We start from the raw sequence: 138,158 nt of genomic DNA on the forward strand, positions 1-138,158 counted from the left end.
CCTTTTTCTATTTGCCAAGTTGCTCATCCTGTCCAGCATTTTTTTCTTCAAATTTGATCCTAGCACCCCCATAAAAATCAAATGGTAGCTACCTAAGTTCTTTGAATATTTATACTTTGAATACATCTAATAGCTCTATAGTTTTTACACATTTATTCTATGGTCCTCTTCTTTCCATGTCAACACAAATGGTTAAGCTAAGTCACTTGTTGAAAATAGAAACATGTCCAATATCACTACACACAGATGTTTTAGTTTAAACATATTTATTTACAGTGGATTGGGAAACAAGTTTTGCAACTTATATTAATCCCTTTCCACTTTGCAGGTGCGAGTTCTGCATTGTAGCGGCAATAGCCTACTCTTTTTCGAAATCTACAAGGGTGTCTTTAACGTGCAAGAGATATGGCTCTCTCTTAACACGGGTCAGCCATTTATCGTCCCCTTCCTACGGACTATCATCGTTTCCTCAAGACCATACTCGCAAATGGTGTCGAGGGAGAGCCGAAAATTGAGTTCCTGAAATTTTCATCCCAAACGGGAATCGAACCAGGAACCTTTGTGTTAGTAGTCCGATGCACTAACCACTACACCACGGCTCTCACAACATTTTGCTGTTAGGTGTGAGTCAAGGCTCATTGTTGAAGGATGTACTTTGACCTATAATTGTTCGCTTTTTTACGAATTGTGACTTGGATGGAGAGTTGTTTCATTGGCACTTATACCACATTCTTTTGTTTTGATTTGTGCTGATAAATTCAACATACTTAACCTTTTAATGGCAAATTAGAGCCCTCTTCGTCTCAGCAGTTGGGTAGCACAAAAAGCAGGTATTTCTCATCTGAGCAACAGGGTATATATGCCCTCTTATCATAATTTCATATATATGTATTAAAATCATTTAAGTGAAACTTTCAACAAGGGTTGTATGGTGATCCCAAAACTTAAGATTTCATTTGATACCAAATTATTCTCTATTGTTTTACAGCTATGTGTAGGAACTATTTTTTTTTTAGATATGTCTCTCATAATTCTTATAAGAATGGCATTGATATATATTTATGTTTTATTGATATATGTAAATATTGTATTGTGTATATTAATGGTGAGACGTTAATAAACTATCTATCTATCTATCTATCTATCTATGTACTACTTTCATGTATGTTCTTTGAGACTGTACCCGAATTACTGGTTCTGTACATAGAAACATGATATGTGGATTAGTTTTGTGGTTTCCAGGAGAGAAAAAATCTTGATGATTATGATGATAAGGATTAGATATATGTATCAGGAGTGGGTAAATCTTGATGATTATGATGATAAGGATTAGATATATGTATCAGGAGTGGGTAAATCTTGATGATTATGATGATAAGGATTAGATATATGTATCAGGAGTAGGTAATATCTATCTACGAAATACATGTATCACATATCTGTTATTACAGTAAACTCTAATTCTAATATTGATTTTCTGTTGGTGGTTCCATCATAATCAAAAATACTAAGCACAGTAAAAAATGTTTTCTTTAATATCTAACAATGAATATCATAAATAAATAAAAACTCTACAAATATATACAAAATCATCACATAAGATCGGCTAGCACTTAAAGTACAATTCTTTGATTAAAATTAAACAAATGAGCATTTAAAAAAATGTTTCTGTTTATCATACACAAGGGGAGAAAGTTTTAGGCTAAGATAAAACAAAGTCACACCTAAACAGACATAGAAAAGTAAATCTTGTATGGTCACAACCTTCAGTCAGGAACAGTAAAGAGCATTCAATTACTGATATATAAGTGCATATAATTTACTAGACTTATATTAGACATTATTTAATATAGCATTATTCTTATAACTCATATAATGTAACTATAAAATAACCTAATTGCAAAATAATGAGTTGGACTAGATAATAAGCAAAGTATTTTTTTGATTGGTCTAGTAAGCTTCATTCAATAACAACATTTACCATATTGAAGGTGTAGAAAAATATTATGTTAAAATAAAGAATACAGGAATTTTAAAAATACATCTGTTTGAAAGAAATTCATTAAAATCTTATTTCTGTACAAAGCATGCATTTCTCACTAGTATCTTTTCAGGAAATGAAAACTTATATATTTTTTGACATTTTTCTAACAAACTAAATTTTCTTCAAAGGAATACTTCGATTTTTATATTCTTTTGAAAACTCAAAAGGCCTACATTCCCCCCTAACAACATGGACCTTTGAACAAACACAACATTTAATCTGATAGAAACAGAATTTAAATATGATATTGCCTCATAACAGAACATTTGAAATCCTGAATAATTCTCAACATCATTACTTACATAACAAAGTATAATTAAATGTATCACAATAAATTTATGGAAGTTTTATTTCTAGGTGATGAAAAACAAACAATTAAATAGAAGTAATGGGTTTTAATTTGACAGTATTACATAATGATGCTCTGATAAAAGGTAATTAATATTTATATCTGAAAGTGAATTGACTTTAGTTTGGCATAAAATGAATTGGACTTCAATTAGTGATTTCAATCTAGTTGATTAGAATTAATCAATGATTATAATGAAACAACCAGTGAATTGAAATAAGAACAACAAGGTAACTTAAATTAAATTAGAAAAATAAACTAATTATGGGACCTACGTAAGGACATACAGTCATTCAGAAAGAGTTACAGAAAGACAACGGTAACACTTAATTCCAAATTGGCCATAGGGGGCATAATAAGAGAAAGATTTTATGATAAAATTATATAAATACTGATAAAAGAAATTATTCAAATAAAAATATGAAATTCCACCGAAGAAAAATGTTAAACAATAGCTTCTTATATACTTAGAACAACTTTTATACCTAGAACAACTTATATACCTAGAACAACTTTTATATCATTAATAGAGTAGTTTCTTCAAGAAATGCATGATTAGAATTTAAAAAAACCTACTAAATAATTTAAGGAAAAATCAATTACATTAAGACTACGTTCAAGAAGTTCAAGAGGTAAACAATAACAGATCTAAAACTTATAGACAAGTGTAGACACATACAAATGTTTTTCTTCTAACTAATGTTTTCAAGAAATAAACTCTGTTTGATATAATGGCACTGTTATTTCTAGAAAAGTAGCAGAAATCATTAATCTCAGATCTAACTGTTTCCAAGGCACAAAGTCAACTATCTCTGACCTAATGGTTTTAAATGCATAAACTAGAGACCAAACAACTGACATGAGAAGACAGGTAGAGATATTTCCCCTCAATGTTGATCAAGTATTAGATAGTAAAACATATTGGCAATCTAAAGATCTGAAGACAACTAGATGCAAACACGGACAAATTCAAGAATAAAATAGTAAAACAATATTGACAGTCTTATGATCTAAAAACAACCTAAGGTAAACACAGGCAAATGTGGACAAATAGAAATTTTTCTCCTCAAGACATCTTAAGTTTCAGGAAAAATTTAAACAAGCAAATAGAACTCCAAATTAGTTAGTTATCTTAAATATTTTTAGCCATGAAAATAACATAGATATGTTTCTCACCCTTAAATGTTAAGTCCCTGACATGTAAACTATCTTAGGATCCTGAACATTACAATCATACATACTGACCTGGATACAACCTACTATATGTGGGCATATATCATAGGCACTCATACCCCATCTTCCTAAATCTATATACTCATACCACATATATCAGATCCTCTACAGTGGACAGAAATTTAAGAGAGGCTCTGTTCTACCAGTTCTAAAAACTGCTGACAGACAAACTTTTGCAGCCATCCAGATTATTAATTGGATAAAATGATCAATCTACATGAATAAAAGCAAGCATGAGTTATTATAACATTTACAGATAGTAAGTACCCTGGCCTTTCTACAAATTTCTCCAATTCATTTGACATTGGATTAAAGACACAACCTTTGCAGTATTTATTGGCGACGGAATCATTGGCCTATAATATTCTGTACAACTTCACATGTCCTAGCGATCTCAGTCTAAGCCTTGAATTATCTCCCCTTCAACCATTGACATGGGATCTATCTTAACATGTTTTTATCATTTGCCTAGAAGCTGCTTCCTCTGCTGCTGTAGCAGTCCCTCTAAATGATCTGCCCGTTTCTGGGCTGCTTGATACTGCTGCTTAATCTGGGTTACAATTTCTTCTTTCTTTAAAATGGCATCTTTTACTCTATAACGTAAAAGAAGATATTATATAAGAAATGTTTGAAAAGTATCTGGTGTTAAAAGACTTTATTTTTGTAAAGAGACACAAATCTAGAACAGTGAAAGTGACACCAGCCAAATTCAAGCTTGATATGTTTTTTTGTGGTAATAAACGTTATGTGTGATTCATATCATTTAGTTGAGGCAAACTTAATTTAGAGAACTGAAATGAAAAATTCAGCCACTTTTCTATTTTTAAAGGGGTATAACTCTTGAAAAATCTGTGGTTATAAGCATTAGTTTTATAACATTTGGTTGCGGCAAACTAAAATTAGAGAAAGGAATCCAATGTCAGGACATGTGGACAGATTGAGAGACAAGGGTAAAACTTAATGCAAACAACGACATAAAAAAGTATAACATATCTACTTTATCTAACTTCATGGGAGATAACTAGGTACACACCAGTCTTTAGGGGGAGTCACTACAAACAAAGGGAAATAACTAAGTAAACACAAGTCTACAAGGGAAGTAACTGCATACACAACAACTTGAAGGAAGATAACTAGGTACAAACCAGTCTTTAGGGGAAGTCACTACAAACAAGGGGAACTAACTAAGTAAACACAAGTTTATAAGGGAAGTAACTTGAAGGAAGATAACTAGGTACAAACCAGTCTTCAGAGGAAGAAACTACATACAAAGGGAGATAATTAAGTAAGCATGAGCCTACAAGGGAAGTAAATACACATAAATGGAGATAACTAAGTATACACGAGTATACAAAGGAAGTAATTACATACAAAGGAGATAAATTTGTACACACCTCTTATGAACCTCCTCCATCTCTTCATCCTTCTGTTTTCTTATTTCCTCTATATGTTCTTTCTGTCTATCCAGCTCTATTCTGTGTCTTGCCTTCATCTCTGACATTCCGTTCTTCAGTCGTTTGTTTTCCTCGTCAGTTGTCACTAAACGATCTGCAAACTCCTGTCTGATTATATCAGAAACACGGTCTCGTTCCTGGTGCATTTTATCTGTTAACTGTAAAAAAACCAAAGTTAGAAGTAATGACCTAATTCTGATTAAGTGCAGACAATTGTGTTTGGAAACAATGTAAGGTCCTTCTTTAATTCAAGATTAAATGCCTTAAAAAATCAAGAAAGATATGATAAAAATAACACTGACTCTTTTTAAAAAACATGTTTATCTAATGTTCAGTAGTTGTCGTTTGTTGATGTGGTTCATAGGCGTTTCTTTTGTTTTTTATATAGATTTGACCAATGGTTTTACATGTCATTTTTGGGGCCCTTTATAGTTTGCTGTTCGGAGTGAGCCAAGGCTATACGTTGAAGCCCATACTTTGAATTATAACTGTTAACTTTTACAAATTGTGCCTAAGATGAGAGAGTTGTCTCATTGGAACTCACACCACATCTTCTTATATCTAGTTAGTATATTCTCTAGTAAATATGGAATAAAATATTGATTGTTGGTTGCTTAATGCCCAGTGACAAATATTTCTTGCATGTTCAGGACGATGGAATAAAAAAAGTTACTCTTTTAGTTAAACTAAGTAATTTCTGGTGTCACAAGATATCCTACTGAACACTGAGTTTGAATTCTACATGGTTCCTTGCAATTTTCTATGAATAAGGAGATAATTATAAGCTATACAAGTCAACTTTAATGTAGTGGGGTGAAGTTCCTTACAATGATTCACAAACCTCCTATTCCAATGAAAAAGACTCCTTGCTTTATCATGCACTAAGTATTAACAAATAATAATTAATTTTAACATCCCAGGGCCAATTAATTCTATGCAAGTCATCAAATACTCCAATCCTTTTTTTTTGGTCATTCTTTTATAGTGAAAGAAAAATGTTAACCAGATGCTCCGCAGGGCGTAGCTTTATACGACTGCATAGGTTGAACCCTGAACGGTTGGGGCAAGTATGGACACAACATTCAAGCTGGATTCAGCTCTAAATTTGGATTGTGATTAAATAGTTGACACAGCATAGGTTTCTGACACAGAATGAATGTGTTCTAATGAACTTAAAATTTTTGTTTTCTCTTAGAGCAATTCACTTTGCTGTTAAATATTAATCCTCTCAAAACAAGAATGTGTCCTCAGTACACGAATGCCCCACTCGCACTATCATTTTCCATGTTCAGTGGACCATGAAATTGGGGTAAAAACTCTAATTTGGCATTAAAATTAGAAAGATCATATCATAGGGGACATGTGTACTAAGTTTGAAGTCGATTGGACTTAAACTTCATCAAAAACTACCTTGACCAAAAACTTTAACCTGAAGCGGGACAGACGGACGGACGAACGGACGGACGAACGAACGGACGGACGGACGGACGCACAGACCAGAAAACATAATGCCCCTCTACTATCGTAGGTGGGGCATAAAAATGTTTGAAGAAATTTTCTTTTTTATTTATGAAATTTCAAATGAGAAAAATTGAACCCAATTTTTTTAATCACATCCCCCTTTCCTTTATTCCAAAACTAATCTCAATTAAAATTTCTAATGGAGTTTGCAACAATAACTACTCATTTAAATACATCATAAAATATTAAGATGTAAAAAAAACTGCTTGTTATCACTGAATGTTATTTATTATAATTTATCAGTTGGTAGTAAAAAGTGAATATACATTGTATATTGTATATAACAAAGATTTAAGTTGATTCTGGACAAAGAAAGATAACTCCAATTAAAAAAAAATCTTGCTATTGCACAATATTTTGCAATTAGATATTTCTTGCTTACTATTCTGGACAAAGAAAGATAACTCTAATTAAAAAAAAATTTGCTATTTCACAATATTGTGCAATTAGATATTTCTTGCCATTGCGCAATACTGTGCAATTGAAAAGACTTGCTATTGCACAACACTTAATATAATAATTTTAGATCCTGATTTGGACCAACTTGAAAACTGGGCCCATAATAAAAAATCTAAGTACATTTTTGGATTCAGCATATCAAAGAACCCCAAGATTTCAATTTTTGTTGAAATCAGACTAAGTTTAATTTTGGACCCTTTGGACTTTAGTGTAGACCAATTTGAAAACAGGACCAAAAATGAAGAATCTACATACACAGTTAGATTTGGTATATCAAAGAACCCCATTTATTCAATTTTTGATGAAATCAAACAAAGTTTAATTTTGGACCCCGATTTGGACCAACTTGAAAACTGGGCCAATAATCAAGAATCTAAGTACATTTTTAGATTCAGCATATCAAAGAACCTAACTGATTCATTTTTTGTCAAAATCAAACTAAGTTTAATTTTGGACCCTTTGGACCTTAATGTAGACCAATTTGAAAACGGGACCAAAAGTTAAGAATCTACATACACAGTCATGACAGTTAGATTCGGCATATCAAAGAACCCCAATTATTCAATTTTGATGAAATCAAACAAAGTTTAATTTTGGACCCTTTGGGCCCCTTATTCTGTTGGGACCAAAACTTCCAAAATTAATACCAACCTTCCTTTTATGGTCATAAACCTTGTGTTTAAATTTCATAGATTTCTATTTACTTATACTAACGTTATGGTGCGAAAACCAAGAAAAATGCTTATTTGGGTCCCTTTTTGGCCCCTAATTCCTAAACTGTTGGGACCTAAACTCCCAAAATCAATACCAACCTTCCTTTTGTAGTCATTAACATTGTGTTTAAATTTCATTGATTTCTATTTACTTAAACTAAAGTTATTGTGCGAAAACCAAGAATAATGCTTATTTGGGCCCTTTTTTGGCCCCTAATTCCTAAACTGTTGAAACCTAAACTCCCAAAATCAATCCCAACCGTTCTTTTGTGGTCATAAACCTTGTGTTAAAATTTCAAAGATTTCTATTAACTTAAACAAAAGTTATAGTGCGAAAACCAAGAAAATGCTTATTTGGGCCCTTTTTGGCCCCTAATTCCTAAAATGTTGGGACCAAAACTCCCAAAATCAATACCAACCTTCCTTTTGTGGTCATAAACCTTGTGTTAAAATTTCATAGATTTCCATTCACTTTTACTAAAGTTAGAGTGCGAAAACTAAAAGTATTCGGACGCCGGACGACGACGACGACGACGACGATGCCGACGCCAACGTGATAGCAATATACGACGAAAAATTTTTCAAATTTTGCGGTCGTATAAAAAAGCAATGGTCAAAATTTAGAACATAACTTTAATTCCATTTTCCAGGTATGACTTACCTTTTTAAGACTGGCTATTTCTTGATCTTTCTGTTTCAGTTGTACCTTATAACACTCATTTTCACCATCAACTTCTGTAAGTCTTGCCTAAAAATAGAATACAAAAAGGTACATTTGTTTTTTGCTGCTATAATCATGATATATGTATGACAACGATAAAATGAACACACATTTTTAAATACTGTGTTCATTATCCAGTATGTCTAGATCTGACAACCTATTGCTGTAGTGGGTGGCATATTAAGGAGCTGTATTCAATCAATGAACTTGTCTTGTATATCTAACCCCTATTATTACAGAAGCATTTTATTGAACCCTTCAAACTAAGAAGATTTGACCAAGCAAATCAAGAGCATTTTTCATTGAAAGTTTTCCTTATCATATCGATACAGAGAAGCAGCAATTTTTAACAAAACTTGCAACAAAAAAATTGGTACGCAATACATGAAATAAATTTTCATTTCTGCATCAGTTTATGACCTTATACATATACAATACAGTTCTGGATCTTTCTCTGACTATCATTGTGTCTGACTTTATATAATGTGTTATTGTTAATGACAAAGGCTATTAATTTAAACATTTATTTAAATAACGCATTAACTTCCTCGCCACAGAAATTATCATAATATTGTCTTAAAGACATTACCAGCAATTCAATATATATGGACTATTTCACTTAAATGATAAATAAGGATTTAAGGTCAGGTCTGATGTCCTCCATTTTATTGGAACTTTAATTACAATAGTACAAAGTGTTACATATATAATCTACTAACAGATTGATTTTATTGATTTATAATTTAAGATGGATATCAATATTTACTTAAATCCATTATCCAATCAAAATAAACTCACTTCAAATAGAATATGTTAATAATATACAAAGTTGGACTACACAAAAAATAATGAAATTTTGTTTGTTTTATAAATAAAAATAACAGAACTTAAGTGTTTAATTAATTAGTTTGATAATTTTGATTTATACAACAAAAAAAATATTTACAAATAAATAAAACTTTAATTTTTGGAGAATAATGTTTCATTTCTAAATATCCATTTTTATGGATAATCTTTTAAACACCATATTAGGATTATACATATAAATATAAATCAATAATAAAACAAAGTAATAGAATAAAGAAGTACAAAGATTTTTTATATTATACTGAAATGCAGTCGACTTTAGCGTTTGATAGTTCATTGATAACATTCTGGCGTATCACAAACAAACAACTCGTTACGTCTCATTTCATTGGCAGAAAGATTTAAATACAACTACAATGTAATAAGTGTGCACGTGAATTGACACAGGTGACCGACAATGGAATTTACTATGTTACTACGAACGTAAAAACAATGATTTGTATAGTTTACAAACCTTTGGTCAAAAGAAATAAATAAATGTTTTATTAACTTCAAATAGTGGGGTCGAAATATTATACTGATAGTTATTAACTTCAAATAGTGGGGTCGAAATATTATACTGATAGTTTGTTTTAAGTAATATTCTAAGTTCTTTGCATGCAGCAACTCAATTATCTTGTCCCCGGCATGATGAGAAATATAAGAATAAAATAAAATACATGTGCCGCTTTTATACGGATGAATATATGAACCACTTTTAATTTCTTTCATACTGACGATAGGTTATAATCCTAACAATGTCGTAGTCACTTATAATAAGTATTTCATAATACTGATCCATTACAATCATTAATCAGTGGTTGCACTGACATTCCTCTTTTATCATTTTCATGCTATAAAACATACACACAGTACAAAAATGTAGCTATAAGCGTACCATAAACGGAGGAAATTGTCCCCCAAAGATAGAAACAAAATAACTTTAATCGTATCATTGGTGCACCTGAATGAATTCAGTGAAGGCATGTTGTTGTAATAAATTGAAATGTTACATCGGCGAAGATTATTTCTTATGCATGTGTGGAACTAAATAATAAATTAATACTTTTGAGAAATCGTAGTTTATAAGGAACAATTCTCTTGTTTGAATTCGGGGCCTTTTATAGCTGACTATGTGGTATGGGCTTTGCTCATTATTGAAAGCCGTAAGGTGACCTATAGTTGTTAATTTCTGTGTCATTTTGTCTCTTGTGGATAGTTGTCTCATTGGCATTCATACCACATCTTCTTTTTTTAAATATAAATGTACTGTTTTCGATTTTAAATGGATGAACATTTATCTTTCAATTTTATACTGTAAGAATAGAGCTGCATAACATTGTTGAACTTTCCGCTAAAGTATATGTAGTATATATTCGTATTTAAAATGAAATACAAAACGAAAGGTGTATGATAAACTGATAAACAAAATATCAAGAAATTAAGGATGACTAAATGCATGCACAAGAAGAAACTCACCTTTCTATCGATACATTTGAATGATTTAATGAATAAACACTTTTTTAAAAACTGTTTGTGTCTATTTACATAGATATAGGCGGATGTGGTGTGAATGCCAATGAGACAACTCCCCATCCAAATAACAATTTATAAAAGTAAACCATGATAAGTCAATGTACGGCCTTCAACACGGAGCCACTGAACAACAAGCTATAAAGGTCCCCAAAATTACTAGTGTAAAACCATCTAAACGGGAAAACCAACGGTCTATCAATATTTACAATATATAATTTACGTTCGTTTTTCAACCGAGAATAGCAAAACCTAATGAAGTATATCGTTGGAGTTTATAAACTACATTTAATCATCCCCTGTGCCATGATTGGCCATCTCCGTTTTTTCTTAACAAAGCATGGTTGGTTACATGTTATGAATTCAGTACTTACAATTTCGGGATTTTTTTTTCTTCAAGTAAACGGAATCAGAAAAAAATCGTTATCCTATGTCGAATACATAAAACTTGGAAAAGAATATGAAGTGTTTGTAGAAAAGTACGGTTTCATTTTTCAAGTACAACGTTAATTCATTGAGTCCATTGAGTAAAAGAAAATGCAGGATAAGCAAGGGGGGGGGGGGAATAAATGAAAAAATATGTGAATTGAGTTTTTTTTTTTATCCTACATTGAACTTTTGATGTCGTCCCTTGATCTAGAGGAGACATTTAAATTGAATATTAAGATGTGAAAACTGTTAAGATTTTAAAGTTTAAACTTTACTACCAATTGCAGAAAACTATAAAACCAATGAATTTCACATGCACATTTATAAAAGCTAGAATTGTGATTGGAATCATGTATGAGAATATGTCGATGGAAGCTTTAAACGACCTTGACCAGATACGTGAATATTAATCAGTCCATTCAACGTTATAGTATGTGTGTTCTATTTTCAAAGGTGTGAGGTCGAAAGTTTGAATTGACCAATGGAAACGATCGTTCCTTAGAGAGTTAATCTAATAAAGTTTGTTTGACTGATTACGTCGCACTACCTTTCGCTAAGCTAAGCCGCATATGAGTGTATGCTTCATGGATAATTAAAATTGTTCAAGCTTTTAAATATTTTTTTCTCCATGACAACCACAACCACAAATAACATGTGATTGCATATAATTTTGCAATGCCTTTCTTATCAATTTACACCATCATTTTGTAATATTTTTTCAGGCCTTTTCTTACAATTTTTACCTTCATTTGTTATATTTGCATTGCCTTTTCTTTCAATTTTTACCTGATTTGTTATATATCTGCTCTGCCTTTCCTATAAATTTTACTTTCATTTTGTTAAATTTCCTAAGCCTTTCCTATAAATGTTTACCTTCATTTCATTATATTTTTCTAATGCCTGCCTTTCAGATCTCTCTAAATCTTTCATTTCAGCCTCATATTTTTCTCTCAGTCTCCTAAGAAAATAAATGTATGCACTAATTTGAAGACAAGATCATTGAAATTTATGCAAACAAAATTTTAATTACTGTAAATTTTGACAAAATTGGTTGAAAATATTAAGATCTCCATAAATTGCATGCAGTACTTCTTGATGTCACAATAACCTCTCATATTATGGTAAATTGTACAACAATTAGCTTTTTCAGAATTTAATGCATTTTGGGTAATATTTTCACAAACGTACACCAAAATATTTTGATTCAATAAAATCCCTCCCAGACAATGGAAGTTTATCCAATTGAAAAAAGGTATTTTCATTTTGGGGTACAAACAATTAAATTACCCATAGTCCAAATTTCCAAATTACAGTTTTTAACAAGTTAAAAAGTATTGAATATACAATTATTGTGTCCAATCAAATGACAGAGCTGTAAAACAAGTATGCTGTCAATTTAGCTTTTAATCTGTACAAAAACAGACTTGATTCTTAACTTTCATCAACATATTTGAACATTTAATACCTCGTTTTATGTTCTGATGCTCGCTCTATATCTTCTCGTGTTGAAGTGGCATCGTCTTCTAGTTGTGTAATCACCATTTCTATTTCCTTGTCTCGCTCTCTTTTCACCTGCTCTTTCAATTCTCGTTCTTTTTGCACAACCCATGTTTCTTGCTTCTTCAGAAAATTTTGCTCCCAAGATTCTTTTTCTAGTTTCAACTTTTCTTTATTGTCTCTCATTTCATCCTAAAATACAAAATGATCATTGATTGGTTTGATCTGAATACTTTGATTAATCTGATAAGAGTGTTCATAACAGATTGACTCCATGACTTGCTGTACATCAGACATATTATAGGATTAAACACCTTTTTAAAGGAATTTATTGGCGTATATAAACTCGACCAAGTCACTCACAAACAAATAAAAGTCCAAAGGACTTTTATGATATGTTTGTGAGTGACTTGGTCCAGTTTATACACCAATCACAGGGGCTCCTGTCATCCTATAATCAACCAAATTTTCCCCAAGAAAGGGAGAGCACGGGCCCCCTGGATTTGCCTATGGACTGTTTTTGATAACATTTGACAAATCTATACAAAATATAACATTTGCCATTTGAACAATCAAAAGGTCCATCTCCCTTTTGGAAAGGATATCCACAAAGATTTCATATAAGTAGTCTTCATCATACAATTAAGATAGTGTAAGATAGTGTAATGTACATTCAAAGTCTACCCCTGTAGATAAAGATGACACACATTTGTAAATGTTGGACCCTTTTGGCCCCTAATTCCTTAACTGTTAGGACCAAAACTCCCAAAATCAATCCCAACCTTCCTTTTGTGGTCATAAACCTTATGTTAAAATTTCATAGTTTTCTGTTAACTTATACTAAAGTTATTGTGTGAAAACCAAGATAAATGCTTATTTGGGCCCTTTTTGGCCCTTAATTCCTAAACTGTGGGGACCAAAACTCCCAAAATCAATCCCAACCTTCCTTTTATGGTTATAAACCTTGCGTTTAAATTTCATAGATTTCTATTTACTTATACTAAAGTTATAGTGCTAAAAACCAAATGTCTTCGGATGACAACCATGCCAACATCATACCAATATACGACCAAAATTTTTTCTATTTTGCCAAATTTTTCAATTTTACTGTCGTATAAAAATCAAAATGCATGGTTAGATACAGCATATCAAAGAACCTCATATATTCAATTTGTGTTGGACCAACTTGAAAACTGGGCCCATAATAAAAAATCTAAGTATATGTTTAGATTCAGCATATCAAGGAACCCCAAGTATTTAATTTTTTAAACTTAGTTTAATTTTGGACCCTTTGGACCTTAATGTAGACCAATTTGAAAACGGGACCAAAAATTAAGAATCTAAATACACGGTTAGATTCGCCATATCAAAGAACCCCAAGAATTATAATTGTTGATGAAATCAAACAAAGTTTAATCTTGAACCCTTTTGGCCCCAAATTCGTAAACTGTTAGGATCAAAACTCCCAGAATCAATCACAACCTTCCTTTTGTGATCATAAACCTTGTGTTAAGATTTCATAGTTTCTAATAACTTATACTAAAGTTATTGTGCCGAGGACTATACAAGCCTTTTAACGGTGAGAACTTAGTTATCTTTTATGCCATGCCACAGTTCAAATCCACAAATCTGTTTATACGTAAACACAACAACATAAGTATCTGAATACCTTAGCTACAACAACAATTTATAGCAGGCCACAGTTGAATTCATCTAAACAACACAATAACTTACATAATGCCGTCTTTCTTGTTCTTCTCGACTTTTTTCATATTCTTGTTTCATAGCTGTTAAGGCATGAGCATGACTATCTTCTAATTGACGTTGAAGTCTATCTAACTCTGTTCTCTGTCGTGTGGCCTGCTGAGATACACGATCCTTCTCTTCCTGTACCTCAGCATGTAACCTCCTCCTCTGTTGCTGGTAGGCGTCCTCCTCATTCTTTAACTCTTTCTCATATCTAAATAAAAGAGAAATAGTGCTACCTTATAGGAAAGTCATATAGTTGGCAGAGGTCATTCACAAGAATCATGCCAGAATGCTACATAATTACAAGGGCAGAATTTATTTAAATTGGTCTATTGGGACAGTCAGGGGTTACAAAAAATTTACTCATACAGAAATAAAAATGCCACATTCTAAATAAAAAACTTAACCCATTAAATAAAATGTACTTAACGAAATAGTACATAGTCAATCAATGCTAGGAATAGATTGTAATATGGTTGTTCTGATTTGACAAAGTTAGAACTCTTCAACTGATACCTATTATACTTGTAGTATGCTCGTCTGTATAGTATTTAGATTTGTTTTCATTATCTTAACAAATTGTATTAAAGGGAGATAACACTATTTTAATTTAAGATCAATGATATATGAATGTAAAGGGAATTGGTGAAATTAATAAACTATTTTATAAATGTTAAAGGAATAGGTCATTTAATAACTTATTTTATCTATCTATGATTTTACACAATATTTGAACCACCATATTAATACCTTTGTTTACTAAGTTCCCTTTCTCTTGCACAAGCAGCCTCCTTTTCTTTAGCTAATTGATCCCGCAGTTCTTCTGTCATTTTAACATATCTCTGAGCTGCTCTCTCGTCAGATTCCAGCAACTCAGCTTCATGGATCTGTTTGATTTTCTTCAACTCAGATTTATGTTTTGCAATCAATCTTTGAATTTCAGGTTCTAATCCTTTAACTGTCATTTCCTACAAAACAAAATTAATAAAGAAGTTATAATTTGTATTTCTGAATTAAATTGTTTTCTGACTTTAATATTCTTATATACTGAGGTGGTGGGACCAAATATTCTCCATGTAAATGAGATGCCCTAATGCCTATACAACTGGACACCAATTAACATTGGCCTACCACTAATGGTTCCCCTTGAGCTGACTTAATCATAAACTAATACATGTTAACTTAGCAAAATTTTCAAAGTCTATAGACCATGACTTTGGGGGGCGGAGCCAAATAATCTCCATGGAAATGAGATATGCCAATGCTTATACAACTGCATACCAAATATCATGTACATTGAACTATTATGTCTATACAATTGTGTTTATATGTTGTATGTCTGCTTTTTTCTCTTATTGTTATTTCATTTTTTTGTTTGTTTACTATTGTATACATGTATATGAGGGCCTCAGGGAAGATTAGTAATTGTAATTAACTGTGTTTACCCTCTTTAAATAAAGAATTTATTATTGACCTACCACTAGTGGTTCCCCATAAAATGACCTAATCACAAACTAATACATGTAATCTATGAAAAGTTTCAAAGTCAATAGACCTTGACTGAGAAGGCGGGGCCAAATAATCTCCATGGTAATGAGATGTGCCAATGCTAATACAACTGCATACCAACTATCATTGACCTACCACTAGTGGTTCACTATGAACTACACCTAATCACAAACTAATACATTGTTGACGCTGTCGCCGCCGGAAACAGCATACCTATGTCTAGCTTTTTGACTCCGTCAAGGCGAGACAAAAACTATAAAAATTTCAAAAAACTTTAGCCACAGAGTGAATGTAATGTTTCCTGGCAGAAAAACTTAGTCCATTTATAAGTAAAATAAGGAAAAAATGGAATTTGTTTTTAACAAAATTTACTGCTGCATACTATGTTTAATATGATCATAAACAAACTTCTGTCCATATTTGGAAGAAATCCAGGATAGTTTCAGAAAGTTTTTAAACCACAGAGTGAATATTTGTGGACGCCCCAATGACAACAATGCTGACAGAATGAAGGATCGCTATGTCTTGCTTTTTCGACAAAAGTCGAAGGCTTGACAAAAATAAAAATCATAATTAATAAATTTTATGAGTCTGAAGCACTTATCTGAATTTACTTTAATCAGGAACTCTTAAAACCAAATATTTGGAAGGATGAATAAGAACTGAAGCATATGAAGAGCTCTTTCACAAAAAGGGACCTAATATAATAATAGCCAAATGCATTACTTTAATTCCCACTTTTGTCTAAAATCAATTATCAGTTATACCACTTACTTTAATCTTTTTCGTTTTATCTTCAATCCATCTTTCTCTCCGTAACTTCTCAGCTGCTTCATGCATGTCTTTCAGCTTCTGTGTTTCTAAACCATGTCTAAAATAATTCCATTTCTTCGTAAAATAAAAACACAAAATAACTGTATAACATCATTTCCTTTGATACAGCATGTTTATTTTAAATTCTAATGCAATTTGTATGTAACAATTTTTTTCATTGGCTAAAATTGCCTTCAAATCCACAGTTGACCATTTTGAATTGATTGAATTAACAAATGTTTGATTACTACTATACAATCGAAAATAAAACAACACCTACCTTGAATTCGCCGTTTTAATATAATTTTCTGAATTTGAATCCTACATGTAACGTAATTACCCCCATTATGTAAGTTTTCATTTGTATGACATCAGGTTAAGCCATGCATCTTTGGGCCAAAATGATTCATGAAGTTTTGTGGCTTTTTTTTATTTGTCAAATTAAGACATTTTTTCAAGTTTTATTGCATTATTTCTTTTTGTAATGCATTAGAATCTGAATAACAGTACTGTAGTTGAAGAGTTGCCACCGTCAATTTTAATTTGAGGGTCACAAATCCCCATTCAACTGTCTCCACTACGTGTCGCCAGTAAAACTGCATTTGCGACCATCAAATCTATAATTGACGGTGGCAACTCTTCAACTACAGTACTGTTATTTCTTCATTGTTTCATATATTTAAAGTGTCAAACATCAGCGCAAGTTCTGTTCCCATTACCAAAAATAGTCAGGACAACTGTTTCAGAATGACAGACAAAACTGCTAAGTGACAGGTCTAGATAAAATTAATGTATCCAGGTGTAATGATAAGTCGTTATCCTAAGGCTATTTTTTTCTTATTTTTTCTGTACACTTAGCTTTCATTTTTTATTACCATGCATTGTCAAGCTTGGTAACTCATAATTATTTGTCAGTAACTAAATGTACGATGCTGTCCCATACTGAACCTTCTGACCTTGTTTGTTTACATTTAAATTTCAATGGCGTCAAAATCACGTGGTGTCAATTCGTTCTACCCAATCAAATTGCTCTACTGTCAATTAGGGGATTTTCCAGTCTACGGCAATTACGTTATTTCTTTGTGGGATATTGCTTCAAAATAGTTTGCAATAATTTTTGGATTTAATTCAACAGGAAAACTCTTTTTTTGCCATCCCTTTTGACATCAATGGAATTCTGTATGAATAATTATCTACAGTCATGATAGTCAGAATATCGATCTTTTTATAATGAATAAAAAGAAAATTCTATGAAAAATAAAGATAAATTATTTTTCATTAACCTACTCTATATTCCTGTACAAAATTATGGCATGGGCATCGTTTTTTCAATTAGTTTTCCTTTCATTTTGGTTGGGTTTTTTTCGCGGGAAAATCGCGAAAGACGTAAGGAGCATGTCATTTTAAAATTCCTAAAAATATGATTTGCTTGACCTGTATTGCCTGCCACAAGATTGATGACGCTGAATGGAATGTACACAAAGCAATGGAGGCCGGAAGTGGGATTTTGTGAAGTTCTAGAATGTTTTTAGACATTCGGAAGTCGGGATTGAAACGGGCATTAGAAATTTGGCATTTTTTAGCAATAATTGAGAACAACAATGAAAACTTACCTTCAAAAATGTTTTTTTATTCAAAAGTGCAGAAAAAACGTATTCTACATTGTTTTTCTTCGCCGGAAGTAGCGTAGTGACGTCAATGCGGAGTTTTCCCGTGTGTTAAGTTCAAACATAAATACCTAACGAACTGACAAGATGAACGATTTTAGACTACGGTAGGATACAATAACTTACCTAATCATAAATTACAGATTTTGTAAATAGTGGACATTTCACCTCCTATTACTAGGATTCTGAGTCTAGGAAGTTGGCCCCCTTTCCCATTATACCTCACTTATATACTGTAGTTATTTACCTATCATCTAAAGATCTAATTTTATCTTGGTATTTCTTGTCTATAGTCTTCAGCTCCTTGACTAACTTTTCACATTTTTCAGACATAGATTTTTTGTCATCAATAAGCTGTAACAGAAGATACAATTTTACCTTAAAAAATATCCAATTAGAGTTACCAATGTAAAAAAAAAACACATATCCACCTTTGATTCATATCATTTCTGTTACCAGAAAGGATCTTTTTACTATACCAATCATTTCTTACGTTTGACTAAATAAATTAGATACAAAACACTGAAATTTAAGGAAATAATCTTAAAACAACTGATCAATGTCCAGTGCAAGGACAGGACATTTTTAGCTTTTTTATATAACACACAGAATGTTTTCACTCAAATTGCCTCCTATACAGATGACAATACAATTACCTGATCTATAAATCCAATACAGATGACAATACAATTACCTGATCTATAAATCCTATACAGATGACAATACAATTACCTGATCTATAAATCCTATACAGATGACAATATAATTACCTGATCTATAAATCCTATACAGATGGCAATACAATTACCTGATCTATAAATCCTATACAGATGACAATACAATTACCTGATCTATAAATCCTATACAGATGACAATACAATTACCTGATCTATAAATCCTGTACAGCTGACAATACAATTACCTGATCTATAAATCCTATACAGATGACAATACAATTACCTGATCTATAAATCCTATACAGAGGACAATACAATTCCCTGATCTATAAATCCTATACAGATGACAATACAATTACCTGATCTATAAATCCTATACAGATGACAATACAATTACCTGATCTATAAATCCTATACAGATGACAATATAATTACCTGATCTATAAATCCTATACAGATGGCAATACAATTACCTGATCTATAAATCCTGTACAGATGACAATACAATTACCTGATCTATAAATCCTATACAGATGACAATACAATTACCTGATCTATAAATCCTATACAGATGACAATACAATTACCTGATCTATAAATCCTGTACAGCTGACAATACAATTACCTGATCTATAAATCCTATACAGATGACAATACAATTACCTGATCTATAAATCCTATACAGAGGACAATACAATTCCCTGATCTATAAATCCTATACAGATGACAATATAATTACCTGATCTATAAATCCTATACAGATGACAATACAATTCCCTGATCTATAAATCCTATACAGAGGACAATACAATTCCCTGATCTATAAATCCTATACAGATGACAATACAATTACCTGATCTATAAATCCTATACAGATGACAATACAATTACCTGATCTATAAATCCTATACAGAGGACAATACAATTACCTGATCTATAAATCCTATACAGATGACAATATAATTACCTGATCTATAAAACCTGTACAGATGACAATACAATTACCTGATCTATAAAACCTGTACAGATGACAATACAATTACCTGATCTATAAATCCTATACAGATGACAATACAATTACCTAATCTATAAATCCTGTACAGATGACAATACAATTACCTGATCTATAAATCCTGTACAGCTGACAATACAATTACCTAATCTATAAAACCTGTACAGATGACAATACAATTACCTGATCTATAAATCCTATACAGATGACAATACAATTACCTAATCTATAAATCCTGTACAGATGACAATACAATTACCTGATCTATAAATCCTATACAGAGGACAATACAATTACCTGATCTATAAATCCTAAATCCTATACAGATGACAATACAATTACCTGATCTATAAATCCTATACAGATGACAATACAATTACCTGATCTATAAATCCTATACAGAGGACAATACAATTACCTGATCTATAAATCCTATACAGATGTCAATACAATTACCTGATCTATAAATCCTAAATGTCTTTTTATAGCTTCCTCATATTCATCTTTTTGGACATCTAATCTTTTGTTCATTTCTCTTTCTGCTTCTCTTGCATGTCGGACAGTTAACTCCCTTTGCTGGTTCTATTTATAGAAATAAATAAAAGGATATGTATTTAACAACGCTATTAATAGAAACAAAACAAATACCATATAAATACTGCCATTTTTCTCCTCGATTTCAATTCGCTCACTACACTTATGTTATTCAACAACAATAAATATAAACCAAAGATTCAGTTCCTTTTATCTGCTACCCTTCCACCAAATAATGTTGAATAATTCACAGAAAAGTTCAAAAACTTTCTGCAACAAAGATATACTTTTCTTTTTTTATTCTAATTCTAGTCAATGACAAAAATTCAATCGTTTCCCCAAATAATATAAATAAAAATAATAAACACCATAACAGCAGAGACGCTTCTCTTTATTTCCTCAAATTCCAAAGCAAATGAATATCTCCATTCCCATAATAACTATAATAAATTACCTAAGCTTTCTGAAGCATAGGACTTCTCTTTTTCTCCTCAAATTCAAGTTGAATCTCCAACCCCCATCCTCCCCTAAATAATGTTAATAACAAAAATACATTACCAAAGCTTTCTGCAGCATAGAAACACTTCTCTTTTTCTCCTCTAGTTCCATTCTCTGCGACAGAACTGTAGACGTTACTTCATCAGCTGCTTCTTTAGCATGGTCCAACTGTAGAAGTTCATCAGCCGATGGTACTAGCATGGGAGGTAACTCAAAATTATGAGATTCTTTTGCCAGTTCCTGTGATGAAAGAAAAAGGACTTTAAACAATTATTTCAATTGGGATTCAGGAATACAGTAGGAATAATTTTAAACTGACATACATGTTTTTAGATTTAATTCTTCAGTTCCAATAAATTTTTAATGATATATTTTTTTATACCGAAAAGTTGTGCTGCGCAAGTTTTGTAGTACAAAGAATGAAATAATATGGCAGAAAAGGGGAGGTACATTAGAACATATCTGCATCAGTCAGACTTATATAGCATTTTATTATCTGTTAATCCAATTTCTCAATTTTTCAAACATGACACAACACCCTCAATTGTTTTTTATTCTAGAAACCTTCTCAAAGTTAGGGAGGTGAAGGATTTTTTTGCTCCATGTTGAAGGTCTCACTTTGACTTTTAGGTGAAGCCTTGTTCTTTTGCTTTTTGTGTATTTTGGCTTGCATGTTCTGATTAAGTGTTATGGATGGATACCCCATTAAGTGTGATGGATGGATACCCCATTAAGTGTTATGGATGGATACCCCATTAAGTGTTATGGATGGATACCCCATTAAGTGTTATGGATGGATACCCCATTAAGTGTGATGGATGGATACCCCATTAAGTGTGATGGATGGATACCCCATTAAGTGTTATGGATGGATACCCCATTAAGTGTGATGGATGGATACCCCATTAAGTGTTATGGATGGATACCCCATTAAGTGTGATGGATGGATACCCCATTAAGTGTTATGGATGGATACCCCATTAAGTGTGATTGATGGATACCCCATTAAGTGTGATGGATGGATACCCCATTAAGTGTGATTGATGGATGGATACCCCATTAAGTGTTATGGATGGATACCCCATTAAGTGTTATGGATGGATACCCCATTAAGTGTTATGGATGGATACCCCATTAAGTGTGATTGATGGATGGATACCCCATTAAGTGTTATGGATGGATACCCCATTAAGTGTTATGGATGGATACCCCATTAAGTGTTATGGATGGATACCCCATTAAGTGTTATGGATGGATACCCCATTAAGTGTGATGGATGGATACCCCATTAAGTGTTATGGATGGATACCCCACATTCAGTTTTTCTATTAATTGATTGATTAATTGTTGTTTACTGTCCTGTGGGATGAGAACAAAATATTACATTGTGTAGATTCTGTGATGGGATGAATCGAGATTATCTAACTAAAAAACAGTTTCAAGTTGCTAATCTTTAAATTAGGCGGCCACAAACATTCACTCTGTGATTAACGTTTTTTAAATACTAATAACTTTCTTATACTATCCTAGATTTCTACCAAACTTTGACAGAAGCTTGTTTATGATCATAAGATAGTATCAAGAAGTAAATTTTGCAAAAAACAATTCCTGTATTTCTGTATTTTACTTTTAAATGAAAACAATTCCTGTATTTCTGTATTTTACTTTTAAATGAATTTAATTTTTCTGCCAGGAAACATTACATTCACTCTGAGGTTAAAGTTTTTAAAGTTTGAATAACTTTCTTAAACTATCCTGGATTTGTATCAAATTTTGACAGAAGCTTGTTTATGATCAAAAGCTAGTATCTAGAAGGAAATTTTGTTAAAATTTTGTACCTGTTTATTTGTGTTATACTTATAAATGGACTTAGTTTTTCTTCCAGTTAAAATTACATACAGTCTGCAGTTAATTTTTTTTGAACCTTTATAAGATTCATAAGCTATCCTGGAATTTTACCAAACTTGGACAGAAGCTTCATTCAATCAAAAGATAGTATCTTATTTCTATATTTTTTTTAGCCTGGGATCAAGAAAGCTGTCAAATTTTTTAAATCCTCTGGTTTTATCCATTTGAATGCCTTGAAAAAAATTGCCTGGTGACCCCCATTTTTCTTTTTGTGTTATCTTTTACATGTATAATAATAAGCAATCTGTAAAAGTCTTATAAAATTTTTATTACTTTTCAAGTTTTTGAAAACTTCAACTTGTCAATGATTAAGCTATGAAAATTCAAGAGAGAATATTTTCCTGCCAAAATTCCAATGGCTAATACCTCGAAAACAAGCATGGTGACCTATATATTTTGTTTGCTCTTTGGATACCTTAATTAATCCCCTATCTATATAAACTAGTGTTTTGAAAAGTTAATTACTTTGAAACTGAGGAGCGAACTCCCTTATATAACAGGAAAAGTAGGCGAGGCACTGGGTTCCGCGGAATCCTTACAATTTTTTTTTCTCAGAATTACAATGACCAAAATAATGTAAATATAACAAATAAGTGTGCACACTACACTGTTTTCCATAGTGTGTACAAGATACCATACCTGGTCTACAGAACTGAGTCGGTCTGACGTCTGTACTTCATCTAAGAAGGTCATTATACTTTTTAACTTATCGTCTGTCAAAAATCCACTTTTACTAACAGACTCTCCTACTGAGTTTAATTTCTGTAATTTCTCTGATGTAAGATGTGATTTTGTTGAATCTTTATCTATTTCTTCCACTATTAGAAACAAATAAACATATTAAAACATTAAATCATTTTATTTGGTAATCTAATAAACAGATAACAGTAGAAAAAGAATATAAAATTAACACATCAGATTTATTCTTATGCATGAAAGTTTTCATAAAATGAAGAAAAGAGTAATCATCTTGATGTTTTGTGTCCAATCAATTGTTGATTTTTGTGGGTTTAATGGGTACCAGCAAACCACAAAAATAAGAATTCCACGAGAATAACCCTGAAATATGAGATTTTTAAGTCGAATGCTACTTCCACGTTATGGTGTGTAACTCTAGTATAGTATAGACTTGCTATTAACACTGTAACATTAAATATGTATGTGAAATAAAATATTAAAGTATTTGAATAAAATCATTAGATTATATATGAGAATTTACATTTTTGACTTTATTAAAATAGTTCATGGGAAATAACTGCAAGTCGTTAATTGCAGGGTCATAAATTGGTGATTAAAAATCAAAAGTATCAAGTACTAGACATTGCATGTAGGTTATTTTGTTTGAGACAGCACTGACAGGAACATTAAATTTCACACCTTGGACTTAAAAATTAATTGACAAACTTTTAATGTGGTAGGACACAAATTAGTTTTTAAATAAAATGTTGAAATGTTTGAAGCATTTTTGTTAACCCAATTCTTGACATAACAACGTTATTTCTTTAAGTCACTGTGACTAGTTTAGGGTCAGACTTACACACCCAATCTACTTAAGGGTTAGATTTGCACCATGCAGTTAAGGGTAAGACTTACACCATGCATTCTTTGTGACTGGTTTAGGCGTTTCCAACTGCTCATCAGCTTCTAACTTTTTAAGAGTATCTAACAAATCATCTAACGTTGTTTTAGTTGATGCAGCCTCACTTCTTTCTTTTCTTGCACTCTCTCGACTAGACTCTCCAGGGTTTATATTTGATACTGACTACAAAATGCAACAAAACATAAAAGTTATTCTATAACTTTAATATTTTCCATAGGAAGTCAACTAATGGATTTTTGGTGTTCTAAGCACCGCATTTAGGCTATTTCGTGGGGGCCAGTTTTTATTGGAAGAGGAAGCTGGAGTGCCCCGAGCGAAACCACTGACCTTCAATAGTAAAACTGACAATTCTAGTCAATTAAGATTGAAGTTGAGTGCATCTGCACGAGTGGGATTCGAACACACAACCTCAGTGTTGACTGGATAGTGATTACATTAGTAACTACTTAGACCACTCGACCACCGAGTCAATTACTCTCATAGATAAGTCAATCATTAAAACATATACTAAAAAGGTAGTTATTAATGAGTGATAAAAATACACCACACTAAGCCATTATTTACTGCAATATAATTTTGTTTTTTATAGGTACTTACATTGATCTGTTATCAAGAAATTCATTTTTTGATAGTTACTTTTTATTAGCTTTCCTTAACTGAAAGTACTCTCATATCAGTTCTTTTCTACTTTTATGTTTTTGTTTTATTTTTGTGTGTTTATGTATACCTCTAATAAATCTTTATTCTCAAACTTAAAGTGTAGAAACTGTATTTGTAGCACGATCGATGTTAGTGTTTGTTCTGAATATATAAATACCTCTAATAGATCTTCCTCCTCATCTTTAAGTGTAGAAAGAGAAGTATTTGTGTCACGATCAATGTTAGTGTTTGTTCTGAATATATAAATACCTCTAATAAATCTTCTTCCTCATCTTTAAGTGTAGAAACAGAAGTATTTGTATCATGATCAATGTTAGTGTTTGTTCTGAATATATAAATACCTCTAATAAATCTTCCTCCTCATCTTTAAGTGTAGAAACATTAGTATTTGTGTTACTATCTTTAGATTTACTGTGTACAGGACTGACTGGTGTCTTTCCTACACGTAATGGTTTTTTAGTTATTTTGCCACTAGCTTGTAAATATGTTATTTCCTCCTCCGCTTTTCTTTTAACTTCTTCCCTTTTTAGTTCCCTTTTTTTCTGTAATTCCTGTAGAATATGAATAAAGTATGTAAATATTTAGCGTTCATCAATTTTTTCAAGTTATACAGTAGTCTTGTGATTCCATGTGATTTCACAGTAGATACAAGTGCTTGTGATTCTTTGTGATATAACAGTAGATACAAGGGAGGTAATCCTTCATGTTGAATCAGAATATAAAGAACTGTAGGTAATTTCTTTGTGTGTACCCCATAAGTATGCCATTCACTGATGTTCCATTATTTTATACATTCTTATCCAATCAAAAATGTTTTGGTGTACATTTTGGAAATATTACCAAGAATGCACTAGATTTTGAAACAGCAAATTTTGATTCTTTGTATACAAACGCGCAAGTGACCAAAGTACATATGAGAAAATCAGTGTCAAGATGACGCATACTAAAGACTAAAGACTAATTCTTTGTGATTTTCCAACAGCTGCAATGTTGAGTGAAGGACTATTTTTTATGTTAATAAAGTTTTGAAAAAATATATACATGTACTATTCTACAGAAATGTATTCTTAAAGATTTTACCGCCACTTTTAAGCACTGCATTTAGGCTACTTTGTGGTGGCCAGTCTTTATTAATTGAGGAAGCTGGAGTGCCTAGAAAAAAATTAACAACCCTTGATAGGAAAACTGACAATCCAAGTCAATTAAGATTATTGTACATGTAGTGTTCACCTGCGGGTTTCGAACTCACAACTTCAGTGTTGACTGGCTAGTGATTACAGTAGTAACTACTAAGACCACTCGGTCACTGAGGTCCCTGATATAAATATTATTTAAAAAATAAAAGCTGTTCCATAAAAGAATAAATGAGACACAGTGAAAGCAATTTGAAATCTTAGCTATGGATGGGTGCCAAATCACTTTTGCACAATGAAAATGTAAGAGAAATTTGTAAAAAAAAATGCCTCTATAAGCATTGGACCAAGTTTGAAAGAATCTTCTTTGAACTTGGTTACGATGATGTATGTTTAAATGGAACAGCCTTGAATTAATACAATGATGTATGTTTAAATGGAACAGCCTTGAAGTAATAGAACAAGTAAAGATTATAACATTCAATATCAGAGACCAGTACAGGTAAAAAATTGTATGGGACAAAAAAAGGTTTGAAAATTATAGTAATTCAATTTATCATCTAGTTAAGAGAGAAAAAGAGATCAAACCTTTTCAGAAAAATATCAGGAAATCGTAGTGAGTTAATAATTTTCATATGAAGAGCAAAATTGTGGAAAAATTATACCTGAATAGCTTGTTGTCTTGCTTGCCTAGCTTTTTCCTCTCTTAATTTTTTCCTGTCTTCAACACTTTTTTTCTCACTTTCATCCTCACTAAGAAAATCTAAGTCCAATATTTTATGATCAACATGATCCTGTTTTTTCTGTTGAAGTAAACGTTTAAGGGCTGCTTCTCCTGCTTTCACAGTTGCCTCATTTCTCAATTGCTGAGCTTTGTGCTCTCGATAGCATCGCTGAATTTTTGTTGCTGCATTGTTTAAAGTCTTTATAAAATCCTCTGCAATATTCCGACCTATTTGTTGTGATGTATCTTGTTTTTTTAATTGTTGCGACACATCTTGTTTTTTCACTTCATTAACGGGAGTTTTATGTTTAATATTTTGATAAGAATTTTCGATATTTGACAACGATGCTTTCACTTGTTGAGGTTTACTAGTTACAACCATATTGTTAGCAATGCCACTAAAGTTACTAGCTTTAGGCACTGCGTCTTTCACAACCCTATCACGTGGACTGTTCACAACCCTATCACGGGGACTGAGGAATAAATCATTCATTTTATCTTGTTGAAGTTTATGTTTTTCTTTAAGTGCTTGTATTTTACTCAAGCTGGATGATAAACAGTCTTCTTCTGAATCAGAGCTGCTACGAACACTAGATGGTTGGAAAAAATTCTCCTGTCTGTCTGATGGAGGTAAAAAATCATCAAAATCTTTATTCTCTGTTCTTGCTGTACTATTAGATCTTGCTGTACTATTTGTTTTTGATGTACTATTAGATCTTGTCGTACTATTTGTTTTTGCACTATCACCTGCTCCAAATTTCTTTGGCTGTAAAAAAAATATTTATTATTGAAAGAAAATGCTAATAGTACTTAGATTGAATACTTTGAAATAATTTCAAATGACAGAATCATACAAGCGAGCAATCTTGCTGACCACATGCTTCCTTTGGAAGAAAGCTTCTACATTTCCAATTATCATACATATCCAAGATATTAGTTAGTAAAATTCTTCATTCAAAGAAGGACATGATCAAATTAAAGAATAGTCCTTGTTTCAGATCTTTCTGATTATTTAACTCATTCAAGGTACTGATCTAACCTTCATGCTAAGTAGTCCTTGTTTCAGATCTTTCTGATTATTTAACTCATTCAAGGTACTGATCTAACCTTCATGCCAAGTAGTCCTTGTTTCAGATCTTTCTGATTATTTAACTCATTCAAGGTACTGATCTAACTTTCATGCCAATTTTGACACATTAAACTATTATAAAAATTGTTAATCCAGTTTTTTTCTTTCTAGCTTCGAGATACAGTGTTCTGCCCATTTTTTTCAAATAGCACCATGGGATCAGAAATTGCACTGTTTCTGTAAAACTATATTACCACATTTATAATCTATTGATAGAGCACCATATAGTATGTTATAGTAAATGTATGTATTGTCATAGTAATAATCAACATTTGACTCATTGGAAATTGAATTCTATTTTTATTTTGTGTCTTTTGGTGGAGTTCTCTGTACATGTACCCTTCATCTCCTTTTATTCATTTTAATTAGGTAATAATTGATGCAAGCTATACTTTATTGTAGTTTTAACATGGGTAGGCATTGTATTCATGATTATTTTTTCCTTGAGTGAAAGTGAGGGCTAAAATAACATGAATATAATGCCTTCCCATGTTAAAACTACAATTAAGTATAGCTTACATCAATTATTTCGATTCTAATTAAGACAATTACAGTAATTTCTATGTCCAATGTGTATAGGTATAGAGCGTTTGTGTAGTCTCTTCCGTGAACCTCCTTTTTCTGTTTGTAAACAGGCTCACAGCATGCAATGTATATTTTCAGAGGGAGAGGTTTTGACCAGTTAACATGAACATTGTCTTTTCTAGGTCAAATATGTCAATTGTGAATTGTAACACATTGTAGTCAGTAACAACATGTGCATCGATTCATTTAAAGAGTTTGAAAGTGTTTTAAGTTAATGAAATACATTAAATTCATGCCAATCTGATAAAATTCATTTTTCTGAAGTAGTCAATATACCCATGTACAAACAAATTTCATTGGATTTGAGCATGGGTTTGTTTACAAAGCAAAAGAAGCATGTCATATTAGAATTCCTATTAAACTTACGCTTGGCTGCCAGAGAACTTTAACTGCATTGGGTCCTGGTTTCTTCTGGGAAGCTGAAGGAGCTTTGATCTTTGGTTGCATTGAATTCTCAAACAGTTCCAGGAAGTCATCACTGAAAAAATTAAAAAAAATGTTACTTTTCTTATAATGTGGGCTAAATAATTAAAATAAAAGCATTATGTTCTATCTATCTGACCATACAGATTTTTTATGGTGTCGCGACCATAATATGCAGATGTCCAATGATGTCTTAAACTTTTGACCTTGTAGATATCTTATGTTTTGCCTTGAACTTTTTTGCAGATGTCTAGTGTTGTCTTAAACTTTTCAGACCTTGAAGATGTCTTATGTTGTCTTGAACTTTTCTGACCTTGGAGATGTTCAATGTTATCCCGATTTTTTCTGACCTTGAATTTGTCTTACCTTGCAGATCTCTCATGTTGCCTCAGATTTTTCTTACCTAGCATGTCTTCCATGTTGCCTTGGATTTTTCTCACCTAGCAGAAGCAGATCTGCCATGTTGCCTTGGATTTTTCTTACCTAGCAGATCTTACATGTTGCGTCAGATTTTTCTTACCTAGCAGGTCTTCCATGTTGCCTTGGATTTTTTTCACCTAGCAGAAGCAGATCTGCCATGTTGCCTTGGATTTTTCTTACCTAGCAGAAGCAGATCTGCCATGTTGCCTAGGATTTTTCTTAGCTAGCAAATCTTCCTTGCTGCCTTGAATTTTTTTCTTACCTTACAGATCTGCCATGTTGTCTTGGATTTTTCTTACCTTGCAGGTTTGCCATGTTGCCTTGGATTTTTCTTACCTTGCAGGTTTGCCATGTTGCCTTGGATTTTTCTTACCTTGCAGGTTTGCCATGTTGCCTTGGATTTTTCTTACCTAGCAGATTTAGATTTTTCTTATTTAGCAGAAGCAGATCTGCCATTTGCCATGGATTTTTCTTACCTAGCAGAAGCAGATCTCCCATGTTGCCATGGATTTTTCTTACCTAGCAGATGTGCCATGTGGCCATGGATTTTTCTTACCTAGCAGATCTGCCATGTTGCCTTAGATTTTTCTTACTTAGCAGATCTGCAATGTTGCCTTGGATTTTTCTTATTTAGCAGAAGCAGATCTGCCATTTGCCTTGGATTTTTCTTACCTCGCAGAAGCAGATCTCCCATGTTGCCTTGAATTTTTCTTACCTAGCAGAAGCAGATCTGCCATGTTGCCTTAGATTTTTCTTATTTAGCAGATCTCCCATGTTGCCTTTGATTTTTCTTAGCTAGCAAATCTTCCTTGTTGCCTTGGATTTTTCTCACCTTGCAGATTTGCCATGTTGCCTTGGATATTTCTTACCTTGCAGATTTGCCATGTTGGCTTGGATTTTTCTTACCTAGCAGATCTGCCATGTTGCCTTAGATTTTTCTTACTTAGCAGATCAGCAATGTTGCCTTGGATTTTTCTTATTTGGCAGAAGCAGATCTGCAATGTTGCCTTTGATTTTTGTCGAGCCTTTGACTTTAGTCGAAAAAGCGAGACTAAGCGATCCTACATTCCGTCGTCGTCGGCGTCGTCGTCGGCGGCGTCCACAAATATTCACTCTGTGGTTAAAGTTTTTGAAATTTTAATAACTTTCTTAAACTATACTGAATTTCTACCAAACTTGGACAGAAGCTTGTTTATGATCATAAGAAAGTATCCAGAAGTAAATTTTGTAAAAATAAAATTCCATTTTTTCCGTATTTTACTTATAAATGGACTTAGTTTTTCTGCGAGGAAACATTACATTCACTCTGTGGTTAAAGTTTTTAAAATTTTAATAACTTTCATAAACTATCCTTGATTTGTACCAAACTTGGACAGAAGCTTGTTTATGATCATAAGAAAGTATCCAGAAGTAAATTTTGTAAAAATAAATTTCCACTTTTCCATATTTTACTTATAAATGGACTTAGTTTTTCTGCGAGGAAAAATTACATTCACTCTGTGGTTAAAAGTTTTTAAAATTTTAATAACTTTCATAAACTATCCTTGATTTGTACCAAACTTGGACAGAAGCTTGTTTATGATCATAAGATAGTATCAAGAAGAAAATTTTGTAAAAATAAATTTCCACTTTTCCGTATTTTACTTATAAATGGACTTAGTTTTTTTGCCAGAAACAAAACATTCACTCTGTGGTTTAAGTTTTTAAAATTTTTACAATGTTCTTAAACTATCCTGGATTTCTACCAAACTTAGACAAAAGCTTGTTTCTGATCATAAGATATTATTCAGAAGTCAATTTTGTAAAAAAAAAAATCACTTTTTCCGTATTTTACTTATAAATGGACTTAGTTTTTCTTCCAGTTAACATTACATACAGTCTGCAGTTAAAGTTTATAAAACATTTATTAGATTCATAAACTATCCTGGATTTTTTTACCAAACTTGGAAGCTTCTTTCAATCAAAAGACAGTATCGAGAGGGAAATTTTTATTGATGTTTTTCCTCATTTTTGTTGAGTCTGCGATTAACAGCAAAAGTAGGCGAGACACTGGGTTCCGTGGAACCCTTACGAATTTTTCTTACCTAGCAGATCTACCATGTTGCCTTTGATTTTTCTTATTTAGTAGAAGCAGATCTGCCATGTTGCCCTAGATTTTTCTTACCTAGCAGATCTGCCATGTTGCCTTGGATTTTTCTTATATGGCAGAAGCAGATCTGCCATGTTGCCTTAGATTTTTCTTACCTTTAGAGATCTGCCATGTTACCTTGGATTTTTCTTACTTAGCAAAAGCAGATCTGCCATGTTGCCTTAGATTTTTCTTACCTAGGAGATCTCCCATGTTGCCTTGGATTTTTCTTCCGAGCTGAAGATGCATCACTTCTTTGACTTAAATTATCAACTCCTGTTTATATATAAATAATAAGTTAAATTCAACAATGTGTTCACAAAGTGTCAAAATGCAGTCTTTACTATTATTGACAAATATTAACATAAACAGGACAATGATATATGTTCATTTCTATAATTACACATACTTGTTGACTAATTGGATTATTGCAGGTAATACACAGAAGGTATTCTACTCACTGAAAATAAGTCAATAAGGCATCTATAGACTAAGTATGAAGCATCCAGGTCTTAAACCTTCTAAAATATATAGCTTTTAAGTAGTAAGCTAATGCTGCCGCCTGATCACTATCCTTATGTCAAACTTTTTATGACTGATGTTGAAGGCTTGACAAAAATGTTCATCTTTTAGTTTTACTGATTTTTCATTTTTTTTTTATTATTGCATGCACATGTTTTTACTATTTTATTTAAGTTGAAGTTGATTTTGTTTATATTTAAATGAATTATACTATCATTAAATTTTACCATGTAGAGAATTCCTCTTTTTTGTACTGGACTGTGATTTCTGTACATCCTGTCAAAATAAAGTCAATTTGGTTATCTTTGTACATTTGATATCTACCTTTCATATGCTTGAGAACATTTAAATAAAACAATAGTTTCTTGATTAGTTTTTTCATCATCTACTGATGCCTCCACTGAAGAATCAAGTGCCTTTTGTTTGGTTGAATTTCTCTGCTTGATGTTTCACTTATTAAGATAACAGTTTTTATACTATAGTTCCCAGAAAAGTGTACCTTTGTGTTACAATGAACGAATCTGGTCTATCATTGACACTCTCTTCAATAACAAAATACTATTTTGATTTCAGGCCACAAAATATTGTGTTGATTTCAGGTCTTAGTAAATTCACTAAACTTGTCAAAGCTTTGATTCTATTACTATAGATCAACAAAATAAGAGAAATTCAGCTTTATTCGACTTACCCCTTTAGATTGCCTCACATCAGTAACAGAATCGACTTTAGTCTTAGTTGCATGATTTTTTTTATTAGTTGTTAGTGGCTTTGAACTAGCTGTCAGATAACTGCGAGTACTCTCAGATCTGTTCATTGTGTCTTTTTGTGTCGGGATGTATAAGTACCGGGCCACGTCCACTTGTATTTTTGTCCATCTGATGAGTTAAGCCTTTTTCAACTGATTTTTATAGTTCGTTCTTATGTTGTACTGTTATACCACTGTCCCAGGTTAGGGGGAGGGTTGGGATCCCGCTAACATGTTTAAACCCGCCACATTATTTATGTATGTGCCTGTCCCAAGTCAGGAGCCTGTTATTCAGTGGTTGTCGTTTGTTTATGTGTTACATATTTGTTTTTCGTTCATTTTTTTTACATAAATAAGGCTGTTAGTTTTCTTGTTTGAATTGTTTTACATTGTCTTATCGGGGCCTCTTAAAGCTGACTATGCGGTATGGGCTTTGCTCATTGTTGAAGGCCATACATTGACCTATAGTTGTTAATGTCTGTGTCATTTTGGTCTTTTGTGGATAGTTGTCTCATTGGCAATCATACCACATCTTCTTTTTTATATTACCCCTTTAGATTGCCTCACATCAGTAACAGAATTGACTTACCCCTTTAGATTGTCTTACATCAGTAACAGAATTGACTAACCTGTTTTTAGATTGCCTCACAACAGTAACAGAATTGACTTACCCCTTTAGATTGTCTTACATCAGCAACAGAATTGACTTACCCCTTTAGATTGTCTTACATCAGTAACAGAATTGACTTACCCCTTTAGATTGTCTTACATCAGCAACAGAATTGACTTACCCCTTTAGATTGCCTCACAACAGTAACAGAATTGACTTACCCCTTTAGATTGCCTCACAACAGTAACAGAATTGACTTACCCCTTTAGATTGTCTTACATCAGCAACAGAATTGACTTACCCCTTTAGATTGCCTCACAACAGTAACAGAATTGACTTACCCCTTTAGATTGTCTCACAACAGTAACAGAATTGACTTACCCCTTTAGATTGTCTCACATCAGTAACAGAATTGACTTACCCCTTTAGATTGTCTTACATCAGCAACAGAATTGACTTACCTGTTTTTAGATTGCCTCACATCAGTCACAGAATCTACTTACCCCTTTAGATTGTCTTACATCAGTAACAGAACTAGGCCGATGTAAAGGACGTGACTTTGAACTTGAGGATATCTGGGATCCAGTCAAGCTGAGATTTAAATCTGACTTCTGACTTCTTGAAGTCATGACTGTCAAATCTGTCAATATATAATAAAGATATGTATCTTTTTTATAATTGAGCATCTTAGCTACTGATACATAAAATAGTGTTTTAAATCATGTGCTTCTGTAATTGGCGTCTTTAATAATAATAATAATAATAATAATAATAAATTCTTTATTTAAAGAGGGTAAACTCAGTAAACTAATCTTCCCTGAGGCCCTCAAATACAAATTACAAGATATTTACACATAGTTAATTTACAGTCATGTAGTTCAATGTATTGTTATTAACATAAGATATAATGCTGTTTAAGATGTATACATGAAACCAAAAAATCAAATGAAAATAAAAAAAAATACAAATACATTGTAGCAAACATTTCTTATCAGGGTTGTGTTAGGTACTTCTTGATACTTTGCTAAAAAGTAAAAGTGTTTTGAGCTTTACACATTTTGTGTGGTAGTCCATTCCTAATACTGATCCAGAATAAGCAAAGGATTTCTTAAATAGTTCAGCTTTTGGCAATAAAATATTGAACTTAAATTTGTACTATCTTTGTATGCAAAAAAAACAAACTAAATGCTTATGAGATCGTTAGATGCAGACTTTCACATCTCACGCTTACAAAAATCAGCAATCCTGTGTCTGGGTCAGACCTATAATCCGACAGTCCCATAATCTGACAGTCCGATAGTCCGACAGTCCTTTAATCCGACAGCCTGATAGTCCGACAGTCCTATAATCTGACAGCCCGATTGTCCGACGCACGGTAACTTGTCTCTGAAAAGTATGTCTATATAGACATGGAACGTTTGTAAAATCTTGCGCATGTACAAAATGTATGTAAACAGACATTCTCGTTATGAACATCGATATGATGATATAAGGAATCTTATATTAATTGTTCAAACAAGATCAAGAAGGATTTTAATTTATATCCCATTTCGATGCATTCCACTTTAAAAATTTTAAACACTGCTCGCGTTTCAGCAGTATGCTAATCAGGGATCTCCATGGATGAAAATTGAACGATGGAGGAACTTTCACCATTACAAACCGTGTCTACGCTGTACAGTGTAGTGTGATCGAAAGTATTTTATCCCTCCATACAAGGAATGGTGAACATGCTAATTCATTGCTTATTTAAATTATATTTATTTGAATTTTCATTATAGAATTAGAAGTATCAATATTTTCATTTATTGACATTTTTAACCATTCAAATGCCAAGTCTTCATGATCCCCCCTTAGTCGAGAATGACGAAAAGCTGTCATGAAGGTCCCCATGTAGATTTCTTGTATTTTTGGTAATTGTTATGGGAGTTAAAAATCATATGATGTGGAACTTATTTTTCATGGACACTGTCAAATTCAGAACCCATTACCGGTATGGCTGATTTGCAGCAACAACAAAACGATTCGTACAGGTTATGTAAAAGGTTAAAGAGATTTGTAAAGCAAACGTTGACAAATGAAAAGGTTTTTAATAACTTTATCTGGCAAATTGATGCTGTGCAACATGCATCTTTCGAGTCTGAATAGAAACCGGAAACGCGGATGTACCAATTTGATTGTAATATATACGAAATGGTTTCGGAATTACGATACGATATTTCTATACAGGAAATATTGAAGTTTTTACTTTTAAACTTTTAAAGTAATTCTAAATTATCGTTACAGCAGCACTCGAGTTATTTGCGATGAAATAATATTTACTGTTCTGCGTCTTATTTTGTACTTCTTAAAAAAGGGGGATGATGATTGCGTAAGTCAAAATAAAGCATGTGTTCGACTTGTTCAACTGTTTTCTTTGTAACTGGATTATTAATTTATTTATTTAATCTAAATTATCATAATCATTTGCTGAAACTTAGTTGATTAATTTGACAAATGGATCGTCTATCCTCAGATAGTATTCTCGTGTCTGGTTTGTTGATCTACCTGTACAAGCTCAGGTACAAGTGATTAGCGATCTTAATCCGGATATCCCCCAGGCGTTAGAACTGTATTGGATTATAACATAAAAAGCCTAAGGGTTATGCAATTACATGCATTTGATTAAAATTGATAAAAAAATGGCGTCGGGCTACAAAAAATGATGAAGTTTTGAACGATGGCGGAAGACAATTTTACGATGGCGCAAGACAATTTAACGATGGCGCAAGATATTTGAACGATGGCGCCCAAACAGGCCATGGAGATCCCTGGCTAATACGCTTTTAAGAAGACAATCATCCTTTGCAGCAGCACGGCTTCGTGTCGGACCATCCCGGGTTGTCGGATTAACAGACTGTCGGACTACTGGACTGTCAGAATTTTGGGGTGTCGGATTATAGCTACGCTCCCCGTGTCACACTTAGACCCCAATACACCTTATCTCTGTTCCTGGCTGACCCAGTCGCTTAAACTTTTGACGTCATACAACAATAACTTTTTCATTGTGGCGTCAGATATTTTGTTTTATAATGTCAAAATTTATAGGAACCTGTGTGATAACCAGTAATGGAGGACAAATAACGATAAGGTGTAAAAATGTATGAAACCAACTATTAGGTAGTACCGTCCTGTCAATATATATGTTCCTGATTTGAGTTGTCTATGGGAATGTGTCGTGAATTCTGAGATCTGTGGTTCTCTCTTCCAATAAAACTGGCAACAGTTAAAATAAAGGCCAATAGTGTTCAAAGTGGAGATAAAATCAAAATAATCTAGACTACACACGTAACAGTATCTTCTCAGATTTACTATACACCTTTGAATACAATTTACATGCCTCGTTTCCAAGAAAAGCAACCTACCGAATGTCTCTTCTTAAAACGACATGAACAAAGAAACGTTCATTTCAATTCAAGACTAGTGACAGTTAGCACTTTTAGCAGTTCTGTCTGTTCACATTTTTGTGTATTGCCGGAAATAAGATGTAAACAACACATGCGTAGATAAAAGGGAACCAGGCTCTTCCGAAACTTCCATAAATAGTTCCAAATTCTTGGGCATAAAGTGTTATTTTTTTAAAAACAGTAACGAAAGCAAAAATTATATTTATACTGTACTCATTTCCAAAATTTAGACTGATTAAAGTAAAATAGGCCTAAAATGTACTCAAATGCAAATTCTATATATTTTGAATAAAGTTTAACTTTTTTGTTATTTTTTATATCGCATGAATTAAATTATGGATGTATGTTGTTAGGTTCTTCGGGAAGCCATTTTGGATTTTTTGAAAGAATAGAAAGACGAAATAAAAGCAAAAAAGGGTTACCAAAATTTGGTATTGTGGTGCCTTAGTAATTTCGTAGCATGCGTCTGTCATTTCAGATTCAATATTTATAGCTATGGCTGATAGGCGAAAGCTACAAGGTAAGGAAATCGGAACTATTTAGGTCATTAAAAATTCCCCCGTAAGCACCATATTTCTATTCTTTCATTTCATCAAAAAATGTCTGCAAAAGATTTAAATGGACATTCAGTACCTGTTGAAAAAAGTTTATCAGCACGTTTCAATCTTTTAGATTTTTATTTATAGTAGGCATTATGAATGTTATCACAATGCTTGTTTGTTATTGTCTGTGACCCTATTTAAAATTTGCATCCATATAAAAGAGTACGCAGTTTCATCAGTTAATTAATTGTCTCAAGGGCATTCCCCTTAAACGTTTTGTTGTATTTGAATATCAAGTCAATACAATTGTAATGACATTTGCTGAAACTGGTACTTTGATAGTTGACACTGTAATTTAACTGACAAATTGTTGTATAATTGTTAGTTGTATTTGACTAACATTAAAAATTCAAGTTTATATAGCTTGGGCTGCATAATATTACATTATAGCTGCCATAATAATTTGTTCCTGTGGGTCTTTCTTTTTCAAATGAAATTTCAGTTTTTGACAAGCAGAAGTGTTGTTTCTTTCGTTAATCAGCAACAGAAAATATACCATTACACCAATGCTGTGTCATCAAGTGCAGGTGCTGTACAAGTTGATCAATAAAACCGAAAAAAAATAGATAACTATATATTAGTTTAAAATTGTTTGAAAATATCCAATATTGACAATAATTGATAAAGTTGGATCCACTCATGAGCTACATATTTGCTTGCTACTGATAGTGGATTACACAGTGCCTTAAAATCAAAATTATAATCCATTTTACAATGTAGAATCCCATTCTAGTGTGTTATTTACTCTCTTATCAAAAATTGTTGTCGCTTAATTTATATCTTTTTTTTTTGTTAATTTACAATAAATAGAACTTCTTTCTTTTTAAAAGTAGTGTGCCAATTCTTACAGCTGATCTGGTTCATGCAGTATTTTGAAATGCCTTTCCTATCGCTCAGATCTTAAACTATAGCAAGCAAAAGTGACCAGATTTCTAAAACTGTATTTGCAATGCTGCAACATGAGTCAAAAGATAAAAAGAAATTTCAATTATATCGGGGCCCAAGAAATATTTTGAAGAGACACCACTGAATAGGCATTCAGTTTAATTTATGATTGTTGGGTTGCTTTATGTCCTGTGGCTAATATTTCATGCTTGTTCAGGACAGGTACTTCTATATATAGCTACAAGCTATGATTTCACTGAAATTGTAAGAAGAGGAAAAATTATAACTACATGTAGGTGGAAGACTAATTGCCAGAATGCTACTGGGTTGTGGTGTTAAAACAAGATTTGTATCTATGCTGACATGTATATTTCTTTTTTGTGTTGATTCATTTGCCATCAAAACATGATTGCATTACAACTAATTTCCATGTATCTACAAAGTTTCCTACATGTATGTACTAATTAATTGAGTCCTAGTCAATTGGTCCCAGTCATTGTCAAACTCTTTTGGTTTCTGTGTGACATTTTGTGTTTTATAAGGAAATTCAAGGTAAAAAATAAAAATGTAAATTGTATAAAGGGCATTTGTAGAGAGCAGCTGAAAAAAATTCTGTGTTCCTCGTGATTGTGCTTTTTGTCATGATTAGTTCTTGTGTCAGTCACGTTACATTTCAAGGGCTTACTAGGGATAGCCCCTTGAACATATTTCAGAGTTAATATTTTACCTAGAAATTTTCATTCTATTGATCTGTGCCAATCCATATTAAAATACAATAATCAATATTGACACAGAACCAAGAGGAAGAAAACACATGAAACATTGACCAGAATTGTAATACGATTTGGCAGACCTGCCTCTATTTCATTGCTCAGGACTGTTCAGCTGAGGGTTTGGCACAGACTTGAGTCCTCGTTTTTGAGAACACTGAAAATTATCATATTTGACAGACATGACCTAATCTGAAAGCATGTTTTAGTTGTAGGATTTAATAATGACCTCCATGAAAAAATGTCCACCGGACACATTTCGACAATATTTACTTATTTAAATGTGTCCTGGACACAATTTCGTATGAAAACATGTCCTCAGGTATGAAAATAGTGTCCATGAACATGGACTTTATTCACTAGGTACCATAATATTGTCCAGGTGGACATTTTTTTCACAGGACATTGTGTCCGCCAGGGCATTTTTTTGATATGATTAAAGTATTAAATGATACCCATTGCCTTGTTATTACTGGACGCATTTTAACTTTAATTACGAACTTGAATTAATTGTTACTTTGACATAAAAATTGTCTCATTGGCACTCATACCATCATGACCATCCTTATCTTCATATCTGTATTTTTTAATATAATTATATACATGTAAGATGCTGTTCCATTTTATTTTTCTTTGAGGACACAATTAAATAACATTCACTACGAAAATTTGTTCTGCAGATAGACCATATTTCATAACTGTTGCTGTAAAATGCTGTCCACTTAGGAGACAATATTTCATGGCAATGGACATTATTTATTTTCTATTGCCTTCTTATCTGACATAATAAATATTATAAAGTTCTTCATATTTGATTTTACACTTCCTTCTTATTGTTATTCTTTCATTATCATTAATACCATTTGCTGGGAATTTGTTAGAACTTAAATTTCTCTATATCCACTTCAATCCATTATTTATTTGTTTACATAGATATATATTGATCAATTTCTCATCAATCCTTCATATTTTGATTAAAATTCAAGTATAATAAAACTTTTTAATGACCTTTTATTACTTCCCTTGGAGGACACAATTTAATAGCAACTACTATGAAAATTTGTCCTGTGAGTGGACACTATTTCATATTGTTAGGGAGTAAAAATCTGTTCGTTTGAGGGACACCATTCCATGGCAATGGACATTATTAAATACCAAGTTTCAATGAAAAAGTGTCCATGTGGACACTGTTATGTCTTACATAGTATACCGAACATGTTAGATTTGGATATAGATCACAATTTTTTTACAGCAATTATTTAGTTGTTCCATATTCTTTGATGAAACAGCCAATTATCAGTTCAATATACATTGATAAAAAAAAGGTGAAAACATTGACAGATTGGTCATGATATGTTATTTCAAACATTTATCTTTCGTAAAGTATTTTTCTCTTAATATCTGAGAGCGTGCATCAAAATATTCTTAATTTTGCCTTGGCAAATTCCTTTTCTAAATCTTGTCAAACAAATATAATTGTTTATTTTGTTAAAAGTTTTCTTTCAAGGACAAATATCAATAGTGTAGTTATTAATGAACGACACTTTAAGACATAAACTGAAACAACTGTTTTTTTACTTGTATTCTCAGGTATGAATTGAACAATAAAAAAAAAAACTTCATAAAGATATAAGATATTATTATTAAAGTAACTTTGTAGCCTGTTACACTAATGAGCACTTCTCTTTCAAGTCTAACCACTTCTCCCTATTTGTTTCAAAAAGAGAATTCACTTCTGTCTATGATTCTGAAATATTGGGACTCCTGATATAAATAAATAGACAATTTAGTTACAATGTTTGCAGGTAATAGTAAAGTTCCTCTACACTACATTTACCTCCAAAAAGCACATGGTTGTCAACAAAACTAAATCCATAAATTTTAACATGTCAAAAGCATCCCCTGAATTTTTATTTGTGTAGAAAAGTATTTGTTTTTTTTTTCTGTTTTCAGGAGAAATAGATAGATGTCTTAAAAAAGTAACAGAAGGTGTGGAGTCATTTGAAGATATTTGGCAAAAGGTATTTTATATTGAAATGATGTTTTTAGATTGTGTACACAAAGATTCTCAATTCAATTGTTTCAAATTGTTCATGTCATGGCTTTAACAGCCCATCACAGGCCTCTACAATAACTTTTTTTCAACTTGTCCAGCTTACTTGTCCGAATGAAATTGTTACTTGTCCATTTTTTTTTACTAAAAATAACCTTTTTACATCTTATGTTGATTAAAGGAACAAAACGAATTTAACAATAGAACAGAATTTGATGTTTTTCTCTTGAAATACTTTTCAAAAATATGAGTCAAGTACAACTGAATCTAGTCTTGTCACAGGACTTAGGTTCTAGTTTTCATCAATGCTTGTCTCATCAGACTCTGCACATGAGGCACCATCTGATAGGCCTGCACACTCATTTGACATTTGTATCCTATATTTTTCTAAGTTGAAAAAAGTGTATTCAAATACAATCAATAAAAAGAAGATAAGGTCTGATTGCCAATGAGACAACTCTCAGCAAGAGACCAAATGACGCAGAAATTTACAACTATAGGTCACTATATTGCAAGTATTGTTTTTCCTACTTATGATGTTATGATCAAATATGATTTTGTGAATTTTATGGTAAATAAAAAAAATACTTTTGTGAAAAAATTTCTGGTATGGAATGTATTATAAGGAACCAAATAAGGTAGCAAAATGAGGTACTGATTAGTTTTTGTCCCGAAATGTCTCCTGCCTTGCCAAACTGTCTATCAATAATGTCTACTAAATAATGTCTCCTACGGTGCCAAACTGTCTATGCAACTTGGAGCTAAACCTGTCCAGGTGACGAACTGTCCTGTAAAGTTACCTATCTACAAAGCCATCATTGATTCGATTCCGATCAGTTACACTGGTTTCCAAGAATAGTATATCTTTTACCTTTTGAAATGTACCTGACAAAGAACCAGTAAAAAATTATCGATTGCAAGTAGAAAAAGAAGAAGAAAACGGTTTGAATTTGAATAAACAGAATACAGACACATGTCAAATTAATATTTGTTTTCTTGTTTTTTGTTTATAATTAGTTTGTTCATCAAAGTTGGATTATTAAAATTTATGTTTTGCAAAATAATTGAACTTGTCCCGACGGACAAGCTTGATACAGCTTTTACTTGTCCGACCTTTTTTCCCTGAAAGGTCAAGTGAGCTTTTGTCATCACTTGGCGTCCGTTGTCTGTAAACTTTTACAAAAATCTTCTCTGAAACCACTGTGCCAAATTTAACCAAACTTGGCCACAATCATCATTAGTGTATCTAGTTTTAAAAATGTGTGGCGTGACCCTGCCAACCAACCAAGATGGCCGCCATGGCTAAAAATAGAACATAGGGGGTCAAATGTAGATTTTGGCTTATAACTCTGAAACCAAAGCATTCAGAGAAAATCTGACATGGGGGTTAAACTGTCTATTAGGTCAAGATCTATCTGCCCTGAAATTTTCAGACATATCCGACAACCCGTTGTTGGGTTGCTGCCCCCAAATTAGTAATTTTAAGGAAATTTTGCAGTTTTTGGTTATTATCTTGAATATATTATCGATAAAGATAAACTTTTAACAGCAATAATGTTCAGCAAAGTAAGATGCAGTTGACCCCTTAAGGAGTTATTGCCCTTTATAGTAATTTTTTTAACAATTTTCATAAATGTTTGTAAATTTTTAGAAAATATTTTCCACTGTAATTACTGGGCCAAGTTCATTATAGACAGAGATAATTGTAGCAACAAGAATGTATAGTAAAGTAAGATCTACAAACACATCACGATCACCAAAACACAATTTCGTCATGAATTTATTTGTGTCCATTGTTTAATATGCCCTAAGGTGAGCGACACAGGCTCTTGAGAGCCTCTAGTTTTATATTTCCACATAAATATGTTCAAATTTATGAGATTACTTGTCTGGGAGTCATATTACACATGATATTGTATCAATTTGAGAAGATATTGGTCCACATACAAGAACAGGCCTGGAAAAATCTGATCAGTTTTTCACAATAATATGTGTATATTCCTGCTTCTCTGCTAAGCATATGCCAGTAAGGATAAAAACTGGTGGGGTTAATGTGTGCTTAGGATGCTTAGTATTCCAGCTCATTTTACTAGGTGTCAGAGCAAGCACAATCTTAATCTGACCTAGTGTGTCAACGTCTGTATTGTACAAAGCAGAGTTTACTCTGATCTTAGTAACAATATTGTCCTCAAAGTGCATGTAATATTTGCCACTAAACATTAAGTGGCTGTTCGCTAGAATCAGTAAGTAATCTGTACCTGGTTGTTTATTTTATTTGTAGGTACATAGTGCTGCCAATGCTAATCAAAAAGAAAAATATGAAGCTGATCTTAAAAGAGAGATTAAAAAACTTCAGGTAGGAAACTACTTTACATTTAACTTTAAACAGACCTGTACAGTCTGTGCCAAACTGTTTTAGGGTTTGTCTGAATTTGTCTGGTCGACATAATTTTGTTTGGAAATATGTTTTTAGAGGTATTGAAAGTATGTCAAGATTGTTTTATATATCTTTATGTAATTATTTACAAACATCTACAAGACCATTATATATATATATGTTTACATTAATATTTAACAGCGTCTGCGGGACCATATCAAGACGTGGTGTTCGAGTAGCGACATTAAAGATAAAAGAATTTTGGTTGAAAACAGAAAGTTGATAGAAACTGTAAGTATCTATATCTTTCTTTTTCATGGAATTGTTTAAATGAAGCATTACATTGTATTATATAGTACTTTATTGTAGTGAATTTACCATTTTAAAAATGTTTAAACACTGGCCTTCTTCAGTTTCTTTACGTTCCTTCTTGACTATACTTTTTGTGCGCAAATGAATATGGAAACTCATATTTTCTCAGTCAGTCTATGTGTTAACTCCGCCTGCATGGTTGTTCAACACTTCTTACTTTATACATTAATCACACATCACACAATGATACACTTTATTAATCCACAAGCAAATGTGTGGGATTCTATCAGTATCTCAACTCATATATACCGTATATAGCAGGGAGGGTTCTAGTCCAATTAATTATGACTGAGAAGGCTATTATAAATGCTTACTTTGACGCCCTTCTGCAACGATGTAAGGCGTCAAAGAAAGCCTTTCAAGACGTGATAGTTATTTGAACTAGTAGGTATAGAAAGAAGATGTGGTATGATTGCCAATCAGACAACTCTCCACAAGAGACCAAAATGACACAGTAATTACCAATTGTATGTCACCGTATGGCCTTCAACAATGAGCAAGGCCCATACCGCATAGTCAGCTATAAAAGGCCCTTAAATGACAATGTAAAAGAATTCAAACGAGAGACAAACGGCCTTATTTATATAAAAAAAGTGATCGAAAAACAAATGTGTGACACATAAACAAATGAAAACAACAGAATTACAGGCTCCTGACTTTAAACAGGCACATACATACATACGTACATAATGTGACAGGGTTAAACATGTTAGTTGGGACAGTGGTATAATAAAACACTATAAGAACGAACTATAAAATTCAGTTGAAAAAGGCTTCACTTATCAGATGGACAAAAATACAAGTGGACGTGGCTGAGTTTTTGTACATCCCAACAACAAAAAGACACAAGGAACAGATCTATGAGTACTCACAGTTAATTGACAACTCGTTTAAAGTCACTAACAACTATTACAAAAATCATGCATCTAACATGCACTAAATGGGTTCATAATTTAGTTTGTCATAGATATTCACAGGCTCCATCAACAATCGTTTTTCAGGACTGACACATTAAGCTTCACTCATGCATGCATCATTATGAATATTTCTATTACGCCTTGACATGTTAATCTGGGAAAGAGCAGAAATAGACCATTTGTGTTATTTTTGGCATTGCATGTGATATTTCCCTATACCGATGTACTTTTACTCAAAGAAAAAAATCAAGATTGCGAAAAAAACACTTGTTCGTGAGAAGTTCCAGACTTGTATATTCTAGCACACGATGTCAAATACATGGGGTTATTAAAATCTTTTATTTTTCATTTCCCAAACAAACAAAAAAATATGAAAACATCATTTGTTACCCTGGTAAAACAATAAAAACACAAAAAGTCCTGTGCTAAATAAACCTCAACAGTTTGGTGCCAAAGAAAACGCCATTTTAGGGAAACCCGATTAGTCCGCTGCCAACCAGTTTTTTATAAGCTTTAATCTAATATGTATTTTGTATGAAATAAAGGGGCACAAAAAGTCCACATTCTTATATATTGTGTATTTGAACGGAAAACACACCATTAGGCCAAAAAAAATATATGTCTGTTTCCTGCTGCTGCCAAGGCAAAAGAATCAGGGTCGGTAGGTCGGGATTTTTTTTTTTGCACTCCCTGTCAGATTTGCAGATGGTTAAATGTCATGTTTGGTTAGGGTCCTGTACCCTAAAATCATTTAATCTCTTTAAAGAAGCTTTAATTGAATATTCCTCCCAGTGCCAACATTTTTTAAACCTTAATTGTATCACATTTGTGCTGGGAGCAGCCATTTTGATTGTTTGGGTATAGTAAAATACGGATCTGGATCGGACCGGAAACAAATTTTTTTGGACCTGAAACGATTTTTTTCCGGAATTGAATAAAAAGATCTAGGGTCGGGGTCGGTCGGGAAACAGGAAACAGACATATATTTTTTTTTGGCCTTAGTTAGTTAGTAGCTGTGTTCGGCCTGTTGTCCTGTTCAGTGTGGAGCTTTTTGAAAAACCAAGAGTGATACTGAAGCAAAATGAAAATGTTTGCAAAGTTAGATCATCGGTGCCTTCCGTGATCATATAAACATAAACCCTAACGACTTCTTTTTGTCTATTTGGCTCATTTTGTGTCACACTGTCTGAAAACAAAACACGATAAGTCCTTTGCCAAACCCGATTAGTGCGGAAACGGCGACAAAAACCTGATAAGTCTGTTACCATTCTACACCGTGTTTTATACGACTGCAAAAAATAATTTGCATCATATAATGGTATCATCTACATCTGTGTCGTCCGAAGACACAGTTAGTTTCCAGACAATAACTAGATTTAGTGATTGAATTTCTGTGAATTTTTACCAGAAGTTAAATACCACTAAGGAAGGTTGGGATCGATTATGGGAGTTATGGGTCCCAATAGTTTACGAATTAGGGGCCCAAAATAAGCATTTTTGTAGTTTCAAACAATAACTTGTGTTTAAGTGTATGAATCTCTCTGAAATTACACCACAAGTTTCCATCCCATTAAGGGATGGTTAGTAATAACTTTGGGGGGTTATGGCTCAAAATGTTTTGGAATTCAGGGATATCCATGGATGAAAATTGAACGATAGAGGAACTTTCACCATCACAAACTGTGTCTACGCCGTATTTCATCCCTCCATATAAGGAATGGTGAACATGCTAATTCATTGCTTATTTAAATTATATTTATTTGAATTTTCATTATAGAAGTATAAATATTTTCAATAATTGCCGTTTGAAACCATTCAAATGCCAAGCATTCATGGCCCCACCCCCTTAGTAGAGAATGACCAAAAGCTGTCATGAAGGTCCCCATGTAGTTTTCTTACTATTTTTGGTAATTGTTATTGGGGTTAAAAATCATGTGGAGCTTATTTTTTATGGACACTGTCAAATTCAGAAGTCATGAACCCATTAGACATTACGTATACCAGTATGGCTGATCTGCAGCAACAACATAACGATTCGTACGGGTTATACAAAAGAGATTTGTAAAGCAAACGTTGACAAATGAAAAGGGTTTTTCTGTTTTTTAATGACTTTATCTAGCAAATTGATGCTATGTAACATGCATCTTTTGATTTGAATATAAACCAGAAACGCGGATGTATCAATTTGATTGTAAACTACAAAATGAATTTGGAATTACGATAGGATATTTCTTTACAGGAAATATTTTATAAAAGTTTTAACTTTTGAACTTTGTAAAGTAATTCAATATTATAGTTACAGCAGTACTTGAGTTATTTGCGATGAAATAATAATTACTGTTTTATGTTTTATTTTGTACTTCTTAAAAAAGGGGGGTGCTGATTGCGTAAGTTAAAATAAAAGCATGTGTTCGACTTGTTAAACTTTTTTCATTGTAACTGGATTATTAATTTATTTATTTAATCTAAATTATCTTAAGCATTTGCGGAAACTTAGTTGAATAATTTCGACAAATGAATCGTCTATCTTCCGATAGTATTCTCTTGTCTGATTTGTTGATCTACCTGTTCAAGCTCAGGTAAAAATGATTAGCGATCTTAATCCAGATATCCCTCAGGCGTTAGAACTGTATTGGATTATAATATAAAAAAAGCCTAGGGTTATGCAATTACATGCATTTGATTATAATTGCTAAAAAAAATGGTGTTGAGCTATACAAACGATAACAATTTTGAACGATAGGGGAAGACAATTTAACAATGGCGTGGGTCATATGACGATGGTGCAAGACATTAGAACGATAGCAGGGGCCCCATTGTTAAACAGGCCATGGAGATTCCTTGAATTAGGATCAAAAGAAGGGGGGGAACTAGGTTTTCTAATCAATGGACAATTGAGACAATTTAAAAGCAGTGTAAGGGAGGTAATTCTAAAACAGTTAACATACAATGTTTGGTATGTTCGGATTAACCTCCCTTACACTACTTGTAAATAATGTATGAGGCTTAAATTAAAATATTGTTTGTTTGCCCTTTACCGACCGACCCTATAAATTCGTTCCGCCTGAAAATCTTTTATTTGTGTTTATCAGCAAGATTTTATTTTATTTTATATTTTCGTTCCTACCAAAAATCTTTTATTTGTATATTCCGCTCAAAACTTTTTTACCGGAATCCTCGGGTTTTATCTTTATCGTGAAAGGTCTAGTCCGTTTGGTATCACGGGAGCGTTTGACATGAACACTTGCATTTAGAGTTTCAAAGCATTTGTTTGAAATCGATGTTGAACGCTTTGAAATCATGATATGACGTACTCTGTATCTTTATACTTAAAGAGCAGGGTTCATTTACAAAAAAGTTCGTTTAATAATACAAAATTATCAACGTGTGTACAAACCGTAGTATTTTGTGTAAACGGACGTTGTATTCTATGTAGGGATGACCTTTTTTGATCCGTAGATCAGGAAGATTATGTTAACAATGCCTTCGACCAGCATTGCTATATTATTTATATCTGACATGAACCAAAGGTGACAAAAGCCTGTGAAGTGGAGAATATTTGGCAGTAAAATCGCCCAAGTTTTCCATACAGATCATTTATAAATGCGATGTAAAATATGTGAGAATTGAGTTTAAGTCTTGTAGCATTTTTATTAGAAACATAGGCACACACGGAAATTTAAACACTCTAGGGACTTTTTCTACTAGTAATGTATGTCTGCCCAGACATATTTTACCAGGACAAAGTTATCTCTTACAGAAAACCTTTAGGTAGAGGTAAGCGTACAAGGTACGTAGTACAGAATATTAGTGCAAGATAAAACTCTTCAAAGTTCCAGGCATATATAAACGTTGAAAATATGCGGCACAGCTCTATATTTTGATATTTGAAAACAAAATAGTAGTGCATATGAATTAACTTCACATTCTACCTTATTTTTTTTCTTCGAAGCGTAGTCCCAGAAACTTATTAGCAATAGCAAAACAGACAAAAATGACATTATGCAGATTTTGTATCTATAAAATAAAATATTATACCTACCTGCCTACCCATGAAAAAAAATATACCGAGCCAAGTTAATTTTTTTGGGAAAAAAATAAAATATTTTACCTACCTACCTACCCTGTTTCAAAACATAGGGTCGGAAAAGGGCAAACAAACAATATTTTAAATTAGGCCTGAAGAATATCAGGTTTTGGACTTATTACAAAAAAGGGGGTGGTAGTAGTTTTCAATTTTCTTCTCCAAATTTCTCAAATTCCAAATTTTTGAAAAGTTTGAAGAAGAAATCTTTATTTGCACAATATTGCATAATAGATTTGTCATGTTGACATATGTTTTTGTGTCAGACATTCATATTATGTCAAGAATTTGATCACTATCCAAATTTAGAGCTGTATCAAGCTTGAATGTTGTGTCCATACTTGCCGTAACTGTTCAGGGTTCGACCTCTGTGGTCATATAAAGCTGCGCCCTGCGGAGCACCTGGTTGTATTTTGGTGCAACTAAATTCATGTTTTATTGATAATTCTGTGATATCTTTGCAGCAAATGGAGAGATTTAAAATAGTAGAACGAGAAACAAAAACAAAAGCTTACTCCAAAGAAGGTCTTGGAGCAGCTGCCAAAATGGACCCTCATTCGAAGGAAAAGGGAGATGTAACAAATTGGTTATCTGTAAGTATGAATTAATTTATTGGCTTATCTTGTTGTATGTAAATTTCTTATCTGGTACACTCTATGCCTCTGTAAACAATAAATATTGGAACAAAGTAACATTTATATGGTACACCATGTGTATTAGAAATAGTTCATGTGTCAAGTGACATACCTAGTGTTTACTATATGATCACTGGTTTGAATAGTTCATGTGTCAAGTTACTATATGATCACTGGTTTGAATAGTTCATGTGTCAAGTAACTATATGATCACTGGTTTGAATAGTTCATGTGTCAAGTTACTATATGATCACTGGTTTAAATAGTTCATGTGTCAAGTTACTATATGATCACTGGTTTGAATAGTTCACGTGTCAAGTTACTATATGATCACTGGTTTAAATAGTTCACGTGTCAAGTTACTATATGATCACTGGTTTGAATAGTTCATGTGTCAAGTTACTATATGATCACTGGTTTGAATAGTTCATGTGTCAAGTGACAAACTTAGTGTTTACTACATGTATATGATCACTGGTTTGAATAGTTCATGTGACAAGTGACAAACCTAGTGTTTACTATATGATCACTGGTTTGAATAGTTCATGTGTCAAGTGACAAACCTAGTGTTTACTATATGATCACTGGTTTGAATAGTTCATGTGTCAAGTGACAAACCTAGTGTTTACTATATGATCACTGGTTTGAATAGTTCATGTGTCAAGTGACAAACCTAGTGTTTACTATATGATCACTGGTTTGAATAGTTCATGTGTCAAGTTACTATATGATCACTGGTTTGAATAGTTCACGTGTCAAGTTACTATATGATCACTGGTTTGAATAGTTCATGTGTCAAGTGACATACCTAGTGTTTACTATATGATCACTGGTTTGAATAGTTCACGTGTCAAGTTACTATATGATCACTGGTTTGAATAGTTCATGTGTCAAGTGACAAACCTAGTGTTTACTATATGATAGCTGTATTATATTTTCAGGTAACAATAGAGAATCTGAATTTACAATTAGAACAGTTTGAAAGCAGGATAGAACAGTTGACGACCAAGAAAAAGAAGATGGACAAAGATGTAAGAGATCTTAATAGAATGATTGCATGTGTTATTTATTTCATTTATTATGATTAACAAAAAATCATTTTGACCATTTTATGAGACAGTTAATTTAGATATATATCCTGTATAAGAATAAACACTTGACACAATACAAACTGACACAAATCTGTTTATGTGGTGGTGTTTTACATGATCATACAAACTCATTTCCCTGTATTATTTACCTTACATACTTAATATTTAAATCTCAATATTGTCATCCTCTGTTGTAAGAAATGTTTTGCAATAATGACAAGCCACTGCTATAGATTTCTGTAGAAGTTTATAACATTTAAAAACAACAGTGTATCCTCCCTATTGTAAGAGATTTTTTTATGCAACCACAAATATTACACAAACAATTCCCCTTGTCTGGATTTATTGTTAAATGATTAATATAGCATGGACACTTCAGTGCAGAAAAGTAACATGGGCTGTCAATATGGTGTCTTAAACAGGTGGAAATCAACATATTGGACCATTTTATAGATATAAGCCAATGCTTTACCCAAAACAATATTTTATACACATTTACATCTTTTAAGATAACATTTTGAAGCATAATTTTTTTTGTGGTAAAGCCATTGGCTCATATCTCAATCAACATTTATTGCCGTTTTAACTAAATTTAAGAAGATTGACGCCCTGATGCAAATATTTTAGAGAAAAATCAATCTGACCGACTAATGTCATTTCATAAATTCATCTGAAAAATGCTATTTTGTAGATTGATACTAAATACATTTTGAATAAAAAATTGAAGGGGCCAACAATTGGCCTTATCATACCTTATACTTTGTCCTTTTATTTGTTATTTGTTTTCATTTAGAAACAAGACATATTTGAAGAACTAAAAGCTCAACAAGACAAACATTTGTTTCATATAAAGCAGTTGGAAACTATCATGAGGATGGTAGACAACGATGCTTTACCTATTGAACAGGTAGGGAAGGTATATAATATAAAGATAAGACAACGATGCTTTACCTATTGAACAGGTAGGGAAGGTATATAATATAAATATAAGACAACGATGCTTTACCTATTGAACAGGTAGGGAAGGTATATAATATAAATCAGACTTGGGGTAATTGTAATTGTAATCGTTAATCAGCTGTAATTGATTACAATTTTTCAAGTAATCAGTGTAATCATTAATCAGCCAAAAATCTGATTACATGTAATTTAATTTAATCAATTACTTTTAAAATACCCTGTAATCATGATTACTTTTTGATTACATTCTGATTACAATGAAAAAAATCTAAAATTGTGATTTTGGTCATTAAATGAACCTCTTTGTTATTCATATTTGATTAATTTTTAACATACTAAATTGGTTTGGTTACTTTAAGCATGTCTACTTCAGTAAAAAATAAACTGTTACAGTATTGAAAAGTCATCATTAGCCTAAGCAGAGACCTATAATACAATTATATACCTTTTATCTTGGTAAAAGATATTTTACATACATGTATATTCATCGTTTTATAATGATCTTAATATTAATAGTTATATATTCAAGTAATACTTTTCTTTAACCCTGAATTATAATCTTTTGTTAATTTTGTGATTTTTGTCAACTTTGAATTGACAGGTAGAAGACTAATTAAGGTCTGTTTTTATTGCAATTACCAATTGAGTATAGCTGTAGGGAAATATATATGATAAAAGATAAATCAGCATGAAAATTTATCTAATTAGCACAAACTAAATTAAAAGTTGGACAAATATGTTGTTTAAAAATTTTTTAAAATGTATTTGGACTCCACATGTAAAATGCAATGATTTTTAGTACTTACATATTGTTTACAATTTGATTAAACATTTCTATTAAAATTTAACATAGTTTTAACTGGTAACTTTATTTCATCCATATTTAAACTTCCATAAACTGCAACTTGAAATACATATAAATTATGAAAGAGGTCAGAAAACAAACAAAAAAACTATTGATTATGATAAATCTTTATTAGATTTAATTCAAAATAATTCAGAGATCATTGGTGAAAAAGTGTAATGTATATATATGTAGTGAAATTTGGTGTTTATTTAAATAGATGAAGTTTAATTTTAAGCTATCATTTTATAATTGACCAAATAAAATACTTTCTCAAAAATGCTATAGTTATATTGAACGTTTATTCATTCACATCATGCAAAATGTTTTGTTTTTAAATTCATTGTAATCAGATGTAATCATGATTACTTTGCCAATGTAATCATTAATTTAATCAGATACTTTCAAAAATGATGTAATCATTAATTTAATTTAATTGTACAAATGACTAAGTAATTGTAATTTAATCAATTACATTGAAAGTAATCGGACCCATCTCTGATATAAATATAAGACAACGATGCTTTACCTATTGTACAGGTAGGGAAGGTATATAATATAAATATAAGAACATACTGTAATGATTGCCAATGAGACAACAAGCTACAGGAGATGAATTAACTAAGATACTAGAAACTAAGTTCATTGTAAAGCCATCCAACAATGAGACAACAAGCTACAGGAGATGGATTAACTAAAATACAAGAAACTAAGTTCATTGTGAAGCCTTCCAACAATGAGACAACAAGCTACAGGAGATGGATTAACTAAAATACAAGAAACTAAGTTCATTGTGAAGCCTTCCAACAATGAGACAACAAGCTACAGGAGATGGATTAACTAAAATACAAGAAACTAAGTTCATTGTAAAGCCATCCAACAATGAGACAACAAGCTACAGGAGATGGATTAACTAAAATACAAGAAACTAAGTTCATTGTAAAGCCATCCAACAATGAGACAACAAGCTACAGGAGATGGATTAACTAAGATACTAGAAACTAAGTTCATTGTAAAGCCATCCAACAATGAGACAACAAGCTACAGGAGATGAATTAACTAAGATACTAGAAACTAAGTTCATTGTAAAGCCATCCAACAATGAGACAACAAGCTACAGGAGATGAATTAACTAAGATACTAGAAACTAAGTTCATTGTAAAGCCATCCAACAATGAGACAACAAGCTACAGGAGATGGATTAACTAAGATACTAGAAACTAAGTTCATTGTAAAGCCATCCAACAATGAGACAACAAGCTACAGGAGATGGATTAACTAAGATACTAGAAACTAAGTTCATTGTAAAGCCATCCAACAATGAGACAACAAGCTACAGGAGATGAATTAACTAAGATACTAGAAACTAAGTTCATTGTAAAGCCATCCAACAATGAGACAACAAGCTACAGGAGATGGATTAACTAAGATACTAGAAACTAAGTTCATTGTAAAGCCATCCAACAATGAGACAACAAGCTACAGGAGATGGATTAACTAAGATACTAGAAACTAAGTTCATTGTAAAGCCATCCAACAATGAGACAACAAGCTACAGGAGATGGATTAACTAAGATACTAGAAACTAAGTTCATTGTAAAGCCATCCAACAATGAGACAACAAGCTACAGGAGATGGATTAACTAAGATACTAGAAACTAAGTTCATTGTAAAGCCATCCAACAATGAGACAACAAGCTACAGGAGATGGATTAACTAAGATACTAGAAACTAAGTTCATTGTAAAGCCATCCAACAATGAGACAACAAGCTACAGGAGATGAATTAACTAAGATACTAGAAACTAAGTTCATTGTAAAGCCATCCAACAATGAGACAACAAGCTACAGGAGATGGATTAACTAAGATACTAGAAACTAAGTTCATTGTAAAGCCATCCAACAATGAGACAACAAGCTACAGGAGATGGATTAACTAAGATACTAGAAACTAAGTTCATTGTAAAGCCTTCCAACAATGAGACAACAAGCTACAGGAGATGGATTAACTAAGATACTAGAAACTAAGTTCATTGTAAAGCCATCCAACAATGAGACAACAAGCTACAGGAGATGGATTAACTAAGATACTAGAAACTAAGTTCATTGTAAAGCCATCCAACAATGAGACAACAAGCTACAGGAGATGAATTAACTAAGATACTAGAAACTAAGTTCATTGTAAAGCCATCCAACAATGAGACAACAAGCTACAGGAGATGGATTAACTAAGATACTAGAAACTAAGTTCATTGTAAAGCCATCCAACAATGAGACAACAAGCTACAGGAGATGGATTAACTAAGATACTAGAAACTAAGTTCATTGTAAAGCCTTCCAACAATGAGACAACAAGCTACAGGAGATGGATTAACTAAGATACTAGAAACTAAGTTCATTGTAAAGCCTTCCAACAATGAGACAACAAGCTACAGGAGATGAATTAACTAAGATACTAGAAACTAAGTTCATTGTAAAGCCTTCCAACAATGAGACAACAAGCTACAGGAGATGGATTAACTAAGATACTAGAAACTAAGTTCATTGTAAAGCCATCCAACAATGAGACAACAAGCTACAGGAGATGGATTAACTAAGATACTAGAAACTAAGTTCATTGTAAAGCCTTCCAACAATGAGACAACAAGCTACAGGAGATGGATTAACTAAGATACTAGAAACTAAGTTCATTGTAAAGCCTTCCAACAATGAGACAACAAGCTACAGGAGATGAATTAACTAAGATACTAGAAACTAAGTTCATTGTAAAGCCTTCCAACAATGAGACAACAAGCTACAGGAGATGGATTAACTAAGATACTAGAAACTAAGTTCATTGTAAAGCCATCCAACAATGAGACAACAAGCTACAGGAGATGGATTAACTAAGATACTAGAAACTAAGTTCATTGTAAAGCCATCCAACAATGAGACAACAAGCTACAGGAGATGAATTAACTAAGATACTAGAAACTAAGTTCATTGTAAAGCCTTCCAACAATGAGACAACAAGCTACAGGAGATGGATTAACTAAGATACTAGAAACTAAGTTCATTGTAAAGCCATCCAACAATGAGACAACAAGCTACAGGAGATGGATTAACTAAGATACTAGAAACTAAGTTCATTGTAAAGCCTTCCAACAATGAGACAACAAGCTACAGGAGATGAATTAACTAAGATACTAGAAACTAAGTTCATTGTAAAGCCATCCAACAATGAGACAACAAGCTACAGGAGATGGATTAACTAAAATACAAGAAACTAAGTTCATTGTAAAGCCATCCAACAATGAGACAACAAGCTACAGGAGATGGATTAACTAAGATACTAGAAACTAAGTTCATTGTAAAGCCATCCAACAATGAGACAACAAGCTACAGGAGATGAATTAACTAAGATACTAGAAACTAAGTTCATTGTAAAGCCTTCCAACAATGAGACAACAAGCTACAGGAGATGGATTAACTAAGATACTAGAAACTAAGTTCATTGTAAAGCCATCCAACAATGAGACAACAAGCTACAGGAGATGGATTAACTAAGATACTAGAAACTAAGTTCATTGTAAAGCCTTCCAACAATGAGACAACAAGCTACAGGAGATGAATTAACTAAGATACTAGAAACTAAGTTCATTGTAAAGCCATCCAACAATGAGACAACAAGCTACAGGAGATGGATTAACTAAGATACTAGAAACTAAGTTCATTGTAAAGCCTTCCAACAATGAGACAACAAGCTACAGGAGATGAATTAACTAAGATACTAGAAACTAAGTTCATTGTAAAGCCTTCCAACAATGAGCAAAACCAATGACTTAAAAAAATGTAAAACAGTTCAAATGAGAAATCCATAGCCAACATAATCAACAAAGCCACTAACAAACAAAAAAAGAAATATGAAAAATGGAACCAAATGACAATCACCAATTTGTGTTGTTAACTTATATTTATTGATTGATTTTCTGTTTGTAAAATTCTCCCAATCAAAGTATTCATTTAACTATCTCTAAGATTCATTTCAATAAAATAGGTCACACACAAAAAAGTAGTCAGCACTAAAATAGGTCACACACAAAGAAGTAGTCAGCACTAAAATAGGTCACACACAAAGAAGTAGTCAGCACTAAAATAGGTCACACACAAAGAAGTAGTCAGCACTAAAATAGGTCACACACAAAGAAGTAGTCAGCACTAAAATAGGTTTAACATCCTGTAAAAATTGTTGAATTTGATGATAATTTTTTAGATAAAGAAAATCAAAGATGATATTAAATTTGATGATAATTTTTTAGATAAAGAAAATCAAAGATGATGTTAAAATTAGATGATAATTTTTTAGATAAAGAAAATCAAAGATGATGTTAAAATTAGATGATAATTTTTTAGATAAAGAAAATCAAAGATGATATTAAATTTGATGATTTTTTTATTTAGATAAAGAAAATTAAAGATGATATTAAATTTGATGATATTTTTTAGATAAAGAAAATCAAAGATGATATTAAATTTGATGATTATTTTTTTTTTAGATAAGGAAAATTAAAGATGATGTTAAATTTGATGATATTTTTTAGATAAAGAAAATCAAAGAAGATGTTAAATTTTATGATAAATTTTTTTTAGATAAAGAAAATCAAAGATGATGTTAAATTTGATGATATTTTTTAGATAAAGAAAATCAAAGATGATGTTAAATTTGATGATATTTTTTAGATAAAGAAAATTAAAGATGATATTAAATTTGATATTTTTTTGATAAAGAAAATCAAAGATGATGTTAAATTTGATGATATTTTTTATTTTTTTTAGATAAAGAAAAATCAGATGATGTTAAATTTGATGATATTTTTAAAATAAAGAAAATCAAAGATGATATTAAATTTGATGATATTTTTTAGATAAAGAAAATTAAAGATGATATTAAATTTGATGATATTTTTTAGATAAAGAATATCAAAAATGATGTTAAATTTGATATTAAATTTGATGATATTTTTTAGATAAAGAAAATCAAAGATGATGTTAAATTTGATGATATTTTTTAGATAAAGAAAATCAAAGATGATGTTAAATTTGATGATATTTTTTAGATAAAGAAAATCAAAGATAATTTTAAATTTGATGATATTTTATAGATAAAGAAAATCAAAGATGATGTTGAGTATTATGTGGATTGTAATCAGGATCCTGATTTTGAAGAAAATGATTTCATTTATGATGAGTTAGATCTTGAAGACGTGGGTAAGTGGAAATAGGAAGTCTTTAAATATCACACGAAGGAAAGTATCTACTGTGATTCATTTATTTTCATGGATTAAGAAAAACATTAATTTGATGATATTCAATTTCGTGGTTTTGCCGAAGTTTGCATACAAGCCTATAGGAAATTTTTCATTGTTCAACATTTAATTTCATGGTTTGCCTATACCCACGAAATCAACGAACATTGGTATCCAATGAATAATAATGAATCCACAGTATGTACACTGTACAGTGTATGTAACATTATTGTCAATTATCTTAGAGTTAACAAATTCTAAAAGAGGAGCAGTCACACTACAGGGAAGTAATTTACAACTTTCTTTTAATTTTAATATAGTAGCATTTCATATAATGTAAATATAACTTCTATCTTTCATAAAGTTAAATGTTTTTATTCTCAGGTGCAGCAGTTTTAGCATCCTCGCCACCAAATGATGACATTTATTCGGACAACATTTCAGGCACACCGACATCAACAAACTCAAGTTCTCCTTCACCTAGTCCTAGTTTATCTATAAATCATTCCAAGGTAAACTGTCTTACAATCTCAATTATTCCTGATAAGCTGTATGATAAGTTCCCTAACTGACTAATTATTATAGGAATGAAATCTCCATTGTGGTTACTAAATGCCAACTGTCAACTCAAATAATTATTTGAAATGTGTGTTTGCATGAATAATTTAAAAGAACACACACAAACATCTTTTAGCTGGAAAGCTGAAACACTGATTTGTAGATGAATGAAAATTTTATGTCACAAGTAAATCATATGATACTTCAAATTAAAAAATAAATGGGGTGTTTTATATACTTGGACAAATGAGTTCTACACAAGTGCAGGGGGAAAACAAGATTAAAGAATTGGACTTTTTAATTTAGATCTATTAAGACAATATATTTTTCTTGCTTGCTGCTTATTGCAACTGGACATTTTCAAATGACCCTTTTTTGTAAAACAAAGTTTTCAAATTTCCAGATAATCATAAACCCATTTCCACTGAACTATCTCATCCAATGTCTTATATGTTGTTTTCTTTATACACTTTTATAGGTGTTTAAGATCAGTATGTCAGATATATCATCTAATTTTCTGTTTATAAGGGATTAAGATAAAAATCTCTTTGTGAATACTCCTTGCTTATTTATTTAAAGTTAGTGTTATTTTGTAGGACAATGAAGAAAATGACAGGAAAATTAAAAAGTCAATCAATGATGAGGTAAGACTATATAACGAGTGTAGATATTAAATAAGTTAAACTTGTGAGGCTACCTTACACTATTTAATAATAAGTTTATTGATGAAACTATAACAAATTTAGATATTTTATAAGTCAAATTGTTATAAGGCTACCTTACTCATTTTTTGGTGGTTGCCAATTTTTTGGGATTCAGGAAAGCTTACATGTTTTCGTGGATATTTAATTTCATTGTTTTTCCAATTTGGTCTACAATCTATAGATAATTTGTAATTTGTTGAATAGCTAAATTTGTATATCACATGTTCTAACGAATTCCAGGAAAATAGGTATCCAACTAATAATAATTAATCCACAGTATTCTAAGAGTACTTTTCTACATCTACAAAAAAAGAAATGATAAAAGTACAGACTTCAAGACTGAATGGATGTATTAAGTATTGAATCAATATTTTATCCTGAATATTCACGAGTTATTGCTGTTAGATGTTGCACATCCTCTGGTGTTAAGGAGCAAGCCATCAATAAAAAAAAATATACGAGAAGTAGGCCATTAAGGCCAAGTTTTGGACCCCCAATCAATTTTTTTTAAGACTCTTTCAAATATATTTGCTGTTATGTCATCACAGTTGCATCATTATATTTATTGCTTTCATGAAAACACAGAAAACTGGAGAGTATATAGTTTTCCATCGATATTTACATTTGTACAAACATTTTGCATAGCAAAGAAAATAATTGAACAGAAGTTTAATTACAAATATTGACATATTTTCACCAAATTTAAAGTTGTTTTTGGGAGAACATATACTTTTCCTATCTAATTTGAACTTAAAAATTGGTGTTATCGAACGAAAATGGAGAAATATTGTAATGGTAACCTGATTTTGTATTTAACTTTTTTTGTAGTTAATGCATGCCAAATATTGATGTTTGTCAATTTATACCCATTACTAGAGTTTTCTCCCTTGCCAATTGAGAAATTACAATTTCACATGCCAATGTTAACTTATTTTGCACATATTTCTTAGAATATCTTGAATTATTATATATATATATGTAAACCTCAGATCTGTGTACGGCCTCAAATCAAAATACTCATTTGTTGCACTTTCAGATACAAAATTAATGTGGGTTCATTTCTATTTATTTCAGAAAAATAAATCAATTCCATTGATATCATCGCCAACGTCAACAAACTCCACATCATCTAATACATCCAGTAACCATGGTAACAATAACAAAGTAGTGACAACGCCTTCAAAATTGTTTACAGGGTAAATAGTATTAGATTTGACTTAGCAAACAGTTTATTAAAAATTAAATATATTAACTCTATTGAAAAGTTATTTACAAATGGAAAATACTATCAAATATGAGAAAGCAATTACATTGTCAGTGTTATTTACAAAGAGGAAAATGGAGGCCTAAACAACAAAATGTTCAATAGATATGATTTTTTTTTCTTCACTATAACATTTTATTAAAACCAGGGATTCTGAGAATTGTAGTACATGTACAATGTACAAATAAATATAAAAAAAACACCAAAACTGATTGTTAAAACATGAAAATTGTACATACAATGGGTGTGTGTAATTCATATGTTACATAAAACGTTTGTATTAAGTGATCTGTATTAAGTGATATGTTTTATCTTGATCAGGATTTCTATAAATGATGGTACAAACAGCAATCATCGCCAAGTTACTCCACCACCTTTAATAACAAACTCAACGACGATACAGCCAAGTATGACAGGTAATCAAACTTAGTCAATCCTTTCCCCTCTCTCACTTAAACCCCTTGGAGTTGGATAATGAAACTTATCTGATTATTCACTGTGTTACATGAGTTCAGACTCTTACTCATTTACATTCATCCAGTCCAATAACTTTAATTCCTGAATTAAGATATTAATTTTTGTTTACTCAGGTTTTGGCCATTTTTATGTTATCAGAAATGGGATACCTTGACCTTCTTAAATAAAAGAACAAAACAGTAAAAACTTTTGCAAAGAAAAATTTTTGTTTTGGAATGGTTTGTCATTCTTTGAAAACATATATAAAGCCATCTATATGTTTTTATATAAAATCTTTCTTTTAACTACACTTGTATGTTTTAGGTCTTTCTTTTCCACGACTTTCTTCTGTGTGGCAGCGTAACTCAGCTGTCATCAAGCTTTTGCCTTTTCATGATCTAAATTATAAATCTGGTAAGACTGAGCAATATTTCTTACCCACTTTTCTTATGCTGCTATTAAATGGGCATTGGGTACTAAGATTAATGTATCTCAGTTGTGACGTGTGTTGTACAATAGAAAATACCAAGTTGGATCATTTCTTTTTTCAGGATTTTTTTATCACTTCTGATAACTTTAAAGGAAAATAAATTTCAAACCAGCATATTTTGTTAACAGTATGAGGTTAACTGGTAATATTCCTGATAAATTTTGTTCATTAATATTTATGATGAATTTCTTGTTTACAGTCATTCTTTTATTCCCCTTCCTTCTTTCATTACAGTTATATAATCTTTGGTGTTATCAATTTTTTCAAAGAAATGGCATTGTAAATTAAGATGGCTTTCAAATGGAAACTCTCAGTTATCAAGTGTCTTTATTCTCTTAAGAATAACAATAAAATAACTATTATGACTATGATGGTGTGTAAATTAAATTTATAATTATAAATTCCATCTTGAATTAATATGTGTTATATTTTATATGTTGTTAGATATATTGTTGTTTGTGATTGTCTATCTCTTTAGACAATTTAAATGTGTTTCATATGTACATTGTATTGGAACTCATTTTCATGGTTCAGCAACTTCTTCTAAAATTTGTATAGTTTATTTGTCATGGGACTATCTCAATTACGAGTAATAGAATACTTCTATATGGTATCTGTGATCAAGGTTAAAGTTACGAGTAATAGAATACTTCTATATGGTATCTGTGATCAAGGTTAAAGTTACGAGTAATAGAATACTTCTATATGGTATCTGTGATCAAGGTTAAAGTTACGAGTAATAGAATACTTCTATATGGTATCTGTGATCAAGGTTAAAGTTACGAGTAATAGAATACTTCTATATGGTATCTGTGATCAAGGTTAAAGTTACGAGTAATAGAATACTTCTATATGGTATCTGTGATCAAGGTTAAAGTTACGAGTAATAGAATACTTCTATATGGTATCTGTGATCAAGGTTAAAGTTACGAGTAATAGAATACTTCTATATGGTATCTGTGATCAAGGTTAAAGTTGCTAATAGAATACTTCTATATGGTATCTGTGATCAAGGTTAAAGTTACGAGTAATAGAATACTTCTATATGGTATCTGTGATCAAGGTTAAAGTTACGAGTAATAGAATACTTCTATATGGTATCTGTGATCAAGGTTAAAGTTGCTAATAGAAAGTAAATTAACTAGGTTTGGTGTATGAAAAGATTGTTAACTGTGAATTTTCAGACTGGTATCATTTGACCTCATTTACATGTATGCTTGACAATGTTTTGTTTATGTGTCTTTTGTGGAAACGCATTTATCTTAAAGACTTTCATTATAAAATCAATGGTCAGTAAAACAGATATTTCATCACAACTTTATTTCTTTTTTTTTTCTTTTTCTTTTTTCTCCTGAGTGACATACTTTTTATCATGGAGAAAACTAACAAAATGTTCACTTCTCCACTTGTTAATTATTGCCCATATTAGTTCAAACATTTCCAAGTTCTGAGATTTTTAATCATTTATTCATTGTTAGGACTTCTAAACATGAATTGTAAGACTTATATTGACTATTTTTCATTTTTGTCGAGCCTGCAACTTTTGTTGCAGAAAGCTCGACATAGGGATAGTGATCCAGCGGTGGCGTTAGCTAACTTCTTAAAAGCTTTATATTTTAGAAGGTAGAAGACCTGGATGCTTCATACTTTGTATATAGATGCTTTATGTTACGAACTTTCCGTCAGTCACATGTCCAATGTCCTTGACCTCATTTTTATGGTTCAGTGACTACTTGAAAAAAAGTTAAGATTTTTATACGACCGCAAAAATTTTAATTTTTAGTCGTATATTATTATAAGTAATTGGATAACTATATTTGGTAACTGTGCATATATAAGGTCCTCATGCCCGTCAGACAGTTTTCACTTGACCTCGACCTCATTTCATGGATCAGTGAACAAGGTTAAGTTTTGGTGGTCAAGTCCATATTTAGATACTATAAGCAATAGGTCTAGTATATTCGGTGTATGGAAGCACTGTAAGGTGTACATGTCCAACTGGCAGGTGTCCTCTGACCTTGACCTCATTTTCATGGTTCAGTGGTTATAGTTAAGTTTTTTGTGTTTTGTCTGTTTTTCTTATACTATATGCAATAGGTCTACTATATTTGGTGTATGGAATGATTGTAAGGTGTACTTGTCTAGCTGACAGGTGTCATCTGACCTTGACCTCATTTTCATGGTTCAGTGTCATCTGACCTTGACCTCATTTTCATGGTTCAGTGGTCAAAGTTAAGTTTTGAGTTTTGGTCTATTTTTCTAATACTTTATGCATTAGTCAACTATATTTGGTGTATGGAAATATTTTATGATCTATATGTCTGTTACACAGGTTTTATTTGACCTTGACCTCATTTTCACAGCCCATTGCTAAGTGTAAAGTGTTTGTGTTTATCAGGGGTTGACACTAACTTTGGTAGGCACTAGCCCGCAGGGCTAGTAAAAATTATATTCAACTAGCCCTGTTCTGTGTCAAGTAGCCCGGTGAGTGGGCCAACGGCCCACGAGTGAGCTGGCCGTAGGCCAGCGAACTTGCTAGGGGGGTCTGGGGGCATGCCCCCCCCATAAATTTTTTGAAATTTAGATGCAAAATCCTGCATTCTGAGGCATTCTGAGGCTTTTTAAGAAGATGTTTTCAGTCTGAAAAATAACTATTTCATACTTGTTTATATCTTCATAAAAAAAAAAAAAAAAAATTAACACCAAAGTAATCTAACGGCAGGAATTTGTCAGAACTTGCATTTTTACTGTTAATGAATTAATGATATATCTTAAATATTTATTGTGTTAGCATTTTTAGTCAAACATTAACATTTGTATATTCCAGACCTACTTTAAAAAAAATAGTTCCTAGATCAAAGATATTTACCACAAAAACTGGGCTACGTTTATAGGGTGTAGGATTAAATAGTGTCCCCCATGAAATGATGTCCCATGGACATTTTGTCCACTTCTGTGTAAAAGTGTCCCTTGAAAATATATTCTATTTGGACCTTTGATGGATATTTTTACATAGTGAAATCATGTCCAAATTGCATTAAAAGTCTTGTCTAATACCAAATAATTTAATTTACAAAAAATAATAAGACTAGATAGACATTTGTTTTTAAACATACAGTAGGAATCAGTGAATTGTTTTAACATTTTTTTTATTGTCATTTTTTAACAAGAGGTCTCATTAACCCCAAGATCATGAAGATTGCATCCACTCTCGTTATGGCATAGCTAGGTACAATACCTGTTTCAGTTTGTCTTTATGAATAACAAGTTTTAATGTTTTCTCCTGTGTTTTTTTTGTCAACATGTATATAAAACATTTCATTGTTTTTAATTTCAAATTGCTTGGCCTTCCTTCTAAATGATCTTCTTTCATTATTATAATATCAAACTCTGGAGGGTATTGACCATCACACAAAAAGTCATATAGCTGTTTATATTCACCACTTTCCATTTTTGTTTACATCTCTGTTGTCCTGATTTAAATTTCAATTTAAAAATGTGATATTCTGTCCCGTGAACGAAATTTCACAGATGAATTGTGAAATATAGTTCAAGAAGACACAATTTCATGGGACACTTTTTTGGCTTACAAAAAACTCATCAACTAAAATAATCAAATTAAAAAAAAAACAATGTTTTTGTTTAATTTTATTTACATAAAATAAGTTGACTTGTCCCCTATTTTACTTTTGGTTTCTGATGCTGAGTCTTCATGTTCCAACTGATTTGTCTCATGACGAGTTTTAACACTGTTCTCGTTAATGCATTATGACATGCATACATCCCGGTACGTGCAATGGACGCTTTCTGATACCAATGGCGTAGTCTTGTTATCATCAACACCCCTCAGCTCTCAAAAAGAAGCTAATCACATAAATATTATTCCCGGAAATTTACTTTCGTTTCAGTCCATTGCAACTGTAAAGATAAATCCCGAGCAATACGAAAAGAATTATGACGACATGACAAACGCTAATTCGATAAAGACAGAGAAGATCGAAAAGTTTTCATCACCACGTGTACCTTTGAAGTAAAGGAAAATTTCAACAGGGAACCTTTCAATGCTCTATTTTAAGAACGAAAGGACATTTCCAATTTAAACTATTTACGCGACGACTATGTATTAGATAAGGCTAAAGTATGCACACTATTTTAATATCAGGATCTCTGATGTGATTAATAATAAAATATAATAAAACCAAAATCTATATGCAGTATAATTAATGTTTATTTCAAAACGGGTTATCTTGAAATGTGGTGGATTCTTACTTTATGGGCCGAGTAATCTTAGGCCGAGTTGACTTATATAGCGACTGGTTTACGGTAGAAATTTTACCCTCCAGTATCTGTAGATCTGTATGTAAATAAAGAGGTCGTGGAACCATTGTAGACAATATTCGACGAAGTTGTCAGATTTGACCGGCGTTTGGACTGTACTTTGCCGAAAGTACTACAGATTGATGTTCAATGACAAATAAATTTACTAGCCCCTCGGGCAACCGCGCCACGGACATTTACTAGCCCGACACAAAAGTTACTAGTCTCGGGCTAGCGGGCTAGCGTTAGTGTCGAACCCTGGTTTTAGTCTGTTTTTCCTAATTTATAAACAATAAGTCAACTATATTTGTTGTATTGAAGAATTGTTAGCTGTACATGTCTGCCTGGCATGGTTCATCTGACCTTGACCTCATTTTCATGGTTCATTGATCAATGTTTCGTTTTTAACCGGATTTTTGTGACAAAAATGCCGGTTATTGATTTGGGGATGCTCGCCGGGCGGTCGGGCGGGCGGGCGGCAATCAAATGTTGTCCGTGCATTAACTCATGAACCGTTCAACCAAAGCTTTTAAAATTTTAATATGTTATTACTGACAACTATACGAAGGTCAAGTTTAATAATGGCGATTTTGACTTTTACCGTTCAGGAGTTATGGTTCTTGAAAGATTGAAAAATGGAGTTTCCAGTCGTGTCCGTGCATTTACGCATGAACTGTTCTACCAAAGCTTCCCAAATTTTAATATGTTGTTACTAATGACAGAATGGAGGTCAAGTTTAATAATGACGAATTTGACTTATACCGTTCAGGAGTTATGGTTCTTGAAAGATTGAAAAATGGAGTTTCCAGTCGTGTCCGTGCATTTATGCATGAACTATTCTACCAAAGCTTCTGAAATTTTAATATGCTGTTATTGATGACAAAATGGAGGTCAAGTTCAATAATGACGATTTTGACTTTTACCGTTCAGGAGTTATGGTTCTTGAAAGATTGAAAAATGGTGTTTCCCGTCGTGTCCGTGCATTTTCTCATGAACCATTCAACCAAAGCTTTTGAAATTTTAATATGTTGTTACTGATGACAAAATAGAGGTCAAGTTCAATAATGACGATTTTGACTTTTACCGTTCAGGAGTTATGGTTTTTGAAAGATCGTAAAATGGCGTTTCCATTCACGTTGTTGCATTCACTCATGAACCATTCAATCTAAGCTTTTCAAATTTTAATATGTTGATACTGATGACAAAATAGAGGTCAAGTTCAATAATGACGATTTTGACTTTTACCGTTCAGGAGTTATGGTTTTTGAAAGATCGTAAAATGGCGTTTCCATTCACGTTGTTGCATTTACTCATGAACCATTCAATCTAAGCTTTTCAAATTTTAATATGTTGATACTGATGACAAAATGGAGGTCAAATTTGATATTGACGATTTTCACTTTCACCATTCATCAGTAATGGTTCTTGTGATATTGCCAGGACACAAATAAATGTTAATAAATCCGGTTTGCTGTCGTTGTGACAGCCTCTTGTCTTTGGTTAATGTTGAGTTTATGTGACAGTTGTAATAAAGCTTTATATTTAGGTCTATCAACATAATATCAATGATTAGTAAAGAAGGCGAGACATTTCAGCGTGTGCACTCTTGTTGGCTGTTGTGGTTATTTTGAATTTTAGTTTTCTTTTTCTAGTTTAATTGTTGTTACCACACATTGAACCAAAGATACTACAGCCAATTGACTATAGATTAGCTTCATTCCTGTAAACCATAAGTCAGGGGTTTGAGTATCATAATAACTTTCATTAGATTTAAGACTTAAAACAAATAGTGTTCGGCAAAGACTTATAAACATGACTTGTAAAACTTTATTTTAGCGGTTTTTCATTTTTGGCTGTCTTGGTTATTTATAGAACCAAGAAAGAACAGCCTTCTTAACAAATCTTTTTAAATTAAGTTTTGTTCTTGTTATCGGTATTAACCTTAAGTCCTTACAATAGGGATTTTAGACTTCAAACAAATGATGTGTTCTGTGGTTGTCTGCATGTTATGTTGGTAATGGATATAATCGGAAAAAAACACTTTATTTTGGCTTTTATTTGGGGAAAGGGCTTGTATGATAATTATTATATTTTTACTAGTTAAATTATGAAGCTTTTCAGATTTTTTGTAAGCTTATGTGCTGGGTAGTAAAATTTAAAAGGACCAGCCAACATCAAATGTTTTTTCTTCAGTAATTAAAGGACAGATAAAGGACAATCTGTTTGTGTCCCAGCAACATGTTTCAGGAACATAAATATACTGAATGTCAGTCTGTCTGTGAGCCTTGATGCACTCTTGTGTGTTAAATCCTTGCAAGATTTTAATAACTCACATCAGGAGGACATTGATACACTGTTTTTCTTTTTAAGCATTTTTTTCAAAAGATTATTTTGATATAGTTTTTTGTGATAACATTTCATCTTATTTATTTAAATCTTTTAAAATGTATTGATCAAAAACCTTGGATGTTATTTAATGGTAAATCAACAGAGAAATGTTGACAATATGTTCCCATCAAGCTCCAAGATTGAAGGAGTATTTACATACATTTATATAAAGCATGCTGGTAAGAGATGTTGTAAAAAGAATAAATTGTCATCTCCATGTGGATTATCTCTTTTGGTCCAAGAGCTAATAACCATATAACTTGTATTTTGATCAATTAACCATTATCAGGGCATCATATTATTATAAAATCTTAAACTGATGATGATTATATCACAGGTTATGAACATGAAATTTTCTTCATTTATTTTGGATAAAATTGAAACAAAAGCTGTTTTACTGAAATATTTTTCTTTTCTTTTACAGAAATAAAGAATTTACAAAACTCGTTAGAGCATTCAGGAATGTTGTCGACGTCCTTATTAACGAACTCTGTCTCATTGAACTCTACAATACCGCGAGCATCGTCACCATCTTTGCTTATCAATAATATTTCTTCTGTTTCACCGAGTGTTTCTTCATTTATTGGATCAAGTAGTGCTAGTACTTTTGTGACCTCCAATACTAATGGTAGTAGTGTTAAACCGGAGGTTAAATTGGTCATGAATGGACCTTTAAATGCTGGTGGACCATTACTGAAACCTCAAAGTATAAATGTAAGTGTATGACATGGAATGGCAGTATTATGTAAGGTATCAGCTAGAAGCTATTGTGTCTATTCAATTAACAATGGGTGGATTGAAAACGTGAGAGGGTCACATACTGATACTGTTTAGCTTAACTTCATAAATGTTTTGATAATTTGAAAGTCATTGATCTATGGCTAAGAATTTAGGAGTGCTTATTAAAATGATGTTCTGTCGGACCACCAGATATCATTAAAAAAACCAACAACACAGGAATGACTATACTCGAATTTTTGGCATTCTAGCTTATAAAAGAAGAGTCTTAGATTTATTAGTATATAATTTAATTTTGGATGTAACGCCTGATTGGCTGACGTTATTTTGTTATCAGCCCATAGACATAATTTAGTCATGTGACCATGACATCATTAATGTTTTTTCATGGTTTTCTACAGTTTAAAATGGAATTTAGAATTAAATTATAAGAAATGACTGTAATATTTTTTCTGTCTATTGGAAATAACATAAAAAACGTGGTGCACACTGTTAAATAACCTGCTACGTGCGTTATTCAGTGTGCACCAAATTTTTTATGTTATTTCTTCATAAATAGAAAAAATATGACAGTCATTCCTTAATTATTAAAATTTCTAGGAAAATTGCTTGTTTACAATGTGGATTGATATTTAATAAAACATCATAGAGACAGTCAGTATGTATGAATTGGCTAAAATTCACTATAAAATGGGGGAAAAACTAATTCATGATTTAGATTATCAAAGAATACAGGATAATGACTTAATCAGCATGATTAGTTTATTTGCCAGAAGTAAATTTAATAAGGACTTAAAGTAGATATTTAGGTGTATAAATGATAATGTTATTAACAAAAAGGGACATAGTTATAAATGTGCCTTAATGTCTGTTACTAATTTCTTTTGTATATATCACTACATGTATACAGTATTAAAGTGCAGGGAGATAAGATAATATTACCAAACACATCTCCCTTTTTAACTCGCCTGGCTTGCATTGTTTACTGATTTTCTACATGTACTCCTATAGCCATGTATACTGTGTGCCTATATATATGCTGTCATGTTGGTCTTTCATAAGCTGGTAACACAGTATGTTCACTTTTATCTGCTTCTTAACTGGTTGAACCAACTAGGCCATGTGATATATTGCAATCATTTGACGTCTATCACCTTCTTAAACTTCTTAAAAGTTTACTTAAAAGTTTAAGACATTGAAACTGCAGGACCAATATATGAATGATCCATAACAGATCTAGTGTGTGTTTTTTGTTCCTGACAGTCAGCCATGGTTCCCCATTGCACATTACTTATCTCCCTTGCCTATCAATTCTGCACTTAAAAATATATGTCTTGTATCATAAAGACTTCTCAGTTACTTTAAGGTAAAGGAAAATATATTATTTTGCCTTTGAGAGTATGTAGAGTGCACAGAGTATCTAGTCATAAATAATATCAGCTGCACACAACAACCAATCAGGAAACAGCATACTCTTAAATGTGAATACCTTGTTATCTGCATTAGATAACTGTGCCCACAATTGTCAATGTTAAATTGTATAAACCTGTTATTGATATGTATTAAAAGGGATCTTCCCATAAAACTTATACACAGCTAACTTAAGCAGTACTTGACCGTAATAGCTGACAACAACAATTTGGTCTTGACATTAGCACTGTATGTTGACAGCTAAAACTTATCCAGAATAATGATTTGACAATACCAATTTCTGTTGACGTTGTTACAAAAGATATGTCAGTATTGTGGTTTTCACCATCACACTCTATATAGATCTCTATCGTGACTTCAATCACATTTCTTGTAGGGTTCTGACTATGGCATTATATTTTGACCTTTCTTTGTTACAGCTAACGTGGTATAAAGCAGCAAGAGAGTCATTGGTAATATATTTGACAATATTTAGGGGAAAAGGGACTTGTGCTTACTGCTTATTAACCAACTGTCACCTAGAATTTGAAAAATTGGACAGAAATGTTCGAATCCTATGTACAACTCATTGCTTTATCCTCTTAAAAAATGTCCCATCTTTGACCCAGTTTAAAAAACTGACAGAAATATTGGGATCCTTTGCAAAGTAAGCACCTTGCTTTGTTCCCTTGTAAAATTGTTTTTGGCCCAGAAAAAGGCTTATGCTGTAAATTTGTATGATCCCATCAAAAACATCAGGCTATTTATTGTTCTCTGCTGCTCATCCCATAGTAGATATAGCTATTGTCCTAATCTGTCTGTCCAAAACACAATAATATGTAGAATCTTTTATAAAGAGAGGTTGCATATTTGGTAGTTTATCATCATATTGTCTTGATAATACCATATCATACTATACCGTCAGTTTTATCATGTGTATAGGACAATAGGAGTTATGACTTGGACTTTGAACTATTATAACGTTGGTTTCTCATACTTGGTAGGATTGTTTGCCATCATGTTTAATTGGCTATATTGCACCATTATATTGCTGAACCATTTTCATAGGACTTTAATATGGGACTTGACTATTTTTTATACATCCTTCATAGGATTTTGATATGGGACTTGACTATTTTTCATACCTCCTCTTAGGATTTTAATATGGGACTTGACTATTTTTCATACCTCCTCTTAGGATTTTAATATGGGACTTGACTATTTTTCATACATCCTTCATAGGATTTTAATATGGGACTTGACTATTTTTCATACCTCCTTCATAGGATTTTAATATGGGACTTGACTATTTTTCATACCTCCTCTTAGGATTTTAATATGGGACTTGACTATTTTTCATACCTCCTCTTAGGATTTTAATATGGGACTTGACTATTTTTCATACCTCCTCTTAGGATTTTAATATGGGACTTGACTATTTTTCATACATCCTTCATAGGATTTTAATATGGGACTTGACTATTTTTCATACCTCCTCTTAGGACATATTGTTTTAACTCTGTCTGTTGGTTGTCCATCCATCCCATGAAATTCCATTTAATATTTCTCAGTTACTGTAAATCAGAGGTTCCTGAAATTTGTCACCAGTCCTCGTGTGAACGTAATGCAGTTTCAGATTGACTGAAGACTTGTATATATTAACACTAAACTGACGTGTTTCAGATTGACTGAAGACTTGTATATATTAACACTAAACTGACGTGTATGAAATTTTCTTTTCATTATCTAGGTTTCTACAAATAGTAGCAGTGTTCTCCCTAGGACCTTTTAGCATTACCAGAATTCTGGTAATGTGATGCTATCTGAAGTGGTTTTCTTATAGATTATGTTATGGATGTGATGCTATAATTTTTTAAAACAAGATGGTATTTCAATTCCCCCTGTTTTCCAGGATGCTAAATGAAATATCTGGGGAGAACACTGTTATAAGAAGCATCCTGAGATTGTTATCAGACTGTGTATTTCATTTTCAGATGCATTGCTCATCAGCTTCCTGTTTACCAAATTTAGAAAGCTTCCAGTATCAATAGTGAGCTCACTGTTTAACTTGTTGGACCATCAAATTTTTGGTTTTCATTCCAACATTTCCTATCATTAGATAGAAATCTAATTAATTGCCTATTCTTTAATTTGCAGAATTTCAACCTGGTCTTGACTAAAATAACACCAACACATGCCAAAGCTATAAACTCCCTTTATAATCTATGTACTTTACACACAATTCTCATCAACACAGCATTGGGAGGTGTTATGCTTAACACAGTTCTCATCAACACAGCATTGGGAGGTGTTATGCTTAAGCATATAGATTTTGTTGTTGTATATCATTTCTTCTTCAGAGTTCACAGTCATGACAGTCCTAATAGAAACCAACACTAAAATCGTTTCAATCCTTTCTTTTTCAGAGCTCAGGGTCCAGTTCAGATTATTGATTATCATTATTAAATATTTATTGCTAGATAAACTATATTCATGTAAATGTTCTGTTTTTCAGAGTTTTTCCGAGTCCAATTCAGAATCCATGTCATCTTTAAAGTCCATAGCACAACAAGCAGTAGTCAATGCGGGTTTAGAAAATCAGATTCCTCCTTCATCGTCAACGGAAACGGTGTCTATATCAACAGAATCAAGGGGTATAATTCACAAATACATTTTTATATCACAACTTAAACAAATAAAAAGTTACAGCCAAAATAAAACTTACATATGATACAAATAGCCTCTTCTTTTCTTTGGGTAAAGATTTCATGAAATGTAATTAAAAAACATTTGTGTTCCTGGTTTTACTGCCTAAATGATCTTGTGATAATGTGCTATCCTTGAGGGCTGGGTCAAACCAAACACTTGAAAGTTGGTATATGCTGCTTCATTAAGAAGCATGTTGTCTATAGGAGAAAGAGCAAAGTAAGAACAAAGAATGGTCCAGGTAGGGCGACATGTCTTCCTGTGGACTGTTAACTTGAGAACTAGCACTTTATAAATGTTAGCGTTAAGAAAGATACATATTCATATCACATAATCATGTTCTAGTCCTGAATATACATTTGATTTACCTACTGGACGATAAACATCCATCCATATTACTGGTTTGGTATCTCTTTCATCAAGTTTATTGATCAAACAACATAGTGCAGTGGGGTGAAATGAAATGCAATTTGTTAATTATTTTTTCTAGATATTCAAAATACAAAATGTATTCCTATAGCCATACTTGTCAAGAATGTTTTATTAAAAATTACAAAGTGTTTGGATCTATCGCTATAAAAAAAAAGTAAAATTCAAATGCAGAATTATGATTGAATTAAAATAGCTTGGATTTAAAATATATATTTTTTCTAAATATCTATTTCTCAAGAAATGCTCCAACAGTTTGGAATTTTTTTTTTATTTTGCAGTGCTGTTTAACAATTCAGTGATCACATCAATAGCACCACAAGTTCCTCCACCGACTTCACCGTCACCGACCGACCAGCCGACACAGACAACCACAATAAGATTGAATCCTCTCCTAGGTGTTGCCCCTTTAGGGCCTGTACCATTAAGTCGAGAACATTTTTATCAATTAACAATGTTAGAGGCTGCATATCATCATCTGCCCCATCCGTCGGACTCTGAAAGAATCAGGTAAATGAAGTCACCATATTTACTGTTAACATAATTATGAAGGCATTGCCTTCTGAGAGTGCCCTGATGGCTAACAGCCTTTTTAGGGATTTTCTTGAACCATGGCATCAGAGTGCATTGACATTCCATATAGAAAGTATATAGACTTTGGGCAGCAAGATTCTTTTTGAAGTCATAATTGATTCTTTATCAAGCAGACACTCAATTTTTCTCCACAAAGATGTACCTTTTATTCACTTGCTACCTCCTATAACAAAAAAAAGCTGAGTTGTCCTCCGTTTAAATATAAATGCATATGACAGATGGAATGAAAAAAGTAAATCTTGGGTCTATACTTGTCACTTATTATACCCCCACGCAACCGGTTGCGGAGGGTATAATGTTTTTGACCCGTCCGTCAGTCCTGTTTCTTGTCATCACAACTCCTCTCAAACCACACAACAGAATTTCACGAAACCTTTTCAGATAATAAGGACATACTATGTAGTTGTGCATATCGACAAGAATTGCGATTCAATTTTTTTTCTAGGAGTTACGTCCCTTTGAACTTATTTACTTTAATGTACTACTGCAACAGTTTGTCATCGAAACTCCTCTCAAACCACACAACAGAATTTCACGAAACCTTTTCAGATAATAAGGACATACTATGTAGTTGTGCATATCGACAAGAATTGCGATTCAATTTTTTTTCTAGGAGTTATGTCCCTTTGAACTTATTTACTTTAATGTACTACTGCAACAGTTTGTCATCGAAACTCCTCTCAAACCACACAACAGAATTTCACGAAACCTTTTCAGATAATAAGGACATACTATGTAGTTGTGCATATCGACGGGAAATTGCGATTTAATTTTTTTTCTAGGAGTTACGCCCCTTTGAACTTATTTACTTTAATGTACAACTGCAACAGTTTGTCATCGCAACTCCTCTCAAACCACACAACAGAATTTCACGAAACCTTTTCAGATAATAAGGACATACTATGTAGTTGTGCATATCGACGGGAAATTGCGATTCAATTTTTTTTCTAGGAGTTACGACCCTTTGAACTTATTTACTTTAATGTACAACTGCAACAGTTTGTCATCGCAACTCCTCTCAAACCACACAACAGAATTTCACGAAACCTTTTCAGATAATAAGGACATACTATGTAGTTGTGCATATGGACGGGAAATTGCGATTCAATTTTTTTTTCTAGAAGTTACGCCCTTTTTAACTTATTTTCTTTAATGTACTACTGCAACAGTTTGTCATCGCAACTCATCTCAAACCACACAACAGAATTTCACGAAACCATTTCAGATGATAAGGACATACTATGTAGTTGTGTATATCGACGGGAAATTGCGATTCATTTTTTTTTCCAGGAGTTACGCCCCTTTGAACTTATTTACTTTTATGTACTACTGCAACAGTTTGTCATAGCAACTCCTTTGAAACCACACAACAGAATTTCATGAAACTTTTTAGATAATAAGGACATACTACGTAGATGTGCATATCGACAGGATATTATGATTCAATTTTTTTTCCAGGAGTTACACCCTTTTGAACTTATTTGCTTTAATGTACTACTGCAACAGTTCGTCATTGCAATTTCTCTGAAACCATACAATAGAATTTCATGAAACTTTGTAGATAATAAGGACATGCTATGTAGATGTGCATATTGATAGGAAATTACGATTTTTTTTTTCTTTCAAATTCTAGGAGTTATGCTCCTTTGAACTTATTTGCTTCAATGTACTTCTGCAACAGTTTGTCATCGCAACTCCTCTGAAACCACACGACAGAATTTCATGAAAATTTGTAGATAATAAGGACATACTTTGTAGATGTGCATATTGACAGGAAGTTATGATTAAATTTTTTTTCTTATACAATTTTCTTTTCTTACACTTATTTCATTTCTCCAATGACAATGTGGGGACGGTGGGGTATGTGAGCGTGCTCACTAAGGTTCTTTAATTTCATATGCAGAACTGTTATCCCAAAATTCTATGAGCACGGAATGAAATAATACAGTCAAGTTATAACTTGTTCAAATTGAAAGCATGTACTTTAAAAACGAAGGATTTAGAAAAATTAAAAGAATATTTTGCAGCGGTGATCTGCTGGTAATTAATCTCCTGTTTGAGGATTGTGTATATCATACCCTGTACCAACAAAGCTTGGAATTGTCATCAATGTCTAATAACAAGAGTGGTTTACTTTGCATGACATATTAATTATTTTTCAGACATTATCTTCCTCGTCATCCGTTCCCTACGCCGACATATTACCCACAACTTCCACCTCCTCATGCAGACTCAGTGGACTACTTCTTTCAACGATTATCAACAGAAACATTATTTTTTATTTTCTATTATATGGAGGTGAGTCAAGATAACAATTATTTATTAATAAATGCATTTTCGTTGCCAAAAAATCAGAAGAAAAAATTGAACTGTTACTGAAAGTATTTTCACTGCTACTGTTTTCCTGTTCAACCTTTTTAGCCAATGCTGTAGCGATATAAATCCATTAACTTTATTTGTGTTATCATGATTGATGTGATCCTAGTTTGATGATTTTACCATTTATAAATATTTCACAATCGATAGTCTTTAAAATTTGTTAGGTTTACAGTATTTCCAGCATAACTACTCAATTCAAACAGAATTGTATGAAAGAAAGTGAACCATTAGTGATCCAATGTCCAAAAAGCTTTTATTTATAATGTTAGAATTCAAAGACAGCAGTGCATAGAACTTACTTTCATGTTCATTTCATAGGGGTTGTATGTTAATTCTATTCCATGTATTATTGCATGTGTATAATTAATACTTTAATTTCATACGGTTTTAAGAGCACAAATAATCTGTCTTATCATACTCTGATGTTTACATAATACAATCTATTAACCCTCAGATATAAGTAGCAAAAATCTCAACAATTAAACAATGAGGTGGAGCGTTGTCTCATTGGTAATCACAACACTTCTTGTTTTATCTTGATTATCTCCCTTGGGACAAATCATGGTTGTTTCTATGTTGTCATTTTAACTTTATTTCTTTTAAAACATGTTAGATATTATGTTGAAGATACTACTGTTTCTTTAGGTTGTTGTTTTCAGTTTAAAATGTAAAATGTAGTAATACAAAACCCATATAAAAAATATGCAAAACATTTGAAGATTTCCCTTTAAAAATTCTTGACAAAATCATTGAATTTCCAAAGTTTTCAGAAGAAAAAGATGTAAAAAAAATTGATTGTGTCTTCAATTGAAATACTAAAATAATTTGCATCAACATTGCCAAATTTTCCATCTTTTGGCAATAGAATAGAACTTTTACAGTGAGATTATGGAAATTAAGATCACAAAATAATTATTGAAAGTAAAAATGTATGGTCAGAAAAATGTCAGGCTAGCTACAAAATTGGTTGAATCACATGATGCCTTAATTGTGTTAAATGTTTAAAATAAAAACCAATATAGTTTGGATGCATTGTAAGTTACCATTATGTTTCCATATAAACCAAATATAATACACCTAGATGTGCTTACAGGGATCTGTTTTAAGATAAAAATGTTTGAAAATTGTGTTAGGAAAGACCCTTAATGTTAACCATTATAATATACATTTGTAGGGTACAAAAGCTCAATATCTGGCAGCAAAAGCTTTGAAAAAACAGTCATGGAGATTTCATACCAAATATATGATGTGGTTTCAACGGCACGAAGAACCAAAGACTATCACGGAAGATTTTGAACAGGTAAAATGTTTTCTAATTATTCTTGGTTGAATACAATTAAATTTATATGAAAAAATAAAACTATTGAAGAAATATTTTAAATCATCAGAGAGTTCTAGATTGTCTTCTCTTATTTCATCCTTACTAGGAACACCCGTATTACACAGAGACGGAATTAGACTTACACCTAAAAAAAAGAATTGCTACCAGCTAGCATCACTGAAAAATGGTTTCAGTGTTCTAGATTGTCTTTCTTCTCAGAGTTAGCACCTGTGTAACACCAAGACATAAGCTACTAATTGAACATATAAGAATAACATAAAACAATATTTTTATGCCCCACCTACGATATTATCCACCTACAATAGTAGAGGGGCATTATGTTTTCTGGTCTGTGCGTCCGTTCGTTCGTCTGTCTGTTCATTCGTTCGTCTGTCCCGCTTCATGTTAAAGTTTTTGGTCAAGGTAGTTTTTGATGAAACTGAAGTCCAATCAACTTGAAACTTGGTACACATGTTCCTCATAATATGATCTTTCTAATTTCAATGCCAAATGAAAGTTTTGACCCCAATTTCACGGTCCACTGAACATAGAAAATGATTGAGCGAAGTTCAGGTTAAAGTTTTTGGTCTAGGTAGTTTTTGATGAAGTGAAAGTTCAATCAACTTGAAACTTAGTAAACATGTTCCCTATGATATGATCTTTCTAATTTTAATACCAAATTTAGGTTTTGACCCCATCTTCATGGTCCACTGAACATAAAAAATGATAGTGCGAGTGGGGCATCCGTGTACTATGGACACATTCTTGTTAATTTCTAAGCACAAAAGGAATTATGGGACTCAAAAACTGAACACATAAATTTAAAACAAACAAAACATATTATATCTCAAACAAAACAGTAGCCAATGTTGCATTTTACACCTGTGTTATGATGATTGTTTCATTCTGCGTTTAGTCTAGCTCTTTTCTTGTACACCAAATTTTAGTCTATAGACATATAAGTTTTGTAGCAAGTTCAAACAAGAGGTTATTGTAAAATCATATTATTTAAAAAAAAAAAAAAAAAATTGTTGACCTTGCGATTTCTAAATTTTATTTTTTTTTCATTTCAGGGCACATACATCTACTTTGATTATGAAAAATGGGCCCAGCGGAAAAAGGAAGGTTTCACCTTTGAGTACCGATATCTGGAAGATCGAGATTTAAATTAATGAGCTGATGTCCAAACAAACGTTAACGTGGATCTGTTTTAAACTGCCATTTGAGTCTGATGAGCCACATTGTGTGCAGTAATGACTTGTTACTATGGTAACCTACTGTTACCCTGACTGGTAACTTGCTGCAGTGTTTGCAGGGACAATACTGCCTTGCAGTCAAAATTATTGTGATATGGATGAATGGGAGAGCAGGGAAGTGGCCACATCTCTGATCTCACAAACATTGATGGATTATCTCCCTTGCTCATTGAATTATACTATAAAGTTTGCAGGGGAGGTAATTCATTGATGTTTCTCATTTTCATGGTTGAATGGTCGTTATGAATGTCAAGTTTCATTTTCATGGTTCATTTTATATGCAAATGGTTGTTGATAAAGTGGGTGTATAACCAAAGTTCTGCTCAACCGTGAAATGTCTGCTGGTCTCGATGATTAGTCTCTAATAATCCTAGGAAAGACTTTAAAAGAAGCAGTAACCTCCAAATGTTCAACTTTTTCCCATTATTTGTTTTTTATCGTAAATGACAATCTGTAATGAGATTCCTATTTCAGTCTTTTCTATTCAATTGAATTAAACAACAACAAACCTAAATCAGAAAATTTTAATTTCCAATTCTGTACATGTTAATTTGTTATGAAATTTGGAAATTTTAATCTTCTGACTTATTTTACATTTAGTAGTAAAACCATGGACAAAATGTACTCTTCATTATATTATTAACATTTTATGCAATGTGCAATCAAAGCTATTACTTAACACATAAGTATAATGTACAGCTTGCCCCAGAATGTTTCCAGTAGATATATTTGGTCAGCAGTTTACAATGAAATCCTGTAATAAGTGCTATAACACAGATGAATGGTTGTTTAATTCCTAGAAAATTTAACTAGTCTTTGAAACAAATACAAGTGCTGCGTAATTTTGTCATTTTTGCTTAATAAATTTTTTCTTAGGTCTAATTTTAATTTGGTAAAATTTTAGATGATTTTGTTTGTTGAAAGCATTCTGTATATACGTTATTACAGTTTTTGTGCAATGAATTGGTTTTTATTGTCTTAGTAGTCAAATATAGTTTTATACAAGTTATCAATTTTGTTTAAAAAGTAAACATGAATGTTTTGACTTTGCAATACCTATTGTTATCTCAGTATTAACATGTTTCTGCAGTCAGTAGACTCCTGGTTATACCACAGCAAACTTTGTAAGCTTTCCTCTATATCATATCTTGTTATACTGTTAACTCCTGGTTATACACAACAAACTTTGTAAACTTTCCTCTTTATCATACTGTAGTCATAACTATATCTAAATATCTTGGTCAATATTAAATGGGGGTAAAAAAAATATTTCAGAAGGAAAACACAAAAAAATATAAGATTTTTCTAAAGATTTTTAAATTCATTTGGAAAAATAATTTTTGTCATTGATCATTATTTTGCTATTCTGGCTCTCAAAAAAAGGAATATTTAGTAGACTTAAAATTTACTATTAAAGGGTTTTCACACAGTTGAGTATCTTGAAAAATTGTTTTCACTCTAATTTTATTTCATTTACTTTAGATACTTAAAGAACTTTATCATAATTTATAGAAAGATTTTAACAGTATGATTGGAATTGAAACTGTTTGAATATAATATGTTGAGCTAAACTTAAGGTTACAGTCACTTGAATATATAATGATATACTTTGAGCTGAACTAATGTGAATGTCGACACTAACTTAAGTCACAGGTGTTTAGTATAGGCTAGTTATTGATAATGACCACCGTTACTCATGGTTACAATAATTGGCCTATATTGACCACCTATGTGACATGGATAGTGTTAACAGACAGAATTGTTCCATGAATTAACACCATATTTGTTTGACAGTGGAGCATATTCTATAATTCTGATGCTAAGATGGGGAGATGATTTCTAATTCATTCATGCTTTCTGATAGGCATTTACGACTGTGTAGGACGCACAGATATTTGGTAGAAAATTTTTCTATTAAAAATTTTGTTTAAATGAAAAATGTTTTATAGGAATTTCTAAAGTTCATAATATTTTTTCAATTTCTTTGTTGTTCAAAATAGGGGGTTGATTTTGTGAGCTGTGCTCCGGTTCAATTTTTGCAAACCACAGTCTAGTCATTTTGGCATTTTGTGATGAAGCAGGAAAGAAATTTGAGATTATCTCCCCTTAAAATATTATGTAGCTTGTCAGCATTGAAATGGTTGACATAAAAAACAGAAAATACTTAACAGTGATCATGTGATAGTCAAATCATGGGCCACTCAGTCAGTTTTATTTGTGTGGACTATTTTTGTACAGTATGTAAATTGATGCCTTGGTGCCTGAAGCCATGGTGGTCTCCAACCATAGATGTTGTGTGACTACTCACTCGGCTCAGGAACATCAGGGTCAAGCAAAATAAAAAATGCTGGAAAAATTATAAAAAATAATAAAAATAGACAAAGAAATTTGTCCAATGAATAAAATACAAGACTTTTTATTTTTATCCAACTATGATTTGAAGTGAGCTGGATCTATTGAGTTAAATTTTGTGTATAATTGTGAGGAATATTTTAAGTACAATGTTACAGGAGTTGAAAATGTTCAACAAGGTAGGAAGTATATTTTGTTGACATAAAAAATACAGACAATTCTATTAGCATTACAACATATACAAAGAATAACAAGAATTATATAAAAATAGCAGATATAGCAGATCAACCAACCTCAATTGCTCATCCCCCCTGAAATTAGAGACAAACAAGAAAAAACATCTAATGTCCAGATAGTCTGACTTTGTTATGACACATTATGTGATGAGGTTAATTCATAAACCTCCCCCATTGCCTTTCTAGAGCATATGTTGTAAAAGTAAATGCTCAATAAAAAAAAAAAGGCACATTCCAGCTACCAAAACAATGCTAGGCTAGGGGTAGGTTCAGCTCTTGTTTAAATACTGTATATCAGGGGAAATAGTTCAGAAGTATCCTTTCTTCATAAAGTCGCTTTATAAAGTTTAATTGACATGTGTGATCAAGGCTATCAGTTTTTTTGTTTTCATATAGATTAGACCGTTGGTTTTCCCATTTGAATGGTTTTACACTAGTAATTTTTGGGGCCCTTTATAGCTTGCTGTTAGATGCCAAGGCTCCGTGTTGAAGACTGTACCTTGACCTATAATTGTTTACTTTTATAAAATGTGACTTAGATAGAGTTGTAACTCATACCACATCTTCCTATATCTATCAGTGAACTTTAACCTACTGGTGCATAAATCCAGTCATTTAATACCTTTCCAGATGTGGCTATACTTCTTGGTCCTTTCAAGTTATTATCAGCAATGATACTTTGTACAAGGTTTTGGATATTCGAATATTTGACTGAGCATCACTAAACACCCACTAACTGTTGACATAAACATATGGTGCAATGAATATAGGTGCCATTGTTATAAAAATGTACTTGTACTGATATGGGGTAATACATTTACTAATATGTGGTTGAGTTTGTGACGGTACTCATACTTATATGTGAAGGAGTTTGTCAGTGTACTCATACTTATATGTGAAGGAGTTTGTCAGTGTACTCATACTTATATGTGTAGGAGTTTGTCAGGGTACTAAAACTGATATGTGTAGGAGTTTGTCAATGTACTCATACTTATATGTGTAGGAGTTTGTCAGTGTACTTATACTTATATGTGTAGGAGTTTGTCAGGGTACTTATACTTATATGTGTAGGAGTTTGTCAGGGTACTCATACTTATATATGTAGGAGTTTGTCAGGGTATTCATACTTATATGTGTAGAAGTTTGTCAGGGTACTCATACTTATATGTGTAGGAGTTTGTCAGGATACTCATACTTATATGTGTAGGAGTTTGTCAATGTACTCATACTGATATGTGTAGGAGTTTGTCGGGGTACTCGTACTTATATATGTAGGAGTTTGTCAGGGTATTCATACTTATATGTGTAGAAGTTTGTCAGGGTACTCATACTTATATGTGTAGGAGTTTGTCAGGATACTCATACTTATATGTGTAGGAGTTTGTCAATGTACTCATACTGATACGTGTAGGAGTTTGTCAGGGTACTCATACTGATACATGTAGGAGTTTGTCAGGGTATTCATACTTATATGTGTAGAAGTTTGTCAGGGTACTTATACTTATATGTGTAGGAGTTTGTCAAGGGACTCATACTGATACGTGTAGGAGTTTGTCAGGGTACTCATACTGATACGTGTAGGAGTTTGTCAGGGTACTCATACTGATATATGTAGGAGTTTGTCAAGGGACTCATACTGATACGTGTAGGAGTTTGTCAGGGTACTTATACTGATATGTGTAGGAGTTTGTCCGGGTACTTATACTTATATGTGTAGAAGTTTGTCAAGGGACTCATGCTTATATGTGAAGGAGTTTGTCAATGTACTCATACTGATACGTGTAGGAGTTTGTCAGGGTACTCATACTGATACATGTAGGAGTTTGTCAGGGTACTCATACTTACATGTGTAGAACTTTGTCAAGGGACTCGTGCTTATATGTGAAGGAGTTTGTCAATGTACTTATACTGATACGTGTAGGAGTTTGTCAGTGTACTCTTACTTATATATGAAGGAGTATGTCAGGGTGCTCGTACTTATATGTGTAGGAGTTTGCCAGGGTATTCATACTTATATGTGTAGAAGTTTGTCAGGGTACTCATACTAATATGTGTAGAAGTTTGTCAGGATACTCATACTTATATGTGTAGAAGTTTGTCAGGGTACTCATACTTATATGTGTAGAAGTTTGTCAGGGTACTCATACTTATATGTGTAGAAGTTTGTCAAGGGACTCATACTTATATGTGTAGAAGTTTGTCAGGGTACTCATACTGATACGTGTAGGAGTTTGTCAGGGTACTCATACTGATATATGTAGGAGTTTGTCAGGGTACTCATACTTATATGTGTAGGAGTATGTCAGGGTACTCATACTTATATGTGTAGAAGTTTGTCAGGGTACTCATACTTATATGTGTAGGAGTTTGTCAGGGTATTCATACTTATATGTGAAATTTGTCAGTGTACTCATACTTATATGTGTAGGAGTTTGTCAGGGTACTTATACTTATATGTGTAGGAGTTTGCCAGGGTACTCATACTGATACATGTAGGAGTTTGTCAGTGTACTCATACTTATATGTGAAGGAGTTTGTCAATGTACTCATACTGATACGTGTAGGAGTTTGTCAGGGTACTCATACTGATACGTGTAGGAGTTTGTCAGGGTACTCATACTGATACGTGTAGGAGTTTGTCAGTGTACTCATACTTATATGTGTTTGAGTTTGTCAGGATACTTATACTTATATGTGTAGGAGTTTGCCAGGGTACTCATACTGATACGTGTTGGAGTTTGTCAGTGTACTCATACTTATATGTGAAGGAGTTTGTCAATGTACTCATACTGATACGTGTAGGAGTTTGTCAGGGTAATCATACTAATATGTGTAGAAGTTTGTCAAGGGACTCATACTGATACGTGTAGGAGTTTGTCAGTGTACTTATACTGATATGTGTAGGAGTTTGTCAGGGTACTCATACTGATATGTGTAGGAGTTTGCCAGGGTACTCATACTAATATGTGTAGAAGTTTGTCAAGGGACTCATACTTATATGTGTAGAAGTTTGTCAGGGTACTCATACTGATACGTGTAGGAGTTTGTCAGTGTACTTATACTGATATGTGTAGGAGTTTGCCAGGGTACTCATACTTATATGTGTAGAAGTTTGTCAGGGTACTCATACTGATACGTGTAGGAGTTTGTCAGTGTACTTATACTGATATGTGTAGGAGTTTGTCAGGGTACTCATACTGATACGTGTAGGAGTTTGTCAGGGTACTCATACTTATATGTGTAGGAGTTTGTCAAGGGACTCATACTTATATGTGAAGGAGTTTGTCAAGGGTACTCATACTTATATGTGTAGGAGTTTGTCAGGGTAATCATACTTATATGTGTAGAAGTTTGTCAAGGGACTCATACTGATACGTGTAGGAGTTTGTCAGTGTACTTATACTGATATGTGTAGGAGTTTGTCAGGGTACTCATACTGATATGTGTAGGAGTTTGCCAGGGTACTCATACTAATATGTGAAGGAGTTTGTCAAGGGACTCATACTTATATGTGTACAAGTTTGTCAGGGTACTCATACTGATACGTGTAGGAGTTTGTCAGTGTACTTATACTGATATGTGTAGGAGTTTGCCAGGGTACTCATACTTATATGTGTAGAAGTTTGTCAGGGTACTCATACTGATACGTGTAGGAGTTTGTCAGTGTACTTATACTGATATGTGTAGGAGTTTGTCAGGGTACTCATACTGATACGTGTAGGAGTTTGTCAGGGTACTCATACTTATATGTGTAGGAGTTTGTCAAGGGACTCATACTTATATGTGAAGGAGTTTGTCAAGGGACTCATGCTTATATGTGTAGAAGTTAATCAGGGTACTCATACGTGTAGGAGTTTGTCAGGGTTCTCATACTTATATGTGAAGGAGTTTGTCAGTGTACTGATACTTAGATGTGTGGGAGTTTGTCAGGTTACTCGTACTGGTATGTGAAGGAGTTTGTCGGGTTACTCATACTGATATGTGAAGGAGTTTGTCAAGGTACTGATACTGGTATGTGAAGGAGTTTGTCAGGGTACTCGTACTGATATGTGTAGGAGTTTGTCAGTGTACTCGTATTTATATGTGTAGGAGTTTTTCAGGTTACTCATACTGATATGTGAAGGAGTTTGTCAAGGTACTGATACTGGTATGTGAAGGAATCTGTCAGGGTACTCGTACTGATATGTGTAGGAGTTTGTCTGGATACTAATACTGGTATGTGAAGAAGTTTGTCAGGTTACTCATACTGATATATGAAGGAGTTTGTCAGAGGACTCATGTTTATATGTGTAGAAGTTTATCAGGGTACTCATACTTATATGTGTAGGAGTTTGTCAGGTTACTCGTACTGGTATGTGAAGGAGTTTGTCAGGTTACTCAGACTGATATGTGAAGGAGTTTATGTAGTGATACTGGTATGTGAAGGATTTTGTCAGGGTACTCGTACTGATATGTGAAGGAGTTTGTCAAGGTACTGATACTAGTATGTGAAGGAGTTTATTAGGGTTTTCATACTTATATCGCATGAGTTTGTCAGGGTACTCGTACTGATATGTGAAGGAGTTTGTCAACGTACTGATACTGGTATGTGAAGGAGTTTGTCAGGTACTGATACTGGTATGTGAAGGAGTTTGTCAGGGTACTCGTACTTATATGTGTAGGAGTTTGTCAGGTACTGATACTTATATGTGTAAGAGTTTGTCAAGGTACTCGTACTTAGAGATGCAGGAGTTTGTCAGGTTACTCATACTTATATGTATAGGAGTTTGTCAAGGTATTCATACTTATATGTGTAGGAGTTTGTCAAGGTATTCATACTTATATGTGTAGGAGTTTGCCAGGGTATTCATACTTATATGTGTAGAAGTTTGTCAGGGTACTCATACTAATATGTGTAGAAGTTTGTCAGGATACTCATACTTATATGTGTAGAAGTTTGTCAGGGTACTCATACTTATATGTGTAGAAGTTTGTCAGGGTACTCATACTTATATGTGTAGAAGTTTGTCAAGGGACTCATACTTATATGTGTAGAAGTTTGTCAGGGTACTCATACTGATACGTGTAGGAGTTTGTCAGGGTACTCATACTGATATATGTAGGAGTTTGTCAGGGTACTCATACTTATATGTGTAGGAGTATGTCAGGGTACTCATACTTATATGTGTAGAAGTTTGTCAGGGTACTCATACTTATATGTGTAGGAGTTTGTCAGGGTATTCATACTTATATGTGAAATTTGTCAGTGTACTCATACTTATATGTGTAGGAGTTTGTCAGGGTACTTATACTTATATGTGTAGGAGTTTGCCAGGGTACTCATACTGATACATGTAGGAGTTTGTCAGTGTACTCATACTTATATGTGAAGGAGTTTGTCAATGTACTCATACTGATACGTGTAGGAGTTTGTCAGGGTACTCATACTGATACGTGTAGGAGTTTGTCAGGGTACTCATACTGATACGTGTAGGAGTTTGTCAGTGTACTCATACTTATATGTGTTTGAGTTTGTCAGGATACTTATACTTATATGTGTAGGAGTTTGCCAGGGTACTCATACTGATACGTGTTGGAGTTTGTCAGTGTACTCATACTTATATGTGAAGGAGTTTGTCAATGTACTCATACTGATACGTGTAGGAGTTTGTCAGGGTAATCATACTAATATGTGTAGAAGTTTGTCAAGGGACTCATACTGATACGTGTAGGAGTTTGTCAGTGTACTTATACTGATATGTGTAGGAGTTTGTCAGGGTACTCATACTGATATGTGTAGGAGTTTGCCAGGGTACTCATACTAATATGTGTAGAAGTTTGTCAAGGGACTCATACTTATATGTGTAGAAGTTTGTCAGGGTACTCATACTGATACGTGTAGGAGTTTGTCAGTGTACTTATACTGATATGTGTAGGAGTTTGCCAGGGTACTCATACTTATATGTGTAGAAGTTTGTCAGGGTACTCATACTGATACGTGTAGGAGTTTGTCAGTGTACTTATACTGATATGTGTAGGAGTTTGTCAGGGTACTCATACTGATACGTGTAGGAGTTTGTCAGGGTACTCATACTTATATGTGTAGGAGTTTGTCAAGGGACTCATACTTATATGTGAAGGAGTTTGTCAAGGGTACTCATACTTATATGTGTAGGAGTTTGTCAGGGTAATCATACTTATATGTGTAGAAGTTTGTCAAGGGACTCATACTGATACGTGTAGGAGTTTGTCAGTGTACTTATACTGATATGTGTAGGAGTTTGTCAGGGTACTCATACTGATATGTGTAGGAGTTTGCCAGGGTACTCATACTAATATGTGAAGGAGTTTGTCAAGGGACTCATACTTATATGTGTAGAAGTTTGTCAGGGTACTCATACTGATACGTGTAGGAGTTTGTCAGTGTACTTATACTGATATGTGTAGGAGTTTGCCAGGGTACTCATACTTATATGTGTAGAAGTTTGTCAGGGTACTCATACTGATACGTGTAGGAGTTTGTCAGTGTACTTATACTGATATGTGTAGGAGTTTGTCAGGGTACTCATACTGATACGTGTAGGAGTTTGTCAGGGTACTCATACTTATATGTGTAGGAGTTTGTCAAGGGACTCATACTTATATGTGAAGGAGTTTGTCAAGGGACTCATGCTTATATGTGTAGAAGTTAATCAGGGTACTCATACGTGTAGGAGTTTGTCAGGGTTCTCATACTTATATGTGAAGGAGTTTGTCAGTGTACTGATACTTAGATGTGTGGGAGTTTGTCAGGTTACTCGTACTGGTATGTGAAGGAGTTTGTCGGGTTACTCATACTGATATGTGAAGGAGTTTGTCAAGGTACTGATACTGGTATGTGAAGGAGTTTGTCAGGGTACTCGTACTGATATGTGTAGGAGTTTGTCAGTGTACTCGTATTTATATGTGTAGGAGTTTTTCAGGTTACTCATACTGATATGTGAAGGAGTTTGTCAAGGTACTGATACTGGTATGTGAAGGAATCTGTCAGGGTACTCGTACTGATATGTGTAGGAGTTTGTCTGGATACTAATACTGGTATGTGAAGAAGTTTGTCAGGTTACTCATACTGATATATGAAGGAGTTTGTCAGAGGACTCATGTTTATATGTGTAGAAGTTTATCAGGGTACTCATACTTATATGTGTAGGAGTTTGTCAGGTTACTCGTACTGGTATGTGAAGGAGTTTGTCAGGTTACTCAGACTGATATGTGAAGGAGTTTATCAAGGTAGTGATACTGGTATGTGAAGGATTTTGTCAGGGTACTCGTACTGATATGTGAAGGAGTTTGTCAAGGTACTGATACTAGTATGTGAAGGAGTTTATTAGGGTTTTCATACTTATATCGCATGAGTTTGTCAGGGTACTCGTACTGATATGTGAAGGAGTTTGTCAACGTACTGATACTGGTATGTGAAGGAGTTTGTCAGGTACTGATACTGGTATGTGAAGGAGTTTGTCAGGGTACTCGTACTTATATGTGTAGGAGTTTGTCAGGTACTGATACTTATATGTGTAAGAGTTTGTCAAGGTACTCGTACTTAGAGATGCAGGAGTTTGTCAGGTTACTCATACTTATATGTATAGGAGTTTGTCAAGGTATTCATACTTATATGTGTAGGAGTTTGTCAAGGTATTCATACTTATATGTGTAGGAGTTTGTCAAGGTATTCATACTTATATGTGTAGGAGTTTATCAAGGTATTCATACTTATATGTGTAGGAGTTTGTCAGGGTACTTATACTTATATGTGTAGGAGTTTGTCAGGGTACTCATATTTATATGTGTAGGAGTTTGTCAAGGGACTCATGCTTATATGTGTAGAAGTTTGTCAGGGTACGAGTTTGTCAGGGTACTCATACTTATATGTGTAGGAGTTTGTCAGGGTACTCATACTTATATGTGTAGGAGTTTGTCAATGTACTCATACTTATATGTGTAGGAGTTTGTCAGGGTACTTATACTTATATGTGTAGGAGTTTGTCAGGGTACTCATACTGATACGTGTAGGAGTTTGTCAGGGTACTCATACTTATATGTGTAGAAGTTTGTCAGGGTACTTGTACTTATATGTGTAGGAGTTTGTCAATGTACTCATACTTATATGTGTAGGAGTTTGTCAGGGTACTTATACTTATATGTGTAGGAGTTTGTCAGGGTACTTATACTTATATGTGTAGGAGTTTGTCAGGGTACTTATACTTATATGTGTAGGAGTTTGTCAATGTACTCATACTTATATGTGTAGGAGTTTGTCAGGGTACTCATACTTATATGTGTAGGAGTTTGTCAGGGTACTCATACTTATATGTGTAGGAGTTTGTCAATGTACTCATACTTATATGTGTAGGAGTTTGTCAGGGTACTTATACTTATATGTGTAGGAGTTTGTCAGGTTACTCATACTGATACGTGTAGGAGTTTGTCAGGGTACTCATACTTATATGTGTAGAAGTTTGTCAGGGTACTTGTACTTATATGTGTAGGAGTTTGTCAATGTACTCATACTTATATGTGTAGGAGTTTGTCAGTGTACTTATACTTATATGTGTAGGAGTTTGTCAGGGTACTTATACTTATATGTGTAGGAGTTTGTCAGGGTACTTATACTTATATGTGTAGGAGTTTGTCAGTGTACTCATATTTATATGTGTAGGAGTTTGTCAGGGTGCTCATACTTATATGTGTAGGGGTTTGTCAGGTTAATCGTACTTAAAGGTGCAGGAGTTTGTCAGGTTATTCGTACTTATAGGTGCAGGAGTTTGTCAAGTTACTCATACTTATATGTGAAGGAGATTGTCTGGGTACTCATATTTATATGTGTAGGAGTTTGTCAGGGTGCTCATACTTAAAGGTGCAGGAGTTTGTCAGGTTACTCGTACTTATAGGTGCAGGAGTTTGTCAGGTTACTCATACTTATATGTGTAGGAGTTTGTCAGGTTACTCTTACTTAGAGATGCAGGAGTTTGTCAGGTTACTCATACTTAGAGATGCAGGAGTTTGTCAGGTTACTCGTATTTATATGTGAAGGAGTTTGTCAGGATATTTATACTTATATGTGTAGGAGTTTGTCAATGTACTCATACTCATATGTGAAGGAGTATGCCAGTGTACTTATACTTATATGTGTAGGAGTTTGTCAGTGTACTTATACTGATATGTGTAGGAGATTGTCAGGATACTCGTACTTATATGTGTAGGAGTTTGTCAATGTACTCATACTCATATGTGAAGGAGTTTGCCAGTGTACTCATTTTTATATGTGTAGGAGTTTATCAGGGTACTCATACTTATATCTGTAGGAGTTTGTCAGGGTGCTTATACTGATATGTGTAGGAGTTTGTCAGTGTACTTATACTGATATGTGTAGCAGATTGTCAGGATACTCGTACTTAGTTATATGTGTAGGAGTTTGTCAATGTACTCATACTCATATGTGAAGGAGTTTGTCAAGTTACTCATACTCATATATGAAGGAGTTTGCCAGTGTACTCATACTTATATGTGTAGGAGTTTGCCAGTGTACTCGTATTTATATGTGAAGGAGTTTGTCAGGGTACTCATACTTATATGTGTAGGAGTTTGTAAGGTTACTCGTACTTATATGTGTAGGAGTTTGTCAGGGTAATGATACTGGCATGTAAAGGAGTTTGTCAGGTAACTCATATTATATGTGAAGGAGTTTGTCAGGGTACTCATACTTATATGTGAAGGAGTTTGTCAGGGTACTCATACTTATATGTGAAGGAGTTTGTCAGGATACTCGTACTTATATGTGAAGGAGTTTGTCAAGGTACTCGTACTTATATGTGTAGGAGTTTGTCAGTGTACTCATACTTATATGTGTAGGAGTTTGTCAAGGTACTCGTACTTATATGTGAAGGAGTTTGTCAAGGTACTCGTACTTATATGTGAAGGAGTTTGTCAGGGTACTCGTACTTATATGTGTAGGAGTTTGTCAATGTGCTCATACTTATATGTGTAGGAGTTTGCCAGTGTTCTCATACTGATATGTGTAGGAGTTTGTCAGTGTACTCATACTTATATGTGAAGGAGTTTGTCAAGGTACTCGAACTTATATGTGAAGGAGTTTGTCAGGGTACTCGTACTTATATGTGAAGGAGTTTGTCAGTATTCTCATACTGATTTTTATTACATAGCGGGTAAATTATCACATTGTGATATGTTTAACGCCGTCACGTGATGACCCCCTATAGACCATAGGGGGTAAGTAAATTTCATAGGGAGTTCATGACGGGGTAACTGTGACGTCATCTATTAATGCTGTTGTGTTTCTTTAAATATTTTCAAACAAAACGCATCAAAAACTACTCATACTTATATGTGTAGGAGTTTGTCAGTGTACTCATAATGATATTTGAAGGAGTTTGTCAGGATACTCATACTTATATGTGTAGGAGTTTGTCAATGTACTCATACTCATATGTGAAGGAGTTTGCCAGTGTTCTCATTTTTATATGTGTAGGAGTTTATCAGGGTACTCATACTTATATCTGTAGGAGTTTGTCAGGGTGCTTATACTGATATGTGTAGGAGTTTGTCAGTGTACTTATACTGATATGTGTAGCAGATTGTCAGGATACTCGTACTTAGTTATATGTGTAGGAGTTTGTCAATGTACTCATACTCATATGTGAAGGAGTTTGTCAAGTTACTCATACTCATATATGAAGGAGTTTGCCAGTGTACTCATACTTATATGTGTAGGAGTTTGCCAGTGTACTCGTATTTATATGTGAAGGAGTTTGTCAGGGTACTCATACTTATATGTGTAGGAGTTTGTAAGGTTACTCGTACTTATATGTGTAGGAGTTTGTCAGGGTAATGATACTGGCATGTAAAGGAGTTTGTCAGGTAACTCATATTATATGTGAAGGAGTTTGTCAGGGTACTCATACTTATATGTGAAGGAGTTTGTCAGGGTACTCATACTTATATGTGAAGGAGTTTGTCAGGATACTCGTACTTATATGTGAAGGAGTTTGTCAAGGTACTCGTACTTATATGTGTAGGAGTTTGTCAGTGTACTCATACTTATATGTGTAGGAGTTTGTCAAGGTACTCATACTTATATGTGAAGGAGTTTGTCAAGGTACTCGTACTTATATGTGAAGGAGTTTGTCAAGGTACTCGTACTTATATGTGAAGGAGTTTGTCAAGGTACTCGTACTTATATATGAAGGAGTTTGTCTGGATACTTGTACTTATATGTGAAGGAGTTTGTCAGGGTACTCGTACTTATATGTGTAGGAGTTTGTCAATGTGCTCATACTTATATGTGTAGGAGTTTGTCAGGATACTCGTACTTATATGTGAAGGAGTTTGTCAGGATACTCGTACTTATATGTGAAGGAGTTTGTCAATGTGCTCATACTTATATGTGTAGGAGTTTGTCAGGATACTCGTACTTATATGTGAAGGAGTTTGTCAGGGTACTCGTACTTATATGTGTAGGAGTTTGTCAATGTGCTCATACTTATATGTGTAGGAGTTTGCCAGTGTTCTCATACTGATATGTGTAGGAGTTTGTCAGTGTACTCATACTTATATGTGAAGGAGTTTGTCAAGGTACTCGAACTTATATGTGAAGGAGTTTGTCAGGGTACTCGTACTTATATGTGAAGGAGTTTGTCAGTATTCTCATACTGATTTTTATTACATAGCGGGTAAATTATCACATTGTGATATGTTTAACGCCGTCACGTGATGACCCCCTATAGACCATAGGGGGTTAGTAAATTTCATAGGGAGTTCATGACGGGGTAACTGTGACGTCATCTATTAATGCTGTTGTGTTTCTTTAAATATTTTCAAACAAAACGCATCAAAAACTACTCATACTTATATGTGTAGGAGTTTGTCAGTGTACTCATAATGATATTTGAAGGAGTTTGTCAGGATACTCATACTTATATGTGTAGGAGTTTGTCAATGTACTCATACTCATATGTGAAGGAGTTTGCCAGTGTTCTCATACTGATATGTGTAGGAGTTTGTCAGGATACTCATACTTATATGTGAAGGAGTTTGTCAAGGGACTCATACTGATATTTGTTGGAGTTTGTCAGGGTACTCATATTGGTATGTGTAGGAGTTTGTCAGGGTACTTGTACTTATATGTGAAGGAGTTTGTCAGGGTACTCATATTGGTATGTAGGAGTTTGTCGGGGTACTCGTACTAATATGTGTAGGAATTTTTCAGTGTACTCATACTGATATGTGTAGGAGTTTGTCAGGGTACTCATATTGGTATGTGTAGGAGTTTGTCGGGGTACTCGTACTAATATGTGTAGGAGTTTTTCAGTGTACTCATACTGATATGTGTAGGAGTTTGTCAGGTTACTCATACTTATATGTGTAGGAGTTTGTCAGTGTACTCATACTTATATGTGAAGGAGTTTGTCAAGGTACTCGTACTTATATGTGAAGGAGTTTGTCAGGGTACTCGTACTTATATGTGAAGGAGTTTGTCAGTGTTCTCATACTGATTTTTATTACATAGCGGGTAAATTATCACATTGTGATATGTTTAACGCCGTCACGTGATGACCCCCTATGAGACCATAGGGGGTTAGTAAATTTCATAGGGAGTTCATGAAGGGGTAATTTTGACGTCATCTATTAATGCTGTTGTGTTTCTTTAAATATTTTCAAACAAAACGCATCAAAAACTACTCATACTTATATGTGTAGGAGTTTGTCAGTGTACTCATAATTATATTTGAAGGAGTTTGTCAGGATACTCATACTTATATGTGTAGGAGTTTGTCAATGTACTCATACTCATATGTGAAGGAGTTTGCCAGTGTTCTCATACTGATATGTGTAGGAGTTTGTCAGGATACTCATACTTATATGTGAAGGAGTTTGTCAAGGGACTCATACTGATATGTGTTGGAGTTTTTCAGGGTACTCATATTGGTATGTGTAGGAGTTTGTCAGGGTACTTGTACTTATATGTGAAGGAGTTTGTTAGGGTACTCATATTGCTATGTAGGAGTTTGTCGGGGTACTTGTACTAATATGTGTAGGAATTTTTCAGTGTACTCATACTGATATGTGTAGGAGTTTGTCAGGGTACTCATATTGGTATGTGTAGGAGTTTGTCGGGGTACTCGTACTAATATGTGTAGGAGTTTTTCAGTGTACTCATACTGATATGTGTAGGAGTTTGTCAGGTTACTCATACTTATATGTGTAGGAGTTTGTCAGTGTACTCATACTTATATGTGTAGGAGTTTGTCAAGGTTCTCATACTTATATGTGTAGGAGTTTGTCAGTGTACTCATACTTATATGTGTAGGAGTTTGTCAAGGTTCTCATACTTATATGTGTAGGAGTTTGTCTGGGTACTCATACTTATATGTGTAGGAGTTTGTCAGTGTACTCATACTTATAGATGCAGGAGTTTTTCAAGGTTCTCATACTTATATGTGAAGAAATTTGTCAGGGTACTCATACTTATATGTGTAGGAGTTTGTCAGTGTACTCATACTTATAGATGCAGGAGTTTTTCAGGGTTCTCATACTTATATGTGTAGAAATTTGTCAGTATACTCATACTTATATCAGTAGGAGATTGGAAGGCTACTTATATTGATCTGCCATTGAGTTTGTCAATGTCCTTATACTGATATTTCATGAAGTTCGACAAGGTACTAAACCAACTGATATTTGAAGGATTTTGTCAGTGTATTACACTAATACGCGATAAGGTATGTCAGTGATTCGCACTGATATGTGACGTAGTATGTCAGGGTTATTTTTCCTGATATGGGAGTGTGTCAGTGAACTCATACTGATTTAACACGGAGTTTGTTAGGATATTCCTGCTAATATGTTTTCGGGTTTGTCAGAGTTCCTATACTGATAAGTCGTAGATTTCGTCTATGTACTCCTATTGATATGTGATGGAGTTAGTTTAAACATATTTAATCGTCATCATACAAAATACATAATTCAAATAGGGACCACTACCGATACGTCATGGGAAATTGTCAGGTAACAAATACTAAAATGTCATGGGCTTCCATACTGATATGTCATGCAGTTTGATAGAATTCTTTTACTGATAGATCATTCATTTTGTCAGGGTACTCTTATTGATATGTAAAGAACATTGGAATATGTCATAATTCTTAAACTAACATGTTTGGGAGTTTGTCATAGTACTCAAACTGTAATGTCATGGAGTTTGTCACGGTACTCATACTGATATGTCATGGTTTTCATACTAATATGTCATGGGGTTTGTCATGGTATTCAATATGATTGTCATGGAGTTTGTCATGGTTCTCATACTAATATGTCATTGGGTTTGTCATGGTATTCAGACTGATTGTTATGGAGTTTGTCATGGTATTCAGACTGATTGTCATGGAGTTTGTCTTGGCTCTCATACTAATATGTCATGGGGTTTGTCATGGTATTCAGACTGATTGGCATGGGGTTTGTCATGGTATTCAGGCCGATTCTCATGGAGTTTGTCATGGTTCTCATACTAATATGTCATGGGGTTTGTCATGGTATTCAGACTGATTGTCATTGAGTTTGTCATGGAATTCAGACTGATTGTCATGGAGTTTCTCGTGGTTCTTATACTAATATGTCATGGGGTTTGTCATGGTATTCAGACTGATTGTCATGCAGTTTGTCATGGTTCTCATTTTGATATGTCATGGGATTTGTCATGGTACTCATACTAATATGTCATGGGATTTGTGATGGTACTCTTACTGATAATTCATGGGGTTGTCATGGTACTCTTACTGATAATTCATGGAGTGTAATGGTATCCAAACTGATATGTCATGGAGTTTTTCATAGTACGCAAACTGATATGTCGTGGAGTTTGTCATGGTCGGACTGATACTGGTATGTCATGAAGTCTGTTAGTGTCTTCAACTTATAAGTGAAGGACTTGAGGTGTTGTTCAGTATTACGAAAATAGGAATGAATAGGAAAAGATGTTTACTAAGTGTCAAGTTACTAAGCATGAATAGTTATACGGAATTTGATAGGAAAATTTGTGTTTATTGAATTTTCCGGCCTGTATCCCCCAATTTATGTGATATTTTCGAAGTGTTTAAGAAAGCAAATTCTATCATTGAATCTTAACAAATTCTATAATTTAATATTTCTTCAATAAGGAAAAAATACATCACCTATACAAGATGAATCAAATTTCAATGTATTCTATCGAATAAAACTAGGTCCTTGACCTTCAGTTTGTATATTGAAATGTGATAGAACATTGACCGCGATATCTTTACGAGGGTTAAAGAAAAATCTATCGTGTATTGTGCTGCCCCGGATTTAATTTTTGCTATGGTTAAATTTTTACCAACACCGGTTTTTGGTTATTAGTCATATGGCACCGGATACGTTTGATGTTCACATTACGCTTTGTCACAAAACATAGAATTTAGGTGTTGGCCCCTCATGAATTTTGTACCCTCTCCGGGAGTTTGAATAGCAATAAAGCATAGAACATTGCACAGTACAAAATTCATACAAGGAACCAGCTTCACATCAGAACATGTCAGCCTCAGAGTGGAAATCGGACAAATCCCTTAGACGACAAAGGAACCTTACAGAAAAGGCTCAAAAGGCATACCAAGTAATTGTTCAGAAATATTGGACTACACTTAACGGAGAAAAACAGGACATTCATTTGTTGATTCAAGCTATTCGTGAAGGAACCTGCACAGTATCAGATGTTGATACGCATGTACGCCAAAAACTTGAACATTATCGTAGAAACTCAGAAGGTTTTCATAGATACCTATCATCAATTCGCACAAGATTTAGTGACATTGAAATGGAAAATAATGATCAGGAACTTAAAAATATTGAAAAAGTAGTCCAGTTCTATCTTAATAGAGTTGATGAACATCCAGGAACCTCAAAACAGGATTCAATGTCAGAACAAAACATTACTGTGATTCAAAAGGAACAAGATTCAGAAGATTTACTAACAGCTGTTCAGCTTAAGTCAGAGCTTAAAAGTGAGCCACCCATGAAAATAACATTAAAGTCAAAAGCCAAAATCATTCGGTCAAAACTATCTGGAAAGTCTAAAATGTCCGACAAATCAAATGTTAATTCATTATACATTAAACAGAAATTAAAAGTAGAAGAGTTGCGTGTTCGTGTGGAGTATGCGCGACAGGAAGCAGAACTTTTAAAACAAAAGGCCGACGTTGAGGCAAATATTAAAGTTTTGAATACTCAACGAGAATTTCCAGAATGCCAAAAAGTGTTTGAAGTATTAGATGACTGTATGGAAAGTAGTGAAGAAGAATTTGAAGATAAACACTTGTCAGAGACTAGAGAAAAAAGAGTAAGACAGTTTGTCCTTGATCAAAATAAAATTTTGGATCCAATATCAAATAGTGATATCCTAGTTCCCAAAACTGATTTAGTTGAAAAAAACTGATACGAAACCGAAACAGAATATTTATGACGATAACAACAATCAAGATAATGATTTATCACCAGACAACCAGATCCAAAAGTTGTGCAAACTTTAGATACTAAGTCGTGTAAGTTGAACGCAAAGGCTGCACCATATTATCCTACAACTATTAATAACTCTAGTGAGGAATTGGCAAAATTTATTGTTAAAAAAGATCTTCTGATATCTAGAATACAAAAGTTTGATGATAAGGCAGAATATTTTGGCTCGTGGAAAAAATCTTTCTGTGACACGGTGAAGGAGCTGAGCCTCTCAGCATCAGAGGAAGTGGATCTATTGGTTAAGTATCTGGGACCAGAGTCGACAAAGTCTGCTGTTAGTATACGTTCAGCAAACTATTTGGACTTGTCCAAAGCACATGACCGTATATGGGAACGGCTACAAGACCGTTATGCAAGACCGGAAATGGTTGAAACTTCAATTAAGCAAAAGACTTATGTATTTTCCTAAGATTACATACAAAGATCCAAAACAATTATATGATCTATTGGACATTATTTCTGAAATTGCAGCCATTAAAACTTATGAGCAGTACCGTCCATTATTTTCATACTTCGACTCGTCTGCGGGAGTTAACCCTATTGTCGCAAAGCTACCAGTTGCAGGAGAAATGGTCGACAGAAACAAACAAGTACAAGGAATGTCATTCTTCTTCATATCCACCATTTGAAGTGTTTGAAATATTCTGACGAAAAAATGCACGCATGAAAAATGATCCATCAACTTTTCAGAAATAAATTCAGCTAAGGTGCCCAACATGACAAAACCAAAACAAAGGCAGCAGCAAAATGTTTCTGTGCTAAAGAATGATTTGCCTGTATACAAGGAACACTAGTGACACTGTCTGTCCATTGCATAAGACAAATCACACGTTAAACAAATGTCGACAGTTCAGACTAAAGCCGATAAGGGAACGTCAGGATTTTTTGAAGAGTAAAGGACTTTGTTTTAGATGTTGTGGTCAAAAGGGTCACCTAGCCAAAGACTGTACTGCAGCTGTGACATGTGAAGTTTGTAAGTCAACTACACACCCAACAGCTTTACATATTGAGAAATTTTCACTCCAACAGCCAACCACAAAATACCAGGAACAGAAAACAGAACCAAAATTGGAACAGGAAACTCAAAAGGTGGTAACTGCATGCATACAAATATGCAAGAACCAAGGCACTAGTAAATCATGCTCCAAGACGGTATTGGTCCGAGTGTATCCGAATGGACAACCAAAAAACAGTTTACTATTGTACGCCATTATAGATGAACAATCAAACAGATCTTTAGCAAAGTCTTCATTCTTTGAACATTTTAATATTCGTGGACCTGAGGTACCGTACACATTATCATCTTGTTCCGGTAGCTTCTCTGAATATGGAAGACAAGCAAGTGATTTTGCAGTAGAGCCCTTTGATGCTAGTTGTAAATTAAACTTACCTACTCTCAAAGAGTGTGATCGGGTTCCTGATATACGTACTGAAATCCCGTCACCGGATATAGCTTATGCGTACGATCATTTGATAGACATTGCTGATTTCATTCCTGACATTAATGATAATGCAGATATAATGTTGCTAATAGGTAGAGACTTATTGAAAGCTCATCATGTTCTTGACCAACGATTAGGTACAGCATATTGCCCATTCGCACAAAAACTTTTCATAGGATGGGTAATAATTGGTGAGAGTTGTTTGTCAGCTACACATGTACAACATGATTCAGTATCAGTACTTTCACATTGAAGGATGGCCGTACAACTACATTAGAACCATGTAATAATAACTTTAACACCAAAGATGGTTATATATTTCAGACGACTCCTGATGATAATATTCCTGGACTCTCAATTGAGGATAAAGATTTTTTTGCACTTATGGAACATGAAAGTTACAAAGATGAGGAAGGTTGTTGGACAGCTCCACTACCTTTTAGGCGGGACCGAATAAGACTTCCCAACAATAGGGTGCAGGCTCTCCGACGAGCAAAGTCACTGGACTATAATCTTCAAAAGCACCCGGAAAACATTCCCATGTTTATGAATTTATGAATTTATGGGTAAATTACTTACAAATGGTCAGACTGAGTGTTGGTACTTACCACTTTTCGCTATTTATCATTCAAAGAAACCAGGAAACATAAGGTGCGTTTTTGACTCTTCAGCCAAATTCATGGATATAAGTCTCAATGATGTTCTACTTAGCGGACCAGATCTCGTGAATAGCCTTCTTGGGATACTACTAAGATTCCGACAACGTCCAGTTGTTATTACAGCCGATATCGGACAGATGTTTTATAGGTTTTCAGTCCCACCAGAACAACGAAATTACTTGAGATTCTATTGGCACAAGGACAACGACAAAGAATGAAATGATAGAATATCGAATGACTAGACATGTCTTTGGGAACAAGCCATCTCCGGCTGTCGCCACTTTTGGCCTTAGAAACTGTGTTAAAACAGCTGAACAAGATGTGCGTGACTTTGTAGAACGCAACTTTTATGTGGATGATGCATTGTGTTCCTTTGATACTAGTGTTGAAGCAGTTGATTTAATTACTCGAACAAAGAAAATTCTAAAGGAAGAAGGTAACATTCGTTTGCACCAAATTTCATCTAATAATTTGGAAGTTATTAAATCCTTTTCACCGGAGGATCTTGCAAAAGACTTAAAGAACATAAATTTGGATCTGAATGAGGCCCCACTTCAGAGAAGCCTTGGTGTTCAGTGGGACATGTCAAAGGACTGCTTTACTTTTAGAGTTTCGCAACTAAATTCAACATCAAAACCATTCACAAAACATGGTGTGTTGGCAACAATAAATGGTTTATATGATCCAATGGGTTTTGTTGCACCTGTAACTGTAGCTGGAAAGATTATTATGCGTGATATTATGGCCTTACACACTGACTGGGACGACCCATTGCCAGAAACATGTTTATCTCAGTGGAGTACATGGAAGAATTCACTTGAACATTTGAACAACGTGACCATACCGAGATGTTTCACTTCATTTTAGTCATCACAGATTGTTTGTCGTGAACTGCATATTTTCTAAGACGCGTCAAAAGATGCTATTGGTGCTGTCGCATATTTGAAACTTTATGATGTCAAAGGAGTGTCTCAACTAGCCTTTGTTCAGGGAAAAGCAAAGGTTGCTCCTACTCATGGGCATACCATTCCCAGGTTAGAATTATGTGCTGCTGTGTTAGCAATAAATCTTAAAGACTCAGTAACTAGACACTTAACTTTGGAAATTAACTCTACATTCATGTACACTGATAGTAAGATAGTCTTGGGCTATATCAATAATCAACAGAGACATTTTTATGTTTACGTTGGAAATCGTATAGATATGATCCGTCAATCAACCAGTCCAAGTCAATGGTCATACGTACCGTCCGAAGATAATCCTGCTGATACAGCCACCAGATATATTTCTGCTAGAGATATAAGCACTAGTGAATGGCTCTTAGGACCATCATTTCTTATGAAAGGAAGTGAATCTAAGTTTGATGGTACAGAACACGATGGTTATACTAACAATAAGAATGACTGCCGATTATGGTAATGAGACGATAAATGATGATAGTTCCAGATGATTTGTTAGTTACATGTAAAGCTAACTCAAGTGATAAAGAAGTGACATCTGATACAGAATTTGTGAAAATCTTTGAGTCATTTTCTAGTTGGTCCCGATTAGTTAAAACGATTGCAAGACTCAGACATATTTTCAAATCATTCAGTCAACCCAATGGTCAATGCAAAGGATGGCATATGTGTGCACTAAGTAGTGATGATTTATGTGATGCGGAGAAATTCATATTGAACGAAGCACAACTCGAATACTTTTCGAAAGAAATCAATTCGCTCAAGGAGGGGAGACATGTGTCTTCTGGAAACTCAATAATTTCTCTGTCGCCTTTGCTTGATGAAAATGGTATTCTTTGCGTAGGAGGACGATTGAATGTAGGTAAAAAATGTACAATTAGTTCAGACAAGAATCCAGTGTTTGTTCCGAAGAAAAGCCACATTTCATTATTGCTTATTAGACACTTTCATGAATTGGTTCATCACCAAGGAAGACATATAACTGAAGGGAATATTCGTTCAGTAGAGTATTGGATCATAGGTTGTAAAAGAATGTTGGAACTTGCATTCATAACTGTGTTACATGCAGGAAACTACGAGGTCTCTTTGGAACTCAAATTATGTCAGACTTACCAGAAGATAGGATCACACATAGTCCACCTTTTACTTTTGTAGGTGTGGATACTTTTGGACCCTGGAACGTGATAGCAAGACGGACAAGAGGTGGTCAGGCAAACCACAAGAGATGGGCGATATTATTTACTTGTTTAGTAATTCGTGCCATACATATTGAAGTGGTAGAGGAACTGAGCAGTCCATCTTTCATAAATGCGATGCGAAGATTCATATCTGTTAGTGCGTCAGTTTAGAAGTGACAGAGGAACTAATTTCGTTGGCGCATCTGATGAGTTAAGTATGAATTCTATTTTTATTGAAGACGAAAACATTCGGAATTATTTGAATACCAATCAAGTAACTTGGATTTTCAACCCTCCCCATGCATCCCACTTCGGGGGTGTATGGGAAAGGATGATTGGAGTGACACGGAAAATCTTAGATGCTATGTTATTGTGTGCTAACTTAAAGGAACTAACTCATGAAGTACTAACAACATTTCTAGTAGAAGTTTGTTCGATAGTGAATTGCAGACCGCTCGTACCAGTGTCGACTGACCCAAATGATTATTCTATTCTGACAACTAATACGTTACTTACATTGCCCCAGTTGGATACGAAACAATTGTACAAATCTCAATGGAAACATGTTGTGGTTCTTTCTCAGGAATTTTGAAAGAAGTGGCGCGAACAATATCTGTCAAATTTACAACAGCGACGTAAATGGAATACTTCAAGTGATGATATTAAAGAAGGTGACATAGTTCTTTTGAAAGACCGTGAACTAAATCGTACATGTTGGCCAATGGCTATTGTTGAACGAACATTTCCGAGTAGTGATGATCATGTCCGAAAGGTACAGATTCGTGTGGCTAAAGACCGTAAATGTTATGTGAGACCAATTTGTGAACTCATCTGTTTGCTCTCTGAGTAACTCTGCAGTGATTTAATGTTTATAGACTGTTTAAGGATTGTAAGGTTTTATTTGAAAATTAACCTTAAAAGAGTTTTTTAGTTAGATACATTGACAAATACATTATTTTTTGGTATTAAGTGATTTCAGTAAGAAATCAGGAGGGGAGTGTGCTGCCCCGGATTTAATTTTTGCTATGGTTAAATTTTTACCAATACCGTTTTTTGGTTATTAGTCATATGACACCGGATACGTTTGATGTTCACATTACGCTTTGTCACAAAATATAGAATTTAGGTGTTGGCCCCTCATGAATTTTGTACCCTCTCCGGGGGTTTGAATAGCAATAAAGCATAGAACATTGCACATGTATTGTTTAGACGTCCCAGCTACTTTGTGATAGATCAATGTCGCATTACTATTAGTACATTTCAGTTTGTCGACAAGTTCGATGCACTGCTCCCTATCTCATGATCCAGGAACTTTGAATTAATTGTCAATGTTACTGTCCATTAGATGGTCTTTTTATGGATTTTCTCAGACACTTGTTTTCTATCTATGAGAAGACCCACTATCAACGAATCTTTATGAGCTTTAAAATATACGTTGACAGAAACACAGTGCCTGTTGCCAACAGACGATATGTGTTAACAGTTTTTGTTTTTACTGATAGTCCCGTGTGCATTTTCTTCAATGACCAATGCAAATAAAGTCAAGGTCAGATTGTCCACTATTCCAAACAACAACTATAGTTGTCTTATTGGTAATAAATAGTATAGGAGAAAGGATCTAATCTAGAACACTTATTCATTTAATTATATCACAATGAAAAAGGGTATATGTCGATCAAAACCTGCTAGACGGACATGCACGTATACTGACTTATTGAATCATTGTAAGTGTAAGTGGTGTTATAAAGTATGGGTTGGAGTTTGTATTTACCTATGTATCCGAAAGTTACGGTTCATATGGTGCTGGTCCAAGTGATCTCGCCATCAAGACAACTGGACCTTTGATAGCCTACTACACGGTTGTCTCAATCTTTAATGCTGTGCGGTAACCTATAATTCACTACCTCCGTGTCACATGTACTTTGGTGGATAATTATGTCATTGGCAATCCCACCACAACGACATGTACTTCGGTCAAGGCTTTTACACCCCAATTAAGTTTTTTAAAAAAACATTCAATTCTTAAATGGAACTAAACAACTTCTCCAAATAATACTGCACAACACCTCGTGACCCTAGGTCGACAACAGCTGTTCATACCGAACAACACCTTATGTTCCTAAGGCCATTCTAGTGACAACACGTCATGTTTCCAGAGTGACCACACCTGATGATTATAGACCTCATGATTCTAAAATGACAACACCTCTATATTTTGAGTGGTAACACCTCGTCTTTCTTTGGCAACAACATCTCTTAACATAATGTACACTCTTTAATATATCCAAATAAAACGACAGGATTTTTTTTAAACAGCACCTACATATTTTTCAACAACATATCTTTCAGGGATATCTTTATCATGTTATAGTTTAGTGGTTTCTCCAATAAATGAATAATGTATATGTTCAAAGACACGTTAACTTTAATCAAATGCAACACTGAACTTTCTCCAAGTAACGTTTTAAGATAGTATTAAAAGGAGAAGAATGGAAATGATTTTTTTTAATTTAATGCAGTCACATTACAAATTTACACAATTTAACAAGCATAAGTCAATAAATTATAATATGCACATGATTATCGAATGTGAAATTTTATTCACCTGATTTGATATTTGAAATAAATACTGTCCTGTAAATAAAATGCAATATCACTTTTAGAAGATACTGTGTTTTTTTTCTATTTAGAATCCCTAGTTTCTGTCCATTATTTCTTCCCGCCCTGTTCATAATAATCCCAGAATTCACTATCCTTGCCAGCTTTTGGCGCCAGTTTCACTTTTTCTGGAGGAGGGGTAACAGGGGGAGTAACAAACTTAATGTCCGCAAATTCTGAATCGTTCGGCTTATTTTCTTTTGGTTTAGTATTCTTTGGCTTTTGTTGTGGTTTCTTTGGTTTTTCAGGGTCCTTTAGAATTGGCTTAGGTGGTGCTTTGGCATGCCTATCCCAATTAACTTGAGCTTTTGGTTGTGATCCTAGATACTGGTCCCAACTCTTCTTCATTCGATCTCTCAGAATGTTGTGTTCAGACCAGGAACCTGTATGATGGAGTGAAATATGGACTTAACATCAAACAATCCAATTGTCCAATAATAAATGTTCAGAATATAAAAATACATAATAAAGCTAAACTACAAAAGTGCTACTAGTAAGTGTAATACTGTTGTTATTTCTTCTTGTTTGCAACCGTCTCCACGAAGTAAGCTTCCCAAGCTTTCTTCATCCGGGTATTGATGACATTGTGCTCTGCCCACGTACCTAAAAGAAAGCCAAGGTTACAATATACAAAGCAGGATATTAGTAGATACATGTATCAAGAATGGAGCCAAGAGTAGAAAGTGTTTACTAAATATGACTCACAAAATGATGTACCTTTACACGTATGTACTAAGGACCTTTGCTAATCGTATGGTCCCACTAAGGGCATGTTTGATCCACATCGTATGAGATTGGCGATGGAAACGATACCGAGACTAACCGAGTATAATGCATTACAGAAAAGGTTGATAGGAATTCAGATTAGGTCAAAACAAAGTTCAGAATGGAGTAAACAAAACTCAACCCATCAAGTCAGCTGCAAGTTAGAGATTTAACAAGGACCGACTTTACAATAAGAAATATTATACTGGACGGAAGAAAAGAGTCAAAGATTTGTAAAACACTTGGATTACTCGTAAATGTTTTAATCTTATGTACAAAATTATCTACATTATGTCAGACCGTGCAACTGCATGATTTAATTAAATGTTGAAAAGTAAAAAAAGACTTCCATAATGACTAAAGGACAGAGCTGTGCCTGACTATCTAGTCATAAATGTTTAACACCAGAAATTGGCAACAAGGCTCTATGTTTCCTCGTTTATATTTTTGTGTTTTGTTTCGTGGGCTGGAATTACAATTGTCTCAACACAGCGACCCAATTTCAAATCGTTTATCAAAAGCTTAGGTTAACATAAAAGAAGAGAAAATTTATTAGAGTGAACTAAGTTTTAAAATACTAAAATGTTTATATCTTTTTCCAATTTTTCCATTTCTTATTTTTCTTAATTTTTATTTTTCAAACTTATCCAATTTTCATGGTATTCTTTTCCAAATCTGAAGAAAGCATTAGAACCATAAAACTTATGAATGTCAAGAATAATATTGTCCTAGAAAAAAAATTATGAATTTAGAAAAGAAGAAGTACTATGAAGAGATGAATATTATCTACAAGTAGAAAAGATATTAAAAATTGAGGTGAAAATAGTTGATAGAGGGAATGTAGAGATACATGCAATGCCTGAAACGTATATATATATATATATATCATGCAACCATTACCGAATATATATAATTGATTATCAAAAGTAGTTTCCACTACAGACAAGTTACAGCCGATTTCATTGAGTGTGTAGCTAAAGTTTTTATTTGGTAGTATTTGCATGATGCTGCATGATTTGTTATGTGATAGTCGGTTAAAGAGCTCACCAGAGCTCATGTTTTGTCTGTTATTATGTATATATATATGCCGACTCTAAATAAAATTTACTTACTACTTACTTACTAAGTTAATATCTTTGGTTAGCTTGCTTGCTAGCTAAACCCTGAAGCCATTATTATGTTAGGTAAACTACCCTCCTTTAAGAATAGACTGATAACCAATCTATCTGTAGGTAGTACTAGGCTACGTAGAAAGGAGAGTAGTATACCTTACCTGATAGTGTTTTCATGGTTCAGCTAGCAAGCAAGCTAACCAAAGATATTACCATTTGCTACACACTTAATGAAATCGGCTGTAAAAAGAAAACAAATCGAAGTAATTTACTGTAAAACCATTATTTGTAGTATCAACGTGGCATAGTTAATGTCTGTGTATTCTGTGGGTTTTATTTTTATCTCGATTGTTCATATAGATGACTCTAATAACACTTGTTTTAATGAACCTCGATGATGTTTTTTTGTAATTACGAATTTTATTTTTGTTTTCTCCATCGCGTCAACGTCTTTCTTGTATAAAGATTTACTAAATTATGAGTTATCGTTTCTCCCTCTCAGCTTTCAATGTCTACGTGTATCTGATATTTGTTATTTGTTAAATGTATAATTTGTTTCACTTCGTTATTCGGGGATCAAACAAACAAACCCGATCTACAAGGTAAGTGAATACCCAAATTACAGGAGGAAATGTCGATCTTTTTAGGACATCTGATTTCCTCAGTGTTTTATAGATTCTTGATTTTACATTTGTAAGCTGTAAAAAGATTTTCAGTGCTGTTACATGCGATCCATTATAATGGTCCGCATGTGTGTTTTTGTTTTAGTATACATATTTTTGTAATTGATGTCTACCTACGTCTTGTATATCCTATGTAATTTCGACATTCGGTTATTTTACAGATTTACCAATTGTAAACAGGTTGCTTTTATAACTTACTTAGTTCGTCTCTCTGATATCGCCATTTATCCGGGTCTGGGTTCCGTCTTAAATGTACATCATCTGTATATACAGACTTGGTTGTGGACGTATGGTGATCTATGGTATAACCGGGGAACACATTTTGTCGCATAAAGTTTCCGAGTTGTTCATATTCTGGTTTTAATTGTTTTTCTAAAGCAGTAATGGAAACCCGGTCTTTCTGTTTACCAGAAGCTCTATTTTTAGCTTGTTCTTCCAAAGTTTGTTTCACTACCTTTTCATCAGATAATAAATTGTCGCATACTCTAGTACCGTATTGATGTTTGATATTTGGCGGGAGTTCTATTGCAGCCCTTGGACTATTTGCACCCCTAGCGGTAGGTTGTCTCCCTATGGCCGTTTGAAGCATGTTATTGTTCGTGTTCTCGGCTCTAATAGGAATGTCTGTCTTTTCTCTACGAGCAGCAAAATCGTTCCCTGGTCGGAGAATATCACCTATAAGACTATACTGATGAGCGGGAAGTTTTCTCTCTTTACCGTATTTATCATAGTTATAGCTACTTCTATCGTTTAGGCCGACTCTATTCATTCGCCTAGCAAGTTGTGCTGCTTCTTCGGAAAGCCGACTGCTTTTATTAGTATATGTTTGGTTTCCTCCTCTGAATGACAGTGCGTCTCGTTCAGCCTCTCTGATGGAATTATCGGTTTGATTAAACAGAGCTTTTAATTTCTGGTATTCAGCTCGGTTTTTTGCAACATACTCATCCGATCCTGAAAAGAAAAAAATGCATTTATAACAATAGAACATTCGAATGGACTTGTATTCTGAAAACTTGTTAGGTTGTTCCTATAGATACATAAACTTAATACTAGAAGAGTAAGGCGGATATCGGCCAGAATATGAGAGAATAAAATTGATTTCCTCAGTCCTCGTTAGAAGTGTTCAATGTTCAACCATACTAGTTTACGTCATGCCTATCCTACTGTGTACTGTCTTACTACTTTCGTATGCATTTCTTTTGGAACACGCATCAATTCTTTTGGAACACACTGGCAGAGGAACTTTAAAAACAAATCTTTACTTGTTTTGTGTCGTCATTCAATGGACGGTTACCACTTACATGGGTTGTAATAGATTGATTGTTGTTCGCTGAATGGAAACAAAATTTAGACGTGGGGTTTCAAATTTTCCATTACGAAAGAAACTTACTACGGAACGTTCAAGAAGTTTGTAACAATTTTTTGTATATAAGATATAATCAAATCAGTAAAGGATGAGACAACTCACTTGCCACACAAGACATTTATGAATCAGTACCTTTCTTGATAAACAATTACATTAAACTAAATTAGCGATATGATGCGTCTCCATTAAGAATTTCAAAATTCGCTTGACATATATTATAGACATTTTAAATGTATGACTATCACGTATTATGATAACTGCATGTGCACTTCAATCTAAACATGCCAATAGAATTAACAGCTGGACGATATAAAACAAATACATAATTAATATAATATATAACGAGTTCTAATGTACTATATAACGAGTAAGTACTAATGTACTATAGAACGAGTAAGTACTAATGTACTATAGAACGAGTGAGTACTAATGTACTATAGAACGAGTAAGTACCAATGTACTATAGAACGAGTAAGTACTAATGTACTATAGAACGAGTAAGTACCAATGTACTATAGAACGAGTAAGTACTAATGTACTATCTGGCCTATCTGATCATGATATTGTGTTTGCAGAATTTGCAATAGCTCCATCAAAACTTAAACAAAAGCCAAGAATAATTCCATTATACAAAAAAGCAAACTCGGGCACAATTAAACAAGAAATTAACACCTTATATAAACATCTCTCTGAAAATCAGCAACATCTTTGTGTAAATGAAATGTGGAACTGTTTTAAAACAACAATAACAAAAGCAGTGAAAGATCACATCCCACATAAAACAGCAAAAACAAAGGACGGTCACCCATGGGTCACAATGGAAACAAAACGGCTCATTAAAAAATCAAAAAAATCTGGTAATACATCAATTGCTTAAAAAATACAAAGAGGTTAAACACCAGGTGCAAAAAAGTATACGAAAATCATACTGGGAATACATTGAAAGCATCATATTACCACCACAAGATGAAACAAATTTTGGCACTATGAAAAAATTTTGGACCTACATTAAACATAAAAAAACTGATTATAGTGGAATTACTGAAATCAAACAAGATGGCAAACTCCTAACTGATCCACTACAAAAAGCTTGGGCACTTAATGCACAATTCCAGTTTGTATTCACACCAGCATCTAATATTTCCCATACAGAATTTGTCAAACAGTGTAATATGCCACAGAATACTCCTTTTCCACCCATATCAAAATTAATAATTAAAACAGAAGGTATACAAAAACTCTTACATAACTTAAATCCGAACAAAGCAGCAGGACCCGATGAAATTAAACCAAGATTTTTAAAAGAACTTTCACATGAAATTGCACCCATACTTACTATTATCTTTGAGAAGTCAATTAAAACACGCGTTGTTCCAGATGACTGGAAAACTGCCCATGTCTCTCCTGTATACAAAAAAGGCCAAAAATATAACCCTGAAAACTACCGTCCTATATCACTTACATGTATTTGTTGCAAACTTTTAGAACATATTGTAGTTAAACACATCATGAACCATGCAGATAATCACAACATTTTATATCCGCTTCAGCATGGATTTCGCAGAGGTCGATCCTGCGAAACACAACTACTAGAATTTATAGACGATGTCTCACTAAACATGGAAAACGGTAAACAAACAGATATTTTGGTCATGGATTTTTCTAAAGCATTCGATAAAGTTTCACATTCTTTTTTAACTAATAAGCTTCATCATTACGGGATACAAGGGGAATTAAATTACTGGATACAAAATTTTCTTAGCAATCGCAAACAGGCAGTAGTTCTAGAGGGGGAAAGACTCAGGGGTTCCACAGGGGTCAGTTCTTGGACCAAGTCTCTTCTTGTACTATATAAATGACATTCCAACTGGTCTAACATCTACAGTACGTTTATTTGCAGACGACAGTCACACAATAGTTTATTTGGCAATATTATAAAATCAAACTCCGATGCATTAACATTACAAAAAGATCTAGACAAACTGGCATCGTGGAAAACTACTTGGAAAATGGCATTCCACCCAGATAAGTGTAATGTAATTTCAGTCACCAGAAATAAAAAACCAATCACATTTAACTACACATTACACAATCATTCATTAGAACATGTAACAACAGCAAAATATCTGGGGGTCACCATCAGTTCCAACCTTAAATGGGATGTGCATATTAACAACATATGCAAGAAAACTAATAGCACACTAGGCTTTCTAAGGAGGAACCTGAACATAAGTTCAACATCCATTAAAGAGCAAGCATATAAGTCCCTAGTAAGACCATCACTAGAGTATGCTTGCTCTGTTTGGGATCCATACTTACAACAAGACATAGATAGCATTGAAAAAGTTCAAAGGAGGGCTGCACGTTTTGTTACCAACAAATACAGAAACACCTCAAGCGTTGGTAACATGTTACAACATCTTGAATGGCGCAGTCTCTCTGACAGAAGAAAAGACTCCAGATTGGTAATGCTTTACAAAATTGAACACGAAAAGGTTGCAATTCCTAAAAATAATAAATTAATTCCTCAAAAAAGACAAACAAGACATTCTAATTCGAACAGCTTCCAAATTCCATCCTGCAAAACACAGTACAGAAAAGAATCATATTTTCCAAGAACTATTACCGACTGGAACAAACTACCAGATAACATTGTAAATTGCACTTCAGTAGACTCTTTCAAATCTTCAATCTCAAAGCATCAATATTAATTACAACATCTTACTCTATTATACAAAACATTTTATATTTTTAATTTTTCATATTTTTTTAAAAACTTGTACATTTTTTCAATCTATGTCTTGTTGTAAGTTTCCTCCTGTGACATAATCTTCAATTTGTTGAAGGCGGTCACTATATGGTAGAAGTAGAAGTACTATAGAACGAGTAAGTACTTATATACTATAGAACGAGTAAGTACTTATATACTATAGAACGAGTAAGTACTAATGTACTATAGAACGAGTAAGTAGTAATATACTATAGAACGAGTAAGTACCAATATACTATAGAACGAGTAAGTACCAATGTACTATATATTATTTTTGCCATTTTTTTTTATAGAAAAAGTGTTTGCTTTCCGCAATTGTTTCAACCAATTCATCATTTAATAGCTGTCGTGTGCATGTTTATTCTGACAGCAATACAAGTTAAGTAATTAAACGGTTCTTTTGTGTAATTTAAAATAAAAAGATATGGATGATAATGAACTGATATATTAGTTTAAACATATAAATTTATATATTGTATGCTTACCTTCTATGATGTATGTGAATATAAGAACTGCATAACAACCTAACAATTGTATGGATGTGGTTACCCCGTCATCATACACAGATTAAATATTTAATATGTATGTATATCGATATACCCCGTTCTCACAAAGAATACAGATTAAATATTTAATTGTTATGTATATTAATCCTCAAACTTGAATGGTCTTTAATTGTCACACTATAATAAATTGATTGACGGAGTGGATCGATATTTCCAGTACCATTTATTTGTATAGGTATTACTTTGCTAAGTTTAAAATTACAATTCACTATGATTTTTATTTTAGAATAATTGTTTGCTTAAGTTAACAATTATATAATATGATATAAAAAAGTAATTTTGATGATGTAATATTTTCAAATCACGGGAACAGATTTTAATCTAAAAGGGAAAGTTTGGATAAAAAGTCAGATTGGATCTGAAAATATAATTTTAAAAGGTTTTTTAATTTATCATTCAAACCAACAACTTGTGTTAGTAACACGGATATTTGTCTTCCAACAAATAGCGTAAGTGTATAAAACAAACGCTCGCAATCTTATATCCCCCAAAACAACCTCATCTTAAATCAGATTGAAATATTGTCACACCAGTCTTCGAGCTCCACAAAGTCTCTGGTCATGATTTAACATGAAATATATTCTACTGATCGGAAATCAATCAACAAGCAATCAATCAACCACATAACCTTACCGTGGCGTGAGACTCAATTTTATGATAAAAATCTTCCGTTATAATTACCTGACAATAATTGTGATCGGAGGGAGTCGGGTAATTTCAATTTTTCCTTCTTTTTTCGCTCCAACAAAAGTTTTTGGTGTTCTTTTGGGTCGATTCTTTTAATACTCTCAATATCTTCCTTGTCATACACTTCTAATGCTGTTCCAAATAAAGAATGTTTAGGCAGGGCTGCAGTACGTTTGGCAGCTCCATTCCTCCAAGGATCATCAATCGGTTGTTGATCAACAGCTACTGCCGCCATATTAGGACAACTGAAATCATAACAGACGTCCACACTGAGATGTAATAGATCATCGCGATATCATCGATACAGTGAATTTCAAACAAATTTCATGTAATCCTATATTTATAAAATTGTCATGGAAAACAATTTCGAATACATGTACTAGATATTTTTTCCGATTTTATTGTGTAATTGTGGTATTCCCTATATTGATAGGAACCTTAAATAGCTTCATATAAATATACATCGAAATGTAGAAAATAATGATGATCCTGACGATAAGAATAGTAATGCCGATTATGGCGATGAGAATATTCATGATGATGAGTATAGATTCTGATCATAAGAATTACATTGCCGATGATGTCAATGAGACGATACAGAAAACGATGGTGATCATAGCAATAAGAATGACAATTCCGATTATAGCAATGACACGATATGATCTTGACGATAAGATTGATAACATCGATTACGGCGAAAATACGATACAGAAGACGATGGTGATCATTACGATAACAATGATAATATCTATAATGGCGATGAGATGATACAGAAGATGATGGTTCTCTTGGCGATAGGAATGACAGTGCATATAATGGCGGTGAGACGATACAGAAGTTGGATGATCCAGACGATAAGACGATACAGAAGTTGATGAAGATCCAGACGATAAGAATGATGTTATAGATTAAGGCGATAAGACGATACAGAAGTTGATGAAGATCCAGACGATAAGACGATACAGAGGTTGATGATCCAGACGACAAGAATGATGTTATAGATTAAGGCGATAAGACGATACAGAAGTTGATGGAGATCCAGACGATACAGAAGTTGATGATCCAGACGATAAGACGATACAGAAGTTGATGAAGATCCAGACGATAAGACGATACAGAGGTTGATGAAGGTCCAGACGATAAGACGATACAGAAGTTGATGATCCAGACGACAAGAATGATGTTATAGATTAAGGCGATAAGACGATACAGAAGTTGATGGTGATCCAGACGATAAGACGATACAGAAGTTGATGATCCAGACGATAAGACGATACAGAAGTTGATGAAGGTCCAGACGATAAGACGATACAGAAGTTGATGGAGATCCAGACGATAAGACGATACAGAAGTTGATGAAGATCCAGACGATAAGACGATACAGAAGTTGATGAAGTTCCAGACGATAAGAATGCTGTTATAGATTAAGGCGATAAGACGATACAGAAGTTGATGAAGATCCAGACGACAAGAATGATGATATTGATTAAGGCGATGAAACGATACAGAAGTTGATGAAGATCCAGACGATAAGAATGATAATATCGATTAAGGCGAGGAGACGATACAGAAGATGATGGTGATAATAGTGACTATGGTGGTTACGGCGATGAGACGATACAGAATACGATTGTACTCTTGTACTTTTACAGTGCATTTAAAGGCAATGAGATGGTACAAAACGCGATGGTTATACTGACAATAAGAATGACTGCCGATTATTTTAATGAGACGATACAGAAGTTGATGAAGATCCAGACGATAAGACGATACAGAAGTTGATGAAGGTTCAGACGATAAGAATGATGTTATGGATTAAGGCGATAAGACGATACAGAAGTTGATGAAGGTTCAGACGATAAGAATGATGTTATGGATTAAGGCGATAAGACGATACAGAAGTTGATGAAGATCCAGACGACAAGAATGATGATATTGATTAAGGAGATGAGACGATACAGAAGTTGACGAAGATCCAGACGATAGAATGATAATATCGATTAAGGCAAAGAGACGATACAGAAGATGATGGTGATAATAATGACTATGGTGGTGATGGCGATGAGACGATACAGAATACGATTGTACTCTTGTACTCTTACAGTGCATTTAAAGGCAATGAGATGGTACAGAACACGATGGTTATACTGACAATAAGAATGACTGCCGATTATGGTAATGAGACGATAAATGATGATGATCCCGACGATAAGAATGACTGCCGATTATAGCGATGAGAAGATACATGATCATGATCCCGACGATAAGAATGACTGTCGATTATGACGATGAGGAGATACATGATGGTGATCATGACGATAAGAATGACTGCCGTTATGACGATGAGGAGATACATGATGGTGATCATGACGATAAGAATGACTGCCGATGAAGGCGATGAGAAGATACACAATGGTGATTTTGATGATAAGAATGATTATGACGATGATGGCGATGAGAAGATACATGATCATGATTCTGACGATAAGAATGACTGCCGATGATGGTGATGAGAAGATACACAATGGTGATTCTGATGATAAGAATGATTATGCCAATTATGGTAACGAGAAGATACACGATGATGATTATGACGATTAGATTAACTGTGTCGATAATGGCGATGAGAAGATTCATGATGGTGATCCTGACGATAAGAATAATAATGTCAATGATGACAATTAGAATAAAATTGTTGATGCTGATATTGGCGATAAGACGACATATTATGACGATCCTGACGATAAGATGATTATGCCGATAAGATTACACAGAAGATAAAAAGATTCTGACGATAAGAGTTACACTCCCGATAATGGCAATGAGACGATACATAAAACGATGGTGATCATAGTAATTAGAACGACAATACCGATGAGACGATAAATGATGATGATCCTGACGATGAGAATGATAATGCCGATTATGGTGATGAGATTATACAGATAGATGATGAATCTGACGATAAGAACTACACAGCTGATGATGGCAATGATACGATAAAGAAAACGATGGTGATCCTAGCAATAAGAACGACAATGATATTGACGATACACAAGATGAAGTTGACCTTGACGATCAGAATGACAACATCAATTAGCGATATAACAATGCAGAATATGATGGGGATCCAGACGATAACAATAGCAAGGTCTTTTATGACAATTAGTCGTAACAGGACATTTCTTAACGATAAGAATGACAATACAGATGATATCGATGAACAGAACACGATGGTAAGGATGACGTTAATAATGACAATGTCGATTATAGTGATGAGATGATATTGGCGATGATAGCGATGAGACGATATAGAATACGATTTGATCCTTACGATATAAATAACAATGGGTTTTTGTCATATACCGATACAGAAGACGATGGTGATCATAACGATAACAATGATAATACCGATTACGGCGATGAGATGATACAGAAGATGATGGTTCTCTCCACGATAAGAATGACAGTGCATATCTCAGATCAAATTTATTCGTTGATAGTGTGTTAATTTACGTTTTTTGATTGAGTTAAGCCTGCCAATTGATATTTTATCGTGTGTTTTTCTATGTTCTGATGTTATGCTATTGTTTCAGAAAAGGGAGAAGGTTTGGTACCATTAAAACGTTTAATCCCGCTGCAAATGTTTGCACCTGTCCTAAGTCAAGAATCTGATGTACAGTAGTTGTCGTTTGTTTATGTAATTTAAACGTGTTTCTCGTTTCTCGTTTTTTAGATAGATTAGACCGTTGGTTTACCCGTTTAAATGGTTTTACACTAGTAATTTTGGGGCCCTTTATAGCTTGTTGTTCGGTGTGAGCCAAGGCTCCGTGTTGAAGGCCGTACATTGACCTATAATGGTTTATTTTTATAAATTGTTATTTGGATGGAGAGTTGTCTCATTGGCACTCACACCACATCTTCCTATATCTATATAAAGGCGATGAGACGATACAGAAGTTGATGATAATCCAGACTATAAGAATGATAATATCGATTAAGGCGATGAGACGATACAGAAGTTGATGATGATAACAATGACAATGTCGATTATGGCGATGAGAACATGATTGTACTCTTGACAATAAGAATGACAGTGCAACGATACAGAAGATAATGTAGTGGTATCCTAACAGATAAGAATGACACTGCCAATGATTGCGATGATTGCGATACAGACGATGATGGCGAACATGACGATATTGATAACAAAGTCGAATATGGCTTAATTTATATGGAAGAGTGTGGAAATCATGAAGATAAAAATGATAATATCGATAATGGAGACAATACGATACAGATGATGATTGTGATTCTGGCGATAATGATAATAATGTTTTTTGTGACTATAAGCATAAGACGACATAGAAGATGATGCCGAAGATGTGAAAATTTTGAATTTAAATATCAAACCTGTGACAAACAACAATACAATAGAGATTTGCATGCACATAAAATAATATGATTTACAGACGCAAAATAGTAATTTTTTTTTTATGAATTTACATTGACATATCTTCACAGTATCCACTCTGTGTGGAAATTAAACTTCAAGGAAACAAACCGACTACCTTCTTCATAAAAAAATAACAACGACCTTCTCAATGTCTTGAATTTCAGATATCATGTGTCTGATCCCCGGTCAGGTAAACCAAAAATAAAATCTGAAGTAGAATTCCTACTTTCTATGTACATTGATATCAATTTTGCTGTTTTCCTACTTTTTTTATTTATCTAAAATAGATTTAGTCTAAGTCTTTGCTATTTACATCTTGCTTTTGCTTCTTTATTTAATAGTTCTGATGATTTAGCAAGCCAACTGTATTCGAAATTTTGCTGCGGTCTTGATCTCCGAATTTCTAAATCACGATCTATTTTAATCAATATAAAAAAGTTAGAGATGTACTGATTTATTAACCGGGGTCTACCTTACGTTCATGTCCGATTTTTCATGTGCTTTCTTACACAAAACTATCATAGGTTACTTTATTCTCTAAAACAAATTAACAAAGTTACAGCAAATATGATATTAATCACTAAATAAATAAAAAGATAGAAACAAATTAATATATTCTTGATAAAATGTCCATTAGACAGAGGGACTGACTTTTTCCTTTATTACTATACTAAATTTCCACTCATTTAAACGTTGAAATTATTTTTGTATAAAACAGAGAGTGAAACTTATCGGTATTTTGTCTTATAACAATATAGTGGATGGAGATTTGTCCTTTCGATTTCCATGTTTGGGCATTTCATGATGTAATGATATTCGTCGCCCATTCCTCATACATTACAGATATTTAATTTTCTTTCTGATCTGTCATAAATAAATGATGACACAACACTCTACTGAGACACATTATCCCAATGCCAAGCCAACCAGAGTACTTTAATTGCCGGTTGTTTGATGGAGATCAAACCAACGCTACATGCAACCATCATAAAAGCAATTCAAACAAAATAAACATTAACAAGTTAACACTAATAAAAATAATCAAAATATGGATAAGAGGCAGGAGGAACATGATCACTATCGCTGTTAAACAAAAGTGTGATAAACATTAAACATTATACAAAAAAATGTTTGAACAAGAGGTCTGACAAATAATGTTTGTCAGCGTTAAATAACCTATACAAGCGTGTCTTATCCTTGGTTTTAATACCAAAGACAAACAAATCATTTATACGATTGTGGCACATCTTAAGCCTATTACCAATTCTTTAAAACATATATAAGGAGAACCATATTCGTCGCGCAATGTTAGAAAATCTTCGATTGATTGTAGAAACTGAATAATTTAAAAGGTAACGGAATTGAAACCAATAACCTCCTATTATTGATACCCCCTTTTTTAATTGTCAAGTTGAGGATATTAGTAAAGATAAACACCATGCAGTATATATCACTAACGGCGGCAAATTGACTTGGAAGTTCACTGGTCAAAAAAAATTGCTAATAAACTATGAAAACAAAACTCGAAAGGTCTTATAGTAAATATACATGTATAACATGATATAACTATTATTTTCTGAACAATTTTTTTTCGCCTCTTATCAAGGATTTACATTGTTATCAATGCGTTAACTACATTGTAGGTTTTAATTTCACGGTGACTGTGATTCCAAAATGGATTTGATTATTTACAAGAATTTACAGAAAGAGATACGAAACGAATAGATGCTTTTGTGGAACATGATTATTTAGTCATTTGGAAGTAATCAGATCGTTTGCCGAATTTTGATATATAAGCATATTTTTTTTTTAAAGGGGGAGGGGCAATGAGAAATTTTTCAGTCATTCATTTATTGTTCAGTGGGGGAAAAAGTCTCAAAAAATACAAAGAAGCACAATTATATGCCAAAATGAGTATGCAGATCACATTGACCCCCACCCCACCGCAACTTTTTTCGTGAAATTCTGATTATTCACCAATGGCAATGGTCATTGAACAGCTGACTGATTCGTCAGTTAAGATATGTATATATATATCACAGCTGGTTAATACGACAGCTAACAATATTGGGTAAATTGTAATACATTATTTATTTTAGACTGTTTATCACGATAAAGAAGCAAAACATTACCTTTTTGTAAATTACATAATATTCCTTTCTCTATCAACAATAATCAACTTCCGACCTTTCGTTGCTAGGGGGCGTGGTTTTAAAATTTTATCGTTGTTCGATAATTTTCGCCAATACTCGGAAACTGTTGTGATAAACGTCACGAGAATATGTGTACCTCCAAAAATTTACGTAACACTCTTTCCGGTCAAAATAGAAGACACTAAAAATATTCTTCAAACGAAAATAATTTTAATAAGTAAGAAGCACACATTTAATTTGCTAAGGCAATAACAACGACCTCGAACAATCAACCTTTTGATAATTTACAATAATTTTTAACACGAAATATCATCTTTCGTCTCTCTTTCATCAATCACAAACACCTATATAGTCAAATCGGGACATGATTACTTCGGTACTCAAGATAGCTAAATTTTCGGCACCAATATCAATGAAATATTGAGAAAACTTCAATCATCAAATCAACTGATTATCTTTTATTTGTATTTGAACTGCTTAAATTAACCTTGATATTGATAATTGTTATATAATACACCTTATCGCTATTTGTTCACCATTTATATTTGACTGTCCCTCTGGGTATCTTTCGTCCCTCTTTTATACTGGACATCACACAAGTTCCCATAAAATTTTGACGTCACAATGGAAAAGTGATTGTTGTATGAAGTCAATAATTCAAGCAGGACATATAATTCCTGGGTTAGTCCGGAACATGGGAATAGTGGCCGAGTTCACTTGAAACTCTTCAATCAACTTCAGAGTTAATAGATTATCACGTGAACGCACTAGAGTTGATATTCGGAACAACTCTAAGTAACTCTAGGGTAAGGCCCTGACCAAGCATAAAAAATAAAATATTCTCATTGGTTTGACGTCATTCAAGAGTTTCTCGAGTTTAACCCTGGCTCGGTAAGGGTTGGAACCAGGGTACGAGGGGTTAACTCGAGTGGTTCAAGTATAATCGTTTTGTTTTAACCCGAGTAAGTAAAGTTAACTCTTAGAGTTTCAAGTGAACTCGGCCAATGATAAGATGTACATGTATTGATATTTATAAAGAAATAAGTCATTATGATTTCTCAGTTAATTTAGTTTTCTTTGTATTAACCCAATTACATTTTAATACATGTATATAGTCTGATTAATCTCAAACTAGTTTGGAAACTTGAAAAGTAATAGTTGCATGATATTGTGTGTCCAAATATTACCTGTACACCTTGATAAGTATTGTTTCATTTGTTTTTTCCACAATGAACGAAACAATAAACTATGAAGTTGTACTGTAAATAGGGAAATATGATATCATACAACTGTAATTTTCAAGTTCCCATTAAAAATCTACTTCAGTCAATTCAAAGAAAACAAACGTTAAACAGTCAGGGGACTTACTGAAATAAGTGATTTTTAAATCACTTATTTGAGTAGCAAATTCGAGGTTTTGTCACAAATTGGGATTATGTATTTTTTTCAAAATTTTAAACACATAGGTTTAAATAATATCTTTTAATTAGTAACATTAAAAAAAAATGAACTTTTTGCTTCTTTTAAGTAGCAAGGTGTATGCCTTTGATGCTATCATTTAGCTGAAAATTCTATTTTAGTTGAAAAAATGCTATAATAATGGCTTTACATAATGAACTGATACTTTCTTAAAAGATTTTTCCCAGCAGTGGGAGTATTTTTCCTGTGAAGTTCAAGGTTTCATCTTTCAGATTATGTAATAAAATTCTACTGTTCTCGATAAAAATTCCACTGTTCGGGGGTATTGAAATTAGTGGGGGTTATTAAAAGAATGATACTTAAAGAAGTGATTTTTGAGAAGGAAATTGAGGTCTGATACTTAAACAAGTGATTTTTATGTCATTATCCTAGATTCAGTACAAGGTCATCACCTGAAATGACCTGGTCATCCTAGACAACACAGATGTTGGTTCTGATAAGTTCAGAAACATAATTAGTCCCTGGATCATTAGTATTCTATATTTAAAGCTACAATAAGATTAAATCACTTCTTCTAGTGATTAATTTGTACTACCTAAATAGGTGATTATTAAAGAAAGACAACTCTAACTTCCAACCTTTATGGAAATAATGTTACTTGAATCAGTGATTTAGAAAATCACTTATTTAAGTAAGTCCCCTGACTGTTAAAATGACATTACTTCATATGTATTCCCCATTGTCCTGATATATTCTGATTTAACTATCCTCCCATTACTCATCAAGCCCTATAATAATACTTTTACTTTGTAGAATTTGTACTAACTGCCTTACCCTGAACTAGTGTTTTTTTATGTTAAAACCACATTTCTGTACATATCAAGCTGGAAAGAACTGGGTACTTTTGGTTTTCTTTTGACTAGCAGTAAAATGTTTGGTGAAGTGCTGGGTTGTGCTGAAATGAGCTATATATACACTATATATAATGGGGATGTTAAATCCAATACCTCATAGAGAGAGTTCCTTTCAAATGGCTGTCAAACTCTTCCCCTTTCATCCTGGTTGACGCCTGTTAGAGGATGTTCTAATTGTATTTATAATTAGTTTGTTCTCATGCTAAACATGCACAAAACATTTGCCACTGGACATAAAAACTAACAGCAGTCAAGCAATCAATTTATGACTTTGTTTTTTTAGGAAGATGACCATTCAACTATTGAGACGCCATGTTCTCCGACTTGGACGTTCAATTGTATCAATGAACAGGCAGACCAGTTATTGTTCACAAAAAATGAAATTATTTCAGATGTCAGAAACAGTTCAAAAGTCATCACAGTGTGCATTTCAAGGATTTTCACGACATATGTCAACAGAACCAAAGTTTGAAGCATTTAACGTACAGGATACAAATGATTTTAAAAATAGAGTTCTGGAAAGTTCTACGCCAGTAATAGTAGATTTCCATGCAACGTAAGTATCTTAAACAGGGAGTTCTTTGTAAGGTCTACCCCAGTAATAGTAGATTTCCATGCAAAGTGTTTCTTTTATTTTCACTATGATAGCAAGAGTACTAGGAGAAAAAATATGATTACAGAACATATAAACAGATTATGAACATGGTGAATACAATTGAATAATGCTATTATTGACATTTAATTATATATTAAGGGATGGATGTGATGGTGATCCCTTAAGGAAAAGTTATAAAACAATTAAAGAAGATTTTCATCAAATAAAATTATCTGAGATACATAGTACTATTTATTCCAAGTCGTAGTACATTTTCATTAATTCACATATCATTATTGTATTTTATTAAAAGATAGGAAAGTGGTAACTTTTATATATAAAAAAGGTTTATAGACAATCCTTCTTCCTTTTGTATACATCATGTACTTAGAGCAATTTTCATGTTCCACTTTTCTATTTGTAGTTGGTGTGGGCCCTGTAAATTGTTAGGTCCAAGGCTTGAGTCAATTATAGCATCTAGTGCAGGAAAAGTGCATTTAGCCAAAGTAGATGTCGATGACCTGGCAGAAATAGCTATGGATTATAAAGTAAGTTAATGTCAGCCACTATTGAGAAATAGCTATTTACTTTTAAATAAAATATTTATGACAACCTAATTGACATTGCTGTAATAGATAGGGAGTATAATGTAAGATTTAAGTAGAAAAATATAAAAAAGAAAATGTGGTACGATTTCCAATGAGATACTCTCCACAAGAGATCAAATGACACAGAAACTAACAACTATAGGTCACCGTATCGCCTTAACCAGACGACAATGAAGAAATAGCTATGGAGTACAATGTAAGATTTAGGTAGATGTGTCATTTGGCTAGTCATCTTTTGAATCAGGATTTTATTATTAACATTTATTTCTTGTGATTACAGGTTCAGTCAGTTCCAACAGTTTTAGGAATAAGAAATGGTAAAGTTCTTGACCAGTTTATTGGACTACAAGATGATGATCAAATCAAAACATTTGTAGAGAAATTAGTTAATTAATTGTTTTAATGGTTGATCCAATGTGATAATAAGATAAACAGTAACAGAAGTCATATTTCTTTATAAAATAAAAAGCATTAGACTGTTGACCTTATTGCTAAAATTTTGCCATTGCTGGACATTACTGCAGTAAAATGTTGACATCACAAGTGAAACTGTTTGATACTGAGAAATGAGGTTGTAGTAGGAAAGAAGCTTTTCAAGTGTGGCTGATTCCCTAATATCAATAAGAATTAAATTTACCAAACATAAAAATATTTATATAAAACAATAAAATATTATATATACATACTATGAACTGAAGCTTATTTATCACAGTGAGTGTTGATTATTAAAATTCTAAATATTTGAAGGTAATGAATGGTATTGTTAAAACTTACATTATGGTAGGTCATTTCTACAAAGGTCAATGTTTCTAGTGACCAAGCCAAGGTCATTTCTACAAAGGTCAATGTTTCTAGTGACCAAGCCAAGGTCATTTCTACAAAGGTCAATGTTACTGGTGATGTTCAGTGAATCAGTCTGAACTTTATAATATAACTAAGCCAAGTTCATTTCTACAAAGGTCAATGTGTCCAGTGACCAAGCCAAGGTCATTTCTACAAAGTTCAATGTTACTGGTGATGTTAAGTGAATCTGTCTGAAATTTATAGTACAACTAAGCCAAGGTCATTTCTACAAAGGTCAATGTTACTGGTGATGTTAAATTTATAATACAACTAAGCCAAGGTCATTTCTACAAAGTTCAATGTTACTGGTGATGTTAAGTGAATCTGTCTGAAATTTATAGTACAACTAAGCCAAGGTCATTTCTACAAAGGTCAATGTTACTGGTGATGTTAAGTGAATCTGTCTGAAATTTATAGTACAACTAAGCCAAGGTCATTTCTACAAAGGTCAATGTTACTGGTGATGTTAAGTGAATCTGTCTGAAATTTATAATACAACTAAGCCAAGGTCATTTCTACAAAGGTCAATGTTACTGGTGATGTTAAGTGAATCTGTCTGAAATTTATAGTACAACTAAGCCAAGGTCATTATAAGTGAATCAGTCTGATATAGTACAAATTAGCCAAGGTAATTTCTACAAAGGTCAATGTGTCCAGTGATTAAGTCAAGGTCATTTCTACAAAGGTCAATGTTACTGGTGATGTTAAATTTATAGTACAACTAAACCAAGGTCATTTCTACAAAGGTCAATGTTACTGGTGATGTTAAGTGGATCAGTCTGAAATTTATAGTACAACTAAGTCGATGTAATTTCTACTTCAATCAAGCAATAGATGCTATGGATTTTGTATATTCTGAAGATACACTGATAACACAGAAGCACAACTAAACCAAGATATAAATATATGTAATAAGTGATATAATCAATATAATAATTCTGTAGAATCTGAATTTGACTTTTTACATTTATTTTTTAATAGAAATACATTCTATGTCAAATGTATAATTAAACAAATTATGCCTATTTAAGTGGTTTATATTAACAACAATCAAGTTTGATGCATCTCATAATAAAAAATATAGGATTTTTCCACAATATTATGTAAGATGGAGTGTTGTCCAACATTTTATCATATGGAGTACTTTTAGAGGGTGGAAGGTTTTGAGATAGCGTAATAGGTGTTTTAAATCACTACAAAGGTAATTAGGCATTAGTGTGAAAGATCTTTACATGACATAACTTTTTATATAGTTGTTATAATTGTGGAAAATGATAACTCTACTTCATAGATGGTTGCCATAAATGTACTAAGTGTTAACACTACTTCAAAGATGGTTAGCATAAATGTTGAAAATGTTAACTCTACTCTATAGATCAGTGGCATAATTGTTGAAAGTGTTAACACTCCTTCATAGGACGTTGGCATTAATGTTGATTGTTTTAATGTTGTTGGTATGAATGTTGAAAGTGTTAGCACTACTTCATAGATGTTTTTACTGTTGACAGTATTAACACTACTCTATACGTTGTTTGCATGCATATTAAAGTGTTATTACTACTTCATAGATGTTTGGCATTACTGTTGACAGTATTAACACTACTCTATACATTGTTTGCATGCATGTTAAAGTTTAAACACTACTTCATAGATGTTTGGCATTACTGTTGACAGTATTAACACTACTTTATACATGGTTTGCATGCATGTTAAAGTGTTAGCACTACTTCATATATGTTTTTACTGTTGACAGTATTAACACTACTCTTTACATCGTTGGCATGCATGTTAAAGTGTTATTTCTACTTCATAGATGTTTGGCATTACTGTTGACAGTATTAACACTACTCTATACATTGTTTGCATACATGTTAAAGTGTTATTACTACTTCATAGATGTTTGGCATTACTGTTGACAGTATTAACACTACTCTATACATTGTTTGCATGCATGTTAAAGTGTTATTACTACTTCATAGAGTTTTGGCATTACTGTTGACAGTATTAACACTACTCTATACGTTGTTTGCATGCATGTGAAAGTGTAATTACTACTTCATAGATGTTTGGCATCACTGTTGACAGTATTAACACTACTCTATATATTGTTTGCATGCATGTTAAAGTGTTAATACTGCTTCATAGATGTTTGGCATTACTGTTGACAGTATTAACACTACTCTATACATTGTTTGCATGCATGTTAAAGTGTTAATACTACTTCATAGAAGTTTGGCATTACTGTTAACAGTATATACACTACTCTACATTGTTTGCATGCATGTTAAAGTGTTAATACTACTTCATAGATGTTTGGCATTACTGTTGACAGTATTAACACTACTCTATATATCGTTGTCATGCATGTAAAAGTGTTAATACTACTTCATAGATGTTTGGCATTACTGTTGACAGTATTAACACTACTCTATACATTGTTTGCATGCATGTTAAAGTGTTAATACTACTTCATATATGTTTGGCATTACTGTTGACAGTATAGACACTACTCTATACGTTGTTGCATGCATGTTAAATTGTTATTTCTACTTCATAGATGTTTGGCATTACTGTTAACAGTATAGACACTACTCTTTACATCGTTGGCATGCATGTTAAAGTGTTAACACTACTTCATAGATGTTTGGCATTACTGTAGACAGTATTAACACTACTCTATACATTGTTTGCATGCATGTTAAAGTGTTAATACTACTTCATATATGTTTGGCATTACTGTTGACAGTATAGACACTACTCTATACGTTGTTTGCATGCATGTTAAAGTGTTAGCACTACTTCATAGATGTTTGGCATTACTGTTAACAGTATAGACACTACTCTATACATTGTTTGCATGCATGTAAAAGTGTTAATACTACTTCATAGATGTTTGACATTACTGTTAACAGTATAGACACTACTCTATACATCGTTGGCATGCATGTTAAAGTGTAAATACTACTTCATAGATGACTGGTATTAATTTTGATTGTTTTTAGAAAATATATACATGGTTAACTGTTGAAAGTGTCAACAATTCTCTATACATGGTTAGCATTACTGTTGAAAGTGTCAACAATTCTCAATTCATGGTTAGCAGTACTGTTGAAAGTGACTACTTTATACGATGTTGACATAACTGTTGAAAGTGTTAACACTACTTTATACGATGTTGACATAACTGTTGAAAGTGTTAACACTACTTTATACGATGTTGACATAACTGTTGAAAGTGTTAACACTACTTTATACGATGTTGACATAACTGTTGAAAGTGTTAACAATATGTATAAGTGGTTGGCATACATGTTAAATTACAAAGTATTAATAATACGCTATACGTGGTTGCGATAACGGTTTGAAAGTGTTATCACTACTCCATCGGTGGTATGCATAACTTTTGTAAGTATTAACAGTTCGCTAATGGTAAGTATTTGTAAAAAAGCTTTAACTTTCAAATCCTAGACAGCCAGGTTGTAAAGGTTCATATGACTATGCCTTTGTTTCCATGGTACATTTGGTCAACGTTAAGTTTGGGTGGTTTTGTCTGTTTCTTCAATACTTTAATTAATATTTCTATATGTTTTGCATGTACTACTTTTAGCGTGAGTATGTCCATCCGGCAGAATTCAGATAACAGTGATCATCAATACGTTTCTGGAATGTTTTCTTTTTAATCTCAAAATATAAAGTTGGGGAGACATTTCAGTGCAATTAGGTTTCATTTTGAGAATATTCTAAAGTTTTGTTCTCTTTTTTCTGCATTTAAATTGTGTTCATTGTGACAAGGGCATTGCAAATGGTCGTGTCTTCCTGTACTGTTAACTTATAGCAGGATTTCATACCATCAGATGACATGCTTGGTTGTCAATTATTGCGAGCAGACTTTAATAGTCAAATTGTATATTGGTTTGTATTAGTTGTCAATTATTGCGAGCAGACTTTAATAGTCAAATTGTATATTGGTTTGTATTTGTTCTTTTGTTATTTATTCAACCGTAATGAGGAGTATGGGCCTCTATCTGATTTATTTATATGTTCTTTTAGAAAAAAGCAAAATAACAAACACAAACTCCAAGAAAAATTAACGGAAAGTCCCTTATCAAATAGCAAAACGGAAAGTCCCTTATCAAATAGCAAAACGGAAAGTCCCTTATCAAATAGCAAAACGGAAAGTCCCTTATCAAATAGCAAAATGTAAAGCTCGAACACATCAAAAGAGTGGATAACAACTGTCCCATTCATGACCTCTCTTTTCTTATGCAAACAGTATTGCACTAAACCTGGTGTCACAGTTAACTAAACCTCTCATTTGTATGATAGTTGTTTGTAGTTAAAGCATATAAATATTTTGCAATGTAATACACACATGATTAACAAGGACTGATACTTTTGATGATATAATATATCACTGCTGACAATGTAATAAACACATGATTAACAAGGACTGATACTTTTGATGATATAATATATCACTGCTGACAATGTAATAAACACATGATTAACAAGGACTGATACTTTTGATGATATAATATATCACTGCTGACAATGTAATAAACACATGATTAACAAGGACTGATACTTTTGATGTAATAAACACATGATTAACAAGGACTGATACTTTTGATGTAATAAACACATGATTAACAAGGACTGATACTTTTGCAATGTAATAAACACATGATTTACAAGGACTGATACTTTTGATGATATAAACACATGATTAACAAGGACTGATACGTTTGATGATATAAACACATGATTAACAAGGACTGATACTTTTGCAATGTAATAAACACATGATTAACAAGGACTGATACTTTTGCAATGTAATAAACACATGATTAACAAGGACTGATACGTTTGATGATATAAACACATGATTAACAAGGACTGATACTTTTGCAATGTAATAAACACATGATTAACAAGGACTGATACTTTTGCAATGTAATAAACACATGATTAACAAGGACTGATACTTTTGATGATATAAACACATGATTAACAAGGACTGATACGTTTGATGATATAAACACATGATCAACAAGGACTGATACTTTTGATGATATAAACACATGATTAACAAGGACTGATACTTTTGATGATATAAACACATGATTAACAAGGACTGATACTTTTGATGATATAAACACATAATTAACAAGGACTGATACTTTTGATGATATAAACACATGATTAACAAGGACTGATACTTTTGATGATATAAACACATGATTAACAAGGACTGATACGTTTGATGATATAAACACATGATTAACAAGGACTGATACTTTTGCAATGTAATAAACACATGATTAACAAGGACTGATACTTTTGATGTAATAAACACATGATTAACAAGGACTGATACTTTTAATGATATAAACACATGATTAACAAGGACTGATACTTTTGATGATATAAACACATGATTAACAAGGACTGATACTTTTGATGTAATAAACACATGATTAACAAGGACTGATACTTTTAATGATATAAACACATGATTAACAAGGACTGATACTTTTGATGATATAAACACATGATTAACAAGGACTGATACTTTTGATGTAATAAACACATGATTAACAAGGACTGATACTTTTGATGATGTAAACACATGATTAACAAGGACTGATACTTTTGATGTAATAAACACATGATTAACAAGGACTGATACTTTTGCAATGTAATAAACACATGATTAACAAGGACTGATACTTTTGATGATATAAACACATGATTAACAAGGACTGATACTTTTGCAATGTAATAAACACATGATTAACAAGGACTGATACTTTTGATGATATAAACACATAATTAACAAGGACTGATACGTTTGATGATATAAACACATGATCAACAAGGACTGATACTTTTGATGATATAAACACATGATTAACAAGGACTGATACTTTTGATGATGTAAACACATGATTAACAAGGACTGATACTTTTGATGTAATAAACACATGATTAACAAGGACTGATACTTTTGATGTAATAAACACATGATTAACAAGGACTGATACTTTTGATGATATAAACACATGATTAACAAGGACTGATACTTTTGATGATATAATATATCACTGCTGACAATGTAATAAACACATGATTAACAAGGACTGATACTTTTGATGTAATAAACACATGATTAACAAGGACTGATACTTTTGATGATATAAACACATGATTAACAAGGACTGATACTTTTGATGATATAATATATCACTGCTGACAATGTAATAAACACATGATTAACAAGGACTGATACTTTTGATGATATAAACACATAATTAACAAGGACTGATACTTTTGATGATATAAACACATGATTAACAAGGACTGATACTTTTGATGATATAAACACATAATTAACAAGGACTGATACTTTTGATGATATAAACACATGATTAACAAGGACTGATACTTTTGATGATATAATATATCACTGCTGACAATGTAATAAACACATGATTAACAAGGACTGATACTTTTGATGATATAATATATCACTGCTGACAATGTAATAAACACATGATTAACAAGGACTGATACTTTTGATGATATAAACACATAATTAACAAGGACTGATACTTTTGATGATATAAACACATGATTAACAAGGACTGATACTTTTGATGATATAAACACATAATTAACAAGGACTGATACTTTTGATGATATAAACACATGATTAACAAGGACTGATACTTTTGATGATATAATATATCACTGCTGACAATGTAATAAACACATGATTAACAAGGACTGATACTTTTGATGATATAAACACATAATTAACAAGGACTGATACTTTTGATGATATAAACACATGATTAACAAGGACTGATACTTTTGATGATATAAACACATGATTAACAAGGACTGATACTTTTGCAATGTAATAAACACATAATTAACAAGGACTGATACTTTTGATGATATAAACACATGATTAACAAGGACTGATACTTTTGCAATGTAATAAACACATGATTAACAAGGACTGATACTTTTGATGATATAAACACATGATTAACAAGGACTGATACTTTTGATGATATAAACACATGATTAACAAGGACTGATACTTTTGATGTAATAAACACAAGATTAACAAGGACTGATACTTTTGATGATATAAACACATGATTAACAAGGACTGATACTTTTGATGATATAAACACATGATTAACAAGGACTGATACTTTTGATGATATAAACACATGATTAACAAGGACTGATACTTTTGCAATGTAATAAACACATAATTAACAAGGACTGATACTTTTGATGATATAAACACATGATTAACAAGGACTGATACTTTTGATGATATAAACACATGATTAACAAGGACTGATACTTTTGATGATATAAACACATGATTAACAAGGACTGATACTTTTGATGATATAAACACATGATTAACAAGGACTGATACTTTTGATGATATAAACACATAATTAACAAGGACTGATACTTTTGCAATGTAATAAACACATGATTAACAAGGACTGATACTTTTGATGATATAAACACATGATTAACAAGGACTGATACTTTTGATGATATAAACACATGATTAACAAGGACTGATACTTTTGATGTAATAAACACATGATTAACAAGGACTGATACTTTTGATGATATAAACACATGATTAACAAGGACTGATACTTTTGATGATATAAACACATGATTAACAAGGACTGATACTTTTGCAATGTAATAAACACATAATTAACAAGGACTGATACTTTTGATGATATAAACACATGATTAACAAGGACTGATACTTTTGATGATATAAACACATGATTAACAAGGACTGATACTTTTGATGATATAAACACATGATTAACAAGGACTGATACTTTTGATGATATAAACACATGATTAATAAGGACTGATACTTTTGATGATATAAACACATGATTAACAAGGACTGATACTTTTGATGATATAAACACATAATTAACAAGGACTGATACTTTTGATGATATAAACACATGATTAACAAGGACTGATACTTTTGATGATATAATATATCTCTGCTGAGATCAACTGAAATAATTAATCATATTTTTTCTCGTGTAGATAAAAATAAAGGAGATATTTTCTGATTATGACGTGGCCTTCAAAAAAGTTTGTCAAATTTAAATAGATGTTTTTCCTCCCCAATCCCACTCACATTGCAAATTTTACTTAGTCGATTATTTCTATAAACCAATACATATTAAATTAGATGAAACAAACAAAATTAAAAAAAAAGGAAAGGAAAACTAGACGGTAACTAAACCTTCATTTTATAAATAATATGTTCGCATTTTGATATTAAATTTCTAAATAAACTTGCCTTTTCAACGAAATTAGATATACTATGAATAAAATAAGTGTTTATAGATAAAGAATCACATATGATCACATATTGTCTCGACATATAGATTTTATTTGTACAAGGCATAAAAACAGGTAGAATGTAAGAACAACAGGCGCACAACAGTAATTTGTACCATGTTTAGCAAAGCACGAACACAGGTCTGCGCTACTTTAATTGGATTGTACTTGTAAACACAAAAATACAAATACACCTTTTCTGTTGGACAGTAATCCTCATTTTGATTAAATGTCATCTAAGCATTCATAATTATGGACGTATATGACTAAACAAAAGTAATTTGTACCATGTTTTAATAGCAAAGCACGAACACAGGTCCGCGCTACTTTAATTGGATTGTACTTGTAAACACAAAAATACAAATACACCTTTTCTGTTGGACAGTAATCCTCATTTTGATTAAATGTCATCTAAGCATTCATAATTATGGACGTATATGACTAAACAAAAGTAATTTGTACCATGTTTTAATAGCAAAGCACGAACACAGGCCCGTGCTACTTTAATTGGATTGTACTTGTAAACACAAAAATACAAATACACCTTTTCTGTTGGACAGTAATCCTCATTTTGATTAAATGTCATCTAAGCATTCATAATTATGGACGTATATGACTAAACAAAACAACGCACAGCTTTTAGCAATACCCACGGTTCACATACGGTAATGTTTAGACAAGAAGAACGTCATACACTTGTAAATCATGGAACCATATTGTTATACCGTATATTGAAAAAAAGTATTCAGATAAAATTTGCTTCCAGTAAAGTTTTGTGTTCGTACATCTTTGATTTTCTTGATAAATTGAACTGCAAGGTAACACCACGGTTACACTAGTGTGACAGCAACAACACAACACAAATTCACAAATAGTAAATTTCTATAGATCTCCATACTTGATGGTCATTCGGCAATCCTCGGTAGAATCCGCTACTCTCCTTCTTAGATGAGGGTACGGAATCGGCCGAGTTGAGACGAATGACTTGATGGTCTCAAACGAAGGACATGCTAATTTCATGTATTAGATTGTCTAATTCTGACTACTGCGCGCTGTATAGAATCTCTTGAACATGTTTTCTGACAAGCCTTACGGAAATCTTGCTTGTACCATGCGTAAATGACTGGGTTAATCACGCTGTTCAACATCCCCAGAAATACGAGCCAGTGTGATGTTTCTTGGAGATTGAAATCTGTCGAATAACCATTGGCAAATGCAAACGAAAACGACATGAATGGGGTCCAGCAGATTGTAAAAGCTATTGTTATAATCAACATAACCTTTGCCCCTCGTATGTTTTTATGAAGCTTTTTGTCTTCAGTTTCCAATTCATCTAGTGGCCTTGTTCTTTTGTAGAATTTCCTTATCTTGAAGAAGATGAGAAAGTGTGCAATGAAGGAAAGGCCATTCAATGAACAAACAATACTAGAGGTTGTCCAGAAAAATTCGGGAGAGTAAACGAGACTGAAGCTACAGCTAGGCGCAGTTTCCCATTCATTCCATCCGAAAAATGGCGGGAGTGATAATGCCATCGATATAAGCCATGGTAAAGTAACAATAATACTGGATAAGTTTTTCGTAAGGATTTTTTGATATAGACCTTGTTGACAGATAGCAATGTAACGATCCATTGACAGAAGGAATACGGTGACATGTGACGCGATGGTCATACAACCCACAACCTGAAAACGTAATAGACAGGACACTACGTTCTGATTCAAATGACGGTGAAATACGTAGACAATCTGAACTCCTGACGACATTCCGGTGAAGAAATCGGCTATGGCGAGATTCAATACAAAGATGTTTGAGTTGTCTTTGAGACTCATGTGACGTAATACTACGTAGATGACAAAGAAGTTGCCGGTGCATGCAATGACGAACACAATCTGTTGTAGAGTGAGGAACACTATTAATAGTGTAGGTAAAGCAAATGGGAAGCTGCTGGAACTGTTTGTTGAAGATGGAGTGGCATCTGGTGTCAAGTTGAAGGACATGTTGACAATCAAATCTTTTTTATTACCTACAAAAAAGAACTAAATGCATTAGGAAAATAAAAAGATGCGGTATGAACAAAAACATACACCAAAATTAAGAAATTATAGGCAACGTACTGTCTTCGACAATGAGAAATAAACAATAGGCTCTGAAGGCGTCGACATGAAAAATATGAAACATTTCAATTAAGAAAACAAATGGCCTAATCTATAACAAAACATTTTACGAAATTCAATTATGACAGACATGAACCAACAACCACAGGACTACAGACTTCTGGCTCAGAACAGGCACACACATAATATAATATTTGTGAGCGCTCACCCCTCTCCCCCCATGCACCTTTAACCCTAGATAGGAGTTGTGTTACAGCACAACATAAAAACAAACTATGGCTGGAAGGGTAATTATACATCCCTCACATAAAAAAGACACAAAGGACAGATCTGAGAACACTCAGTCTCGCAGTTACTCACGGCTAGTTCAAAGCTTACTAAACTCATAAAAAACAATCATATATCTAAGGCTAGAATATCAATCAGTATATATCTAATGGATTTAGTGTAAATACCTCATTAACAGTCAGAGAAAAACATGTGTTATGTGTCCTGGACTATTAGCTTTTCCTGCTATACTTTAAATCATCCGTCATGTGTCCTGGACTATTACCGTATAGCGGGTTATTTTCGCGGGGGTGTCAATTTTCGCTTATTTTCGCGGAAAAACCAAATCGCAAAAATAAACTCCGCCAAATTAAAAGTGTACATGTAAAGGTATTGACAAAAGTTTTGATTCCGTCAAAATAATAACCGCCAAAATATTTCATTTTACCTTATTCAATGGAAATCGCGAAAATAACCCGCTATATGGTATCTTCTCCCGCTATGCTTTAAATCATCCGGCATGTGGTACTGGACTAAATTATCTTTTCCCGCTATGACTTGCATCATCCATCATGATATTTATCTTAAAGACAACACCAGTGCTCAGAACAAAATTCCCACAGAAAACTAAAGATTGAGAACAATGAACCTAACAAAAAACGGAGTACCCTCAGATAACAAACAAATCATTTCTCTTTTTTTTTTTAAATAATAATAAAATAAAATAAAAATAATAATAATAATAAAAAAAATCATTTCTCTTTTCTGGTGACGTATCTTCTGCTAAGGGGGGCATACCGGGTATTTAAGATTCCACGAACGTATACAAACAGCCCATGCACCAACTCTTTCTGATGACGATTGTTTGGTTATGTGGGACGTATTCCAGATTCCACGAACGTATATTAACAGCCCTTGCAACAAATCTTGTTAATGACGCATGTTTTGCAATGTTGCACATATTTCAACACTAATCGAATAATGGTCAAATGAACAGGACATTATAAGCATACGATGATAATGAAGTCCTCCATGCAAGAAATATTAATAATACAGAATACTTACGAAAATTCTAACAATTGTATATAAATCTTAGCCAGTATATATAGACATCGGAACAACACAAATCTTAGCCAGTGTAATATATAGACAGAGACATTAAAACAAATACACCCAATATATGTAGACAGATATACTTATGATCACTTATACCTAGCCATACATCGTTATAAATGAACTCAGCATAGAAACCAAGACCGTTTTGTAACAGAAGCGCGTTTCGTTTACAGATGATATAAGCTGGACACGAAGTGATAATATGATAACTGATACTTGATCAGTTATACGTGAAGTTTATAATCTTGTCGTGATCATATTTAATTCAATACAAGATATACCTTTCACTTGATTCTTTAATTTTAATTAACGCGTAAAAAATGTGAAAAAACAATTGAGACGAAAACAACATCTCTATTTCTCAACAAACTAACATGAAAACTGTATCCTGTCTCCTCACCCAAAGAACAAGGAAACTATACCTGTATCTCTATCAAAAGGACATGAAAACTGTATCTGTATATATCTCTTACCCAAAGAACACGAAAACTGTATCTGTATCTATCATCAAAATAACAAGGAAACTGTATATGTATCTCTCATCAAAAGAACACGATCTCTTATCAAAAGAACACGAACACTGTATCTGTATCTATCATCAAGAGGACAAGGAAACTGTATCTGTATCTCTCATCAAAAGAACACGATCTCTTATCAAAAGAACACGAACACTGTATCTGTATCTCTATCCAAAGAACACGAAAACTGTATCTGTATCTATCATCAAAAGAACAAGGAAACTGTATCTGTATCTCTATCAAAAGAACACGATCTCTTATCAAAAGAACACGAACACTGTATCTGTATCTCTATCCAAAGAACACGAAAACTGTATCTGTATCTATCATCAAAAGAACAAGGAAACTGTATCTGTATCTCTATCAAAAGAACACGATCTCTTATCAAAAGAACACGAACACTGTATCTGTATCTCTATCCAAAGAACACGAAAACTGTATCTGTATCTATCATCAACAGAACAAGGAAACTGTATCTGTATCTCTTATCAAAAGAACACGAAAACTGTATCTGTATCTGTCATCAAAAGAACACGAACACTGTATCTGTATCTCTATCAAAAGGACACGAAAACTGTTTCTGTATCTCTATCAAAAGAACACGAACACTGTATCTGTATCTCTATCAAAAGAACACGAACACTGTATCTGTATCTCTATCAAAAGAACACGAAAACTGAATCTGTATCTCAATCAAAAGGACACGAAAACTGTATCTGTATATGATATCCAATGACTACGAAATTTATATCTCGAAAATTATTCATATATCTTTCACCAGAAGTGTACAAAAACAAGTTCTCTATTTCTAAACAAAAAGAGCAAGATTGACAACTCCTTCTCGGATCAGAAATAGCACAAAAACGACATCTCTATAAAATTATATTAAATCAGAAAGAGCAAAAAAACCCAAACAAATGAAAACTACATGTCTATATCTTTCCAGAAATCAATATATGTATCTATCACACCAGAAGAGTACAACACTATACATGTATCTCTATCTCCCATCAGGATGGAGAGATTCGTAACAATTTTGTGGCGTGTTAACCTTATATCATAAAACATTTTATAGATAAATAGAAACTTTGAATAACAAAAATGATATGCAGGACATGATCTACAAAAAATGTGATTTTGCCGATAAAGTAAGTAGGATTTCGCCCCTTTTATTAGTGATTGTCCTTAAATGAGGATTTTTTAATCCACTTTTGTGTTTTGAGCAAAAAATAAAGAAGATAGAGAGAAACAGAACAGACAAAACGATCATAGTAAACTATATGAATTGACAGTAAAGAGCAAATACAAACCATTTGTAGAATAGTTTTGTTCGTATAATTGAGCAAAACACGAAAAAATTGCAATAGGTAGAAAAACAAAATAACGGATTTTGGAAAAAAAAAAGGGGGAAGGTTAAAACAAATAGTCCTGTATCCAAGTACTGTATCTATGAATTTCAATTAAAAAAAAACTACAGGAGGAGTAGATTGCACAAAACTGTATCGTCTTTGGAAAAAGGACTTGTTCCACAAGTCTGAAAAATGAGGTTGGGGATAACTTTTGTTATTA

At 33.1% G+C, this 138,158-nt stretch overlaps 4 protein-coding genes across 10 annotated transcripts; 2 read left to right on the forward strand and 2 right to left on the reverse strand.

The window, feature by feature from the left end:
* Positions 1 to 1,512: 1,512 nt before the first annotated feature.
* LOC143046409 (centrosomal protein of 131 kDa-like) lies at positions 1,513 to 37,405 on the reverse strand. 2 transcript variants are annotated; one of them, XM_076219562.1, is made up of 21 exons: positions 37,250 to 37,405; positions 34,349 to 34,485; positions 32,718 to 32,766; positions 32,166 to 32,244; positions 29,364 to 29,475; positions 27,225 to 28,049; positions 25,820 to 25,977; positions 25,676 to 25,721; positions 24,760 to 24,928; positions 23,806 to 23,984; positions 21,319 to 21,498; positions 20,683 to 20,808; positions 18,785 to 18,891; positions 16,832 to 16,928; positions 15,299 to 15,516; positions 14,534 to 14,759; positions 12,768 to 12,991; positions 12,176 to 12,260; positions 8,435 to 8,521; positions 5,021 to 5,238; positions 1,513 to 4,219 (listed from the first exon to the last, which is right to left on the reverse strand). In XM_076219562.1, the coding sequence occupies exons 2-21, from the start codon at positions 34,472 to 34,474 to the stop codon at positions 4,087 to 4,089; spliced, it is 3,444 nt and encodes a 1,147-aa protein (XP_076075677.1). In that variant the 5' UTR covers positions 34,475 to 34,485; positions 37,250 to 37,405; the 3' UTR covers positions 1,513 to 4,086. The 2 variants fall into 2 exon arrangements, with proteins under 2 accessions (XP_076075677.1, XP_076075676.1); XM_076219561.1 differs by lacking the exon at positions 25,676 to 25,721 and having other exon boundaries at positions 25,768 to 25,977.
* A 220-nt stretch (positions 37,406 to 37,625) lies between these two features.
* On the forward strand, positions 37,626 to 81,585 carry LOC143046410 (CCR4-NOT transcription complex subunit 3-like). Of its 5 annotated transcripts, none has more exons than XM_076219563.1 (20): positions 37,626 to 37,811; positions 41,502 to 41,569; positions 43,883 to 43,957; positions 44,180 to 44,269; positions 49,816 to 49,944; positions 50,928 to 51,017; positions 51,871 to 51,993; positions 58,022 to 58,127; positions 58,550 to 58,677; positions 59,320 to 59,367; positions 60,502 to 60,623; positions 61,013 to 61,107; positions 61,472 to 61,561; positions 68,767 to 69,056; positions 70,931 to 70,963; positions 73,006 to 73,144; positions 73,907 to 74,135; positions 76,382 to 76,517; positions 77,773 to 77,898; positions 78,993 to 81,585. In XM_076219563.1, exons 1-20 carry the CDS (start codon positions 37,787 to 37,789, stop codon positions 79,089 to 79,091), a joined length of 2,241 nt encoding a protein of 746 aa, XP_076075678.1. In that variant the 5' UTR covers positions 37,626 to 37,786; the 3' UTR covers positions 79,092 to 81,585. The 5 variants fall into 5 exon arrangements, with proteins under 5 accessions (XP_076075678.1, XP_076075679.1, XP_076075680.1 ...); XM_076219564.1 differs by having other exon boundaries at positions 51,871 to 51,984; XM_076219565.1 differs by lacking the exon at positions 70,931 to 70,963.
* Positions 81,586 to 105,051: 23,466 nt separating this feature from the next.
* On the reverse strand, positions 105,052 to 119,845 carry LOC143046411 (uncharacterized). Of its 2 annotated transcripts, none has more exons than XM_076219568.1 (4): positions 119,757 to 119,845; positions 113,163 to 113,413; positions 107,978 to 108,730; positions 105,052 to 105,602 (listed from the first exon to the last, which is right to left on the reverse strand). In XM_076219568.1, the coding sequence occupies exons 2-4, from the start codon at positions 113,401 to 113,403 to the stop codon at positions 105,271 to 105,273; spliced, it is 1,326 nt and encodes a 441-aa protein (XP_076075683.1). In that variant the 5' UTR covers positions 113,404 to 113,413; positions 119,757 to 119,845; the 3' UTR covers positions 105,052 to 105,270. The 2 variants fall into 2 exon arrangements, with proteins under 2 accessions (XP_076075683.1, XP_076075684.1); XM_076219569.1 differs by having other exon boundaries at positions 105,052 to 105,822.
* A 35-nt stretch (positions 119,846 to 119,880) lies between these two features.
* LOC143046413 (thioredoxin, mitochondrial-like) lies at positions 119,881 to 123,999 on the forward strand. Its single transcript, XM_076219570.1, has 4 exons — positions 119,881 to 119,994; positions 122,394 to 122,666; positions 123,130 to 123,253; positions 123,594 to 123,999. Exons 2-4 carry the CDS (start codon positions 122,398 to 122,400, stop codon positions 123,705 to 123,707), a joined length of 507 nt encoding a protein of 168 aa, XP_076075685.1. The 5' UTR covers positions 119,881 to 119,994; positions 122,394 to 122,397; the 3' UTR covers positions 123,708 to 123,999.
* The last annotated feature ends 14,159 nt before the right edge of the window (positions 124,000 to 138,158 follow it).

Source organism: Mytilus galloprovincialis, chromosome 9 (genome assembly GCF_965363235.1).
Source record: "Mytilus galloprovincialis chromosome 9, xbMytGall1.hap1.1, whole genome shotgun sequence".
In the NCBI taxonomy this organism is placed as follows: domain Eukaryota; kingdom Metazoa; phylum Mollusca; class Bivalvia; order Mytilida; family Mytilidae; genus Mytilus; species Mytilus galloprovincialis.

Bases quoted from the DNA above. Each gene is read 5' to 3' on its own strand.
- LOC143046410 (XM_076219563.1), top strand. From the start codon at position 37,787: ATGGCTGATAGGCGAAAGCTACAAG. The intron at 37,812-41,501 runs GTAAGGAAATCG...TTCTGTTTTCAG, and splicing joins TGATAGGCGAAAGCTACAAG to GAGAAATAGATAGATGTCTT. The intron at 58,678-59,319 runs GTAAACTGTCTT...GTTATTTTGTAG, and splicing joins TATCTATAAATCATTCCAAG to GACAATGAAGAAAATGACAG.
- LOC143046409 (XM_076219561.1), bottom strand. From the start codon at position 34,474: ATGACTTCAAGAAGTCAGAAGTCAGATTTAAATCTCAGCTTGACTGGA. The intron at 32,767-34,348 runs GTAAGTAGATTC...TTATTTTGACAG, and splicing joins ATGTAAGACAATCTAAAGGG to GATGTACAGAAATCACAGTC. The intron at 18,892-20,682 runs GTAATTGTATTG...CTTCTGTTACAG, and splicing joins ATTTAGGATTTATAGATCAG to CTTATTGATGACAAAAAATC.
- LOC143046411 (XM_076219568.1), bottom strand. From the start codon at position 113,403: ATGGCGGCAGTAGCTGTTGATCAACAACCGATTGATGATCCTTGGAGG. The intron at 108,731-113,162 runs GTAATTATAACG...TTTTCTTTTCAG, and splicing joins CCGATCACAATTATTGTCAG to GATCGGATGAGTATGTTGCA. The intron at 105,603-107,977 runs GTAAGTTATAAA...TCCATCATACAG, and splicing joins ATATCAGAGAGACGAACTAA to GTTCCTGGTCTGAACACAAC.
- LOC143046413 (XM_076219570.1), top strand. From the start codon at position 122,398: ATGACCATTCAACTATTGAGACGCCATGTTCTCCGACTTGGACGTTCA. The intron at 122,667-123,129 runs GTAAGTATCTTA...TTCTATTTGTAG, and splicing joins ATAGTAGATTTCCATGCAAC to TTGGTGTGGGCCCTGTAAAT. The intron at 123,254-123,593 runs GTAAGTTAATGT...TTGTGATTACAG, and splicing joins AAATAGCTATGGATTATAAA to GTTCAGTCAGTTCCAACAGT.